Here is a 101,038-nt window from a genome sequence, read left to right on the forward strand (position 1 = left end):
AATAATTACCTAGCTGTGTGGCCTTGGGCAAGCCACTTAACCCCATTTGCCTTGCAAAAACCTAAAAAACAAACAAAAAAAAAGAAACCAGGAGGGACAGGAATTCAGGGAAGCCTGGAAGGATTTGCATGAACTGATGCTGAGTGAGATGAGCAGAACCAGAAAAACATGACAACATGGGGGGTAATGATCATCAATCTTAATGGACTTGCTCATTTCATCAAGGCAACAATCAGGGACAATTTTAGGGTATCTGCAAAGAAGAATATCATCTGTATCTAAAGAAAGAATTGTAAGAGTTTAAACAAAGACCAAAAACTATTACTTTTAATTTTAAAAAGTTCTCTTATTATGTAATTATTATGTATAGCATGGAAACAATGTAAAAACTAACAGACTGTCTTCTGGGGGGGGGAGTGAGATTGGGGGGAAAATTGTTAATCCCCCCCCCCAAAAAAATAAAAAACTCCAAACATTTTCCTCATATAACATACTGGAAAAAAATTGAAGCTATTATCCATTCCTCCTCTCATATCAGTCAGGTGACTTTTGCCATGGTCTCTCCTTTTAGGTGTCAAAAGATTATGGGAACCTTCTTGCCAAGTCAAATACATAAACACAACTGATCCTATTCAGTCCTATCTTCTCCAGCAGACTGGCCCTTTCCAGCAGTGTCATTTTCCCACTAATCTTCCTGTCTTACTGGCTGCTTCTTTCCTGACTACAAATATATCTAGGTCTCTCCCATACTCCAAAACCCCTCACTTAAAACTATCCAAAGACCATTCCAGCTGTTGGTCTCTGTCTCTCCTCCCTACCAGTCATGGTCCCATATTCTTTTAACTCTGGCTCCCAATCTCTCCATCCTTCCTAAATCATTAAGTCCTAAGATTCCAACTATCTCTTATTTGCCAAATCCAATGGGCTTTTTCCCCTCAATCCTAACTCTCTTCAGTCTTTGAAACTGACTGGTCACATTTTTCTTGGTAATCTTTCTAGGAGTTCTGTGATCCTGTTCTCTCCTATTTCTTCTCCCATCTACCTACCCCTTCTCAGTTTCCTTTGAAGTAATCTTCATCTAGGACAAACCTATGAACCTTGAATATTCCTTAGGGTTCTGTCCTGGACCCTCTTCTTTTCTACCATACTGTTTTACCTCCTGATTGTCCCAGAAGCCATGGATCTAATTATCATCTTTCAGCTAATGATTCTCAAATCACTGATTTGAGCTTTCAATTGACCTCCAGACTCCTACTGCCTACTGGACACCTCCAAAGTAGCTTAAATTCATCATGATCCAAATTGACCCCATTATTTTTCCTCTAAAGTCTTTTCTTTTTTTTGACTTTCCTATTATTAAGGGCATCACCATCCTCCCAGTTACCCAGGCTCCCCTACCTTATTGATTCCACCTTTGCAAGATCTCTCAAAAACATCCCCTTCTCTGATACTATCACCACCTTGATGCAGACCCTCATTACTATACACCTGGACTATTCTAATAACCTTGCTAGTTGGTCTCTGCCTCTAGTCTCTTCCATTCCAACAGTTCATCCTCCACTTAGTCATCAGTTATTTTCCTAAAGCCCAGGTTGAACACTCCTCCCTCTTTCTCCCTCTCACTTAAATCAATTTCCAGGGGTTCCCTATCACTTCTAAGACTGAATATAAAATTTTGTTTGTCATTCAAAGTCTTTCCTAAGCTGTCCTTCCCTAACTTTCTTTTTTTTTTTTTAAGGTTTTTGCAAGGCAAATGGGGTTAAGTGGCTTGCCCAAGGCCACACAGCTAGGTAATTATTATGTCTGAGACCGGATTTGAACCCAGGTATTCCTGAGTCCAGGGCCGGTACTTTATCCACTGCGTCGCCCCTTCCCTAACTTTCCAATCTTCTTATACATGACCCGCCCGCCCCCCCAATTCTTCTATTCTGTCTCCTGGTTTCCTTCAAGTCCAAGCTGAACTCTCCTCTTTCCCACCCTGCCCATAAAGGTTTGGGCTTTCTCTCTATAGATTATCTTTCATTTAACCTGGATGCATCTTATTTATCTATTTTTGTTTGTAGGTTGCCTCCCCTTGTAGACTGTGAATGCCTTGAAAATCAGGTTGGTTTTGCCTTTTGTTCTATCTCCAGCTTAGCACATAGCTGGCCAATTTATAAAGCCTTACGACTTAACTAATATGAGAAAACAATTACTTAAAGCCAGAGTACTCACAGGAAGACTTCTATCTACACAATGCAGGACAGCAGAACAAGGGGATGCCTTGATTAGAAACATATCTCTTCAGGAAACATGGTAATAGCTGCTAAAATGCCTCGGACTTAACCACAGTTTCCCACCTCCATACTTTTGTATACCTCATTTCCCTACATGCATGAGATCCATCTAACATTCTTTCCCATCAAATCTAAGTGCCCAGAACTACAAAATGCTTAGCTCTTTACTACTTGTATGACCTACAACAATTCATGCTTCCTCCCTGGGCCTCAGCTTCCTCATCTGTAAAATGAAGAGGTTGGCCTTAGATGGTATCTAAGATCCCTTCCTTAGGAATTTGAGGAGGCAGTGTAGCCCAGTGGAAAGAAACTTGGATGTGAATTTTAATGCCAATTTTGCTACTTCCAACACAGGTTGGTTAATCCTGCAGGGAGCCCAGGGTCTGCAAGGGAAAGATAGGGTCTGTCACTTACTACTTTGAACAAGTCCCTTCACCTCTAAATCTCAGTTTCCTTTTCTGTAAAACAAGGGGGTTAGAACAGATGACCTGCATGGGTCTTTCCAGTTCTCGATCTATGATGCCAAGGAAATTCTAAAATTACAAAAATCAAAAGAGATAAAAAGTAAAATGACCGCCACTGCTACCTCCACTGGGTGTCCAAAGGCCCTCTGGGTTCCCTGCAAACCTCTACCCTTTAATGCTTTGCACTGTGAATAAAGTTTGCACTGCTGAATAAAGTTCTCACAGTTGGTCATTTAGGCTCTGGCCAGAAAAGGGTTGGTTATGCTCCCCTCAATGTTTCACTAAGTGCTTGTGGTGATGGAGAGATTTGTAAAATGGACCAACTTTCCAAACAAAAGGAGAGCCAGGTGCAGTGGAGGTCCTGAGGCAACACCACGGCTTATTTCTGAGCCCCCCCAAGAAAGGAGCCAAAGCCTGACACCTCACCTTCTCTGCCATACCCTCCTCACCACCAATGAAGAAGTCTGTTTTGCGTCGAAGAAAGCTGAAGAAGGTGTTGACAAGCTGGAAAACAGAGAGAGAGCACTTAGGAAACAGGTCAAATAGCTGGGATTCTCTTTTTGATAGTTGTATAATAATGGATCTGTTCAATTTTTCAACTTTCCCTGAGTATTTAAAGGCCCATCTAGAACCTGATCTTCCTCTTAATTCCTATTCAAGCCCCCCAAGGAAGTCTTTTTCCAGGTCTGAATCCAGATCCAGTCACTGCTCAGACTCCACCTCTCTCCTCCAAGCTTTGTAGAGCTGGACAGCCTGCTTTTAAATGGGGTCTGTGTAGTGTACCCAGTGCCTATGAAAGCAAGTTCCTCTTTAGGGAAGGAACAATACTTTCCCCTTCCCCAAAATGAATACAAAACTCTAAACGCTGCTTTATTCTATTTGACTATACAAGGATGGAAGAGATGAGTATGGGACTTGCTGGATGATGACTGAGCGGGCCACAAGGGCCAGAGTCACTAGCTTAAGAGAAGATAACTGCAGACAGACCTTGGGAGAGGGAACCTAGGGAAAGCATTTGGAAAAAGGGGGGGGGGGGCAGGTAGGAGTAAAAGACCTGGAGAAATGGAATATGGAAAGAAAACATGGGAAATAACGAAGAGACTGGGGAAATAGAACGGAGGAAAATAAGGAGAGAGGATTTGAGGTGGTGGAGGGTATCACTGATAGGGAGGAGACCAGGAAGGAAGTCAGAAATGGAGGGGGAGAAAGACCTGGAGAAGACTAGAATGGGGAAGGGGGAAGCCATCTGGAAGGCAATAAAATGGGGAGGGCAGGAGAGATAGGGGAATCAGCGATGAAATGGGGGCAGGAGGGATGGAGATTAAAATGAGGAAGGGGGCAGGATAAAGAACATGAAAAGGAGAGACCTCAAAGAGCTGCCTAGAAAGTGTTAAGATGGGGAGTAGAGGGAGAGAAGTGAAAACCAGGATGAAGAGGAGGGGCACGGAGCAGGACGGGATGGGGGGGCAAAAAAGGGGCGATCTAGAGGCGGGGGGGGGCATATCAGGGGACCAGGATCAGGAGGAAGGAGATCTAGAAATGGGGGATGGGGGAACTGGAGATGGGGGATGGAACCCAAAGGTGAAGGTAGGATGGAAAGAATCTGGAACACAGGATGTGGGGGCTGGCGGGAGAAGACGGGATGGGGGCAGGGGGGCCCCTGGCACGTGGGGGCTGCGGCGCCACCCTTCCCGCCGCGGCCCCGGTACCTCGGGCACGCCGCCCTCGTGCTGCTGGGCCATGGCCAGCAACATGCCGTCGAAGCGCTCCTCTTCCTGCTCGCCACCCATCTCGCCGGCCTCTCCGCTGCTCGCTCGCACGGAACCCGATCCCGGCCCCACTCTGCCTCCCGGGGCCGCGCCAACGGTTCCCCACCGCCGCCGCCGCCGCCTCCGCCTCCCTTCCGCAGTCGAGCCGGAAACGCGGCCGCCGCGGCGCAGCCTCACACTCGCCGCGCTCGGAGCTCCCCAACCCGCCTTCCCGCCTTCAGCCAATGGCTGCGCGAGAATCCGGCCTCTCCGCCCGGGGATTGGCTGTCCCCGCGACCAATAGACAAGAACATCCGGGGGCGAGGGGAGGAGCTGAATCAGGCCGGTTGTTTGGCTTGTGTTGCTATGGTTACCAGGCGCCTTCGAGCTTTCCAGAAAACTCTAGGCCTAACTCTAGGCATGGAGGTCACAGGTTAAGAGATAAAGGGTTAGACTTTCCTCCTGTCCTTTTCTCAGGACAGCCCTCACCAGTGAAGTCCCAAGCTCCTAAATTCAGGGCTTTTGGCTTAGAGAAACTCAAATCTGCTTCTTGTTCACCTACCACCATTTATTCACTCATGGGCAGTGTGAGGGAGCAGACAGAACATGAACCTGGTGCAAAGAGAAACCTGGGTTTGAATCTTGCCTTAGACTTTTTTTTTGGGGGGGGGGGAGTCATTCAGATAGCATTTATTACAATCTGCCTTTCAGGAACCCTTTGCAACCACTGGAAATGATTGTGGAAACCACTAAAAATAAAATAGTCCTTGACCTCTAGGAGTTTATGCTCTCCTGGGAAGAAAAAATAAAAATTTACAAGAGAAGCAAATTATTAACAAATGTTTCAAACATTCCTTCATTCCCCTATCACCAAAGACCCACATTTGACTGACACTGTGGAGGAGAGAGGAAGTGCAGCTAAAATCAAGGATCCTTTGAGGATACCTATTCCTTTAGAGGTGTGTCTTCTATTTTGCCCTTCATCACCAAGTGCTGCCAGATTTTATTATCAGAAGACCTTGCCTCCTACTTTCCTGAGAAAACAAAGGCCATCTGTCATTAGTTCCCTCATTATCTCAAAAATCTTTTACATCATACCCCATTCCATCCTCCTTTGTTCTAGTCTATAATGAAGTGGCCCAACCCCTCAATCTGTCCCTTATCCCACCTCTTGAAGATTCTTGTCTTTTTAAGTCATATCCTCTCCCTCTATCTCATCTTGATGCATCTTACAGTCTCCTTTCCAGCTGCCTACAAGCATACCTTAAGGATGGTCCCTCCCATCCTTAAAAAGAATGAAAAACTAGAAGAAAATGTGAAATATATCATTGGAAAAACAATTGATTTGGAAAACAGATTCAGCAGAGATAATTTAAAAATTATTGGGTTATTTGAAAGTCACAACCAGGAAAAAGTCTAGACTTCATTTTCCAAGAAATAATCCAGCTATATTGCCCCAAGATCCTAGAAGCAGAAGGTAAAATAGAAATTGAGCAAATCCACCAATCACCTGCTAAGAGAGAGGGGGGAAAAAAAACTTCCCAAGAATATTATAGCCAAATTCCAGAATTCCCAAGTCCAAGAGAAAATACTACAAACAGCCAGAAAGAAACAATTCAATTATTGTAGTGCTACAGTCAATTCATACAGAATTTGTCAGCATCTACATTAAATTCTTGTAGAGCTTGGAATATGATATTCCAAAAGGCAAAAGAGCTTGGATTACAACCAAGAATCAACTGCCCATCAAAACTGAACATCCTTTTTCATGGGAAAAGAGGGACTTTTCAATGAAACAAGGGACTTTCAAATTTTCTTGTTGAAATGACCAGAGCTGGGGGCAGAGCCAAGATGGGCACAAGAGCAGATCTTATCTTGGATGCTCTCATAAAACTTCTAAACTAAGGACTCTAATTAAATTTTCAAGAGACAGAACCCACAGAGGAACCCAGTGAGGCAGTTCTCCTACTCAGGGTAACCTGGAAAAGAGCAGAAAGGCTCTGCTCCCTGGGGTTGGAGGGGCAGCCCACCAGAGGGGTGGCTCCCCAAAGGGGTGGCCTGCCAGAGCAAAAGAACTTCAGCCTCCCAGAGGCAGCCCCAGGGAGCTGGGAGGCACAGCTCACAGCAGTGGGGGAAGTTTCCTGATCTACACCCCAGGGAACACCAGGTACAAATTGGGGGAACAGCAGGGAACCTCTGCCAGAGCGAGCATGTGAAGTCCAGCCCTCAGGGCACACAGCCAGCAGCAAGCAGCAGCCTGGATCCAGGAAAAAGAAGCAGGCAGAGCTGGTAAGCAGGAGCCCCCAGGGCATGAACCCATTGAACCTAGGGAGGGGAGTGAAGAGAGAGAGACTGCCAAGCCCTGCCCCTGGGACAGGAATCTGGGGTTCTGACCACATTCAGAACCTGATCATAGTCTAGGCCCCCCATAGAACAGCAGGGCCCCCCCCCCCATCTCAGCCCCATAGCAGAGTTGTGTGCATATGGTCATTCATAGACCAGGAGAGAGGACAGAGCCTCTCACACTGAGACCCTTGTGGGAGTGTCCCAAAAGCTCAGGAAGCACCCCCAAAACAGGCTAAGGCTGGGAAAATGAGCAAGCAGAGAAACAAGAGAAACATCATTGAGAAATATTTTGCCTGTGAGCCCAAGAAGGATCAAAACACTCAGTCTGAAGATGAGGAAGCACAAGCTCCTGCATCTAGACTCCAAGAAAAACAAAAATTGGGCTCAGGCTATGACAGAGCTCAAAAAAGACTTTGAAAATCAAATGAGGGAGTTAGAAGAAAAACTGGGAAAAGAAATGAGAGAGATGCAGGAAAAACATGAAAATGGAGTCAGCAGCTTAGTCAAGGAAATACAAAAAAATGCTGAAGAAAATAGCATGCTAAAAACCAGCTTAGGTCAAATGGATAAAACAGTTCAAAAAGTTATTGAGGAGAAGAATGCTTTAAAAAGCAAAATTGGCCAGATGGAAAAAGAGATAAGAAAACTCTCTGAGGAAAACAAATCCTTCAGACAAAGAAAAGAACTCAGGGAGATTGATGAATTTATCAGAAATCAGGAATCAATACTTCAAAACCAAAAGAATGAAAAATTAGAAGAAAATGTGAAACATCTCATTGAAAAAACAACTGATATGGAAAACAGATTTAGGAAAGATAATTTAAAAATTATTGGAATACCTGAAAGTCATGATCAGGAAAAGAGCCTTGACATCATTTTCAAAGAATTACTACAGGAAAATTGCCCTGATATCCTAGAAGCAGAGGGCAAAATAGAAATGGAGAGAATCCACAGATCCCCCGAGAAAGAGATCCCAAAAAACTAACCCCCAGGAATATTATAGCCAAGTTCCAGAACTCCCAAGTCAAAGAGAAAATATTACAAGCAGCCAGAAGGACACAGTTCAAATATCATGGAGCTGCAGTCAGGATCACACAGGACTTAGCAGCAACTACATTGGAAGCTCATAGGGCTTGGAATACAATATACAGGAAGGCAAAAGTGCTTGGAATGCAACCAAGAATCAACTACCCAGCAAGGCTGAATGTCCTCTTCCAGGGAAAAAGATGGACTTTCAATGAACCAGGGAAATTTCAAATGTTCCTGTTGGAATGGCCAGAGCTGAACAGAAGGTTTGATCTTCAGATACAGGACTCAGGTGAAGCATGGAGATTGGAGGAGAGGGGGGAAAATATGAGGGACTTAATAATGATGAACTGCATGTATTACTGCATAGAAAAAGTGACACTGATAATACTCATATGAACCTTCTCAATTATCAGAGCAGGTAGAAGGAGCTTTTATAGATGAAACACAGGAGAAATCTGAATTTGAAGATAAAATATGGTGTAAAAATGGAGTCAATAGAAAAAAGGGAAATGTAATGGGAGAAAGAAAAAGGAGAGGGGGAATAGGCCAAGATATTTCATATAATAAGATTTTTCTTTATTACAATGAGCTATTTCAATGATATGGAAGGGGGGAAGGCAAGGGGGAATGAGGGAATCTTTGCTCTCATCAGAGGTGGCTAGGAGAGGAAACAGCATATATACTCAATGGGGTATAGACATCTGGAGTAAGAAGGAAGGGGGGATGGGGGAAGGAATGGGGATGTGAATGATGGAGGAGAGGATGGACCATGGCGGGAGAGTGGTCAGATATAACACATTGTCTTTTTTACTTCTTGCAAGGGGCTGGGATTGGAAGGCCTGCCCAGGACCATAGGGCCAGGTGGATTCTGGGCCTAAGGGATGGTATGGGGGCTCAGGGCCTCTTGGCCCCAGGACCAGGGATCTGTCTGCTGCGCCACTCAACGACCCTACAGCAGAGTCAGAGTGAAAGGAAAGAGAAAACATAGTACATGAAAATGGAGAAATACAAAAGGAGGGAGTTGCGATCAGCAATGGCAATGGTGGAAAAATATGGAAGTAACTTTTGTGATGGATTTATCATAAAGAATGTGATCCATCTGCAACAGAGTTGGTGGTGCTGGAACACAGACTGAAGCACATTTTTTTATTATTATTTTGGGGAGGGGTGCAGGGCAAATGGGGCTGGGTGGCCTGCCTGGGGCCACATAGCAGGGTTATCTTTGGGTGTCTGAGGCTGGATTTGGACCTGGGTGCTCCTGGCTCAAGGGCCAGTGCTCTGTCCACCACCCAGCTGCCCCTACTATTATTACTATTTTATTTTATTTTAGGTCTTTTTTTTTCTTTTTTTGTTTTATGCAGGGCAGTGGGGTTGGGGTGACTGTTGGGTGTATGGGGCCGGATGTGGGCTCGGGTGCTCCTGGCTCCAGGGCTGGTGCTCCATCCACTGCACCACCTGGCCATACCTACAATTATTACTGTTATTTTTTTTTATTTTAATTTTTTTCTCTCCCCTTTATCGCTCAAGTGAGTCCATATTTTGGGGGGGGGAGGGGGTACTTTGTTTACTCTTAAACAAGAATATTTTATTAATGTATAAAACAACATTGTACAAAATGAGAATATAAAATTAAATTACAAAAAATTAAAAAATAAAAAAAAGTTCCCTTCTAAAAAAAAAGTTCCCTTCTGAAATGACCAGAGCTGAACAGAAAGTTTGATCACCAAGTACAGGATGCAGTTGAAGCATAAAGAGGGTGGACAGGAAGGACAAATTATGAGGAATTTAATAATGTCGAACTGTGTATATTCTTTTTCTTTTGTTTTGTTTTTTGTAGGTTTTTGCAAGGCAAATGGGGTTAAGTGGCTTGCTCAAGGCCACATGGCTAAGTAATTATTAAGTGTCTGAGACCAGATTTGAACCCAAGTACTCCTGACTCCAGGGCCGTTGTTTTATCCACTGCGCCACCTAGCCGCCCTTTGTATATTCTTGCATGGGAAGATGATACTGACAATTCATATGAATATTCTCATTTATTAGAGCAGTTAGAAACATATATAGACAAGGCACAGTAAGTATAACATATTAAAAAGATGGGGTCAATGGGTGAAAACGGAATGTACTGGGAGAAAGGGAAAGTAGAAGAATAGCCTAAGAGATTTCATATAAGAGTCAAGAAAAAGCTTTTGCAATGGAGTGGAAGTGAGGAAGGTGAGGGGAAATGAGTGAGACTTCATTCTCATAGGAAATAGCTCAGAGATGAAATAACATACAGACTCAATCAGGTATAGAAATCTATCTTACTCTAAAGAAAAAAGGAGAGGAAAGGGATGAGAGAAGGCGGACAGGGAGGGGAGGGGGTGTAGGTGATAGAAGAGAGGGAAGATTGTGAGAGAGCATAGTCAGATACAACACACTTCTGAAAAAGAACAGGGTGAAAGGAGAGAACAGAATCAATGGGAGTGAGCAAGAATAAAATGGAGTGAAATACAGTTAGCAATAGCAACTGTGGGAAAAAAATATTGAAGCAATTTCTCTGATGGACTTATGATAAAGAATGCAATCCATCCCAGAGACAGAGCCAATGGTATCTGAACACAGACTGAAGTACAATTTTCCCCCCTCTCACTTCAAAAAAAAAAGAAAAGAAAAAAAGCTTTCATTTTCCCTTCAGCCATTGTCATATATTTTTCCTTCCATTTATGGTCAAGCTTAAAGAAAAGATTGTCTTATACCCATTGTGCTTCCATTTCATCAGATTCTGCTCACTTTTTTTTTTGCAAGGCAATGGGCTTAAGTGATTTGCCCAAAGTCATGCTAGCTAAGTATTTTTTAAGTATCTGAGGTCAAATCTGAACTCAGGTCCTCCTGATTCCAGGCCCAAGCTCTATCCACTGTACCACCTAGCTGTCTGCTTGCTTTTTAACCCAATGCATTCTGGCTTCTAATTAGGCTCAAACTGTTCTTTCCAAAGTTAGTTATTAGATGATTGTGCATATATAACCTATATCAGATTACCTGCTATCTTAGGGTAGAGGGAAAGGAAAGGCAGAAGGGAAAAAACTTTACAATATTGAAAACTATCTTTACATAAAATAGGAAAAATTAATTAGTTATTTTTCTATCTGAAAAACAAAGCTATTTATGTAGATCTCTTTATAATTAATTTAATAGGTCATTTGCATGAGATTATCTTCATTAGTGGTGTTTCATTGCTAATCAGCTAATTAAGTTTGCTGGTTCCTCTACATATCAGCTTCTTCCCAGAATCTTCCTTCAGAAATCTGAATGGAATTTGGAACCATGTGTATTCTCTCTTGAATATGGAAGCAAGAAGACCAGAATCTCTCTTCTCCCAGACTCCCACCAACTCTACTATCTGTGGTGCTCAAGCTTAATAAAGCCCCAAGAAATCAGTCTCCTACAAATAGGGTAGGGTGATAATATCTTACCATAACTTCATCTCAGGTTCTATCCTTAATCTCGCAGCAGTATTTGAGCCTATACAGCATCCCCTACTCTTGTATACTTTCTCCTCTTTTGACATGTATAAGACTGTTGTTTCTTGGTTATAAACCTGCCCTTAACGGAAACATCAAAGAGTAGCTCCAGACTAGTCAATTTATCTTGGGATAGTCCCAATCACTGAGACCCAAACAGCAATTTTCTTTTGTCTTCTTAATATGAGTAGGGTCATTTTATATGCCCAGATTTTTATTGTTTATTGTTCACCCTTCATTTCAGAGGAAAACCAATGACACCATATAGGGTAATGTCTCAACAAAGAATGTGAATGGGATATAAGTGAGGCAGAGTTATACAGTCATCAGCCTCAATCTTTCTTCCAGAGTCATCAAAGTCCAGCAGTAAGACAGAAGTCAAAACAACTGCCTCTGTCCCTGAATGCAATGGGTGACCTTGGCATGTTCAATGTCTGACCAAGCTTTAAGGACTTCACATTACCTGCTGTAGCCACCTTCATGGCTGTTGGAACAAATTGTTTTCATCTGCCCATTCCACAGGAGGGAAAGTCTTCATCTGCTTGGACAGACACCTTCCCAAACTCATAGATGGGTTTGAAACCTGTTGGTAACCCTTAACCTGATTTAGCCCATCTGCCAGTTTATTGGGTGTGGCTGCTATTCATGATGTTGGAGCCACAGGTGAGTGCTGAGTGAAAGCTCCACACAAAAGGTAGATGAGCAGCCAATAAAAGGTTTCAGTAAGCCCTCATACCACAAGTGCTAGTCCTTCTAGAACACCCCATACAGCCCATAAATGTGTCTGTAGGAGGAGATCAATGAGTGAATGAATAATGGAAGGACTTACTGGGTACAAAGCATTAGTAAAATAAATTTTAAAAGTAAGATGGTCCCCGCTCTTAAAGAAACTCACATTTTAGGGGTGGCTAGGTGGTGCAGTGGATAGAGCACCATCCCTGGAGTCAGGAGTACCTGAGTTCAAATCCAGCCTCAGACACTTAATAATTACACTAGTTGTGTGGCCTTGGGCAAGGAACTTTACCCAGTTGCCTTGCAAAAACTTGAAAAGAAAAAAGAAAAAAAAAAGAAACTCCCATTCTTATGGATAAACAAAAGTTCTAAGGAAAATCCCACTGGTAAATTCCACACATTGATCAGAAACTAAAGACCTAGAGAGGCTAAGTAATTATATAGCATCATAAATCTAGAATTGGAAGAAACTTCAATGTTCATCTACTCAAACTCACTTATATTTTTTTAGGTTTTTTTTTTGCAAGGCAAATGGGGTTAAGTGGCTTGCCCAAGGCCACACAGTTAGGTAATTATTAAGTGTCTGAGACCGGATTTGAACCCAGGTACTCCTGACTCCAAGGCCTGTGCTTTATCCACTATGCCACCTAGCCGCCCCTTATTTTTTTTTGATGAAGAAACTGAGACTTAGAGAGATCAGATCAGACCTAGGGGGCCTGCTTCTGGGAGATAGAACTGGTACCTTTGTGAACATTTTGCATTAACCCAACACAGAGATAAAGCTGACTTATCTTCAGAGTGGGGCCAGAGTAGTAAACTCATATTATACAAGGTTTCTAATAGGATGACATTCTTCTAGAACTATCCCCCCCCCCCCGGGCTGTCCTATAAGAGAGAAGAATCAGCTCTCAGGATTTTTGTTTTTAACTTTTTTCCTTTCAATTTATTTCCTGAGAACAGGGAAAAGGGAAAGAGGGAGCTCTCCCTTCCCCTCAGGGAACCTTTAATGGCGACCTTGAAGCAGAAGCACATAAGAATTGCATCGGCTTGTCCACAGTTTTGTGAGTGAACTTTTTCAGCAGCTGAGACAAAAATGGTATGTCACAAGTTCCTGTTAAAACACACAGCATTGGGGCGGCTAGGTGGTGTAGTGGATAAAGAATCGGCCTTGGAGTTAGGAGTACCTGGGCTCAAATCTGTCTCAGACACTTAATAATTACCTAGCTGTGTGGCCTTGAGCAAGCCACTTAACTCCATTTGCCTTGCAAAAACCAAATAAATAAATAAATAAATAAATAAATAAAACACAGCAGCAGGCAGCTAGGTAGCTCAGTGGATAGAACATCTGAGTTCTAATTCAGCCTCAGACATTTAATAATCACCTAGCTGTGTGACTTTGGGCAAGTCACTTAACCCCATTGCCTTGCAAAAACAAAAAACAAAAAGCAAAAACACGTGGCAGAGGCAAATATGTACTTGTCTATGTGATTCAAGACTAGAGTTCATGGAAAATGTTTCTGGATTTCCAACTTGCTCTATAGAGTAGAAGAGGAGGGAGCTTGACTGCTCAGACAGAGGGATAGTCTTGTCCTTCCCTTGCTCCAAAATTGTCTACAGGATAAAATCCACAATAGCATAAATTGGATCTTAATGTCTTTTAAAAGATCAATAGGGTTTTGGCAGGTTCAGGGGAGGAAGAAAGCATGGGAATTTTCTCCAAAAGCCAGTTATTGGATCTAATATTTGGGCTAATTTTAAGTGAGAAGGACCAGAAATAGATAAATCTCAGAGTTATTGCAAAGAAAACAAGACCTGGTGACAGATTGGACATATTCAGAGAAAAAGAAGGAAAGGTCAATTTGAGTGATTGGGAAAATAAAGCTGCCACTAGCAACAATGTAGAATGGACCAAATGGCTTGGCAAGGTCTTGGTTTCCAGAATCTCCAGATCAGGGACGTGTCTAAAGGATAAGCTTTGATAGCAAGCCCTCAGAATGGGTCATCTTTCTTCAAGGGAAAAAGAGATTCCCTAGATCATAGACCTAGACTGGAAGGGACTTGGAGCTCATCAGATCCAACCCCTTCATTTTACAGATGAGGAAACTGAGGCCTAGAGAGGCTAAATGACTTCATTGAATCATATATCAAGAGCAGGAAGCAACCTCAGAATCCATCTACTCAAACCTACTTATTTGTCAAAGAAACTGAAGTTTAAAGGACTGAAATTTACCAGATAGAAAGTGATGGAACCAAGGGTTCAAACTCAGAGTTCCTGACTCTCCATGTAGCACTCTTTAAGAAGTATCTATGGTACTATGTATAAACTGACCTCAGAAACTTAGGACCTCTATGATCAAGGGGAAAATCACTTATTTCTAGCCTGTTTCTTCAATCAACAATCAGTCAATCAACAAACACTGATCAAGGGCTCATTATGTGCTAATTATGTGCTAAGCCTCTGGGGGGGGACAAAACTGGAGGCAAAAACAAACTCCTTGTTCTCAAGGAAATACATTTGAATGAAGGAGAAAACAATTATGTCCAAAAAAGTTACATATGATGTAAATGGAAAAGGCTTATAAAAGCAGAAATAGCCAGGTTTCTGGGGCCATCTGCTGACTTGTGTGGTTCCCCCCAAGTGTGTCTATATTTGAATTCTCTTCTCTGGTTTTCCCTCACTCTTTTCTCCCAAAATCATTAAAAGTCCACAATCTAGAGAGACAAGTCTAACCCTGGGTTATCTTACCTGTTCTTTTATAAACCTACAGGTGACTTCAGAGGGAGAGGTCTCTTTAAGGCTTTGAACAAAAAGTACTGCCTTTCTGATCCTTCAATTCATATGCCCTACCTTGCTGATTATGGTAACAGGCTGAGAGATGAAAGACCTAAAAGAGGTCATCTCCCTGAAAGGGTTCATTCATTCACCATATGCTTTCTTAAACACCTGCTATATTTTAGGCACCAGAGCTAGGGGTGGGGGTCAGGAGAAGTACAAAGAAGACTAAGACGTGCCTGTGGCCCCAAGGAAATCAAAACCTAGTAGGTAAGATTAGAAAGGTACACAGATAAATATAATAAAAATTAAAATTTGATAAGTATAGAGCAGGAGTACAAAGTACTAAGAGATTAGATGAGGAATCAGATGGGGACTCTTTTGATATAAAATCAGGAACCTTTTGATGTAAGAGTTGGCACACTGTTCTCTTTGAAGGAGCATTAGAAAAACATAGATTGAAAAAGCAATGGAAGAGGAAGTCCCCCGCCTGGCTAGGGGAGGAGGAAACCCAAGTAGCCTGCAGGAGAACCACACCATTTCCAGATAGTCTCTGGATAACCTCTTTTTTAAGGTGGTTCCACAATTTGGCCTCCCTATTAGAAGATATTTCTTTACTCTAAATGATTAAATAGCCTCTCTGATTCTCTTTCCAAGAGTTGGGGGGGGGCACTGTATTCCAAAGCCTGATTCTCCCTCTCTCACTTTACCAGCTAAGATCACAAAAATTATGATCTTCCATATTGGGGGATGAAGTCCTGGAGGAAGTAGGGTCACCATTCAGTTACCTAAAGTCATTCCAAATTATTAGTCAGTTCTTCCCACAATTATGTCTGGGAATTAAAAAAAATCCCATCATTTCAGCGTTTATTTAACAAATATTTATTAACTGCCAATTAGGGGCCAGGCACTATGCTAGTTGCTGGGAAAACAAGCACAATGAAAGAAAACAATCCTTGCCCCCAGGGAGGTTGTCTCTCTTGAGAAGAGACATGTAAACACGTAAATACCAAATTTATACCAAGGAAAAAACAGATAAGAGGGGAGCACCCACAACTTGGGGATCCAAAGAGGATTTGTGTAAGAAAAGATGGCACAAACCCAGCTATGCAGAAGGATGTAACTTCTAAATTGAGATGAGGAAGGAGTGGATTTCAAGCTTGAAGGATATGGGAGATGTGATAGGAAACATCAAAAAGGCTAATGCAACTGAAACAGAGTGAATGAACAGGGTAACATGTCCTAACGTTGGAAATGGTTTACTGGAGCCGTATTGGGAAAGGTTTCAAATTCCAAAGAAAGGAGGGCTTGTTGTTGTTGTTGTTGTTGTTGTTGCTACTGCTTTTTGTTTACTTTTCATCCTAGAGGCCACGGGGAGCCTTGGGAGAATTTTGAGCATGGAAGTGATATGAAAACACTTCTGCTTTAGGAACTCCAATTTGTTAGCTATTGATAGATGGAGAAGGGTTTAGAAAGTTCATCTCTGTGTTGCCCAGTTATTGCAATTGATTAATCTGGGGATCCCATGCATATGAATGATTCACTACTTTATTGGAAGACAATATCCTTGATAATAATAGCTAACATTTATATATAGTTTATTGCATATAAGATTCTACACTAAGCACTTTACAATTACTATTTCATTTGATCCTCACAACAATCCTGGGAAGCAGGTCATTGTTATTATCCTCATTTTACAGATGAGAACACTAGAGCAAACAAAAGTTAAACAGTTTGCCCAACATCACACAGCTAGTGTCTGAGGTTGGATTTGAACTCAGATCTTCCTGATTCTGGGCCCACCATTCTATCCTGCCAAGAAGAAAATGACAGCAGCTGATTTTATATAAAATAAATGAATGGAAATGGGAAAACACAGAGATGTCAATGTGTTACAATAGGTCAAATTAGTGAAGTCAAAGACTCCAGGCTCAAAATTTTAGATTACAAGGAAGAAGACCTGAAACATCTGAACAGGAATGGTCAACAAAGTATCAACATTAAAGAAGAAAGAAAAACCTAGACTTAGGGATATCAAAATTTTGTGGGGAACAGTATTTGTGAGTTTTCATTTTTAAAAATATTTTTGTAAAAAAATAAAATATTTTTGAAGATAACTGCTATATGACTTTGGACAAGTCACTTTATCTTTGTCTGTCTCGGTTTCCTTATGTATAAGATGGGGAGTAATAATAACACCTTCCTCCCAGGATTGTTATGAGGATCAAATGAGAATATTTGTAAAGCATTTAGCACAGTGCCTTGTCATACATACTATATAACTGCTAGCTATTATTACTATTACTACAAAAATATAGATGATACATTAACAGCAACAATGTGTGATGATCAATTATGATGGACTTAGCTCTTTTTTGTAATACAATGATTAAAGATGAATCTAGCAGGGCTAGGTGGTGCAGTGGATAAAGTACCAGCCATGGAGTCAGGAGTACCTGAGTTCAAATCTGGCCTTAGACACTTAATAATTACCTAGCTGTGTGGCCTTGGGCAAGCCACTTAACCCCATTGCCTTGCAAAAACCTAAAAAAATAAAAATAAATAAATAAAGATAATTCTAAAGGACTTGTAATGGAAAATGTCATCCGCATCCAGAGAAGGAATTATGAAGTCTGAATATAGACCAAAGCTTTACTATTTTCAATTTTTAAAATTTGTTTTATGCTTTATTTTTCTCTCTCATGATTTTTTCCCTCCCTTTTGTTCTGATTCTTCTTTCACAATATGATTAATATGGAAATATGTTTAACATAGTTGTATATGCATAACCTGTATCAGATTACTTGTCATTAGAGGAGAGGGAAAAGAAAAGGAAGGGAGGGAGAAAAATGTGGAACTCAATCTTACAAAAAATGAATGTTGAAAACTATCTTTGCATGTAGTTGGAAGAAGAAATAAAAAATTATTAGTTAAAATATATTGGTGAGAGCTGATGAGGATCTGAATCAGAATCCATATTTCTGAGAGTAAAAGGAAGGAAGCTAATTATAGACAGATTGTGGAGGTATGATCAACAAGACTTGGGTTGCAAAGTTAGGGAGAGCAATGAGTCAAAGACTTTAGGGCAGCAAACTTAGATGAGTGAAAGAATAGGGAACAGAAGTGGGGAAGTTTGGGAGAGAAGAAGATGGATTCTGTTTGGGACATCTTGATCTTGAGATGCCCAAGACATCCAGCTGAAAATATCTAACAGGTAATAAGGATGTGGGATTGAATCTCAGGAGAGAGTCTAAGGATATATATGTAATATTGTAAGTATTATAGAGGTGATAATTGAACTTCTAAGACTTTATAAGATTGGGGGGCAGAGCCAAGATGGCAACAAGAATGGATCTTGTCCTAGGTGCTTTCTCATAAAACTTCTAAACTAAGGACTCTAACTAAATTTTCGAGAGACAGAACCCACAGAGGAATCCAGTGAGGCAGTTCTCCTACTCAAGGTAACCTGGAAAAGAGCAGAAAGGCTCTGCTCCCCAGGGTTGGAGGGGCGGCCCACCAGAGGGGTGGCCTGCCAGAGGGGTGGATGGCAGAGTGAAAGAACTTCAGCCTCCCGGAGGCAGCCCCAGGGTGTTGGGAGCCACAGCTCACAGCAGCAGGGGAGTTTCCTGAGCTATGGCCCCGGGCACAAATTGGGGGAACAGCGGGGGACCTCTGCCAGAGAGAGCATGTGAAGCCCAGCCCTCAGGGCACACAGCCAGCAGAGTGGCCAGCACAGGAAACAGAAGCAGGCAGAGGGCATGAGCAGGAGCCCCCAGGGCATGAACCCATTGAGCTGAGGGAGGGGAGTAAAGAGAGAGAGAGAGACTGCAGAGCTCTGTCTTCTGTCCCTGGAACAGGACTCTGGGGTTCTGACCACATTCAGATCCTGATCACAGTCTTGGCCCCCCCCATAGAACAGCAGGGGCCCCCTCCACCTCAGCCCCATGGCAGAGGGGGGCGCTTATGGTCATTCACAGACCAGGAGGGAGGAAAGAGCCTCTCACACTGAGACCCTTGTGGGAGTGTCCCAAAAGCTCAGGAAGCACCCCCAAAACAAGCTCAGGCTGGGAAAATGAGCAAGCAGAGAAACAAAAGAGGAACACCATTGAGAAATATTTTGCCTGTGAGCCCAAGAAGGATCAAACACTCAGTCTGAAGATGAAGAAGCACAAACTCCTGCATCTAAAGACTCCAAGAAAAACAGAAATTGGGCTCAGGCTATGACAGAGCTCAAAAAAGACTTTGAAAATCAAATGAGGGAGTTAGAAGAAAAACTGGGAAAAGAAAGGAGAGATGCAGGAAAAACATGAAAATGAAGTCAGCAGCCTACTCAAGGAAATCCAAAAAAATGCTGAAGAAAATAGCATGCTAAAAACCAGCTTAGGTCAAATGGATAAAACAGTTCAAAAAGTTATTGAGGAGAAGAATGCTTTAAAAAGCAAAATTGCCCAGATGGAAAAAGAGATAAGAAAACTCTCTGAGGAGAACAAATCCTTCAGACAAAGAACAGAACTCAGGGAGATTGATGAATTTACGAGAAACCAGGACTCAATACTTCAAAACCAAAAGAATGAAAAATTAGAAAAAATGTGAAACATCTCATTGAAAAAACAACTGATATGGAAAACAGATTTAGGAAAGATAATTTAAAAATTATTGGAATACCTGAAAGTCATGATCAGGAAAAGAGCCTTGACATCATTTTCAAAGCATTACTACAGGAAAATTGCCCTGATATTCTAGAAGCAGTGGGCAAAATAGAAATGGAGAGAATCCACCGATCCCCCCGAGAAAGAGATCCCAAAAAAACAATCCCTAGGAATATTATAGCCAAGTTCCAGAACTCCCAAGTCAAAGAGAAAATATTACAAGCAGCCAGAAGGACACAGTTCAAATATTGTGGAGCTGCAGTCAGGATCACACAGGACTTAGCAGCAACTACATTAAAAGCACGTAGGGCTTGGAATATAATATACCAGAAGGCAAAAGAGCTTAGAATGCAGCTGAGAATCAACTACCCAGCAAAACTGAATGTCCTCTTCCAGGGAAAAAGATGGACTTTCAATGAACCAGGGGAATTTCAAATGTTCCTGTTGGAATGGCCAGAGCTGAACAGAAGGTTTGATCTTCAGATACAGGACTCAGGTGAAGCATGGAGATTGGAGGAGAGGGGGGAAAATATGAGGGACTTAATAATGATGAACTGTATGTATTACTGCATAGAAAAAGTGACACTGATAATACTCATCTGAACCTCAGTTAATAGAGCAAGTAGAAGGAGCTTTTATAGTTGAAGCACAGGAGAAAGCTGAATTTGAAGATAAAATATGGTGTAAAAATGGAGTCAATAGAAAAAAAGGGAAATGTAATGGGAGAAAGAAAAAGGAGACGGGGACTAGGCCAAGATATCTCATATAATAAGATTTTTCTTTATTACAATGAGCTTTGCAATGATATGGAAGGTGGGGAATGCAAGGGGGAATGAGGAAATCTTTGCTCTCATCAGAGGTGGTTAGGAGAGGAAACAGCATATATATTCAGTGGGGTATAGGCATCTGGAGTAAGAAGAAGTGGGGGGAGATAGGGGGAAGGGGGGTGATGTGAATGATGGAGGAGAGGATGGACCATGGGGGGAGAGTGGTCAGACATAACACATTTTCTTTTTTACTTCTTGCAAGGGGCTGGGATTGGAAGGCCTGTCCAGGACCATAGGGCCAGGTAGATGCTGGGCCTAAGGGGTGGTATGGGGGCTCAGGTCCTCTTGGCCCCAGAGCCAGGGGTCTGTCTGCTGGGCCACTCAGCTACCCTACAGCAGAATCAGAGTGAAAGGAGAGAGAAAATATAGTACATGGTAGTGGAGAAATACGAAAGGAGGGAGTTGATCAGCAATGGCAATGGTGGAAAAATATGGAAGTAACTTTTGTTATGGACTTATAAAGAATGTGATCCACCTGAGACAGAGTTGTTGGTGTTGGAACAAAGATTCAAGCACATTTTTTTATTATTATTATTTTTTGGGGGGGTGCAGGGCAAATGGGGCTGGGTGGCCTGCCTGGGGCCGCATAGCAGGGTGATTATTGGGTGTCTGAGGCCAGATTTGGACCTGGGTGCTCCTGGCTCAAGGGCCAATGCTCTGTCTGCCACCCAGCCACCCCTACTATTATTACTATTTTATTTTATTTTGGGTCTTTTTTTTTCTTTTTTTTTTTTTTTTGGTTTTTGCAGAGCAGTGGGGTTCGGGTGGCTTGCATGTCACACAGCTGGGTGATTGTTGGGTGTATGGGGCCGGATGCGGGCTCCGGTGCTCATGGCTACAGGGCTGGTGCTCTGTCCATTGTGCCACCTGGCCATACTTACAATTATTACTATTTTTTTTTAATTTTATCGCCCTTTATCGCTCAAGCGAGTCTATATTTAGGGGGAGAGGGTATTTCGTTTACTCTTAAACAGGAATATTTTATCAATGTATAAAAAAACATTATTTGTACAAAATGAGAATAAATATTTAAAAAAAAAAGACTTTATAAGATCATCAAGAAGGAGTGCATGAGGATCAAAGAGAAGCAAGCCTAGACAAAACCTAAGGGTGTATCCACCCATAGGAAGTAGGACATGGATGATGATCCAGTCAAGAAAATTGGGAAGAACTGATCTGCCAAGAAGGAAGAAAATCAAAAGACAGCAGTATCTCAAAAAAAGCAGAGGAGTGACTATCCAGGAGGAAAGGGTAGTTAAAAGTGTCAGATGGTGCAGAGAACTCAAGAAGGACTGAGAAAAGATGTTCTTGAATTTGCTCATTAGAAGAACACTGCTAACTTTGGAGAGAGCAGATGCAATTCACTTCAAAAACTAGAAAGGGTTGATAAATGAGGGACAGGAAGAAAAGTAAAGGCATCAAGTGCAAATAGCTTTTTCCTAAGAATTTGACTGTGAAAAGAAGGAAATAAGATGACAGAAAATTTGAGGAGTGAAGGGTTTTTAAGGATAAAAAAGAATTGAGCAGGCGGCTAGGTGGTACAGTGGATAAAGCACCGGCCCTGGAGTCAGGAGTACCTGGGTTCAAATCCAATCTCAGACACTTAATAATTACCTAGCTGTGTGGCCTTGGGCAAGCCACTTAACTCCATTTGCCTTGCAAAAATCTAAAAAGAAAAAAAAAACTGAGAATCTTTGTAAAAAGTCGGGTAGGAGGGGCAGCTAGGTGGTATCAGCCCTGGAATCTGGAGAACCTGAGTTCAAATCTGTACTTAGACACTAAGATTCACCTAGCTATGTGACCTTAGGCAAGTCACTTTAACCCCATGGCCTTAAATAAATTTAAAAAAAAAACTTAAAAAAAGAAAAGAAAAAGTAGTGTAGAAACCAATGAAAAAAGAAAAGATTGGAGATTATCAAAAAGGGGGATGAATATGGGAGAAACCTGCTTCCATGGAAGAGTTGGGAGGGGATGGGATCCAAATTACTAGTAGAGGGGATGGTCAAAGACAGGAGACCTTCATTAGAAAACGAGAGTCAAAGAGAAGAGTATAGAAAAGAAGAGAGACCTCAAAAGTAGGGAAATTGTAAAGAGTGTGTTTGGGTAGGAAAAATGAATTCTGTTTTGGTCATGTTTAGGTCAAAGTGGCTCTAGTTGTAAAATATCCAATAGGCAATTAGGGATATATGACTGGAACTCAAGAGAAAGAGCATGATTGGCTTTTTAGATCTTTTTTGTACAATTGTGTTGGATTCTTTGTGGCCCTGTTTTGGGGATTTCATCTCTGTTCATTTTATTCTTTCTGGTGCCATCATCTTCCTCCTCATAGGTTGCTAAAGGCTGTCCAAATTTTCTTCCATAGAATTGTACCTCCTATTTGTATGGCATCTAGTGGATCTACTATAAAAATGTAGCCAGCACCAATGTCCAGATGCAGAAACTAGTCACAGTCAACAAGTCTGAGAATCTAAGAATCTGAGCTCAAGCTTCAGTTTTTGTCCTTTACTTTCTTTGAGATTCTGAGAAAGGCCCTTAACACTCCCTGGGCCTCAGTTTCCTCAATGGTAAAATGAAAGCACTAGACTAGATCAGGTGTCCAGCCTACCCCTTGACTCCATCAGACTACCAAAGGGGGAACTATGCTCTCCAAGTTTCTGCTTTGGTACGTTATGTCCTAAGGTCTTTCACCTCTGACATGCTACATTAGAGAGTCTGTGATCTTTTGTGTCTCTTCCAGTTCTGATATACCTTGTTTAAATATCATGCCCTCCGGAAGTTTAATCTAAGAGAGACACCTTAACAAAGTCATAATAATGCTAGTATTTATTTGCAAAGCAATAGTATTCCATTTAATCTTCTATTTAATAATTGTAAAATGAGGCTGAGAAGTTGAATTACTTGCCCAGGATCACATAGTTAGAAAGGGTTTAAGGCAGAATATGAACCCAGGTCTATTCTGACTCCACATTCAATACTCTATACACAGTGCTACCTAGCTGTCCTGTGAACAGAGTAGAATTGTAACAGAACACTGGATAAGATAACTGGCTCCAAGACAGGCTGGTGCTTGGTTGAATTACCAAGGAAAGAGAAAATGGAACACTTAACAATTTTGAGAAAAGGTCTTGTCTCTGGTTGGGTGATTCTTTTCAAAGAGGCTGAGACCTGGGATGGAATGAATGCTGCTCTATAAGCTTTAGCTTATAGCTTAAGAGATGCACAGACAACCTCTGCCTAGATGAGCTATATCATTTTGAAAGGAAGCATGCCCAATGGACAGAGAGTCGTCTGGAGTCACATGGCTAATAACAACAAAGCCTTACTCTTTTTTCTTTTTTTAAATTGGTATTTGAATTTATAATCTCACTTCCCTACACCCATCTTCCCCATAGAAGGCAGTCTGATAGTCTTTTACATTGTTTCCATGCTATTCATTGATCAAAATTGAATGTGTTGAGAGAGAAATCATATCCTTAAAGAAAAAAATATATAAGAGATAGCAAAATTACATGACACCTTTTTTTAAAAAAAATTTAAATTAACGGTATTTGTCTTTGGTCTTTGTTTAAACTCCACAATTCTTCCTTTGGATACAGACAGTATTCTCCATCATGGATACCCTAAAATTGTCCCTGTTGTTGCACTGATGAAATGAGCAAGTCCATTAAGATTGATCATCACCCCCATGTTGCTGTTAGGGTGTACAATGTTCTTCTGGTTCTGCTCACATCTCTCAGCATCAGTTCGTGCAAATCCCTCCATGCTTCCCTGAATTCCCATCCCTCCTGGTTTCTAATAGAACAATAATGTTCCATAACATACATATACCACAATTTATTCAGCCATTGGCTGTCCATCACCCAATGGATGGACATTCACTCAATTTCCAATTCTTTTCAACCACAAACAGGGCTGCTATGAATATTTTTGTACAAGTGATGTTTTTACCCTTTTTCATGTCTCTTCCAGGTATAGACCCAATAGTGATATTGCTGGATCAAAGGGTATGACCATTTTTCTTGCCTTTTGGGTGTAATTCCAAATTGCTCTCCAGAAAGCCTGGATGAGTTCACAACTTCACCAACAATGCATTAGAGTTCCAGATTTCCTATATCCCTTCCAACATTGATCACTGTCCTTTCTGGTCATATTAGCCAGTCTGAGAGGTGTGAGGCATTACCTCAGAGATTCAAAGCCTTACTCTTAACTTCAGGCACCTGGAGAACCTTTTATCAACTCAAATACCTGGGAGTCTTCTCTAGAATTTCCTGATGCCCCAGCTCCAGGCTATAGTAAGAGAAGAGATGATTCAGGGAACAGTTGGGAAGAACCTTAGAATATAAAATGTTTGACCTGGGAGAGTCCTTAGAACATAAAATGTTAGGGCTGGAAAGACTTTACAATATATAATGTGAGTGCTGAGAAGGGGTATTAGAATAAAAAAGTCAGAATGGGGAGGGAATCTTAGAATAGAGAATGTCAGAGCTGTGAAGGATCTTGAAGTATCAAATTTTAGAACTGGAAAGGGTTTTAGAACATAGAATTTCAGAGTTGGAAAGGATCCTAGAAAAGACAGTGTCAAAGCTAGGAAAGGCCCTCGAAACAGAATATCTGACCTGGGAAGGGACTTAGAGCAAAGAATGTCAGTTGCGGGGGGGGGGGGGGGGGGGGGGGCTGAGAACACAGGTCAGAATTGGGAGGGTCCTTAGAACAGAGAATGTCTGACCTGGGATGACCCTTAGAGCAAAGAATTCGCAGAACTGGGGGGGCCTTGAGAGCACAGGTTAGAACTGGGAGGACCTTAAGAACAAAGAATGTCTGATCTGGGAGGGTTCTTAGATCATGGAATGTTAGAGTTAAAAAGGCCTTTTTAGCTCTGACATTCTAAGAATATCCAATATATAGCTCTCAAACTATGAAGGACTCTTAGAATACAAAATATCAGAGTTGGCAGGGATATTAGAACAGAGAATGTCAGAGCTGGGAGGAAGTTTAGAACAAAAAATTTTAGAGTTGAAAGAGGTCTTAGAACACAGAATTTCAGAGATGGGTGGGCCTTTGGAACACAGTATGTCAGAACTGGCACCAGCTTTAGAACATAAACTGTTAAACCTGGAAAGACTTCAAAAATCATATAATCTTAACCTCCTCATTTTACATAGGTAGAAACTGAGACCCCAGAGCCTGGTGGCCTATTATTATCCCCACTTTTTGATAAGGAAACTGAGGTGCAGGAGCCCAGATAAGCACCTCTAGTTTTGCAGATCCTGTGTACCCAGAAGTCAGCCCTCAGGAACCTCCAGTGCAGGGCCCCAAGGTTAAACAAACAGCAGCTGATAAGGTGACTTCCAGGTTGTGCTGTTCAAGGTTGGTCTGGCTTCGGGGCTGTTTTCCCCTTTGGGCGGCCCCTGGTGCAGACAAGGGCTGTGTGTGTGTGTGTGTATGTGTGTGTGTGTATGCTGACACCTGCCCTGTCCCCAATGCTGACTGTACACCTGGGGCCTTGGAGTCCTGGTACTGGCTGGGTTAATGGCCCTGTTTATCATGCCTGAGTCATCCCGATAAAGCCGGCTGCCCAGTGACCCTAGCTGGCCCTTTCATTGACTAAAAGCCCTATCAGGGCCACGTGGAGCCCTTGCCTGCCCTCCCCCTCCCCGCCTGCCACTTCCCCAGCCAACCGTGCCAGGGTCATCTTGTTTTTCAATGAATAGGACTTCCCTGATGGAGTCAAGGTTGTGGGGGCTGGTTCCCCTCCCGCCCAAGGGATTATAAATAGCATCAGAAGCATAGGGCTAGGCTGGTGTGTCAAGTGGGCAGAGCAGCTGAGCAGGGCCTCAGAGGGAGTGAACAACGTTAGACTGGCAAGGGCAAAATCATCTTTCCCTGCCTGACCTTCCAGCCCTAACTCGCTGCCCAACCATGAGCTTGGGTGGACCAGCTACAGGCTCCAGAGCATGCGAGTGCCATGGTGGAGAAAACCAACATGCCATTCTTTATTCCTTGCTGAGTCGCTCCCGGGGTCCATCACCTTATGGCCATTGCCTCTGCGCCCGCCATCGTACAGTCTGCCTCCGAGCTCCCCAGCACACCTGCCTGGCAGCAGCAGGGGTACTGGCTAAAACAGTTGCCTTCCTGCAGAACCTACCTTCATTTGGCTCACTGCCCCGAGGGGATCAGAGGCTGCTGCTGGCCAACTGCTGGGCCCCCCTCTTCCTTCTGGGGTTGGCCCAGGATGCCGTGAACATTGAAGTGATGGAAATGCCAGCCCCCAGTATGCTCAAGAAGATTCTGTTGGAGGAGAGGAGCCCAGAACCACAAAGACCCCAGCCCACACTGGCTGGGGTGCACCGGCTCCAGTGCTGCCTGCATACTTTCTGGAGCCTAGACTTGAGTCCCAAGGAGTATGCCTACCTAAAAGGAGCTATCCTCTTTAATCCTGGTGAGTGAAAGTTCCCCTATTCCTCTACCTCTTTTTTTAGCTAATACCCTCAGTACCTTACCCAGGGCCCATCCGTCCCCTTTTTGTCTTCTCTTCACATAGCCAAAGCTTCAGTGGGAAGCCCCAGGGCCAGAAACCCCCCAGTTTAGGGAGAATAAGAATTCTAAAACTGTCAGGACAACCCCCCCCCCCCATACACAACCCTCCCTCCCCAAGGAAGCAATTTTCGAAAGAAGGAAGAAGTGACATCATCACACATATGGTGATGAAGAGGTCTGGAATTACTGGCAAAGTGTGAGTTGATCTACTCAACAGCCTGAGAGCCCTCTTAGCAAAACCCTGACCTGACTGTAAGAGTGAAAAAGCTAGTATATAGTGTAGCAAAGGGAAAACTGAATTTGGACTCAGATGACTTGGGTTTAAATGCTACCTCTGTGACTAATGTTTGGCATCCAGGGAAATCATTTAAACTCTCTGGCCTCAATTTTCTCATCTATTGAATGCAAAGGTTTGACTCATTTAATTGTTTTCCGTCTGAATCTTCAAGAAGTTTTCTTGGCAAAGATACTGCAGTGGTTTGCCATTTCCTTCTCCAGGTCATTTCATAGATGAGGAAACTGTGGCAGATAGGGTAAAGTGACTTGTCCACAGTCACACTGCCAGGAAGTATCTGAGGTCAGATTTGAACTCAGGTCTTCCTGACCCCACGTGCAACCTAACTGCCCTCAAGTTTGATTAGATATCTCTAAAACTAAATCCTATGATGAGAGAGGAGAGACAATGCAAACATTTATGGATCCTTGGTCTTAATAATAGAAAAAACAGATGTGTGGAAGGCATAAAACAACAGGCAGGTTCCAGTTATGATAATAGGACTTTTACATAAAGTACTGAAGAAAGCAGAGTGTTAGGTCAACCGGAAGTCTTTCTTTCAATTTTGAGACAGTAAAGAAAACCCTTAGAATACAGAATATCAGGGCCAGGAGGACCCTTATTTAGAACAGCGTCAGAGCTGAGAAGGCCCCTTAGAATATAGAAAGTCAAAGCTGGGAGAAGCCTTAGAACACAGAATTTTAGAACTGAGAGGGACCTTAGAATACAAAGTGTCAGAGCTTGAAGGGACCTAAGAGATCATTATGAATAGAAAAGCAGAATCCTAGACATTAGAGAGATTGACTTTGCCAATGTGACCCAGAAAGCTTGTGATGAAGGCAGGTACAGAAACCCAGATCTCCAATCTCCTAATTCAGTGATTTCTCCATCACCCTTGCTGCCTCTCAGAAGGAAGCAGTGGTTTAACTGGCTCCACTCTTTCCTCTTTCACTACAGACACCCCTGGCCTCCAGAATGCTTCCCACGTCGACAGCTTGCATCGGGAGGCAGCGCAGGTGCTTCAAGAGGCTTTGGCACTCCATTACCCTGTGGACCGGGGCTGCTTTGCCCGCATCCTCCTTGTGGCCTCCACTCTTAAGTCCATCCCTCCTGCCCTACTCAGCTCCCTCTTTTTCCATCCAATGTTTGGAGATGCTGACATCACCAGACTCATTCTGGACATGCTGTTCTTGACTTAACCTCGGGGATGGTGCCCCTTCTTACTTCCAAAGTCATTCAAGACCCAAAGGCACCTCATCCAGGCTTGAGACAAAGCAAAGACTCCATTAGACTTGTCAGAGGACTTGCTCTGAGGGTTGTTCTTCTCTGGGTGGAATCTGAGCTGCTTCAGGCCAGGGACTCCCCCATTATGGTCAGCCCTGAGTATTCTTCAGCCTTAGACTCTGTAGTCCTCCTTGAGAGGTGCGGGAGAAGTTGAGCAGGGATTGGGGGGTGGGGGTGGGGAATGCCTCCTCACTTTGGAAGCTGGGCTGTCATAGACTCATAGCTGAATGAGGACATCCAGACTGGCCCCCTGCATCAAACTTGCCTCATGATCTTAAAAACCTCTGGGGATGGAGGAATTCATCTCTTCTAATCTACACTTTTGATGCCTTGGGAATCAAGCCATAGGAAAACTGTGGAGGGAGTGGTCTAGATTTTATTAAATTCATCAAACATTCATTAAATACCCACTAGGTGTCAAACACTGCTAAAGGTACAAAACAAAAAGGAAACAGATCCTTTGTTCCCCATGTAGAATTCCCAGTGATATACCTTAGAAATTCCATTCTCCTTTTCTCTCTACATCTTCTTCCTCTGTAATCTATAATCTAAGGGGTTTTAACCTTTTTCATGTTGTGGAATATTTTGGCAATGTAGCGTAGCTAATGAACCCTTTCTCAGAAAAGGGGATTTTTTTTTTAAATTCACAATTGAAGGAAATGCTAAATTTCAATTAGAGAGTCAGGAACTAAAGATTTTCTTTTTTTTTTCATGCAAGATAATGGCCTGCTGAAATCTATTCCCCCACAAGAATCCATGGAGATCAAGTTAAAGATCATCCTTGCTTTAAATCTCTCCTGGGATTGGACAGTATGGCCAAATCTGGACAAAAAAATGGACAAAAATTCAGAACAATTCACTTTTACCAAAGTCCTCCCAACCAAATGATGTCCTTGGAAATGTTAGCAGTCCAACATTGATGCTTAGGTTATTTAGGGTCTCTGGCTCCCCATTATCTAGGGGGAGGTCATTTCAGTTTCTTTGAACTTTGAACCCTAGCTTCTTCCTACAGACACCAAAGGGAAAGGAAGTCTCTTTTCATTTTGAGTCTGGAGGGTGATTAGAATCTCCCTTCCCAACATGACTGTGAACTTGGGCTATTCATAAGCCAAGGCACCCTGAAACTTGTACAGAACTAACTTAAATTATTGGTTTTTATAATAAAAGATTTCATAACCTTGAAATTCAAACCTCGGTGTCTCTTTGGGGGGAGAGGGGAGATAGTATATTGTCTTTAGACCCTGCCCCGCCACCATTAGAGAGAATCTGTGAAAGGAGACCTCCAAAGTTCCCATATATTAGCCAATGAAAAGCTCATGTTATTTGGTTTAGGGACTTGGAATCATATTAAGACAAACATGATATTTTTTCCCCTTCATTTTCAAAAACTATGACATCAGTGAGGTGAGGAGATGATATACCTGTGAACTGGATTTGAGTGGAGGCTGCTGTGTTAAGTCACCAGCCTCACTTTCTCCTCCAGAGTTATTTGAGTTCAGTGACCTGATAATCAGGATGACAGGAGATGGCCCTGGATTCAAGGCAGTCAGGGCTAAGTGAGTTACTCAAAGTCACATAGCTAGTAAGTGGCAAGTGTCTGAGGCCAAATTTAAACTCAGATGCTCCTGACTCCAGGGCTGGTGCTCTATCCACTGAGCCTCTAGTTGCCCTTGGCATATGTTCTAGGGGATATATGACTAGCCTCAGAGTCAGGAAGCCCTGGATTCAAATCCTTCCTCTGATATAAATTTGCTGTAGTGGTCCTGGGCAAATCTCTTTGCCTCAGGTAATTCCTTAAACCTATAAATTAGGGGTGGCTAGGTGGCACAGTGGATAGAGCGCCGGCCCTGGAGTCAGGAGTCTGAGTTCAAATCTGACCTCAGATACTTAATAATTACCTAGCTGTGTGGCCTTGGGTAAGCCACTTAACTCCATTTGCCTTGCAAAAAAAAAAAAAAAAAAAAAAAAAAAAAAACAAAAAACTATAAATTAATGAGGGCTTGCAGTTCTCATCAGTGGCATGAATTTTAAACACAGAGAATTGCTATATAGAATTTCATATTGATGAAATTAATTATGAAATAATAATAACACAATAAAGAAAATTAATGAAATACCAAAAAAAAAGTCAGTCAGGACTTTAGTTCAAAAGCTGTTAGAACACTGAATGTCTGCTCTAGAAGGGATCATAACCAAAACACAGAATGTCAAAGCTGGGAAGGACCTTTGAATGCAGATTAGGGGAGCTAGGAGTGTCCTTAGAGATGCTATAATCTAGCTCTCTTATTTACAGATGAGGAAAATGAGGCTTCTAGAGGTCACATCATTAGGCAGTGGTAGGTGCAGGACTCTTTCCTGCATCTCCTGATCCTCAAACTGGTTCTCTCAATGCTCCTGAAGCATTGGTAAGACCATACTTGGCATTTGGGGGAGTGGGAAGCAAGGACAGCATCTGACCAAAGCTGAAAGTGCATACTATGGAGTCTTGTCATTTAAGATGAGAGGTGTCTGTGCCTGTTTCTTTGTCTGTGCATTGTATTTGTGTTTTGTGCTTGTATATCTGTATCTGAGTTATGTGCTTGCATCAGCATGGTCTTGCATGTATCTGGGTTATATGTTTGCATCAGCATAGTCATGCATATGTGTTTGTATATGCCTGGGAAACCAAAGATTCTTTGGGGAGTACTCTCTGCCAAAGTAGCTGATAGGGCCAGTTCATGGCCCAGGTCTGGATAAGTAGCCTATGGTGGTGCCTAGAGGTGGGGAAAGATCAGTTTCCCAAGGGAAACAGCTCAGGGACTATGTGAATGACCTCACAGTGACTGACCTTTCCCAAGAGAATGATTAACAAAGCCCTGATTGAGAAGATCCTAAATCTTCCTGGCAGTGTATGAGCCAGAGCATTGCCCTGCCCTGAGTGTGAGCATGAAAGGTGAAAAGAGATGTGCAAGGTGGAAGAAGCAAACGTATCTGGGGAGGAGCATGTGGTAGGGTCATGTAGCAGGTAAGCAAAGATAGCACTGACAGGCAAAATCAAAAGGCAGGTTGTGCAGAAGTCTAGGACTGGACAGCCCTCTGCCCCCCACTCCCCACCCCATTTCCATACCATCTCCTTTCTTGGGAAAATAATAACAGGGCAGGTTATTCCCCAGGTCAACCTCCTGGTTTTTGATCCATTGTCCTGGTATGTGTCCCCCACAAGTAGGATAAAGTCCATTCTTCATGACCAGTGATGGAGGAAGGTGAAACAGAGCATTGAAAAGTGCAGATAATAACCAGGAATGGATATTTTTATATGTTATTTTATTTTATTATATTCCAATTATATGCAAAGATAGTTTTCATTATTCATCTTTTTTGTAAACTTCTGAGTTCTACATTTTGCCATCCTCCCTCTCCTCCCTCCCTCCTTACCACAGCAGCAAGTAATCTGATATAGGTTGTACATGTACTATTGTGTTTTAACATATTTCCATATTAGTCAAGGCATGAATAATTTCTAAAATGTAGATAATCCCAAACTACCTTCCAAATCTGTTTAGTTTAGAAATCATCTTGTGTGTGTGTCTGAGTGTATGTGGGGAAGGAAGGATAGTTGATTCATCTTTCTGACTCTGCTGAAAGACCATGAATATAAATACATTCCCCAAATACCTGTTGGACAGAGAAGAGGGATGGTAATGAGCAGAGGCAGAGGTCAGAGGCTGGAGAGGTCAGTCATATTGACTAGAGGTCCATATTGGTCACTAGAAGAATTCCTTCCCCCTGCCCTCCCTCACTTCCCAAGAAAATTTTCCTGGGCTGTGAGAACATGGTCAACTGGAACTCTTCTCTAGACCTAGGTCAAGCAGAGTTGTGGATGGACAGCCCACTCTGGGTGACTTCTCCTCCTCCTGGATCCTCCTGGATGTTCCCATCCCACTCTATAGCCCCTGTCAAAGTCATGGGCTTATCATTGCCAACTTGGGAACAGGTTATTAGAAGTGAATTTTTAAACTCAGTGGAAAGCCTCGAGCTGTATAAGAGGAGCTGGGTTTCTTTTACAAAGAAATAATAGTTAAATCCATGGAATTGTGAGGTTACCAGTCTTAAGCTATATTGAGACATAGAGAAGGAAGAGGAAGAACAAGCATTTATGTGAAAGATACTATGCTAAGCACTTTGCAAATATTATCTCATCTGATCTTCACCATAACTCTTAGAGATAGGTGTTTACAGTCTAGGAAACTCTATCAGATAGAGGTTAAGTGACTTGCCCAAGGTCCTATCTAAGGTCCAACCTGGACTCAAATCTTCCTGACTCCAGGTCTAATGTTCTAATGATCCACCTATCTTAATCCATAGCATTCAAGATTAAGAACCCACTACATTTTGCATTGGTCAGATGTCATTTAGAATATTGAATTTGATTCCAGCGGCCACATATTATTGTGATCCATGGTTTACTGTCTTCCAAAGATTCTGAGCTCACATGGACCACATCTGATCCTGGAGGCCTAATCTGCGAGGGGTCAGATATTATCAAGTGAGATCATATTTAGAAAAGTGCTTAGTGTACAACCCCACACATAGTAGGACTTAGTAAATATTTCTTCCCTTCCCCATTTTAGCTCCTTTTCCCTACCTGAAGTCATTCTACTCAAATCCTCAAGTGGATTGGCCATCATTGATTTGGCAGTTCTGCAGATCACAACTCATCCATATTTGCTCATCCTGTGTAACTTTTATTTACGTTCTCCCATAAATTCATCACAGGGACCTTATATTCTCTCTCTCCTTCAATCAACACAAAGATTTGAGGCCCTGCTGAATACTGTTGCTTTTACCTTATACAATAGCTTCATTGAGAATGCCCTAAATTCAGGAATAATTCACATTAAAGTATCATCTAGGTGGGAAAGTGGTTGCTGGTCATTAATGTTTTCCCATTCACCATTTTGGGACATTAGTAAAGTTCAAGATTTTTTCCACAATTTTGGTGGCCTCCCCTCCTCCAGGAGCCCTGCCAACTCATCCCTTGGTACCATCACCATGGTATCTCCTCCAATCCAATCTAATTGCTTTTCCCACCTGTTCACTTTTGGTCCATTTCCACTTCCCTTATAAGAATATTTGGAGGGGCGGCTAGGTGGTGAAGTAAATAAAGCACTGGGCTTGGAGTCAGGAGTATCTGGGTTCAAATCCAGTCTCAGACACTTAATAATTACCTAGCTGTGTGGCCTTGGGCAAGTCACTTAACCCCATTTGTCTTGCAAAAACCAAAAAAACCAATATTTGGGACTAAGATATCAGGATCTACAAGTGTGGTGATCTCACTATCCTTGATGGTGAAAACAGTTTATTATTATAATATTTATAGGTTTTTTCCCATTTTTCTTCTTTTTTTTGTCCTTTTTCTATTTTCATCCTTAAATATCCTTGGATGACTCAAGACAAATCTCCAAAACTGAGGTATACCTCATGACTAGATTTGTCCAAATGTGAGGAATAGGGTCACAGACATGCAAGGTAGCAATGCATTTGAGTAGGAAATAGACTTTGTTTTACTCTCCACAGAAAAGGCAGAAGATGCAAAAGATCTGATGGTGTCAATAAAAGAGAAAAAATATACAAAGGACTCAAAAGAAGTTACAGGAACCAAACAGCTAGGGAAACACAGAAAACATTTAAACAGTAAATTCCTCCAAGAAAGCAATTAAGTCTTGCAACTTCTAAATAAATAATACTTTTCATTGGACTCTAAATACTGCCACTGCAAGGGTTCATCTAAAGAACTCAGTGCTCAGAGACTCATCAACAATTTAGATTTTAATAAGAAATGTACATAAAACTGAAGCAATGCCAGGTACAGAAGATGAATACATGAGAACAGACTAGTTTTTTCAAAATAAGATCAGGAAGGCTAAAGTTCAGAGTAATATTTTTGTTGAGGAAAACTAAGGATAACAATAGGATTTTGTCTTTACCTATATTGGGGAGAAAAGGACCAAAAGAAAGAAGATCCTTTGTTTGGGATAGATGGCAGAAGGCAGAGGGGATTAACTCTTGTTTCATTTTCTCTTCAAAGGAAAATGACCTTTACACTGAAAATGAATAACAGGGATAATCACAAATTAAGATAAGTAAGGAGACAAGATCTAACTATACTTCAGTTACTGATAGTATTCTAGAAGGGATCATGACAGATACTACTGCTTGAGAAAAAGGAACTATGGCTTCAAAGTGCCAGCATTGCTTCATTTAACAACAGGTCATACCAGATTAACATCACTTCCTTTTTGACAGCATTATTAATGAGTGGATGAGGCTGTTGTTGTAGATATGGTTTATTTATATTTTGGCAAAGTTTTTAATTAAATATCTTATACTATGTTGTGGAGAAGATGGAAAAAATTCGAGAGATTTTTAATTGGAAGAATGGACTCAAAGAGTAGCTGCTAATGATTCAATGTCAACATGACAAAAGTGACATATCTCAAGAGTCTGCTTAGTCCTATTTAATATTTTTTAATCAATGACTTAGATAAAGGCCTATATGATATGCTTATTAAATTTTCAGATAACATAAAATTATAGGTAACATGCAAAGGATGGATCTTGACAGGCCAGAATATCGGGTTGCATCCAATAAGATGAAATTCAATAGAGAAAAATGTAGTCTTTCACTTGAATGTGTAACAAGGCTTTGAAAAAAAAACAGAGATGTGTTGTTTTGCTATGATTATGGAGGGAATTCTTAATTACTGGAGAGAATGTTGAGGCAAAACTATATACCTGTATAAGGGAAAGAATGTGACAGGCCTTCTTATGGAGTGGGACACACGTGGTTTCAGAAGCTCTTTGAGAGAGAATCATAAAAAGGCAATCTGTGAAAGATGAAAATATATAGAGAAATTGGCTCCTCCCTGATTTCTAGTTTGATTCTCTAGAGAATTTGCAAAGTTTCTGTACTTTCACTCTTAGTTTGAGCTAAGATCTCACCTCTCTCCCACCTAAAGAGCTCATTCATGATTGTGTATTTTTTGATATAATCTCATTTATAAAACATCTCTGATTTGTTCACTGTTTGTTGAATAAATGGGTTTATATGCTATTTGTTATTTGTAATGGTTCTTCATGTAATCATCCTTTGTTGAGAAGTCAAGATAGTAAAGGACTACTCCTCTCCTTTAGGGTGATGAGGGAAACCATTTTTGTTCTATATTCCTAGACCAAAAATATTTGGTAGGAGAAGAAAGATATCATTCAAATATGAAACCACTCTGAGACTAGAAAAAAGAATGCCCAGCTTCAGGATGCTCCTGAGGTCTGCTAGTCCCTCTCCACCTAGCTAGATTGCTGACAATACAGGTATAAACTGTCCTGGGTCAAATTTCAGAGATATCCATCCATGCTGTCTGACCTTTATCTGTATATTTAGATGACTCTTATATCCCACATATTTTTCATGAGATTATATATATATATAGTTAGCCTGTCAAGATCCATCCCTTGCATTAGTTACCTCTAATTTTATGTTATCTGTAAATTTAATAAGCATATCATACAGAACTTTATCTATCTATCTGTGTATATATCACAGCTACAAAAAAAATCTGTTTTTCAAGTATAAGATATATATGGGGTGATGATGAGATAAAAGCTGATCTGAAAAAAATCTTGGGAGAGATTAGTAGCCTTCAAATTCTGGTATGGTAGGGAAAAAAAAGTAAAATGGGCTAAATTAAGAGGGCATAGCTTCCAGGAATAGGGAATTATTACAGTAGTACCACTATATTTGACTTTTCTCAAAACTCAACCAGAGCACTGTGTTCAGTTCTAAGAACCATAGTTTAAGAAGGATATTGACAGTGTCATTTCTCCAAAGTGTCCAGAAGAACCAACCAAGATAATGAAGGACCAGGGTACTTTTAACCTGGATAAGAGAGGACTTAGTGGGAACATAATAGTTGTCTCCAAGTATTAGGTCAAAGACTTATTCATGGAAGCAGGATTAAATTTGTTCTGATTAGGCCCAAAGGACATAAGTAGGAACAATGGGTAGAAGTGGAAAGTGGTAAATTTAGCTTTGATGCTATTTCACTGAAATCGTTGTCTCAATTGACCTTTTTTGTTGATTCTGCAGTATGGTTTTCCATCCTCTTGGCCTTTTTCTTATACCTTCAATTCCTTCTTGTTTATTGCTTAGGCTAAAATTTCAAGCACTATGTCAAATAATAATGAATATATTAGGTAACCTTATTTTATCCCTGATTTTGAGAAAGTTTACAATGTTTCTCTATTATAAATAATACAGCTCACAGTTTTATATATATATATATATATATATACACATATATATATACATACACACATATATATTTCTTTGATAACACTGAAATCTTTTTTATTCCTATGCTTTTTAGCATTTTTAAATAAAGTATGCTGTATTTTGCTAAATATTTCTGTGTATATTAGTAAAAGCATGTGATTTTTGTTATCAATGCTATTATTCCATCCCTTGGGGCCCTGATTTCCAGCCCTCAATAGGAGGAAGAGAAATGTCATTCTGTTCAGTGCCAGACTCCTGTTTCTGAGGTAAGAAGAAAAAATACCATTTTCTCATTTGAGTACTCTTGTTAAGCTTCCAGCCTCTTGGGGGAAGAAGAGAAATTTCATTCCATCCTACACTAGTTTCTTGCTTTTAAGGTAAGAGGAGAAATGTCATTCTATCATACCAAGTCTCCTGCCTGTCACCTGCTGCTCAAGGGGAAGAAGAAAAATACTATTTCATCCAGTGCCATATTCTTCCCTTCCAAGGCAGAGAACAAAGTCCATTCCCTCAAGTATCTATAAGAGACTGGTCTCTTACCTTTGAGGAAGAAGAGTCACACCATTTGTTTGGTCCCAACACTTATTTCTTCTCCTGAACAGTTTAAGGCACTGAGAGAATTCCATCCCAAGGCCAAACTCCTATGGATAATGAAAAACCTACCTGAATTCATTCTTTAATGATTAACTCTCCTCTGGTTATAGCCACCCTCAATCCCAGTGGTTTTGAACCCCTACTTGTTACCAAACTCTGTTCTCTGTCCCAATACCCCCCAATTCCTTATTCCTATTTCCTATCTCCTATGTCCCATTCAAAGTACTCACTTCTTCCTCTGAGCTCCATAAGTAACATTTTCATCTTAATTTCTTTTCTTTCCTTTCCATCTTTCTTCCTATTCACTCTTTTCATCTTCTGGCTCTCACTGAGACTTGGTTTTCTCCAAACAATATAGCCCCTCTCTCTCTAGAACTGCCTGCACTTTTACTCAATCCTATAACTCACTGATCAAGATGAGTGAGTTGGGATACGATACTGCTTGCTCCCCACTGCTACTTTCAGGTTCTTCCTCTACCACCTCATTACTCAACAGCCTCCTTCTCCTTTGCAGTTCATTCAATTCATAGCTTCTACCCAATCAAAATTCTAGTAGCTGCTATCTACAGCCCTCCACAGCACTCTCCTTTTTCCCTCAGTGAGTTTGGTGCCAGGCTAATCATCTTTCTCTCCTCCTCAATTTCTGTCCTATGAGGAGCCTTCAACAATACATACTGATACTAACTCAGACACCCTTTATCTCATAGTTTTCCAGAATAATCATTTCATGACTTATTCTTCCTTAATCACTCACAAAGATATACCACTGAGTTGCCATCAAGTACAAATATACCATTTTCAAGTTCACAGACTCTGAAATTCCTTATCACAGTCTATTATCATTCCATCTTTCCAACAACTCCAAACCCTATTCTCCCATACTATGTTGTTTAATCCCTCAGCTCTTTAGTTTTTTCCTAGGCCAATAGCCCTGCACTAACTTATACTCTCCTCCTCTTTTTTCCCATCTTGACTGACGCTTTGGTGAATTAGTTCAACTTTCCAATGTTCTGAAGTCCTTTGACCTTTTACAATATCACCAGTTTTGTCCTGCCAAGTCTCAGTCTTGGATCTCTTCCACTTCTATTGACCATGTTCCTACATTGGTTGATTATTGTTCTTTGTGCTCAAAGAGTTTCAAAATGACATCACTATGACTGGGTCAAGGTACTACAATATGTCTGACTGTGGCTGATCAGACCAATACACGCTCAGAAGGCTCTTCCACAGGTTAGGCACAAATAAAACATAAGAATATTTGGAGTAGAGATGTTCTATATTCTGTTGCATCTCAGTCTCAGAGGCTACACTGTGTGTCTAAAAATCTACAAACAAAACGTCATACACAACTTCTCCCTCACCCTGTAAAGCATTTCTTTCTCACCTGCCTAATTAATTCACTCTCCCATTCACCACAGCAGGTCTTCCAAACCCTTTCATACCTTTTCAACTCTCCCATGACTCCCTTTGTTCCAACCCTTTGAGCTGTGAACCCTTCTCATATTTTACTGAAAAAATTGATGTCATTGACCAAGAATTTCCTCTTCCTCCCCCCAACTTCTTAATCTCATATCATCCAGATGCCTTCTGTCATTATTTCTGCCTTTCCCTTTAATGAGAGAGCCTTTCTCCTTTTCAAAGCAAACCCTATTACTTGCACAACTGATCTTATAACATCTCATCTTCTCCAGCAGATTATCTCTTCTAATTACTTCACAATCAATTTTTCCTTCTCTAATAGTTGCTTCCCTACTGTCCTCAAACATGCCTATTTCTCCCCCAAAAAAATCCTCCACTCAGAACACTGTACACATTAACAACAACATTGTGATATAATCAACTGTAATGGATGCAACGCCTCTCAACAGTTCAGTAATCAAGAACAATTCTAAAAGACTTGTGATGAAAAATGCCATCCACATCCAGAGAAAATAGAGTAAAACATACTATGTTCACTTTTTTAAACTACCTTTGTTATTTTCTTTCTCGTTTTATCCCCTTAGTTATAATTCTTTCGCAACATATCGAAATGTGTGTTTCTGTGTGTGTGTGTGTGTTTACAACCTATATCAGATCATTGCCACAAGGAAAAGGGAAGGAAGGGAAGAATTATAGAAAAATGTGGAACTCAAAAGCTTGAAAAAGGATGAAAGTTTAAAACTATCTTTGTATGTATGTATTTTCCAATTGGAAAAATTCGAAAAATATTAAAACCGGGTGGCTAGGTGGTGCAGTGGATAAAGCACCAGCCTTGGAGTCAGGAGTACCTGGGTTCAAATCCGGTCTCAGACACTTAATAATTACCTAGCTGTGTGGCCTTGGGCAAGCCACTTAAACCCCATTTGCCTTGCAGAAACCTAAAAAAAAAAAAAAAATTAAAACCAAGAAAGAAACAAGAAAGAAAAATCTCCACTCAAAAAACCTCTTTTGATCTATCCCTTTCCATTAACTATCATTCCATAAGTCCCCTCCCTTTTGTGACCAAACTCCTTGAAAAGACTATCTCAAATAGTTGTCTCTATTTTCTCTCAATTCTTAACTCTCTTGCAATCTGGTTTCTGGCTTCATCATTCAACTAAAACTGCTCTCTCCAAAATTACCAGTGATCTCTTAATTTCCAAATCTAATGGTTTTTTCCCTCAGTCTTCATCTTTCTTCATTTTTCTGCAATCTACGACAATGTCAATAACTCTAATCTCCTTGATAGTCTCTTCTCTATAGGTTTCCATGACATTCTTCCTATCTGATAGTTTGTCTCTTTTCCTATATCTCCATCCATGTTAAGTCTGGTAACCTTGAATGTCGCCCAAGACATTGTCTGGCCCTCTTATTTCTCCCTCCATAGTATTTTTCATGATACTTTCATCAACTTCTATGGGTTCAATTGTCACATCTATGCTGATGATTCTCAAATTTCTTATAAAATTCTCTTTTTTGCTGTTCATTGGTCTCTCATCTCCAATTGCCTATTGAACAAAACTGAATGTCATAGAGGCATCTTAAATTCTACATGTGTCCAAAACTAAACTCATTTTTTTCCTCCAAATCTTCTCCTCTTCCTAAATTCTTTATTATTGTTGACTAATTGTTAACTGTTGTCCCAGTTACCTACCTAGCTATCACCTCAGTTCCTAACTGCCTCTTACCCTCCTCACCCCCATATCCAATCTGTTGCCAAGGCCTACTGACTTTTACCTTCATAACATCTCTCATATATGCCCCTTTTTGTCCATCAACATTGCCACCCTCAGGAACTATTCAGCCCCTTCCTGAAATGTTGCAATAATCTGATGGTTTTTCTCTTTGCTAAAAATCTCTCTTCACTTCAGTCTAGCTTCTAGTTAATTGTCAAAGTGATCTTCCTAAATTCTTGGTCTATGACATCCACCCCCAACTCAGTAAACACTGGTGACTCCTCATTACATCTAAAATCAAATGCAAATCTTCTGTTTGGGTTTTAAAGTCCTTTATAACCTGGCCCCACCTTCCTGCCTCTACCTTACTAAAGCTGCTACTTATCATTCTATGGCACACAGTGTGTGCTTACTCACCATTTTGTTCCTACTCACTCTATGCTCCAGTGACACTGGTCTCCTTGTTGGTTCTTGATCAAGATACTCTGGCTCTTGATTCCAAAATTTTTTGATGACCGTCTTCTATGATTCCCCCTATATACACCTCCTGACCTCCTGGCTTCCCTACCATCCTTCAGATCCCAGATAAAATCTTACCACTGCCCCTTATTTATTTTAAAGATTTTATTTTGTAGATTATTTCCAATTTATCATTTATATAATTTTTTTGTATGCAACTATTTGCCTATCAGATTGTTAGTCCCTTGAGAGCAGAGGCTATCTTTTGCCTTTCTTTGACTATCTAGAACTTAACAAAATGCCTGTGGTTGTTCAATCATCTCTGAATTTTTGTGAGCCCTGTGGATTTATGATGCCAATTCTGTTTCTGAGGTTTTCTTGGTAATGCTGTTAGAATGGTTTGTCACTTTCTTTTGTAGTGGATTAAGGCAAACAAAGAGTAAGTAACTTGCTGGGGGCCATATCTAATTTAGGTCTTCCAGATTCTAGGCCCAGTAATTTTTCCACTGAGCCTCCAAGTCCCACATAGGTGGGACTTAGTATTTATTGACTGATGAACTACTCTTGAAATCTTGGCCTAAATCCAGTAACAGTGAATAATTTTTTAAAACATTACTGAGATATTAAAAAATATAACCGGAGCAGCTAGGTAGCACAATGGATAGAGCACTAGCCCTGGAATTAAAATTCAGCCTCAGACATTTAATTGATGTGACCCTGAGCAAGTCACTAAACCCTGATTACTTCCCAAAAGAAAAACAGTACATTACAGTCATTTCTTTGCTAATATTTTAGTATCAATGTTTACTAGAGATATTGGTCCATCATTTTCATTCTCTGCTTTATCGCTTTCTGGTTTGGTATCAAGTAAGTTGTTTGGTAGAATGCATTCTCTACTATCTTATGGGGGGCGGTCCCTGCTGCGTTCTTCTAATTTACTTTCTCTACTATACTGCCATCTTGTGGTCTCTGTTGGTTACATATTGAAATTCAGCTTCTCTGAAGGACTTTCCTCTTTTAGACCACCCTTCTTGGTTCTTTTATTATTAAAACACATCATAATGGCTATCTGGTCAACCATAAACCTTCAGGCATCAAGTTTGTCTTTCTAATCTGCCTTTTTTTCTCCCTAAACTGTTACCTTTTAAATTCACTCTCTTTTAATTGGTGAAAGAAAATTCCTTTCAGTTCCTCTCAGGACTTTAGCCAATTCAAGAAAAATCACCCTTGGGAATTTACTCAACAAAAATGAGAGGACAGCTGTCCATCTGTGAGCCCCAAACTTGCTGCTCTTCCTAAAACTGAATGAGTCCTTCCCACCTACAGCCCATTCCCCAACACTGCCATCCTTCCTTTCAAAACTCTATCAACATTCCTTCTGTCCTCTTTTCTCTAATCCCACAAAGTTTTCTTTACTCTATTCTTCCCCTCTCCTCATACATTCTCCATTATCCTTAACACTGATGGGTTTAACTCTATTTAGCCTAAGTGTCCATAAATGTATCTACTTCCTGAGCATGTCATGGGCTTTCTCCTCTTGCACTGAATCCCAAAGAATCCCAAGGCTTTTCCTATTAAAAATGTTGTGAGGAAAAAAGATGACAAACTGCCTGGCACTCAGTTAGCTGGATGACTTCTAGGAACAAGTCAGAGACTATGTCATTTTATATCAGTCTCTTCCAGGCTTGAGTCATAGGCTGGATCGAGTGCTCTAGAGCCAGCTCATATAGTGTTTAATAGCTTGACTCTTCTTCCTCAGTGGTTTCATTGCCCTCAGCTCCAAGTCAGGGAACTGACTCATCAGTAACTCCAGGTAGGGGAGGAGAAAGACTAAAGTTATTGCAACTGAGTCAGGTTTGTCTAGGATTCCTTGGGAAATAAAATTCCTCATCTTTCTACTCATCATCATCTTCATCATCACCATCAAAAGTATTTTGGAAAGTTAATTTGGAGTTAATCAAATTTTGTAGATAATGACACTGAGGTCCAAGCAGGGGCAGTGGCTCTTTCATGTTCATATAAATTTCAGTCATGCCTGGCTTGGGTTAGTTAGTAAGGACCCAGATTACCTTTAGATCTAGACTGTCTTTAGCCCTTCAGGGTCGACTCTATTAGAGAAAGAGGTCAAGAGGAAATGAGCTGCTGGAGAAATTGAACTGGCATCTTCTAAACAGAACTGTTGGAGGGAGAATGCATGTATTTTTCAATTCTACAGGGAACTTTTACAAAAATTTACAATTTATCAGGGTATAGAGTTGGTGCAGATAAATGTAAAAAGCAAAAACAGCAGGATGTTTTAAAATGTAAAATAAAATATGTATGATTACAAAAAGAACCAATTATATTGAAATATATATATTATAATATATAATATATATAATATATATATTGCAAGGCAAATGGGGTTAAGTGGCTTGCCCAAGGCCACACAGGTAATTATTAGGTGTCTGAGGCTGGATTTGAACTCAGGTCCTCCTGACTCTAGGGCTGGTACTCTATCCACAGCCCCACCTAGCCGCCCCCAAAATATATATTCTTTTTATTTTTTATTTTATTTTTAGGTTTTTGCAAGGCAAATGGGGTTAAGTGGCTTGCCCAAGGCCACACAGCTAGGTAATTATTAAGTGTCTGAGATCACATTTGAACCCAGGTCCTCCTGACTCCAAGGCCGGTGCTTTATCCACTACGCCACCTAGCCGCCCCCCCAAAATATATATTCTTAACCAAGTTCTTGAAAGCCTCCCTTCCCGTGGATCAATGGATGGGGGGGCAGGATGAATACTTGTTCTTAAAAAAATAATAATAATCTAGTTAAAAGACCAGCAGATGGCAGCAGAAACAATTCAGGGCTGATACCCAACAAAGAACAGCACTTTTCCCAAACATGGGATTATAGATCTACAGCGAGAAGACATAAAAAGTGACCCTTTAGTTAGAGATGTGAAAACGGAAGTCTAGAGAGGATAAGTGACTTAACCTCGGGTTACAGAGGTGGTGGGACCCCAGGACCTCCTTCCAGAGTCAGTGCGTGTTCTCCCGCACCCCACTTACTCCAGACTACTTGAGGGGGTCCTATTTGTTCTACTTTGGGGTGGCTATGCATGTGCCACTCCCGGATCATCAGCATCACTGACATTTATAAGCTGCTTTTAGAGTCTCACAAGCATTCTATGCAGGCACCTACTCTAATCTGATCCGCGCAACACTGCAATGAAGGTGCTCAGTAGCGCTGCCCTCGCCTCCTCCACGCGAAAACTGGAGGGTGAATCAGCTCAGGGAGGCCCAGGGTCGCTGCTCTGCCCCGGGGGCAGGATCCTGAATGCCCGTCCCTTCGCACCAGTGACGGATCGGAGCCGAGAGCCGGGCAGAGCCAGGGTTTGGCGCCCCAGCCTGAGAGCGCCCCCTAGAGGTCCGCGGCGCGCAGCCACGGCGCTAGGGGCTTTGGACCCGCTCCTCCTCCGCGCTGGTGGGGGTGTACGGGGGGCACTCCCGCCCCTCCCCCTCCCCTTCTCTCACTTTTGGCCTCTGAGGTCAGCCAACACACGGCCACGGGGGGGGGACAGTGAGGTATGGGGGTGTCGGCTGGAGGGGCCGCAACTCTTCCTGCACCCGGGGAACGCACGGGTCAGACGCTCCCCGGAGCAGGAGTAGAAACAAAACCAAGGCTCGCGGTCTCTACCCGGCGACCCCACGCGCCCGTGGGAGTGGGGGGCACGTTGGCCGAAGATCGCCCCAGAAGGACGCAGGAGGAGACTTTTCCCGGAGTCTGAAAACTCTTCCCGACCCCCGGGCAGACCCAGACTGCTTCCGCCGGTTCCGGCTTCCGGGAAGTGACGTCACGGCGTCTCTGAATCGTCATCCCCTCGGCTCCACTATTCGCTCTCGCGAGAACCTGAGCCGGCGCGTCATGTGACCACCCAAGATGGCGGCGCCCGCTGTGGCCGAGGAGGCGGTCGAGGCCGCGGCTCCCGTCTACCTGGTGGTGAGCGGGATCCCCGTGGGGCTGCGCTCGGCCCAGCTGAGGAACTACTTCAGTCAGTTCCGGGAGCAGCGCGGCGGCCGCGACGCCGGCTTCCTCTGCTTCCACTATCGGCACCGACCCGAACGGGCCCGGCGCCCGGAAGCGGCCGGGGCCGCCTCCCCCGAGCCGGCCGCAGCTGCCTCCCCCGAGCCGGCCGCAGCTGCCTCCCCCGAGCCGGCCGCAGCTGCCTCCCCCGAGCCGGCCGCAGCTGCCTCTCCCGAGCCGGCCGCAGCCGCCGCTCGGCCTTCGGCCCGCACCTGCTGCTGCGTGGTCTCAGTGCGGGGCCCGGCCGGGGCCCGGCGGCTCCTCCGCATGTACTCGGGCCGGCCTTGGCTCGATTCACAGGGCAACCGGCTGTCCGGACGCTGCCGCATCCGCAGGCTCCGGCTCCCGGCTCGGGAGGCAGGTAAGGACTGTCGCCGACGACGTGCCGAGCCGCGGGGCCCAGAGACGGTTCCCGCCCTCCGGGGCTCCCCGAGCCACTGGGGGAGGCAGCGCGCAGACGAACCCGGACTCCGCCGGCCGGTGGTCTACGCAGAGACACCGGGCGGGTGGACGGCTCTTTGAATAGAGCGCTGGGCCTGGAGGCGGGAAGATCTGGGTTCAAGTTCGGCCTCGGGGGAAGGAAATGGCCGGGCACTCCAGTATCTGCCGAGAAACCCCCCTCAACCCAGCCCCAACTCAACCGCCACAAGGCTGTACACCAGATAAACAGGAAGGGATTGGCGGAGGAAAGTCGTCAGCACTGAGGGACAGGGAGGCTGCCAGCGAAAGATGAAGTTTTAGTTGGGACTTAGAAAGCCGCGGAAAGCGCTAGTGGGAGTGGTGGGAGGAGAGCCTTCTGGTCGTGGGGGACAGCCAGAAGGGAAAGGGCGAGAAAGATGGTGTCAACGTGCAAGGAACTCGGAGGAGGGACTCCCCACCATCCGATCGACTGCTCACATTTAACAAATGAGGGAACTGAGGTTCAGGGAGAGGAAGAGACTTGTTGAAATAAGAGCATTGTGACTAAAAATAGGGGCTTAATAATCTGTGTTCCCGCTAAGACATGTTCCCAAGAAGGGCTTTGCGGAAATGTTGGGGGGGGGGGGTTTCTAAAGAGCTGTCCAAATGCTGACCTTACTGCAGAACTGAGATGCTCCATTTTCTTAAATAATTCAACCCTTTGCTCCTGTGACTTGATATCTTGGGACATTAGCAGGCAGGAGTCTTGGCACAGCACAATAGCATTCTAGATCTAGATAGAACGACTAGAGATAAGAAGACCAGTTGAAACTAACCAACACTACAATATTTTTCCACCAAATAGTTTTTGGTTTTGGATTAAGGTGAACCTCCATTTTTCCAGGGGTCTTCTTCTGGGCTCTTCTCTCCTATCTTCCACTAAGAAAGCATTCATCTAGAACATCACTTCTGTAATAGTCTCCTTAACTAGGAGAAGTGGCAGGAAGAAATTGGGGCTTTATTCTCACCCCATTCTTCCATGGGAAAACAGAATTCCATAGATTATTGAAAAGTGGGCCTGGAATTCCTGAAATGACCTTTCACAAGCCCCTTACTCTCTAGACTAGTCCATCGTCCATAAAAGGAAGAGTTTAGACCAAATGATCTCATAAAGTAAAAAAACCTTTTCCTGATTTTCTCTTCTATAACACTTTGTTCACATAACTTTATTCAACCAAATTACTACTGGGCTTGTAGGACTAATGAGTTTTCAATGGGAGGGGCTGAGAAAAACAGCAGTAGGATTTGATTTCTGATGCATGTCAGAGTAGGTAAATGTAAAGGAGAGGCCCAGGGAAAAATGGAATGAGAAATCTTCATGGAAGAGGTGGTATCTCATTTGGGCTTAAAAGAACTTATAGTCAGCCACATGGTTAGAATTGGCAGGGACCTTACAGTTTGTCTTATTTAACCTCTTCATTTTTCAGATGGAGAAACTGAGACAGGCTGAGGTTAAGTAACTTGCCCAAAGTCACCCAGGTCATATGATTAGTGGAGACAAGATGTAAACCCAGGCTCTCTGCCTCCATTCTTCCCACTGCACAATGCTGAGTGGTAGCAATGCAGAGAGGCAATTCCAGAACTGAAGAAAAGCTCCATCCAGGTTTATTCCTGGACAACTTGGACCTGCTTTATTTTATCCCTCTCTAATGCATTTATCTATTTCATATCCTAGTTACCTGTATATGTATATCATATCCCTTTAGAATGTGACACCTATAAATTTCTTAGCACAGTGTCTAGTAAATTTTTTTTTTAGTCATGCCTGACTCTTCATGACCCCATTTGGGGATTTCTTGGCAAAAATGCTGGAGTGGTTTGTCATTTCCTTCTTCAGTTCATTTTACAGATGAGGAAACTGAGACAAAGAGGGTTAAGTGACTTGCTGAGGATCTTATAGTTAGAAAGTGTCTGAAGCCAGATTTGATCTCATGAAGATGAATCTTGACTATTAAACCCAATAGTCTAATCAATGTATCATCTAGTACAGAGTAAGCATTTAATAATTGCTTACTTCTTTGTTTTACCACTCCCTTATTTCAGCCAGAACTCCTCACGAGAACAGGGATCCCCTTATCAAGTGTCTTCCCCACATTTTCCTACCCCCTGGCTAATAGAGTGTTCTGTTAATAAATATCTGTTGACTTATACCCTGCATCTCTGACAATTTGTGATTCTAGCCCAATTCTCCCTCATTTAATAGGGAGGTAAAACTGAGTCTCATAGGAGGGAAATGAAGTGCCAAAGATCACTCAGTGAAGTAGTGTCAGAATAGGGACTAGAACCCATGTCTCCAAACTCCTTGTTCACATTTGTGATACTTATAGAGCACATTTTTTTGTTTAAGATTGATTGGTTGGTTGTTGTCCTTTGTGCTCAGGGGACCAAAATTACTATGTACAGTATGTCTGACTGTGACTGATTAGACCACTTCAAGCTCCATATGCCTAACTGCAGGTTGGGCACATTTGGGGTGGATGCTCTAAACTTGTGCATCTCAGTTTCCTTTGAACTACTGCAATTCTGCCTTGCTCATGTAGCACAGCACCTTGTGGGCATATTGCACTGACTGGGCCAGGGCCAGAGTCTCCCATGTTCTTAATTTTATTTTTTTTTTAATTTTTTAAATTTATATTTTTGCAAGGCAAATGGGGTTAAGTGGCTTGCCCAAGGCTAGGTAATTATTAAGTGTCTGAGGCCGGATTTGAACTCAGGTACTCCTGACTCCAGGGTCGGTGCTTTATACATTGTGCCACCTAGCCGTCCCCCCCACCATGTTCTTCAGAGGAACCTTGAGGGTGACCTAGTATCATTTTTTCCTGACTTCTGTGTGAGCACTTGCCTTCAGTGAGTTCTCCATAAAATAGAATTTTTTGGCACTCCAACAACATAGCCAGCCCAATGGAGTTATGCTTTTGCGGTAGCATTTGAATGTTTAGTAGTTCAGCTTGAGAAAGGACTTCAGTGTCTTGTACCTTATCTTGTCAGATGACTTTAAGAATCTTTCAAAGATCATTCAAGTAGAAGCAGTTCAGTTTCCTGGCATGGCACTGGTAGACTGTCTAGGTTTCACAGGTATACAACTAACAACCAACCAACTTGACTAAGAATCCAGTGGAGGGTTGAAAAACAACCTTTGAACTCAAAGCTATAGAGGTGGGAGCTAATTCCATCCTCATGCCTACACATAAACCAACGCACCTTCTGTTTAATATTTTTTCTAAGGTGCTGATCCCTTTCCCTTCAAGACCCGGAAGGAGCTGCTCAGTAGGAGGGCGGTGAGTGAAGCTTTCACCCTTGCTGACCTTAGGCAGCTGCCAGAACTGAACCCACCAGCCTTGATGCCCAATGGGAATGTGGGGACCCCAATGCGTATCTTCTTGGAGCTGATCCGAGCCTGTCGTCTGCCCCCTCGCATCATTACCCAGCTCCAGCTACAGTTTCCCAAGACAGGTTCTTCCCGGCGATATGGCAATGTGCCCTTTGAATATGAAGACTCAGATATTGTTGAGCAAGATGAGCTGGTGTACACAGCCCAGGGCGAAGAGATCCCAGAAACCCGTCAAAGAGCTTGTCCCACACCCATCACAGCTGCTACCCAAGGAGAACCAAAGGAAGAAGAAGAGGAAGAGGAAGAGTCTCATTCAGATGATGTGAGTTTGGTGACATTGTCTTGTTCTGGCTGACCATACCACAAGGTCACTCATTTATTAGTATTGTAAATATGAGTATTTTGGTGTATATAGTATTTGACACTCTTCAGAGTTCTTTGATCTGATTCTCACAACTGTCCTGGAGTTTAGCAGTACAAGCATAAATATTCCCATTTTATTTTGGTAGAGTCAGATCTCTTAATTCTCAGGATCCCCTTCTATTATAACAAGTTGCCCAATCTGCAATAGTTATGGATTCCTAGTATTAGAAATAATAATAATCATAAATAATGAGCCTTCCAATAATCCTCTGAAGCAGATACTGTGATGTTGTTGTTCAGTTTTTTGGTCTTGTCTGACTCTGTGACCCCATTTGGAGTTTTTTTTTTAAAGCTACCAGAAAAAAAAAAGATACCAGAGAGGGGCAGGGGCGCTAGGTGGTACAGTGGATAGAGCACCAGCCCTGGAATCAGGAGTACCTGAGTTCAAATCCAGCCTCAGACACTTAATAATTACCTAGCTGTGTGGCCTTGGTCAAGTCATCTGACCCCATTTGCCTTGCAAAAACCTTAAAAAAAAAAGAAAGAAGGATACCAGAGGGGGGCAGCTAGATGGTCCAGTGGATAGAGCACCGGCCCTGAAGTCAGGAGGATCTGAGTTCAAATTTGGCCTGAGACAATAATTGCCTAGCAAATAATGTGCTTATAAGTATTGCAAGTCACTCTTAACCCCATTACCTAAAATAAATAAATAAACAAATTAAAAGAAAAGATATCAGAGTGGTTTGCTGTTTCCTTCTCCATTTCATTTTAGAGACAGGAACACTGAGGAACACAAAGTTTGGTGACTTGCCCAGGGTCACACAGTTAATAAATATCTGAGGCTTGATTTGAACTTAAAAAAAAATGAACTTTCCTGACTCCAGGCCCAGCACTTTATCCAATTCTTCTCCTAGTCCCATATTACTAAAGAAGAAGCTTAGGCCCTAAGTGGGGGCAGCTTGGTGGCACAATGGATAGAGCACCGACCCTGGAGTCAGGAGTACCTGAGTCCAAATCCACCCTTGGACCCTTAATAATTACCTAGCTGTGTAACCTTGGATAAGGCACTTAACCCCATTAACTTGCCAAAGGAAAAAAAATAAGAAACTTAGGTCCTAAGAGGTTGTGACTTCCTCTTGTCACCCAGCTGATAAGTGTTTTGATTAGAGATTTGAAACCAGCTCTCCCGACACCTAAATCCAGCCCTCTTTCTTCTATATCACACTATCAAGATTCCTGTCATCACCACTATACTTTACTTTTCCATGAGGATAAAAGGAAACTGCTTTTAATAAAGGTGACTCAGGAAAAAAAAAGAACCATAAACTTATGGTTCTGCCTGATGAGACAGAACTAGCCCATGGGAAGCAGAAACCAGTCACTGTATTTTTCTAAATCTATCTTCAGAAATGGCTTTAAAAGGAAACTAAATCTAGATAAATACTAAAAAAAAAATGCCATTGTAGGCTGCCAGTGGCAAATGGAGTATTCGTTTTCACATCATAGAGTTGGAAGGGAGGGAGCTCAGAAGTCACCAATAATGTATACTTAAGTCATGACTTATCAGTCATGGTGGAGCCATCCCCAGTAAGGGGTCATCACCTTCTGCCTGAAGACTCCAATGATTGGGAACTTTCTGCTTTCAAAGGCAGTTCATCCCCCTTTAAGACAAGCTCTGATTGTTGGGAAGCTTTCACTAACATCAGTCCTGCATCTGTTTCTTATGGCCTCCACCCTTGCTCCTATATCTGCCCCCAGCCACGCAGCCCAAAACTAATCTTTCTTCTGTGTGATAACAGCCTTCTAAGCCCTTGAAGTCAGTAGTCATATATCCCCCAAACCGGATCTGGTCAAAATACTAGCTATGCTCTGATCAATATTGGCACCGTAGTATTTGGGTACAAGGAAATTAGGGAGAGTTGAATGTAGGCTTCAGCACTGAGAAGGGGGGTTGGTGGTGTCTTGAAGAGGCTCTCAAAGGAAAAGAATGTGTAGGAAGCACAGTACAAACTTTAAGGCATTTGTCTGGTATGATTATGATCAAAAAGGATGAGGAAGAATTAGCTAAGGGGAGGGAGAAAGGCAATAATTAAAAAGCCTGAGCAAACACCTGGAGGTGAGAAAGAGGCTGGTCTGCCTAAGGAGTAGTACAGGACTAGCCTGGCTGACGTGGAGGATTCATATTTTAGAGCAATGGGAGAAATAAGGGTGAATCAATAACAGTAATAATTCACTAATAATAATAGTTAATATAAGATTTACAAAGTATTCTTCATAATCACCCTGTAAGGTGGCTAATATAAATGTCATCATCCCTGCTTGACAGAGAAGGAATTTAAGGGTGAATAAATGACTTATCTCAGGCAATATGAAGGCAACTGGATGATGCAGTGATTAGAGCACTGGATCTGGAGTCAAGAACCCATATGATTGTCTGGCCTCAGATACTTACTGGCTGTGTGACCCTGTTTGTCTCAGCTTCCTCATTTGCTAAATGAACTAGAAAAGGAAATGACAAACATCTCTCATGTCTTTTCCAAGAAAACTTCAAATGGGTCACAAAGCTTCAGAACCAACTGAACAGCAACAAGATAACATAGTTATGAATATCAGGACTAGGATCTGAACCCAGATTTTTTGATTCTTAGGCCATCCTCCTTCTGCTTTATGATGCTGCCTCCCTCAGGTAGCACAGGGTCCAAGAGGATGTGGAACAAACAGCCCTCCCTCTCAGCCCACCTCCTGGGGGGGGGGGGGTGCCTGTGGCCAGAACAGTAGCTCTATCCTCTCCTTGCCTCCCTTGCAGGACAATGACACGTGTGAGGAGTGGGAGCGTCATGAGGCCCTTCATGAGGACATCACGAGTCAGGAGCGCACAGCTGAGCCACTCTTTGAGGAGGAGATTGAGCTCAAATGGGAGAAGGGTGGCTCTGGGCTTGTGTTTTACACAGACGCTCAATACTGGCAGGAGGAGGAAGGAGGTAACAATCACAGCTCATATTTCTTCAAAGCTTTATATCCCTGTTTACATTCCCTCATCTGCTCTCACACTACTCCAGGGGGGGAAGCCAGGTAAGAACGATGGCCCCTGCTCCCCAGGTGAGGAAGTTGGCCCTGGAGAGGAGCAGTTGCTCTGCCCGGGGTCACAGCTTGAAGGGCAGAGCTGAGTCTGAAACAAGTTTTCTGGCCACAAGGACACTATTCTTTCTCTATGCTAAAGGATGTAATTACACCTGGGTCTGGGCAGCAGGGAAATGGGCCTGGCCCTGGAATACCCATGAAAATCAGCTTTACTACTCAGTGCTCATATTTCCATTACACTTTACTTACAACCACTATGAGATCAGTTATTTGCATTTTACTTTTTAAATACATTTTGTTTTGCCATGGTAGACCAGCCTAAAAAAGACACAATCGTGCAAGACTGACTAGTCTTGAATACCACTAAGCAAGAGTGTAAAATTTCTTTTGGATCCAGACTCTGTGATTTTTCATTTATGTGGGCAAACTTCCTCCATCAATGCAACTAGGCATCTCTTTGGCAATATAGTCCCTTGTCCTCTCTCTTATTTCTTCTTTAAAGATCATCAAAAGTTGACAAAACTATTCCCAGGGCTTTTTTTCTTATATAATTCCCTGATAATGCTAGAGTCTGAGAAGATATTTGTACTATCTTTACTACTGGACTACAAGCACTTGATCTGTGTTCAGGTTTCTCTTGACTCTCATGTTTCTGTTTCAAAATTTTGATACAGCCCTGTTGGTTTTGGGTTTGTTTGGTTTTTTTTTTCAGAATTTCTTGGAAGTCTTTTATTTCATTAAGTCTACTTTTTCCATGCAGGATTTATAGCACCTTTGCTAGCTATGTTGTTCTTGGTTATAAGATAGCTTTTGCCTTTTGGAATGTATTGCTTTTGTCTTATTCAAAGATCTCTACTTCCTTATGGAGACACCAACAAAATCTCATGTGGTCCTGATTATGGGTCCTTGTTACTTGAGGCTGCTAACAGTATTTTTTTCTTTGCTCTAGAAGCTCTGAATTTTGGCTCTCATGTTTCTGGGAGTTTTTTCATAGGGAGTTTATTTCAGGAGACAGTTCTATTTTCATGTTGCTCTTTGGTGCTTATATAGATCTGGGCAGTTTTCTTTCATGATTTCTTGACATCTTATATCCAGACTGATTTGGGGTGGGGTCCATGTCATAGTTTTGTGGTAATCCAATGATTCCTAAATTATCTCTCAATATGTTTTTCAAGTAAATTGTAATTGATGTGTTATGCCTTACATTTTCTTCTTTTTCAGTCTTTTGACTAAATATTTCTTGTCTCAGGGAGTTATTAACTTCTAATTAGCATTCTAATTTTCAAAAAGTCTGTTACTTGGGTAAGGTTTTTGAACCTCCTGGACTAAGCAGTTAGTCCTCTTTCCACGTGTTTAACTCTTTAAAAAAAAGTCTTATAGGAATTTTAATTTATCCTGTTCTGGACTTTTTTCTTTGAGCTTTGCCTGTAGATGTTTTAGAGTCATTCTCTTCTGGGTTTGTGTTTAATTCTATTATAGCTCTTTAGTATGGAAATCTTATTGATTGTTTTATTCATTGTTGCAGAATTATTTACTGAAATCTGTATCAGGGCCTCATTCTGCATACTTCTGGAGGGAATGTCTGCTGGACCAGGTTTGGTCCTGCCTTGTAGCTCAAATCCTGCTGCTGCTTTCTCTAAATACCAAATGCTCAAGGATCTTAGAGGCAGCTCAGTACAAGTATCCACTTGTATCCACTACAGGTTCCTGCTACTTTTTAACTTTATAATTTATTGTTTGTGCTGTAACATTAACAACTTAGTATCAACACTGTCATTTGCAGAGTTTTGTTACCATTTAATGATATTTTTTAATTTGCATAGTTGAGTAAGCATACATTCTTTTGGTGCTGCTATTCTCATTTTCTATACATCTCATTTTTTTAAATTCATATTTATCATTCCTTACAATTCAGTAATATTTCATAACATTCATATACTACAATTTATTCAGCTATTCTCGAATTGTTGGGCATGTGATTTATATTCAAATTTTTACAAAAAGAAAACAATACAAAATGCTTCAAATTAATAACGATACAAGAAATACAAATTAAAACCACTCTTGGTTTTAACTTACACCTATTAGATTTGCAACAATGATAGAAAACAAAACTGGAAAATGTTGGAGAGGGCTGTAAGAGGCCAGGTATATTGCTGATGGAATTGTGAATTGTTTCAATTGTTCCAACCATTTTAAAAAACAATTGGGTTGCCCCAAGAAAGGCAAAGCTATGAAAAGAATCCATAGCTACCAGAATATTTATAACAGCCCTTTTATGGTAGCAAAGAAGAAAGAAAGAAAGTAGGTGCCCATCAGTTGGGAAATTTCTGAACAAATCATGGTGTATGAAATATATACATTATTATTGTACGTAGTGTTTGAATATATGCTGTATTATTGTAAGAAACCAAAAATATGAGGAATTCAGAGTTGGGACACCATGTATGAATGGATACAAAATGAAACAAGCAGAAACAGGAATGCAGTCTGCATAGTGACCCCAAGAGTATGTGATTCACATCAGTGCAACCACCAATCTTGATTTTAGAGTACCAATGGTAAAATATTCCTTGCTCCTCTTGGTAGTGAGGTGATAGGCTGTAGGTATGGATGAGTATATGTTCCCAGGTGTGGTCAATGCATCTGTTTGTTTTGCTTAGCTTTTTTCTAAGGGAAGTTTCTTTTTGAGGTTGGAGTAGATGAGGGAAGTCAGGGCAGTTTTTGTTTTTTGTTCTTAGGTTTTTGCAAGGCAAATGGTGTTAAGTGGCTTGCCCAAGGCCACACAGCTAGGTAATTATTAAGTGTCTGAGTCCAGATTTGAACTCAGGTACTCCTGACTCCAAGGCTGGTGCTCTATCTACTGTGCCACCTAGCTACCCGATGGTAGTTTTGTTTTAAAGCATCAGTAAACTTTTTCTTAAATAGCACAGATCTCTCTCTCTCTCTCTCTCTCTCTCTCTCTCTTGCGTGTGCGCACGCTCACACACACACACACACACACAAAGACAAAATATCAAACATTCTGAGAGTCAGGTATAAGGAACAACCTCATAGTCATAGAAAGTCATAGAAGTCAAAAATGTATTAATCTGTCTTTTTCCTACAGATTTTGATGAGCAAACAGCTGATGACTGGGATGTAGATATGAGCATATACTACGATAGAGGTAATTGGCCAGGCTGGGCTCTGGGCTGCAAGTGGCTTATTCTTGGGTGATTTGCTATCCTCTTTGCTGTCCTCTTCCCTCAAACCAATTCCCTGCCTTATGTAATATGGTATGTGATCAGGAGGGAGCAAGAGAATGAGGCTAGAGTGAGCACCCCTGTGCTTTTAGTGAATAACCCAGCTAGGGCTATTTATTTTCTTGATTTTTAATCTTTCCATTTCTAAAATAAATCCCCTTTGGAGATCGAGGAAGCAGAGGCAAATATTAGAAGCAGAGCAGGAGAAAAGAAATACAGTCCCAAACCTTAGTCTTATAGGATGGCAATGGTGCCATCTTCAGGAATTAACCCCTATTCTGAAAACACACTGAGGCCTGGAAAGCCCTTTGAAGTGTTCTCTTGTCCTTAGGAAGTTTCTGGTCTGGTTACAGTCACAATCACTCCCATGAGAGAGCCCAAGTCTGATGGAAAACTACACCATTGACTCTCAGGAAGCTCATGTAAGGGGGTGATATATATAGTCCCTGTTATTTAGTGTATAGCCTTCTGAAGGGGAAAGAAGTGAAATACTTCCTGCACTCGGGATCCTGCTTATCGATCAGGAAGAGGTCACAGACACATGCTATGAAACTAAAACTAGGGAAATCTAGCCCCAACTGAGTGCCAAGGGTGCCCTGTCTCTCCTGTACTGAATGTGTCTGGCTAGGTTTGAACCTCTTCCTAAACTAAGCTCTGGCTTTTCAGATAGTGGAGACAAGGATGCTCGTGACTCAGTCCAGATGCGCTTGGAACAGAGACTACGCAATGGCCTAGAGGATGGCTCTGTGGTCAACCACCAAGTTGGCACCTTTGAGCGTCACACAAAGGTGAGCCTCATGTTTAACCCACAATCTTGTCCACTTTCTACTTCCTCCCCATTTGTGACTGGGAAGCCCTTACATGAGCCCTTACCTTTACTCTGCAGGGTATTGGAAGGAAAGTGATGGAGCGCCAAGGCTGGGCTGAAGGCCAGGGCCTGGGGAGTAGCTGCTCAGGAGTAGCTGAGGCCCTGGACAATGATGGGCAAAACCCCAGGTGTAAGCGTGGATTAGGGTAAGTGTGGTTAAGGGTCATTCTCTGCAGCAGTCCCAGCCTTCCTAAATCTCAAGAATTCCCCACTTTCCCCCATCAGCTTGACTTGGAGTTTGTGGCCCTGGTTTGAGGTTGCTGATTTGGAAGCTAGGAAGCTAGATAGATAATGGACTTCCTTGTTTTGGAGGGTTCCTGTAGGTGGAGTTTCTGGGTAATTTTGAAGAAATAATCAATGATAGAGTGAATGGACTGATGCTGTGTTGGCCATAGTTGTGGCAAGGATTCATCCACATGATTTTGATTTATTCTTTTAAACCTTTGGCTTGAGACAAATGTGGGGCTTCTTCTCATGCCCCTCTCCTTAATATAGGGAAGTGGGAGATTCCCTAGTTTCATTATAACATAACCAAAGGTTTCCCTCTCTCTCAGGTATCATGGAGAGAAACTGCAGTCTTTTGGACAGCCAAAGAGGCCACGTGGGACCAGCCTGGGGCTCATCTCTACCATCTATGATGAACCCCTTGCTCAGGACCAGGGTGATCTCCTACTTCGACGTCAGCCACCTACCAGCCTTAAGTTCCGGACAGATATGGCCTTTGTGAGAGGTTCAGACACAGACAGCTTTTCCCATAACTCAGCAGAGCCCAAGTGATTGTGACAGAAGCTTCACATATGATCAGTGCGATTACAGCATCTTTCTAACCTTTCTTGTATTTGAAGCCACTATGAGTGACCAGCTCCAGGAAATAGACTTTCCTAGAGAAGAGAATGACAGAAACCTTGGGCCACTCAGCTTTTGCACTTCTCTTCCTTCCTCAATGCTACCTCAAGGCCAGCAATGTATTTTTACAAAGTACCGTTTCTGTTATGATGGATTCAACTTCTTGTTTATCTCAAGACCAGTTTTGACCTCAGCCCTTTGAAGCAGGGCCTCATTGGCCAAGACCAAGCCATCTTTCCCTTGAGATTTCCTGCACAACACTAGCTATGCTGGCCAGCTAGAAGGGGTGGGGCCTGACAGCCTGAACCCATTCCACTCGCTCCCTTCTGTGAAGGGCAGACAGACTCACAGTAGAATAAAGTTTTGATTTTGTATTCCATCCTTGAGGAGGGACCCTACCTGCCTCTCCCTAAATAACCGTTTTCAACTCTGTATTATTATTTAATAGGTCAGCTGGAGTCTTTGAGGGTGTGGATATTCTGACAAACACAAATGAATTTCTTGAAGATATTATTCCAAGTCAGTAATACCCCAAAATAAAGTGTTAAATTTTTATCTCACATTAAGCCACATGAAGTTTAATTCTGTGCTTACATTCTATTTCAGTAACAGTAGTCAGTCACAAAATAGATGTTAGGCCCTACTGGCAAACCACTTAACCCCCTTGCAAAAAAACAAAACCTAAAAAAAAAATCTAGGGGGTTGAATAAGCTCAAGTGTTAAAAATGAGCTCTATTCAAAGAAGAATCATGCCAGGATAAGCAAGGTTGATAGTCCCCTTGCAGTTTTCTTGGGGAACTGGATACCATCCATGAGAACTGGCTGAAAGAACAGAGAAAGCTTGGAAAGAACAGAGTAGGTGGGACATGGGAACTGTTTTCAAGCATCTGTCACATTTGTCCTTCAGCCCAAGTGAGCCACTAGGAGCACTGGGTAGAAGTGACAAAGAGGAATTCAGGCTTCATGTAGGAAAAGCTTCCAGACAATTACTGTTGATTATTAATAGCATGGAGTGCCTCTCCCTGAAGGTCTTCAAACAGAAGTTGTATGACCACTGGTCAGATATATTTGGGGAAAAAGTGGCAGTTATGGTAGGAGTCGACTGATTTTCTAAGCAGCAAAATGATTTAAGCAAGCTGTAGCTGACCTATGGTATTAATACTGAATGCTTAGCATATGTTCCCTTTATTTTTTTATTGATAATTCATTTTGACAGTCTAAGAAATGACTTCCACAATAGTTCCTGATGTGAAAAAATGTTTTAAGCAAAACCATCTGCCATTGATTAGGACTAATCATTCCTATTATTTTTTAAATATGCCAAACCCTCTCCCTTTGGTCTCACTTAGGAAAACATCCTAAAATATAAAACCCCAAATGCATCCTCCAAAGCAGGACTGTCCAACTTTACTTTTAAAAGTTTTTATTGAAACAGGGGCGGCTGGGTGGTGTAGTGGATGGAGCCCCGGCCTTGCAGTCAGGAGTACCTGGCTTCGGGTCCGGTCTCAGACACTTGGTAATTGCCTGGCTGTGTTGACCCCATTTGCCTTGCAAAAAAAAAAAAACTAAAAAAAAAGACAATATATTTTGATTTGCCATTTTAGTGAAAGCTCTGCTAGCTAGGTTTCGTTTACTAAAACAGTTAGTAAATCCACGAGGCAGAGGGCGGTACATAAAATCACCCTGTGGGCCACATTTTGGACAGCCCTACTCAAAAGTATTTGGTTCTGCCTTAATAAAGTATCCTTATCTGTGTAACTCTTTACTTAAAATGCTTTCTATATATTTCGTTAAAAGTTTGGCAGAAATATATACCAAATCGGACAGCTAGGTGGCACACTAGATAAAGCACTGGCCCTGGAGTCAAAGCAGCCTCAGACATTTTTTTTTAGGTTTTTGCAAGGCAAATGGGGTTAAGTGGCTTGCCCAAGGCCACACAGCTGGTAATTATTAAGTGTCTGAGACTGGATTTGAACCCAGGTACTCCTGACTCCAGGGCTGGTGCTTTATCCACTACAACACCTAGCCCCTAGCCTCAGACATTTAATAATTACCTAGCTGTGTGGCCTTGGGCAAGTCACTTAATCCCCATTGCCTTGCAAAAACAACAAAAAAACCAGATCATGCCCTCTGATCATGGGTATCCCACAAGGTCCTGGGCCCTCTGCTAAATTTCACTTGGAGATCTCATCAACTCCCATGGATTTAATTATCATCTCTATGCTGATGATTGTTAAATCTCCCTATCCTGCCCCAATCTCTGCTAATTTCCAAACTCCCATCCCCAACTGCTTCTAAAACACATCAGATTAGGTTTCCAGTAGACATCTTAAACTGAATGTCCAAAATTAACTCATCTTTCATCCCTAAACTCTTACCCCCCCTTCTCTATTACTATAGAGGGCAACATCATCTTCTTATCCCTCAGGCTAATAACATGGGAGTCATCCTGGATTCCTCACTGTCACTACCCCCCCCCCCATCCATGCTTTAGCCAATGCCTGTCAATCTCACCTTTGCTGGGTTTCTCAAAAATGTTCCCTCTTCTCTGACACTGCCATCCCTCTGGTGCAGGCCCTCATCACCTCGTACCTGGACTACTGCACAAACCCGCTGGTGAGTCTGCCTATCTCAGGTCTCTCCCCATTCTAATACATACTCCATTTAGCCATTAGCGATTTTCCTAGAGTGCAGGTGAAACCATGTCTCCCCTCTCCTACTCAGGAAATTCCAGTAGCTTTCTATAATCTCCAGGATCAAACATAAAATCCACTGTTGGGTACTCAAAGCTCTTTATTATCAACCTTTCACCTTTCCAGTCTTGCACATTCCCCACCTCATATTCTTCAAACCAATGACACTGGTCTCCTGGCTGTTTCACAAACTAACACTCCATCTCTGGCCTCTTCAAATTATCTCTAGCTTCCCCCATACCTGGAAGGCTCTCCTTAATTTCGAACTATTGGCTTCCTTTAAATCCAAACTAAAATCACTAAGGAAACTCTTCTCAACCCCTCTGAATTCTAATGTCTTCCCTCTTTTTTTATTTATCCCGTATTTAATTTATTTTTGACATATTTGTTTGCTCTTTGTTTCTCCCATTAAATTGTGCTCTCTGTGAGGGTAGCAATGTCTTTTGCCTGTTTTGTATCGCCAGTGTTTAGCACATGCTGTGTCTGGTATGTAGCAACAGTTTAAAAAAAAAATGTTTAATACCAGGACGTATTATTTTTTAAAAGAGGGCTAGGGCAACTAGGTAGCAGAGTGGATAGAGTACAGGCCCTGGAGTCAGGGGGACCTGAGTTCAAATTTAGCCTCAGAGACTTAATTACCTAGCTGTATGGCCTGGGGCAAATCACTTAATCCCACTGCCTGGCAAAAATTAAAAAGGAAAATTTGCAGCTCTTAAAAAAATGCTATCACTAAGACTCAAGATTTTAATGTAAAGTTATAGGAGAGTGACGAAGAGGTTAGCCATATCTTAAGGTGAAATGTCTACTAACATTCCATTCCTTGGAAAACATCCAGGATTCTTAAAGATAGCTAATAACTCTCAACTCACCCTGGAAAGAAAAAAAATATGAGTCTATTACTGAACTTTGTGTTTTCCCCAAGACTTAAATACTCTAGCTATAGTAAATGTTAGTTATTTGGAGAGTCCTATCTATCAAGGGGATAAAGGGGGCTGTGGCTTATATGAATGGAAAATTCTCAAATAAGTGTCCTCCTATTTCTTTTAATTTAAAAAAACCTGATATCTTATTGTCTGATCTTGCTATCTCTTATTCTTTATGTTTCTTCCTTAAGGATATGATTTCTCTCTCATCACACTCAATTTGGATCAACGTATGCCATGGAAACAATGTAAAGATTGCCTTCTGTGGGGGGGGGGGTGGAGGGAGGGAAATAAGATTAGGGGAAAAATTATAAAATTCAAAATAGATAAAATCTTTAATAAAATATAAAAATAAAATAAATGTCCTCCATATGGAAGAGGCAGCTCAAAAGCGCATGGAGTAAGGGCAGCTAGGTGGCATAGTGGACAGAGCACCGGCCTTGGAGTCGGGAGGATCTATGTTCAAGTCTGGCCTCACATACTTAAAAATTGGCTGTGTGACCTTGGGCAAGTCATTTAACCCCACTGCTTCGCAAAGAAAAGAAGTGGATGGAGTGACTGCTGAGCCTGCAGTTAGGAAGACTCGTCGGACCTCAGACGCTTGCTCGCTGTGTGACTCTGGGCTAATCATTTCACTGGCTGCCTCAGTTTCCTTATTTGTAAAATAAGCTGAGGAAGGAAATGACAAATCACTCCCGTTTCTTTGACAAGAAAACCCCACACGCGGCCACGAGGAGCCCTGGACACAACCAAGCACGACTCAGCGCCCTCGGAGGACACATCCAAAGCTTGAATCCCACCCCGCCCCCACCCCGGCTTTCCCAGCTGGTCACGCGGCTCCCTCCCCGCATTTCCAAGCTCGGGGCTGAAGGGAAGACGACGCTACAAAGGGCTCCTCACCGCCCCCCAAAAGCCCCCAATTCTCCCCGCAAACCCGCCCCCCGAGCCTCCAGGTGAGGAGTTTCCCGAGGGTGGGGACAAGCTCCGCCCCGGCCCCGCCTCCCCGGCCCGGCCCCGCCTCCTCCAGGCTGACGCCGCGCCGCTTTCAAAAGACGTCGTGCGTCCGTGCGTCCAAAACGTCACCGGCGGAGAAGGCGGGACTTCCGGGGAGCGCGCTCAACCCGTTTGGGTCGGACGGCGCTGCCTCGGGGGGGAGTGCTCGAGCCGCGATGGCGGCCCCGGCCCCGGCCGAACCCACGACCTTCGGACAGGCGGTGATCGGGCCCCCGGGCTCGGGGAAAACCACGTACTGTCTAGGCATGAGCAATTTCCTGGCCGGGCTGGGCCGGCGGGTGGCGGTGGTCAACCTAGACCCGGCCAACGAGGGCACGCCGTACGCATGCGCCGTAGACATCGGCGACCTGGTGACGCTCCCCGACGTGATGGAGGCGCTCAAGCTGGGGCCCAACGGCGGCCTCGTGTACTGCATGGAGTACCTGGAGGCCAACCTGGACTGGCTGCGCGACCGCCTGGCGCCCTTCCGAGGCCACTACCTGCTCTTCGACTGCCCGGGCCAGGTGGAGCTGTGCACGCACCACGGCGCCCTGCGCAGCGTCTTCGCGCAGCTGGCCCGGTGGGGCTTCCGGGTGAGCCCCGCCCCGGAAGTGTGGCTCGGGCCGGAGGAGCACGTGCTTGGGGGCCGCTCCCCCACCCCCGGCCCGGGGCCCAGTTACCTCTGCTCCTACATGCATTGAATGGATGCGCTCTTAATTGCCCTTCAGCTCTGTAGAGCCCTAGGGGGCTCCACAGCCTTATTTGTTTTATTGTATGATTGTCATTATTTTAGCCAAGGATCCCCCAGGCTCCTGAGGTTTAGAACTAAAGCTACTTTTTTCACACTAATAATTAATGAGTTCATGAAATCAGCTTCAGGAGTCTGTTCTCTGGGTGCCTTTATGGAAACCATCAGTGAGCCAAGAATGAATGAATGAATGCCCTCATCTCGGCTTCTAAAAGCCTCTTTCAGAGTTCCAATATTCTACCATAGGGGTGGCTAGGTGGTGAAGTGGATAGAGCACATGCCCTGGAGTCAGGAGGACTCAGGAGTTCAAATTTGACCTCAGACACTTAATAATTACCTAGCTGTGTGGCCTTGGGCAAGCCACTTAACCCCATTGCCTTACCTAAAAATAATAATTAAAAAAAAAAGAAATATTCCACCATAGACCCTGTGTTCTCTTCAAAACTTGTATTTACCTTGTGCTTTTCTTTTTTAACTTATTAGTTCCCTACATCAGGGATGGGGAACCTTTTTCCTGCCAAGGGCCTTTTGAATATTTATAACATTCTTTGAGGGCCTTACAAAACTATCAGTTTAAAAATCAGTCTGCTATATTTGGCAAAAACAGTTCACTCCTAAAAATCTCCTTATCTTTATTGACTTTACAATCCCCCTGTGGTTACCTTGGCAACCTCAAACCAAATGATTTCCCAGGCTTTATACAGTAGATAATCTAAAGTCCAGCTCTTGCCCTAGCTAGAAAGTAAACTTCTTGTGATTGCGAGGACTTTTTTACCTAGTACGTTGTACCTAGTACAATGCAGGGAGGTGATACCTTGACAAGCATTAATTGAATGTGAGTGAGGGGATGCACTTCTTTCTCCTCCAGAACCACCAGAGCCTAGTGACCAGTTATGAATAAGGACTACTGGAAAAAGCCCAGATGTGAGGCAATCAGGGTTGAGTGACTTGCCCAAGGTTACACAGCTAGTAAGGGTAAAGTATCTGAGGCCAGACTCGAACACCTGCCCTGAATCCAAGGCCAGTGCTCTATACACTTGACTACCTAGCTCCCTAATATGTAGGGTACATATTTAATAAATCCTTGCTTATTTAATGAATAAGTTTGCTCTGGAGAGAAGGCCTAAATTGGACTAAGATTGGGAGGAAAGAGATTCATTAGATTTAATTCATATTACAACATGTCAGCGTTCTTATAGCTTCAGTAGCTTGTTTTGCTAGGGTAGTTACAAAGACTAACAGGGAAAGTTACTTCTCATGGTTATATGGCCAGTTATTAAGTGGAGATTTGAATCTTTTTCTAGGTGACTCAAATAGAGTGCTGGAATCAGCAAAATCTATATTCAAATCTATCCTCATACACTTATTGACTGTGACCCTTGAGGGAAGCTAGATAGTGCAGTGGATGGAACATTGGTCTTAGGTCCAGGAGGGAGTTCAAATCCAGCCTTAGATCCTTGACTAACTCTGTGACCGTGGGCAAGTCATTTAACCCTGATTGCCTCACATTCAAGGCCATGTCCAGTTGCCCTGATTCATAGTTGGCCACTGGACCCAGATGGCTCTGGAGGAGAAAGTAAGGCTGCAAACTTAGCATGCTCCCTCACTCAAATCCAGTTCATGTGCTTGTCATGGCATCACCTCCTTGATGTCATCTTCAAAAATGAGGGACAAACTATGTGACCCTTGGTAAGCCATTAAATCTCTGTCTGCCTGTTTCCTTATCTGTAAAATGGGCAAAATAGCACCTGCCTCCCAAAGTTGCTGTGAGGATCAAATGAGCTATTTGTAAAGTACTTTGCAAACCTCACAATGCTGTGTAAGTGCTATCATTACCATCAAATCCAGAGTTCTTTTTAATTTGTCCTGCACTCTACTTTAGGCAGCCTCAATCTGCTGAATGAGATACAGTTCTAGCCTTTAGGATTCCCTGGTTTAATGATTGAGAGAAGCCTCAGGGCTTTTCTGCTTAATCTGAGAAGAATAAAGTTTTAAGTGTTTTAAAATCTTAGTAATCCTTTTGGGAAAGGGATAGGAGATCCACACTGATAATAAATGTCCTTGGCAGAGAGAGGCCCTGAGTCATGACCTTTCTGCCTTGTCTTGTTTTCTCAGCTGACTGCTGCCCACTTAGTGGATTCTCACTACTGTACAGATCCAGCCAAATTCATCTCAGTGCTTTGCACCTCCCTGTCCACCATGCTGCATGTAGAGCTGCCCCACGTCAACATCCTCTCCAAGATGGACCTCATTGAGCAGTTTGGGAAGCTTGGTAAGGGTTCATAGAAGTTTTGGGAAAACACAGGAGTAGAGCCTAGTGGTAAGAAAATGATAACCAGCTCCAGCTAGTTTTTCAAATCGACCTGGGGAATAGGGAGCCAAGTGAATGCTGAATCAAGGGGGTATAATGAGAAGTTGACCAGAGAGCCTAAGGATCAATTAGATTAAGCTGGAAGGGATCTCAGAGGCCATTTAGTCCAAACCCCTCATGTAGAGGGAAGGATACTAAGGCCCAGAGAGGCTGACTACCCTGGCCAAAGTCTCACCAACAGAATGGAGCAGAATCAAGATTCACTCTTTCTGTTCCATCCTGAAGAGCTTGTTAGACATTATTTCTCAACATGTTAGCAAATTTCTGAATTGCCAAGATCCTGGATATAGTCTTCATTGTTTAAAGAAAGATAGCATAGGAATAAAAAGCATAGAACCAAAAATAAGAAATCCAGGTTCTACTTGACCCTATCATCAACATAATGTGACCTTGGAGAAGTCAGTTCTTTCTCTGGCCTTAAGTTTCCTCACATTAAAATGAATATATAGATCCTCCCTTAAGGGGCGGCTAGGTGGCACAGTGGATAGAGCACCAGCCTTGGAGTCAGTAGTACCTGGGTTCAAATCTGGCCTCAGACACTTAATAATAATTACCTAGCTGTGTGGCCTTGGGCAAGCCACTTAACTCCATTTGCCTTGCAAAAACCTAAAAAAAAAAAAAATAGATCCTTCCTTAAGTCTCTTCCATTTTGCAATTTTAGGTCTCCTTGAGCTTGGAAATGTTTAGGGAGTAGTGCTCTCCTGGCCAGAAGCTATAGAATAAGGCTGTCTAAATGGCTTCATGTTGGGCCCCAGCTAAAGGATCTGATGCTGATGTGGCTCCCTCTTGTAAGCAACTTGTTCCAAACATGGAGCTGTCAATACTCTGAATCTATCCCTCAAGATATAAACATAAAAGATGGAGAAGGGGGGCAGCTAGGTGGCAGTAGTGGATAAAGCACCAGCCCTGGAGTCAGGAGTACCTGGGTTCAAATCCGGTGTCAGACACTTAATTACCTAGCTGTGTGGCCTTGGGCAAGCTACTTAACCTCATTTGCCTTGCAAAAATCCTTAAAAAAAAAAAAAAAAAAGATGGAGAAGGTTCAGAAAAAGGCAATTTAAGTGATCAAAAGGAAGGAGAGGAGGCCCTGGAAAATTGGCAACTATGTGAGGAAAGGTAACTTGAATTCAGAACAAAGGCCAATATAAAATGTGAATGAAATGTCTAAAAGTAGTAGAGAGGGTGACTCAGGGCTTAGTCTGCAGTTCCCCATATGCTTGAATGAGACCTTTTGAAGCTTGAAGGATGCACTTAGAACAAGAGAATGGAATTAGTAACTGTGTTACCTCCTGCTTAGAGGAAAGTCTCTAATCATAGAATAGAATCTGGAGAGAACACATGGAACAGGAAGTATCAGAGCAATCCCTTATTTTGAAGCAGAGAAACTGAGGCACAGGAGAATTTTCTCAAAATCACACAGTGATACTGATAAAATTAGTACTTCAATACCAGTAAAATTATCATGGATAATCATAAGCATTACCCTGAAAGATCAAAATTCTGAAGGATCTTCTGCCAAGTCAAGGAAGTAAGAGTTTTAGTAATGTGTATTTTCAGTCATTCATGGTGTGCCTGCCTCTTCCATTCAATTGTAAACTCCTTGATGGTTTTTGACTGGTTTACTTTGCTTTTTCTTTGTCTCTTCAATGCTTAGCTCCAGGACTGTTGGAATTGAAGATTCTTGTTTTTTTTTTTTTACTGTTGGGCTTCCTATGTTCCGCACTAACCTGTGTAGATAAAGGACTTTGCTTTGCAGGATGAACTTTTATCTAAGGTTCTCCTTCATTCTGCTTCTAAGCCTTGTCCTTTCTTCACAGCCTTCAACCTCGACTACTACACTGAAGTCCTAGATCTCTCCTATCTTCTTGACCACCTGGCCTCAGACCCCTTCTTCCGTAATTACCGACAGCTCAATGAGAAACTGGTGCAGCTAATTGAAGACTACAGTCTGGTATCTTTCATCCCTCTCAATATCCAGGTACAAGGGTCCTTCCTACCATTGGCTAGCTCATTCTGGAGCACTCCAGTGCCTCAGAGGAATCCCTATCAGAGTGTAAAGTAGAAAAGTAGCATGAGCAGTGAAAGGCACAGCAGAAGTTTCTTTCTAAGCCTGGCCAATCTCTACATCTCTCCTCTGGCAAGAGAGCTCTCTATTGGTGATCAGAAGCTAAGCATGGGATGAATGAATTTTAGAACTAAAGTCAGCCCAGGGCCTCCTCTGTTAGAACTGGAAGAAACTCTCCAGAAATGACCAAATCCAGCCCTCTCATTTTGCAGGAGAGAAAATCAGGCTCAGAGAGAGGAAATGCGTTTGCCCAAGGTCACACAGTCAAGAAATGGTGGGGCTTGGGTCTGCCTAGGTCTCCTAACTTCTAGGCCAGGGAGAAAACAAGGATGAGACATAGGAAGAGGAACAGTAGAAAAGTGGTTCAGTGGTTGATTTTTGTATAGACTATCTCAGCAGAGGGGAATAGGAGGAAAAATGAGATGTTTGGGAATGGCATGGGATGGGATGAGATGAGATGTGGTGGGATAAAGAGGCCACTTATGCAAAATTTCTTCTATCAAAGGGGGGGTCATATCGTGACTTCCAGTCTTTGCTCCCAGTTCTCTTCTCTCTCTTTCCTTCACTCCAGGATAAGGAAAGTGTCCAACGGGTGCTCCAGGCAGTGGACAAAGCCAATGGTTACTGCTTTGGGGTAGCTGAGCAGCGAAGTCTGGAGGCCTTGATGTCTGCCGCAGTGGGAGCTGACTTTCATTTTACCTCGTATCCTTGTTTCTCTCTGCCAGGGTTCTGAACTGAATGACTCTGAGAGTCTAATGGTTACTAGTGACTAGTCTACTTATCCCAGAGGTAGAAAACTCATGAGGCATGTAGAATGGGACTCCTAGGTGAGGATGAGAGCAGATGGGGCTGGAGGTCGTGGTCATGGAGGCTAAGCACTTGTCCTCCATGTGGAAAGGACAGAGGTCATTAAGGCCTCTAGGGGATGGGCACAGGGGTCAACATTCTTTCTGTGCTGTTCACCAGAACACAGGAATGCCCATTTATTATGTTATGGCCAATGTCTTACTGGAAAAAGTTCTCCTAAGGAATGTACCTCAGACCTGAGGAGGAGACCCATGCCTCACATAGGTTAGAGAGAGGAGCTGAGCCTGTGACTTCATTAATATCCTTGGCAACTATCACCACAGCATTTCAGAAACTGGGCTTGAATCCATGCCTTCCTGGCATTGAGGCCAGTTCTCTAGGACCCCATACTGTCTCTTGCCAGCATAGAAATCATGTTAATAAATAAGCTGGGTATAACAGAGATGTACCAGGCAAAGAGCCATGGGAGTTTTGAGGGGATGATTGTTCCAGGGCCAAGTATGACACAGGCACCTTATACGGGAAGATATGGGATGAAGACTTAAGAGTGTGATCAGCATAAAACCCAAGGAGGAAAGGCCACTAGAGGAGGGGTTCCCTGGGCAGAAGGCTTCTTGAAAGGATGACCTTTGAACTAAGGAAATGGGGTAGGGGGAGCCACTCCCAGGGAAGTAGGGAAAGGCCTAACAGGAGAGAACCCAAGGGGGAGAGCTTATCGGGTATGCAGTAGGCTTTGGAGCTAGAGGAGTTGAGGAAAGGGATAATAGTGTTACCAAGGCCGATGTGTGGTTGTGAACAATAAGGGGACCTTGGGGGGATCCATTAAGAGCTAAGTAGAATCAGCTACCCTACAGCACATCTAAGAAGAGGGACAGAGTGAAAGGAGAGAAAATATAGTATATGGTAGTGGGGAAGTACGATTGGAGGGAGTTGCGATCAGCAATGGAAATGGTGGAAAAATAAGGAAGTAGCTTTTGTGATGGACTTATCATAAAGAATGTGATCCACCCGTGACAGAGCTGGAGGTGTTGGAACACAGACTGAAGCACATTTTTTAATTATTATTTTTGGGGGGGAGGGTTTGCAGGGCAAATGGGGCTGGGTTGCTTGTCTAGGGCTGGATTTGGACCTGGGTGCTCCTGACTCCTCTGTCCACTGCACCACCTGGCTACCCCTACTACTACTACTCTTATTATTATTATTATTTTATTTTGGGATTGTTGGGGTGGTTTTTTTGGGTTTTGTAGGACAATGGGGTTGGGGTGACTTTCCCAGGGTTACACAGCTGGGTGATTGTTGGATGTCTGGGGCCGGATTTGGGCTCCAGTGCTCCTGACTCCAGGGCCGGTGCTCTGTCCACTGTTCCATCTGGCTGCCCCTACTATTATTATTATTATTATTATTATTGTTATTGTTATTATTTTAATTTTTTTCTCTTTACTTTATTGCCCATGAGGGTCTATATTTTGGGGGGGGGCCCACTATGTTTACTCTTAAACAAGAATATTTTAGTAATATATAAAACACCATCTGTATAAAAATAAATAAAGTTAATATAAGAGCTAGGTAGGAGCTCTCTAGGACTAATCCCCTTCATATCCTGTAGAAGCTGAAACCTGGTGTTGGACACCATTGGGAATTATAGAAGAACAGAGGCAGCAGCCATCAAACCAGTCACCAGCCACCAGCTAGTGCCATTACTTGAAAGACTTATCACATTGAAGCAAAGTTCATTTGACACATTGTTTATCCATGACATCCTACTGCTCCCATCAATCTCAAAGCCCCCATCTCTCCAGGCCAACCAGGCCCTCCTCATCTAAGAAAAGGCAGATTGCCTTTTCTGGATAGCTGGATAGCATTTTGTGAAGGATTCTTAGTCTTCAGCCCCAAAAAGATTTCAGCTCAGAAGGTGGTAGGGGGCTTGGCTTCTCTGTGTTCCTGTGGGGGTTTGGGCATAGATGGACAGGAGCCAGATCTTACTTGTCCCTTTTGGGCTCTGGAGGGATAGAGAGAAAGAATCCCTCTCATATCTGCTTCCCACTCCTTTGCCAATTTTCCTTGACCTCAGCCGTTTAGCACGCTGGGAATCCAAGAGAAGTACCTTCAGTCCCCAAAAGAAGAGTCAGTGGAACAAGAGGATATGCACTTGTAGGATGAGAGCGAGAGTGCTGTCCCTGGATCCAGGAAATCATGGCCTGAAGCAGGCTGGCCCTGGAGTAGGGCCAGAAACAAGACATCTGAGAGCTTGAGCCCGGAACTACTGAAGCTTGGCAAAGGACTTGGAAGCCCCAAAAAGGGGTGCCCTGAGGTGGGCTGCAGGACATGTCCAAGGGGGCAGAGGTGGCCATATGAACCTCTGCTATGGGCTGGCCTCTGCCATGGACTGCCTCCCTTGGGGATTTGGTCCCCTCTGTGGGAAACAGAGAGTCCCTGCCCTGCTGGTGGGGTGGGGGTCACTTAACTTGAAAATTCCTTTAAATACATGTGATTTGGCAACCTTCTGTCTCAAGCTTTTTTTTTTCCAAATTCAAGTCATAATATTTCCCATTTCTCTCACACTCTAGTCACAAAATGATTCCGCAAAATATTCCAATGAGGACATCTTTTTTTTATTTTCAAAATTTGCCTGCTCTGTCAGGTATGGTCTGGGATGTCTAGAGTTCCTCTGTGCAATAAATGGGACCAGAACTCAGTTTTTCCTTGCCCATGGTAACATTCCCCTTCTACAATTGGAGAAGCTTATCACAGTCAGGACCAAGGGATAATGTGTATGATCTTAGTCAAGTCACTTCCCCTCTGGACTTTCCTCTTCTCACTCTGCCTCCTCTGGAGTCTCTATTCTGTGGGTCACTGAATCTGTCTTTGTTCAGGATCTCTGCAGTGTGTTGGAATGCAAACTTTGCTTGACTCCATGTGGGCAAGTCACTTCCCCATCTGCCTCAGTTTCATTATCTGTAAAAAGGAACCTTGAAGGGCCTTCTAGCTTGAAACCGTTAACTAGGTCAGTTCCAGCCCTGAATGCTTTGATCAAACCTGAGAAAGCCCCTTTGGGCTTCTCCCTTTCTTTAGTTCCAGGGTCTTGTATCTCTTGTATCTGGAACATAAGAACAAGGAAAGGAAAGAAACACTTTTCAAAGTAGTGACCAGCAGGGGTCAGGCCATAACTACCTATTGACTGGTGCTCCTTGAATGCTGGGGAAGGGGGGGAGTAGGTGTTAGATTCAAGGTACAATTCAGGCATTGCCTTGCCATGGACAGGACCCTCCCCTTCTGTGTCCACTTCTTTTGTAAAATGTATGAGCTTCTGGAGGGCAGGGATTGTCCTTTGCTTTCCTGTGCATTCTCAGAGCATGGCACTGTTCCTGGCTTCCTAAATGCTCATTGACTGACCTACAAAGTAGAACTATGAATCAGTGATATGAGCCATTATTTAACTTGCTGAAGTCTCTGAATCCTTTCCTAGCATGTTAAAGTACAGACCTGGTCCCTGCCTTGAAGTTTCTCTGGTCCTTCTAATAGGGATGCCATACCAAAGGAACTCATGAGGTAATTGTTGAAGTATTGGGGTTGGGGGATCCTTTTGGTGCTCTCTGGGAAGACACCCTTGAGGAAGTGGTACTTGAGATATTTCGAGAAGATTTATAGTAGATGGAAGTGGAGGTGGAAGGTTCTGAAAGGGATCTGAGATGGCTAGGGCTGAAGAAGGTGCTTTGGGCTCAGCATGGCCATCAAGTTTAGGGTGACATGAGTTTCCCAAGAGGATCTCCACACCCCTACTCTGCGGGGGATAATAACCAGGTTCCTCCTTCCTGGCTTCTTTCATCTGTGGAGTTCAAAGTATCTCACCCCTATTAGCTGTTAGCATAGTAGGTGGTGAGTATCATCTCAATAGCCCTAGAACCCAAGGCCTAGGGGCCATGGCCTGACCTCCAGGCTGTGAGTCACTCTTGGGCCTGAATATTCAGGCTCTCTGACGCCTAGGCTATCAACCAGTCTCTTTCCTCAGCCCTAGTCCTGGCCATGGGAAGGTGGAGATATGAGGAAGGATGATGTTGCCTCAAGGACCAGCCCTAGACATAGGCTGGCAGCAGTTATTCCACCACCCTCCCCATCCCAATGTGATACCTCTTCTAAGATGGTGGAAGGCAGCTTCTTCATTTCAGTGTTTGTGGAGGGGAAAGTAGGCATCAATAGTTCAAATCATTTATCTCAGGCCTTTGAGGTTCATAGGTTTGTAGATTTAGAATGGAGGGGACCTTGGAGGTCAAAACATCCAAAACCCTTCATTTTACAAATAAGGAAACTGAGGTTCAGGTTAACCAAGGTTAAATGATTTGTCCAGGATCACTCAACTAATACAAGATGTGGCATTTGAACTTAGTCCTTACTGACTCTTAAATTCAACGACCTAGCCAGTATACCATAATTATACAATCAGTGTACACTAGAAGTTGGAAGGAACCTTTGATAGGGAGGCAAGGAGAACAATTAAAAGGGGCATCTAACAGATCAGGTGAGAGGTAATGAAGGCCTGAGCTAGGGTGGTGTATATGAGAGTGGAGAAAAGGGGATATGGCAGAGATTTTGTGGAGATAGAAATGATTGGATTTGGCAACTGATTGAATATATTGGATGAGTGAATCAAGGAAGACAATGAGATGGTGCACCAGGGTGACAGGAAGGATGGTGGTAGCCTCAACAGAAACAGGGAGCTTGTCATATTATGATCATGATATATTTCTTGCCTTCTTGAGAGGTGGGAAGCCATTTGTAACTCAAATTTCTAAAAAGTGAATGTTAAATTTTTTTGCATATATAATTAAGAAATAAAAGAAAAATACATTAAAAAAAGAAACAAGTTACAAATACGAGTGGGTTAAGGGAAAGGAGAGAAAATGAATTTTGTTTTGGGCCATGTTGAATGGGTGAGGCCTAGCATATGTCCGGTTCAGAATGTCCAATAGCCATTTGGTGACACAGAGAGACTTCCAAATAGAGGAAATGAAAAAGAAGGTCTTAGACTAAAGCCTTCCAGGATATCCCTGGATGAAAATTCAACAGAGGAGACTGGAGAGTGCTTAGACCAATAGGGAGTACAATGTCATGAAAAAGAGAAAGTAGAAGAGGGTATTCAACAGTGTCCAAGACTGCATAGAAACCAAGAAGGCTAAGGATTGAGAAAAGGCCCCATTAAATGTATTTGGCAGTTTGGAGATCATTGATAACTTTGTAGAAAATAGTTTCAGATAAATTAAGGCCCATTGCTGAGACTTGAGAAGAGAAAACAGAGGCACCAAATACAGGCTTTTCCAAAGAGGTTACCTAAAGGGAGAATAGAAATGTGATAACTAGTAAAGATGATAGAGTCTAGTGAAGGTTTTTTTAAAAGGTGGGGGAGATTTGGTCATGTTTATAGGCTAACAGGAAGGAACCAGTAGAAAAGGAGATATTGCAAATTGGGGGTGGGAGGCTGGCAGTGAGGGAAATCTGGAGAAGGGAAGAGATAGAATCAAAAGTTGACCTTGGCAAGAGGATGGGCCACCTCTTAATGTGAGACTAGAATAAAAGAGGACAGTGAAGAATGATGTCAGGGAGAGATGAGAAGGGAAGAGGAGAAAGCTCAGAGGAAATGGCCTCAATTTTGTGGTGAAGAATGAAGCAAAATCTTGAGCTGAGGGGATGGGGGATGGGGTGCCAGAAAAGGCAAAAAAGAATAGAAAATCTAGATTAGCCACTACAGAGCCTGGGAAAAAAACTTTGGGGAAGAAGTAAAAGGATATTCTGATGCAATGAGGGCCCAGTTGAAATTAGATATAATATAAATCTGTAGTGGACCCATCCAGCAAGGTTTGGTGATTTCCTTCAGCTCCTCTCAGCATCACATGAGGAATGAAGGAAGTGGATTGTGGGAATAATCCAGGGTTAGGGTTTGGCAAGATGTAAGGGGCAACAAGACAAGGGGACAACGAATTCAAGAGCAGAGGATGGAGTAGTTAAAGAGGGGTCAGGATTGGGAAGGGAAGTGAGGTTAGTCAGAGCTGGGGTGGTCATCTGAGAAGGGACTGAGGGTGGAGGGATTGGAAATCAAATGAAGTCAAGGAGGTTTAAGAGGAGAAAGGAAAGATGGAAAATAGAGCAGCCGCATGGATAGCATCCTTAAACATGAATGTGTAACACTTAGGGTTGATAGCAAGATCAAGGAAATAGCTAACCACCAGTGTGGCTCAGGTGACGGAAGGAAAAGCAGCAGATCATGGGAGCTGAGTAAATTGAGCAGCTAGGCTACTTGAGGGAACACCCAGGATAGATTTTTGAAGTTCCCTGGTATGAGGGCAGGAATTAAGGTGGTAAGAAAGTCCCTAAGCCAGGTGCTGAGCTCATTGAGAAAGAAGAATGAGCTGAGGGCTGGTAGCTACTCCACAGGATATGGGTAGGGAGATAATTTGGGGAAAAATGAATAGTAAGGATGAGGTTGTTGAGAGGGGCAGAGAGAACAAGGAGAGTTGGGAGGGCAGGGTACAAGAGAAGGTGCGACCAGTACAGGACAGCAGTATTGGGTCAACAAGAGTCTGTGTTCATGGTAAGGCACAAGGGAAGGGGTGGGCAGGTGTGGAAGGGAATGGTCAGAGGTAGACTTGAGGGAATGGGCAGCTGAGTGGGGGTGGGGGTAGGGGTGACAGAATGGATGAATCCAAGCTGAGTGTCAGTGGATATGAGGAGAGGCCCCAGATTAGCATTTGGCTTTGAGTCAAGAAGACCTGAGTCTGTAACCTCCCTCCTATACTGCCTAGCCATGTGACCCTGGGTAAGTCATTTCACTTCAGTCTGCCTCAGTTTCCTCATCTGTGCAAGGGGGACAAGAGCATGAGATATTTGTCAGTGTTTGTTCCACTGCCTAGCACAGCCTTGGCTTCCTCATCCATAAAATGGGGATCATCACAGCACCTCCCTCCCTAAGGCTGTTGTGAGGATCAATTGAAAGAATATTTGTGAGTTGGGGTACCATGCATAGCTCGAAGTAATAGATATGTTTTTCCTTCCTTCAGTCTCACTTTCTTCATCTGTAAAATGGGAATCCTTCAGTCCTACTTCCCAAAGGTGTGAGGATCAAAGAGAAGGGTATGTATCCAGTGCTAGACAGCCTCTAGGTAGCTGCTGGCTGTCCCTATCAGAAGCAGGATGGCTCCACAGGGCAGGAATGACACAGGTGAGTCACTGCCACAGACAAAACAAGCAGCAAACATCAGTCAGTGCCTGCACTGTACTACAGTCAGCAATGGCAGATATGGAAATGAACAGCCCCTATCCTCAAGGACCTTCCTTGCTACCAGTGGGACAAAATGTACTATGAGATCAGCAGCAAAACCCAGAGAAGTACAGTTGGGTCATGCACAGTGACTGGGGAGGTGGCCCTTGAACTGAACCTTGAAGGGAGCTAGGCAGGAACCTCAGAAGTAAGGAAGGAGAACATTCAGGGCAAAGATGAGAAGGAATGTGTGAGGAAGAACATCAACAAGGCTAATTGGGTTGAATTGTAATGTCCATAAGGGGAAGTTATGTACCATTAGCCTGTAAAGAAAAGCTGGAACCAGCTTGTGAGGGGCTTAAAGGTCAGAGGAATTTGTACTTTAACTTTGAGGCCATGGGAGCACACTAAGGCTTCTCAAGCAGGATCATGACTCAATTAAACTTGCAGCTTGAACCCAACTTCCTTTGCATCCATTTTTATCTTACTGTGCTCTTTCTTATCCTGTCCAACCCCCTTATTTTACAGAATAAAAAGTCTCAACCCAAGTTTTATGATCCTGCCCCTGCCCCTAACAAGTTCATCTTCTGTCTGGCTCTGGCTAATAAAAGAGGTTTATAGCATGTGGGTTTATAGCCCACCAACTGGTGGGGCGGGGAAAGGAAGGCAAGGCTGGGAGAGACCAAAAGAGGGAGGGGGATAGCAGGACCCTGGAGTTACTGAATCTTTGCAGCCCTAAAGCGCTATATAAATGGCAACTATGATTATTACTATTAATAACAATCTATTACTACAAATAATAATTCAAATCCCATTCTTGTCATTTATCATTTATGTGAATTTAGGTGAATCATTTTATTCTCCAAAGTGAATTCCCTAAAATTACAGGTCAGAATGTGTCACCCTGTGTCCTGTAAACTCTAATGATTCCCTGCTGCATTTAAAGCCAAATAAAAGGTTCTCTATTTGACATTTAAATGGTTCCACCACCTGACTTCTTCCTCTTTCTAGTCTTTTTTGCAAATTTTTGTTGATGTTGTTTTTCAGTAGTGTCCAACTCTTTATGACCCCATTTGGTGTTTTCTTGAAAGATACTGAAGAGCTTTGGCATCTCCTTCTCCAGTTCTTTTTACACATGAAGAAACTGAGGCAAACAAGGTTAAGTGACTTGTTCAAGATCATACAAGTAAATGTTTGAGGTTAGATTTGAATTCAGGGCTTCCTGACTCCAAACCAGGTACTCTATCCAATGTGCCTTCAAAGTGCCCCTTACACATTACTCCTCTCTAGAAAATCTTCTTGGGGGCAAGCCAAGATGGCAGGGGAAAGGAAAAACTCACCTGCATTCTCCCCAAAATCCCTTCAAGCACCTTTAAATATATCAATTAAAACAATTCCTGGAGCAGCAGAACCCACAAAAGGATAGAGAAAATAATTTTCCAGCCAAAGACAATTTAGAAAGTCAACCGGAAAGTTTGTTGCACCTGTGAGAGGTGATTGAGAATAGAGCACAGTTCAACCTAGCACAGAGCCAGGATCAGCACAGACCCAGCAAATCAGGAGCAGGTCCAAGGAGCTACTGAATCAGCAGCAGTGGCAACTTCGTCCAAAGCACTCAGACCATATGTGGTAAGGGGGTTGAACAAGAGGTCAGAAGAAAATTACAGGGTTCTCCTTGGTAGCGCTGAGGAAGGACTCTGTTGCTTGGCCCATACTTAGATCTAGGTCTCAGTCCTGGGTTGTGGTCCTAGGGTGAGGAGGAGCATATAACACACTAGAGCTTGTGGCTGCAGGGGAACAGAGACCATTGTCACAGTTCCAGTATAGAAGAGAGTGCTTGTGGTCACTCACAGACTAGAGCACAGGCCAGGAGAGTAGTAAAAACACCTCTCCTTAGAGCATAACACCTTGGAAAAACTAAAAACCTAGGGGCAGCTAAGTGGCACAGTGAATAGAGCACTGGCCTTGGAGTCAGGAGTACCTGGGTTCAAATCTGGTCTCAGACACCTAATAATTACCTAGTTGTGTGGCCTTGAGCAAGCCACTTAACCCCATTTGCCTTGCAAAAACCTAAAAAAAACAAAACTGAAAACCTATAGGTCTCTAGTATTAACCCTGAAAATAGCAGCACAAAACCCCTGAAATTTGGGACAGTGTACCCTCCACCCTAGAAGCAGAGCCCTGCTCTAACAAAGAATTAAAAGTCAAGAAATAGACTGGAAAATGAGCAAACAACAGAAAAAATTCTGACCATAGATAGTATGGTGTCAAAGATCAAAACACACATTAAGAAGATAACAAAATCAAAGTTCCTACATTCAAAGCTGCCAAGGAAAATAGTAAATGGTCTTAGGCCACAGAAGAACTCAAAAAGGATTTTGAAAATCAAGTAAGAAAGGTAGAAAAAAATTGGAAAGAAAAATGAGAGTGATACAAGAAAATCCTGAAAAATGAGCTAACAGCTTGGTTAAAGAGATGCAAAAAAAAAAAATACTGAAGAAAAAAATACCAAAAAAAAAAAAACCAGACTAGACCAAGTGGCAAAAGATACAAAATAAGGAAATGACAAGATGAAAAAGCAGAACTGGCCAAATGGAAAAAGAGACACAAAAGCTCACTGCATAAAATAATTCCTTAAAAATTAGAATTGAGGTGGAGCCAAGATGGCGACAGGAGAAGAGCCTCTCCCTAGGTGTTCTCTCCATAATATTTCAAAAATCTTAAATTATGACCCTAGGGGCGGCTAGGTGGCACAGTGAATAGAGCACTGGCCTTGGAGTCAGGAGTACCTGGGTTCAAATCCGACCTCAGACACTTATTACCTAACCGTGTGGCCTTGAGCAAGCCACTTAATCCCATTGCCTTGAAAAATCTAAAAAAAATAAAATAAAATTATGACTAAATTTTTGAGAGGCAGAACCCACAGAAAGGTCCAGTGAGGCAATTCTCCAGACCAATGTAACCTGGAAAATAGTGGAAAGGCTCCACTCCACAGGGTTAGAGGAGCAGCCCATCAGAGTGAAGAAACTTCAGCCTCTCTGAGGCAGCCCCAGGGCGCCTGGGGGGGAGCAGTTTCCTGACCTACATCCCAGGGAGCACTGGGCACAAATTGGAGGATCAACAGAGGGGACCTCTACCAGAGTGAGCACACTAAGTCCAGGCCCTCAGGGCAGTTGCAGTTAGCTCAGCCACTGCTGCCCAGATACAGGAAAGGGAAGCAGGTGTAGAGCCAGTAAGTAGGAGCCCCCCCCCAGGCAACTGAGCCTTGAGTGCCAGGCCCACTGAAGGTAGGGGAGTGGAGAGAGACTTCTGAGGTCTGTCCTCTGTCCCTGGAACAGGACTCTGGGGCTCTGACCACATTCAGATCCTGATCTCAGTTTAGGGCCCCCATAGAACAGCCCCCCTCACCTCAGCCCTATGGCAGAGGGGTGTATTTGTGGTCATTCACAGACCAGGAGGGAAGTCAGAGCTTCACACACTGAAATCCTTGTGGGAAGGTGTCCCAATAATACTCAAAAGCTCAGGAAGCACCCCCAAACCAGACACAGGCTGGAGAAATGAGTAAACAGAGCAAAAAAGAGGAACACCATTGAGAAATACATTGTCTATGATCCCAAGAAGGATCAAAATACTCAATCTGAAGATGAGGAAGTACAAGTTCCTGTATCTAAAGACTCCAAAAAAAAAAAACAAACTAGAAATTGGGCTCAGGCTATGACAGAGTTCAAAAAAGTTTTGAAAATCAAGTAAGGGAGATAGAAGGAAAATTGGGAAAAGAAATGAGAGAGATGCAGGAAAAAAGTGAAAAAGAAGTCAACAGTTTAGTCAAGGAGATCCAAAAAAATGCTGAAGAAAATAACATGTTAAAAACCAGCATAGAGGAGCTGCTAAATAGTGTAGTGGACAGAGCATGGGCCCTAGAGTCAGGAGTACCTGAGTTCAAAGCTGGCCTCAGACACTTCATAATTACCTAGCCATGTGGCCTTGGGCAAGTCATTTAACCCCATTGCTTTACAAAAAAAAACCCAGCATAGGTCAAATGGATAAAACAGTTCAAAAAGTTATTGAGAAGAATGCTTTAAAAAGCAGAATTGGGGCCACTAGGTGGCACAGTGGATAGAACACCAGCCCTGGAGTCAGGAGTACCTGGGTTCAAATCCAGCCTCAGACACTTAATAATTACCTATCTGTGTGTCCCTGGGCAAGCCACTTTAACCCCATTTGCCTTGCAAAAACATTAAAAAAAAAAGAAAGAAAAAAAAGCAGAATTGGCCAGATGGAAAAGGAGATAAGAAAGCTCTCTGAGGAAAACAAATCCTTCAGATGTAGAATGGAGCTAAAGGAAGCTGTAAGACTTTGTGAGAAATCAAGACACAATAGATGAACAACAAAAGAATGAAAAATTAGAAGAAAATGTGAAACATATCAATGAAACAACTGATCTGGAAAACAAATTCAGAAAAGATAATTTTATTTATTTATTTATTGGGATACCTGAAAATCACAATCAGGAAAAGAGCCTTGACTTCATTTTTAAAGAATTCCTACAGGAAAATTGCCCAGATATCCTAGAAGCAGAGGGCAAAATAGAAATTGAGAGAATCTACCAATCTCCCCCAGAAAGAGATCCAAAAAAAACAATCCCCAGGAATATTATAGCCAAGTTCCAGAACTTCCAAGTCAAAGAAAAAAATATTACAAGCAGCCAGAAGGACACAATTCAAATATCATGGAGCTGCAGTCAGGATCTCACAGGACTTAGCAGCAACTACATTAAGGGCTCATAGGGCTTGGAATATAATATACCGGAAGGCAAAAGAACTTAGAATGCAACTAAGCATCAACTAACCAGCAAAACTGAACATCTTATTCCAGGGGAAAAGATGGACTTTCAACAAACCAGGGGAATTTCTTTTTTTCTTTTTTGAAGATTTTATTTATTTTGGGTTTTACAATTTTCCCCCTAATCTTACTTCCCTCCCCCCCCCACAGAAGGCAATTTGTCAGTCTTTACATTGATTCCATGGTATACATTGATCCAAATTGAATGTGATGAGAGAGAAATCACATCCTTAAGGAAGAAACATAAAATAAAAGAGAAAGTAAGATCAGACAATAAGATATCCGTTTTTTTCCCCTAAATTAAAGATAATAGTTCTTGATTTTTGTTCAAACTCCACAGTTCTTTCTCTGGATACAGATAGTATTCTCCATTGCAGACAGCCCCAAATTGTCCCTGATTGTTGCACTGATAGAATGAGAAAGTCCATCAAGGTTGATGATCACCCCCATGTTGCTATTAGGGTGTACAGTGTTTTTCTGGTTCTGCTCATCTTGCTCAGCATCAGTTCATGCAAATCCTTCCAGGCTTCCCTGAATTCCCACCCCTCCTGAACCAAGGGAATTTCAATTGTTTCTATTGAAACAACCAGAGCTGAACAGAAATTTTGATCTTCATATACAGGACTCAGGTGAAGCATAGAGAATGGAGGAGAAGGGTAAAATATGAGGGACTTAATGATGATGAACTGCATGTATTCCTGCATAGAAAAATGATACTGATAATACTCATATAAAACTTTTCATTTAATAGAGCAGGTAGAGGGAGCTTTCATAGATGAAGCACAGGAGAGAGCTGAATTTGAAGATATATTATAAAAATGGAGTCAATGGCTAAAAGGGAAATGTACTGGGAATAAGAAAAAGGAGAGGTGGAATAGGCTAAGATAATTCTTATAATAACTTTTTTTATTGCAATGAGCTATTGTAATGATATGGAAGGGGGGAAGATGAAGGGGAATGAGGGAATCTCCACTCTCATCAGAGGTGGCTAGGAGAGGAAACAGCATATATACTCAATGGGGTATAGACATGTAGAGTAAAAAGGAGAGAAGGGGGATGGGGAAGGGGGGGATGTGAGTGATGGAGGAGAGGGTGGATCATGGGGGAGAGTAGTCAGATATAACACATTTTATTTTTTACTTCTTGCAAGGAGCTGGGATTGGATAGCCTGTCCAGGACCACAGGGCCAGGTGGTTGCTGGGCCTTAGGGGGCTTAGGCCTCTTGGCCCCAGGGCCAGTGATCAGTCTGATGCACCACTCAGCTACCCTACAGCACATTTTAGAAGTGGGACAGAGTGAAAGGAGAGAGAAAATATAGTCTATGGTAGTAGGGAGGTATGAATAGAGGGAGTTGCAATCAGTAATGGCAATATTGGAAAAATACGTTTCAACCATTTCCAAATTATGTTACCATGCTTGGATCTCCATTCCTCCTCAAATTTTAGTCCTCTTTCCTGTGTTCTCTTTAACTTAGAATATAAACTCTTTGAAAGCAAGAACTGTTTTTCTTGTTTGTATTTTTCTCTTCAGGACTTATAACAATACCAGCTACACATCAAACAATTCATGTATTTATTTTGAAATTTAGTAATAATTTGCATCCCTAAGGTTTTCTTTCAGAAGTCTGTCACTCACAGATACATGCATTACAGATGCATTAATTTGGAAAGGAACCAACATTTACGGAGCAATCTCCTGTGTCAACATATGTCTCCTATATCTCTTTATGTCAATGTTAATTTGAGAGGGACCCTACTTCTATCAAGAAGTACAATTTAGTTACTGTGTGGGGAGCGGTAGGGAAGAGCTCCAGAAAACCATCTGGCTTCACTATTGAATGTGCAAAGTCACAGGCGAGTTGGGAAACAGAGTTAAGATTTGAACCCAGATCCTTGACTCCAGAGCCAGCATGCCTGAATGGTATCTTCCTCATGGAGAGCAAGCCCAGAAAGGCAGTGGGTAAAGGGAAAGGAGAGGGACTGTAGAAAACCTAAATCCTTCCCCATTGCCCCTAGGGGATAGGGAAGGAATGGGAAAGGCCTTGGGAGCACAACCCCAAAATTGCTCTGGGCCCACCCAGTTGGTGAAAGTTCTGGGGAGGTCCAGTTTCCCCTAGGCCTGAGGGAAAAATCTGGTGAGCTGCAAAACCTAGCTGACAGACTTGTCTTTCCACCCCCACCCACCCCTCAACCCCCTTTTCCTTCCTGAAACAGCTGCTACGTTTGCCCCTGGCTGCTAGGCTCTGTCCAGGCACGAGCAACCTCAGGCAGCACATTCTCAGGCCCCCACTGCCTAAGAATGGGATCAAAACGAGGGCGGGCACCCAAGCGACATTCTCTAGGACTCAGCTTTGAGCAGAGGGGAGCACAGGGCCCCTTCTGCCCAGGAACCCAGACAGACTGAGCCAGGTTGCTGTTGTCCAAACGGCAGAGACCTCCTGAAGAGAGGTGTTAGATAGCCAGGACATAGCTGTGGTTGTTCAGTCATGCCCGACTCTTCCGTGACCTCATTTGGGGTTTTCTTGGCAAAGATGCTAGATTGGTTTGCCATTTCCTTCTCCAGCTCATTTTACAGAGGCGTCAACTGAGGCAAAAGGTTAAGTGAATTGACCAGGATCACATAGCTAATGAGGCTGGATTTGAAGCTGGATTTGAATTCAGGTCCTCCAGAATCCAGGCCCCATTGTGCAACCCAGTGAATCCTACCAAGGGTCAATCTGAGCCAAAAACTTCCAAGGAAACAAAAGGCAATTTCAGTTCTTTGCTGGGGGGGAGGGGGTGGTAAGAGAGGAATGAATGCCTTTTAGTCTGATAAGTATGGTGCGGAGGGCAGACTGAGCTGCCCCTATTCCAGGCCTCTCCAGGCCCCGAGGCTTTGTCCTTTGATGTCCCAGGACAGTAAATTGTTAAATTTCCCAGGGAGAAGGGGAGGGGGGCTGTGTGAAAGCAGAGGGGTGGGGAAGGCAGATGAATCAGTCTCTGAAGTCCCTGTGACATACCTGTCTGCTACCCCCACACACATTCCTGCCTCCTTACTCAAAGTAGGTGGGGCTGGAGGGGTCTGTGGAACCTCCACCTGGGCGCAGCCTCCCCTCCACAAGGAGAGCAAGAGGTAATGGGACAAAAAGCCTCGTGGAGAGAACATTTTGAAGGAAAATAGCAAAAAAGAAAAATAAATCCCAGGCAGTCTGAGTCAGGTGAGAGTGAGTGAAGAGATCGGGAGATTAGCCAGACTGGTCCGTCCGCCGCTCAGGGGAATTCCTCCTCTTCCGGGCCCAAGGGTGGGGTTAAAAAGTGAGACTTCTCATGAAGGAAATTGTCTGGGTTTCTTAGAGGTGGGAGGGGCTTGGTGGGAGAGGAGGAGGGCGCTCCAAGGCCGTCTCATCCTCCCTCCCCCAGACCCTTATGTTACAGAGGAGAAAACTGATCCTACCTTCTCACCATAATTCCATCCGGCGCTCATCCCATTACAAATGAGGGATCCTGTTTATGCTTTAAAGCTCCAGGTGGAAGTCACAATTCCAATCAGCCTTTCAGCCCTGTGCTGGGGCCTTGGGAATCTCTCTCCCACCTCATGGCAACTGGCAACTCTTATTTACTTAATACATATGATTCATTGTAATATGTATTCATCTAATAATAATACCTCCCTGGGCCTAACATCACACATTAAGTATGACCCCATACATCAAGCTCTGGGTTTATATAAGCCTAGTTCAATCTTTGGAGGTAGTTCCAAAAATTATTCCTTTTAGCTCATTTTGCCTCAGAAACTTAGAACATAGCTCAGCCTAGGTCTCCATCTATATGGGCTAAAGGTTCTTTTCCCATGCAAGAAATCAAGGGAAGAAAGCCCCCCCTACCAGAAAACCTTTATTTCACTCCTCCCAATGGAAAGAATACAAAAGACCCAAAGGGTCCAAAGAAATCCATAACAATTAAAGATACTTTTCTCCCAACTCTCGGAGGCAGAGATCTATATGTCTGTAATATAGTACCCCCTTGAGGAGGCTGGATACCTTCCATCACCACTCTCAAAAACAAAACCTCCTCATTCTAGTAAGGACCTTCATACTCCTTCAATTCCAGGAGTTATCCTTGGTCCATGAACCCCTGATGCTCTTACAGAATGTTAGATTTGAGAGTTCCCAACACTCTAGCATGATAGCCATGTTTCAAACCAAGAGGTCTGGCCACTGCCTCTCCATGGCTCCCATCTCTGGGACTGAGGACAGAGAGGAGACTGGGGAGTTGGAGGAGGGAGTTTTTGGAAGGACAGGCTTCACAACCACCACTCCCAGGGACTTAGGTCTACTCTCAGGACTTGCGTGTGTGCTCAATTTTCTTTAGATCTTGGCTGGGTTTATTTTTATAGGCTCAGTAGGTCAAAGGGTTCAACTTCGTTCATAGAAGCAAAGATCATAGATTTGGAGTTAGATGGGAACTTTGAGACCAACCTCATCTTATAAATGAGGAGACTGAGGCACAGAGAGATCATGAAAGTAGTAAGTTTCAGATGAGATTACCCTGCTTCCAAGGTGATAACTCTTCCTACTCCTCCATACTGCCATCTCCTCTCTGCCGTGACTGCACAATGGGGATATTCTAATCCTTAATCAGAATCCCCAAACATGGCCTTATCCCTTTCACTTCCTCTGCTTGGCCTTGCCTCTCTGTCCATACAGTCATCCTGCTATGGGCAGAACATGCAGGTACCATCTTGCTTTATAAATGAGGACTCTGAGGCTTGTGTAATAAACAGAATTAATGCCCTTCTCTTACAGTTCTCCTTGTTAGAGCCTTTGCTCTGAGGCTGCCTCCAAATGACCCTGTCTCTCTCTTAATATAGAATCATTTGCATGTAATCTTCCTCATTAAACTGTGAGCTCCTTTAGGAGTAGGGACCATCCTTTACCTTTTTTTGGTATCCCTAACCTATAGTAAAGTGCCTGTTTCAGAATAGATGATTAATAAATAAATAAATAACTTGACTCCATTCTTTCTAATTGGGAACATTAGAGATTGTACCCCTCCTTCCTCCCAAACACTTTGGGTGGATATTATTTGGAAGAAAGAGGATATGAGAAAGAGTGCACAAAATGAGGTGTGGTGGACAGGCTATGATCTGAATCACTGAATGAATGAATGAATGAATGAGAGAACGAATGAATGAATATGAGAAAACATTTATAAAACATAGACTATGAGCCAAGTTCAAAGCAGTGGGGATCCAAATACAAAATTAAGACAATGCCTGCTCTCAAGGAGCTAATGGAGAAGACAACTCAAGTAAGAGAGTGCTATCCAGGGAAGGGAATTTAGTGCTATCCAGGGAAGGGAATTTAGTTTGGAAAGACATGGATTCATTGAAGTATTGACTTCTATCCCCTTACCAGATTATAAACTCTTTGTGACCCTGATTTCTCTTTATTGAACCAAATTGAACTAAGCAATTCCCTCCAGGAGCAGACTTCGGAAACCAGAAACGATCTCTTAGAGTTAAGAAGACGGGAGTCCAAATTCTGCTTCAGACACTGGATTGTTGTGAGTGTAACTTGGGCAGGCCACTTTCTGATTCTCAGTTTCCCTTTCTACAAAATATGCGTGTTAGACTTAATGAACTCAAAAGTCCTTTCCAATTTAGGAACCCTTAACAATGATACTTACTGGGCAGGGACTGTTTCATTCTTCATTGTATCTCCAGTGACTAGCACACATACATTGGTTGGTTCTTGTCCTTCCTTGCGAAGAAAACCAAAATGACATCACTATATTAAGAGACAAGAATTTAATGTTCACAGCAAGCACTTAATAAGTGATTTTTGATGGATTTAAATAAAATAAAGAGCTTGTTACTCCTATGTGCTGAATAACTAATGAATTGTTGAGAAGTTCACATAAGATTTGCATAGTACCTTTCTCTAAAATGCCCTATAGTGGTGCAGAAGATAGAGCACCAGCCCTGGAATCCAGAGGACCAGAGTTCAAATGTGACCTCAGATACTTGATAATTCCCTAGCTGTGTGACCTTGAGCATGTCACTTAATCCCCATTGCCTTGGGAAAAAAATACTCTGAGACAGGTAGTTGCAAAGAGACACTCTCAGCTCACCAGTCCACATCTGAAGGTTTAGGAAAAACATGGATGAATGGTAATGTATCCAGATGGAAGTAAATCTTTAGGGAAGGCACGGGAATCAGGAAAAGCCTTTCCTTCAAAAGATGTCCTTTGAGTTGTCTTCTTTATTTAACATTGTATTTGTTTTCCAAATACATGCAATGGTAGTTTTTAACCAATCATTTATTTACAAGGTTTTGAGTTTTACAATTTTTCTTCCTCCTTTCCTTCCCTCCCCCTTCACTCTGACAGAAAGCAATCTGATTTATGCTGAGGTAAATCTAGAAAGAAACCAATAACTGGGAATGGGAGGCCAACCCAGTACAAAGGCACAGGAGACGGAGTGTGAGGACCAACTTGAAAACAGGAGATGCAAATCCCTACATCATAAAGTTGGTGGAGAGAAGTCAAGTCTAAGAAGACATGGAATGGTTAGGAAGAGATGGTGCTGTGAAGCAATTTTCATTCAAGTCTGAGATAGAGAGGGTATAGCTGCCCAAAAGCTCCATTCCCAAGCATTGAGAACCTGCTTGTATTAAAAGGATAACCAGGGATGGATGGGGGATGGAAGAGGGGATGGAAGATACAGGGAACAAGGATGAACAAAAGTTGTTGGATTCATCAGATTCCATTTCCTGAAAAGGGATTTTATGTTTGAAGGAAGGAATGATTATGTTTGGGTAGAGAAGAATGACATCTTTTCTCTGGGGGCAGAGAAGACTGTGACCATGCAGTTTCTCAGGGGTGTGAGCATTTCTTACCTGTTTTGCCCTCTGGGGTTGGCATCCATTGAATGCCAACCTTATGCCAGAAGAAACAAGGTGACATCAGACAACAGAAGGATAACCCTGAATCTTCTTCCAGTCCCAGATATCTCAGAATCACACAAGGTTAGAGCTGGAAGCCACCATAGAGTCACCCAGTCCAAACTCCTCATATTCCAGGAGAAACAAACAAATCCAGAGAGCTGGTGACTTGTCCAAGGTCATACAGCTGCCTAGTAGCAGAACCAAAACTTTTTTCTGGTTCAAAATCTAGGATTTTTTCATTCCACCCTAACTTTCATGTAGCTTTACTGCACTCCTTTCTTCTAGTCTTTGGAATGTAAACTCTAAGATTCAGGACTGAAAAAGACCTGAGTGATCCTCTAACCTAGGCGTTGTGCAAGTAATCAACTAATTCTCAGCTCCTGTCTTTGAGTCTTTTCAAGGGAGATTATCCCCAGGGAATCTCCTATGACCCTGGTTTCTCTGTTCTGCACTTGTCCTCACTTTCCTCCAACTGTAGAGGGAATAGGTAGCATATAGACCTAGAGGAGAGAAATAAGTTAATTCAAGGACTGTTTGTTACAGCCATCAAGATATTTCCATAGTATTTTTAAAGCAAGAATAAATTTCACTTGAATATTAACCCTTGTTATACCTGTGTGTTCTATCTTTAATTTTTTGAAAAAAGATCAAGTAATATTTTAGTTGTCTAATTGCAAATACAATAAAAAATAAATAATGCTTTACCAACAATAATTCAGCATTTACTGGTACTAATGCACGTGATCACAGAGATGATGTGGCAAAGTGGGGGGAGGGAAACAACCACCATGAAATGGGGAGTCAGCAGAGTCCTGAACTCACTGTGGGACTTTGGGCAAGTTATTTACCTTCTCTGAGTCTCAGTTGCCACATCTGTAAAATGAAGAGGGTTGTTTCAGGTGTTCTCTGAAGTCCCTTCCAGTTTGTTCAAAGTTAGTATGATGGGAAGGGAGGAGGCAGCAAGCAGCCTCCTTGTTCCCAGGATCTGCCCCACTAACAGAAAGCTGCTGGACAGGTTGGATGAGAGGAACCAGGTCACTCCAGAGAAAGAAGAGCTAAACCAGAATCATTTGCTCTAAACCTACTCCAGAGGCTCTGCCTGGTTAAAAGGGTTTTAAAATGTCAGAGATTGTGTGGCAGAGTAGGAAGGATGCTCATTTTGGAGTCAGAGAAGCTGAGACTGAATCCTACCTCTGTTACTTCTTAGCCAGGCAAATCACTCAGCCTCCCAGAGGATTCAATTTCCTTTGCATTCCTTTCTAGATCTAAATCTATAATTCTATGATCCTGTGACCTGAGAGTCCACTTATTCTCTTCCTGTCTCAGCTTCTACTTCTGTAAAATGAAAGGGTTATACTAGAATTGGGGTTCTTAACCTAGAGTCCATGAACTTTTTTAAAAAGTTTTTGATTAAAAAAGTAATTTGACATTATTGATTTTCTTTATAATCTAGTGCAAAGGTCTGGGTCTTTTCTTTAGTCAGTCAACAAACATAAATAAGTGCCAAGAGGAAGAAAGAAAGAGAAGGAAGGAAAAGAACGAAGGTCCGAAGAAGAAAGGGAAATAAGGAGGGAAGAAAGAGATGGAGGGAGAAAGGAAGAAAGGAAAAGAGACATGGAGAGAGAAGGAGGGAAGGAAGGAGGGAAGGAAGGAAGGAAGGAAGGAAGGAAGGAAGGAAGGAAGGAAGGAAGGAAGGAAGGAAGGAAGGAAGGAAGGAAGGAAGGAAGGAAGGAAAAGAAAGAAAGATTCCTGAGCACAAGGAGCTTACAAGTCTAATAGGAGAGACAAGCAAATAACCATGCCACTGAGATATAGACAGGATAAAGTGGAGATAATCAGAAGACGGAAGTCATTAGCATTAAGGGAGACAGGAAAAGGCTTCTTGTAGAAAGTGGAACTGAAGGAACCCTAGGAGGCTAAGAGATAAGGAGGGAGAGCATTCCAGGCACTGCGCAGCCAGCGAAAATGCCTAGCGTTGAGGATATCTTGTGCAAAGATTAGCAAGGACGTCAGAGTCACTGGATGGAAGGGTAAATTGAGGGAAGTGAGGTGTAAGAATTCTGAAAGGTAGAAAGAGGCCAGGTTATGAAGAGTTTTAAAAGCCAAATGGAGAAGTTTTTATTTGATCTTGGAAATGATAAGGAGCTTCTGGCATTTAGTGAATGGGGGATGACGTGGTCAGATCTTTGATTTAGAAAGATGAATTTGATAGCTTCAGGAAGGATGGATTGGAGTAGGGAGAGACTTGGGGCAGTGAGACCAAGCAGCAGGCTCTTAGAGGAGTCCAGGCATGAGATGAGGGCAGCCTGAACCAGGATGTGGCAAAGTCAGAGGAGGGAAGAGGGCATATATCAGCCATTCGGATCCGAATCTAGGATTTTGGCAGCAGCTTGTGGAGGAGGAAGGAGAAGGACCAGCTGAGCCTAAATCCTAGGTTGCCAGACGATAGTCTCCTCCGTAAAAGGGACCTTAACTCTGCTCAGCGCAACGATCCACCATGATTCCAGTAACTCAGGATGAAAAACTCTATCTGCCTCAGTAGAGAGAACCACTGGACTCTGAGGGTAGACTGAAGCATTTTTGCCACTTTCTTTTTCACCAGAGGAAATATGGATATGTGTTTTGTACGACTTCGCATATATCCATGAGTATCGGATTGCTTGTCTTCTCAGTGAGTGGGAGGGAGAAAATTTCGAACCCCAATTTTCTTAAATGGATGTTTAAAATAAAACTGTGGAGAGTATGTCTGTGCGCGCGCCTATGCATGTCTGCATTTAAGAGAGGGGAGGAAGAGGGGAGAACTTGGGGGGAGAATGTGTAAAAGGCCTGTGGCTATCCGGGTGGAGCTGTCCACTAGACAAGTGGATAAGGGTGAGAGCCCTGGGCTTCGATGACTTGTGGTTTCCCTCCGGTGCCCCCCAGGGGTCCTTGCTGCCAATCCTCCGGGGCCTGCCGGTGGGTGTTAACCCGATCCCATTATTGAAGGCTGGGCTGGGGCTGCGTGCCCTTCCCCTGAGGGGGGGGAGTTGGAGAGACAAGCTGAGCTGAACTCCAGGGCGGGTGAAGACTTGTCTGAGTGAAACCGGGACAGCGCCCGCAGCATCTCCCCTGCTCCCTCCCCAGCTCCCCAGCCCCTCCCGGCTCCCAGGCCTGGGGCTCCTCCGTGCCAGCCGCTCCACGGCTTCCTTCTCTATTGGCTGCTGCCCTGGCCCCTAGCTTTCACTAGGGCCACTCCCCTGAGCTGCCCGGGCCAGCCGGGAGGAAGGGGGTGGTGGAAGGCCGGGCTGGAGAGGGGATGGGGGGGGGCAAGGTGGCACGATGACGTAAGAAGGAAGGGAGCGCCAGAACTAGGAGGGGCGGAGGAGAGAGGAGTGGCGAGGAGAGATCCCGGGCCAGAGCATCCTAGGGCTCCTGGGATGGGGGCGCTGGGGGAGGCCAGGGAGCAAAAGTCAGCACTGCGCTGGAGGGGCAGGGCTGGGGGTGCGGGCTAAAACGGGGGATGGGCTAGTTTGGAGGGGAGGGGATGGAGGAAAGGACTGACGCCTAGGCCAAGAAGAGGGGGTGGCCGTGCAGGCCCCGGCCTGTGCTGAAAGGGTGGAGTTTGGGAATGGAGATCTTGCCTTCTTGTGACCCACCCTTACAGAGTGAACACACTTGCTCACATCGGAGTTTGCTCACCTCTTACGGCCACTACGCCTCCCTCCTCGCCAACCCCCCTCTGCCTCTGATTTGGGGGTATTTCAGCCTAGCTCCTTCAGACCCGGCGGGCCTAATCCCCTCAGACGGGCTGATATTGCTACCATCTCCCCAGTCTCCTTCCCTCCATTCAAACTCGGGGTGTCCACTCCACTTCAGATTTGAATCGTCTCGCATCTCCCCTCCCCTCCCGAGCCTCCGGAACTATTACCGTCTCTTCTCCCGCCAGGCCTGGGGTGTCCAACCCCACGGCCAGATCGGAGTTGGTCCAGACTTAACTTCTGCCCAACTCCCATGATGCTTCCCTCCACGCAGTCCTATAGGACACCTCATTGCCATTTTGGCTCTTGGCTGTTCGTTCGAGGGTGGCGGATCACGCTCCCTGTCAGACCTCAGCTATGTCACAGCTCTCAGCCCTTTGCTGTCAGAACCCGGACCTCTCGTCTCCACTTCCTTCCCACCTCCTTAGAGCCAGAGGGTCCAGCTCAGCACGGGGTGTCTCTCACCTGAGCCCGCTGGCTCACTGCCTCTCCCTTTTCCTCCCTTCAGGTCCGTGTGACCACGGGCCCTCTCCCCTCCTCAGATCTGACTTGACTCCCATTTCTTCTGACCGCTACCCCAGCCTCCCCTCTCCCGCACTCCCAATGCGCTGCTCTGGGGATCGCCTTTCCTCCCCCTCCTACTCAGATATGGGTGCGGGCTTGGACATCCCAGGCCCGATGGGAGAAAAGAGGATGATAACTACGGGGGCGCGGCAGGGGACGGGAGGTAGGAGACAACTCAAAGCTGAAGTGTTGGAAGGGAGGGAGGACGCTGTCTCTTCTGCTCCCTCTGGAAGGGGGACTCTCCTGGGGATTCAGGGCTCTTCCTGACCTTGGAGTCTGTCCCCCGGACAAAAACCCTGCCCCACCCGCCCCTCAGCCCCACCTGATTCCGAGGTAGCCCAGATCCCTTCCGGCAGCCTCCAGAGATGGGCCAGCTGCACGGGGGGGGGGGGGGGGGGGTAAGGTCTCTAGAACCAGGAGGAAGCCGGGTCTCAGAATGCACACCTCCCCCCCCCCCACCCGAGCCGAGCCTGCCCCCCCGACACAGACCGCAAAAAGACAAAAAGGGGTGTCAGGGAAGCTTTCTTTATTGAGAGGGAACTTTGTCACACACTCAGACAGACGTGCCCTCTGACAGTCGCGGTCACACGCACGCTCATCCACACACAGCCACACGCACACTCACACTCACGCAGCCTCTGGGCTCCCCAGTTCCAGTCCCTCTCGGGCCCCTGAGGGCCCTGCGCTTCCCAATCCCTAAGAACCTCTGGGAGCAGGGGCGGGAGATGGAGAGGGAGAGCCGTCCAGCTCAGAGAGTCAGCCTGGGCCTAGAGGGAGAGACTCCCGGGGCTCCCGGGCCAGCTGCCGTCGGGTTTTGTGTCTGGGTCGCTCCCGAGCTGGGGGTGGGTGGAAGGGGGGGATGCCAGGGAGGGAGAGGGATCCGGGGGCCCGCCCCACACACAAGTCCTCTCCCCGGGGGGGGGGGGCCAGGTCGGGGCGGGGGTCGGGGATGGGAGGGGGCCGTCGGGGCCCGGGGCGGGGGGGGGGGCCGGGCTCAGCTCTGGGGCTGCTCCTCGGGGGGCGGCGCCTCGCCGCCCTCCTCCGCCGCGTTGTCGGCCGTCCAGAGGGTCAGGTTGTCCCGCAGCAGCTGCATGATGAGGGTGCTGTCCTTGTAGGAGTCCTCGCTGAGCGTGTGCAGGTCGGCCATGGCCTCGTCGAAGGTGGTCTTGGCCAGGGCCACGGCCTCCTCGGGGCTGTTGGCGATCTCGTAGTGGAAGACGGAGAAGTTGAGCGCCAGGCCCAGGCGGATGGGGTTGGTGGGCAGCATCTCCTTCTTGCCGATGTCCATGGCCTCCTGGTAGGCGGCGCGGGCCGAGTCGATGGCGCGCTTCTTGTCGTCGCCCTGCGCCACCTCGGCCAGGTAGCGGTAGTAGTCGCCCTTCATCTTCAGGTAGAAGACGCGGCTCTCGGCCTCGCCCGCGTCGCGGATGAGGTGCGTGTCCAGCAGCCCCAGCACGGCGCCGCACACGTCGCGCAGCTCGCCCTCCACCTTCTGCCGGTACTCCCGCACCTCGGGGCCGCGCTCCCTCTCCTCGGCCGCCGCCTCCTCCTCGGCGCCCTTCTGCTCGATGCTGGACAGCACCCGCCAGGCCGCGCGCTGCCCGCCCACCACGTTCTTGTAGGCCACCGACAGCAGGTTGCGCTCCTCGCACGACAGCTCGGCGCCCCTCTCCACCGCGCCCCGCATGAACTCCGCCATGTCCTCGTAGCGCTCGGCCTGCTCGGCCAGCTTGGCCTTCTGGATCAGGCTGCCTCTCTCCATGGCTGGTGCGGGCGCCGGGGCTCTGCCTCTGCTCGGCCGCTCCCTCGCAGGCGCCTTTTTGGCCGGGGTGGGGCGGGGCCGGGGCGGGGCCGGGGCGGGGCCGGGACCGGGGCTCCGGCCTCCCCGGGCCCCCGCTGCTCCCTTTTTCCCCCCTTTTCCTTTCCTGGCTCTTCCTTAAAGGTAAAGGGGCCGGGCCGGAGGCGCATTAGTCATCTCGGGGATGCTCAGCTGGGAGGAGGCGGGAGGGGGGCCGTCCAGGGCAGCTGTCCTTCTGCGGGGTCCCGGTGGACGTCGCCTCCCATGGGCTTCTCCATCGCGGCCCAGAGAGGTAGGAGGGCGGGCACCGACCTCTCTCCCGTAGGGTCAGCAGCGCTGCCCGGTCTCCTCTGAGGTCCCATGTTCATCTCCCCGTTAAAGTTGCCTCTAATGGGCATCTTCATCACAACCCAGAGAGGTAGGAGGCCAATTCCCACCCTCTCTTCCATAGGGTCAGCAGTGCTCCTGGGCCTATTCCAAGGCACCATTCTACCTCCCAGTTAAAGTTGCATCAGCAGTGCTGCCGGCGCTACTCTGAGGTCCCATGTTTATCTCCCCGTTAAAGTCGCCAATAATAGTCTTCTTCCTCAGAACTCAGAGAGGAAGGTAGGAGGGCAGTCATTGCCCTCTCTCCCAAAGCATCAACAGTGCTCCTGGGCCTACTCTGAGGTCCCATGTGTATCTCCCAATTCAAGTTGCCAATAATGGACTTCTTCATCAGGACTTAGGGAGGTAAGTGGGAGGGCAGTCAATCACTGGCCTCTCTCCCAGAGGATTGTCAATGCTGCCAGGCCTACTGTGAGGCCCCGGGTTTATGTCCCAATTAAAGTTGCCAATAATGGGCTTCTTCACCATGACCCAGGGAGGTAGGGAGTTTGAGGTTTAGCCGATTTAACTCTAAACCCTACTAGTTTTTTAGGAAATGGGAATCAGCTTGAAAGAGACTGGACTGTCCAATCTCCATGTGTATGGTGGGGGGTGGGACCAGGATAAGGTGTCCTCATGCTGGGGAGAAGAAGGATAACAGAGAATGTGTTTCTGTGAGATCAAATCCTTGCTTAATAGAAGCAGATCTTTTAGCTTGATATGAAGGTAGTGTATCAGGATCCCTTCCAGCAAACTGTCTTTATTCAGTCCCTACACAGTTTGCCAGGCGTTCTTGGTAACAGGGGAATGCACTCAGTACCCAATCTCGCTGATGCTTCCTGAAGGCCCTCCCAGGCATCTCTCTGTCTTGGGCATTCTCCTGTCATCTGAGAAGCCCCCTCAGAGCTTACTTAGATCCCTAGGCTCTGCTCCCTAAATCTCCTCACCCCCACTCCCAGATTGTTGAGGTGGCATCTCCATGTGCCACTTAAAGATGAGTTTAACAAGCGAGGACGCTCTAGGCCCATCCTTTGTAATTAGCCATCCCTTGTTGGGTCCAGGACCATGCCCATTACACTGCAATTTTCCCTTTCAACTCAGCAGCTAGTTCCCACCGACTGGAGGACTTTCCCCAAGGACATTACTCTGGCAGGGCTCCCTGCTTAGGTGTCTGGCAGCATCCTCCCAAACCATAGAGTATCAGGGAGGCTCATGTGGGCGCCCTGGAGAGGGTGGGGCCACCGACTTCGTCAGCTGCCCCACTTTCCTCTCTGACTCACCTTTGACCTAGTGCCAGGCTCCACTGATTTGTCTGAGGCTGGCAAACAGGGCACCCAGGCTCTGGGCCCAGTTTGGCTCCTTAGGGGGGTGGGGGGGGAGGGATTGACTCCCAGGGGAGGGATCTGAGCTCTAACAGGCAGTGGTGACACCATGGATGGGTGGATGGGCATGGCCTTGTCTGATGAGGACTCATGGGGATTGTATTCAGTCAATTCCAATTTCACAGACCTTTTTCTGCCCCAGTTCTCTGTGCATGGGCTCCCTGGTCCTCTTTGTCCTCATGCCCCATGGATCACACCTTTCTTCCAGCTGGGGCTCTGGCCCCGCCTCAATGAGAGCCACACCTAAGGGAATTGGTACAATGCCACTGGGGTGGGGGTGGCCATTAAACAGCAAGGGGCTCCCTGCTTACCTAGCCCCACCCCACAGCTCTGCAAAGAACAGGCCTAGTGTTTAGGGATGAGGCCTTTTGCTCTGGGAATCTGTCTGGCCTTCTCTCATCCAGCTCCTCTTGTGACCCTGAGGAACCACTGTGTGGGCACAAAGGGTCTGTTCTTGGGGCAGCCACTGCCTAGGGCTGTTGGACATCCCACCACAAACATCTTTACGAGCTCAGGACAGCAGCCTCTTTGCTACTGAGGGAAAGACAGAGATTCGTGCCTAGCCAGAGGGAGGGACTTCTGGTGAATCAGGAGGGATTTCACTTAGGAGTGAGAAAGACCTTGCTCACAGGAGGAATCCATGTGGGTGGAGGCAAAGGCCCTCAGTAATGGGACAATCCCTTGACTGGGGTTTCTCTCCTTCCCACTTTAGGGTTGAGATTCCAAGTCATACCCACCCTGCTGTAAAGGGAAATGGGCAGGGCTTGTCCCTAATTTTCCTTCTGAGATGGGGGGGGTTGGTGAGAGACCACTCACTGGGCTTGTAGTCAGAAGATCTGGGCTTGAATCTAAGGGGTTTTTGTCAGTCCAAGAATTTCACTATACAACATGAATGCCCCCAGCGGTCCTTCTTAATCATGGCCCCTGTTATGAAAACCAACACAATAGAACTGGGGTCCTTTTTCATTATTTTTGGCTGAGATAACCAGAAACTTGGGCTTGCTTGAAATTCTAATTTTTTTGATCAAATGATCTCTAAATAGACCTCCACCTCCCAACTCTGACATTCTGTGTCCTAAGGACCCTCCCAGCTCTGACATCCTGTGTTCTGAGGTCCCTCCTGACTCTGACATCCTGAGTTCTGAGGTCCCTCCTGACTCTGTCATTCTGAGTTCTAAAGATCCTTCCAGCTATAGAAATAATTCTGGGATTAGTTGGGTTCTAATCCCACTTTCCCCTCCACCACTCCATTCCCTGATCTAGACTGGTTTCAGACATCTCAGGTGCCTTCCTAGAGGTCATTCTTCCTCAGGATACAGCAGTGCTGGAGGAAAGCCAGGCTGGCCCTTGGGATTCAGGAACCTGGGCTCTCACTATCCAAGCCCAGGTCAATTATCCAATTCCAGCCCAGCCAGTGGAAGGGAATGCATGCTAGACAGTGAAGTCTCCCTTCCCCCCAAAACCAAAGGGTCTTGTTACTTGAGGGTTTGCTTCTGGTTTTTACTTTCTTTGAATCCAGCACCCAGCACATGGTAAACATTAAATAAATGTTTGTTGACTGTCAATAATGAGTTTCATCCTGGCTGTCATTGCCTACCTGGTGCCCAAGTCACTTCTCTCCTCTGGGGGTCATTTGCCTCCATTGCAATATAAAAGAATTGAATTTGACATCTCTAAGCTCCCTCTCATCATTAAAATTGTCTTATGCTCTTAGTATCTGCCCAGAATGAACTGTTTGTTGTCCCCGTTGAAGTATTTCTCTTTTTCTTCCAGGCCCAATTCATGGGGCATCTTTTCCATGAAGCCTTCCTTGACCTCTTCAAACTGCCACCCTCCAACCCCCAGCAACCATGTCTTCCTCTTATATGAAAGAGACAGCTTAGAACTGTGGATAGAGCCTTGTCTCTGGAGTCAGAAAGCCCTGGATACAAAACCTACCTCAGACAATTATCAGCTATGTGACCTTTGACAAGTCACTACCACTGAATCTGTTTCCTCCCAGCTTTAGCTTATCACTTCAACTGTCTGAGACTCGGTTTCTTCATTGTCTTTAAGAGAGGAGTTTCTTGCTCTTGTTCTGAAGTACTATGCTCAGGGATTGATATGGGGCCCAAAGGAGAAAGTTTGTGTAAGCATTAAAAGGCGCTATAAATGGTGGTTATTAATGGAACTTCAGGCTCAGGTAAGACCTACGGCATTCCCGGGAAGCTAGGGGCCTTGGGCTGCCCCTTCACTTTTCTCCTGCTCCTCAATTTGCCTGGGAGACAGAGTGCTTGGATTCTGTTCCTCCCTGCCTGACTCAGTTCCTGTCGCAGGCCCCTCCCTGCGCCTCCAGGCCTCCATTTACCATAGAGGAGGCAGCAGGCCCAGGCCTGGCTGTGTGGAGAGGTCTGGCCCAGCCTCTCCCAGCCAGTTCCATGAGAGCACCCTGCTCAGTGTTCTGCGTCAGCAGAAACAGCCAATTTCCCCAGCATGTCTCCCCTTCCCTGCTCTGAGCATCCTCTTTAGGAGGGCAGGACCCAAGCCTTCAGTGCCACATGGCTACCCAGTAATTATTAACTGATAATGCCAGACTTTGCCATGGCACCCAGGGCTTGCTCTGCACAAGGAAGGTGGCCACCAGATGTTCAGGCCTTCTCCAAGTCAGCCCTCAGAGGTCAGAAACTGGAAGAGAGCTCTGGCCTGGAAAGGATGAACTAGCTCCCGTTCTCTGATACCCCTCTTGTCACTGGGGGGACTCTGGGCCTGGGAAGGGGCTGCCTGTGGCAAGTTTCAGCAAGCCCCACCAATCTGGAAAGACTTCCCATAGGAGCCTGGGGAAAGACAATCTGAGAAATATGGAGAGGCTCAGCCTCTTTGCACGAGGGCATGATAGTCCATATTTTAGTCTACTAATAATATGTGGTCTGTGGAAGGGGGCAGTGTTTTTAGAACCTTGAAATAGAAATAGAAAGAGAAATATTTGTACACAGCCTTGAAAAAGTTACAAGGGGCTTTTCCCAAAGCTTGGTGTGCATAGAATATTGGTCTTGTAGTCAGAAGGACATGGATACAAATCCTGCCTCCAAAACCTAGCAAGAGTATGACTCGGGGCAAATCATTTAAATGAGGTTAATAATGGATAGAGGGATGGACGCGGAGTCCAGACCTAACTGAACCAGAGAAGTTCTTTAGGCTCTCCATGGTTCCTCTGCCCCTAGGGATCAGGGCTTTGGCAAGCTACTTGTTCTCCAGGCTGGTGATGCCCATGGGCATCCAGACCTCCATCTAGGGCAATCATTTTTAGGACACTAAGATGAGCATCAGAAGCACCTGGAAAAGGGAAGGGAGAGAAGGCAGGCTTGACTATCACCCAGATCTGACACCTTGCCACCTGTTACTCTGGGCTTCAGTCGACAAGATCTGGGATTCAAAACCAGGAGAGTCAGCCTGGTTTAGTGTCCAAAAGGTTGGCCTTGTAGTTAGGAGGGTCTGGGTTTAACTCCTGCCCATCTTAGACAAGTTCCCTCAAATCTCTATCAGCTTCCTCATCTGAAAAGGAAGAGGTTGGACTCCATGACCTTTAAAGTCTCTTCCATCTTTGGATCTAGAAAAAAGGCTCCATCAACTAATGGCTTCTGGCCAAGGCCCAGTATGATTTAGGTAAAGGCCATCTCCCTTTGCCTTTGTTTTCTTCCCTATAAAATAGGAGAAACAGCATTTGGATCAAGGAGTGCATGGGGAAACCAAGGGCAAATCCTTTGTAAATTCTCATCCAACTGAGCTGTCACTTCAGAGGTCACTGATGTCACCCCCCCGCCCCAGAACAGGTGGGCCCCTGGCCCTAGAGTAAAGGCATCAGAAAGCAGGTGGTATACAGCAAGGAGAAGAATCTTTATTTGGTTTGAAAAAAAGGTCAAAGGCAGAGACAAGCAGCCCCAAGCCCATCTTCCCTCCTCCCTTTTCCAGTCTTAGGCTGGCCAAGAGAAGGCATTTGATCTGAAACTGCAGGTTCCCCAGATCTGGTTCTCTGAAGTCCAACTTCTACTTCTTCCTATGGACCAGAGAGCTAGGGACAAAGGGCACTGGTATCACCTTGAATCTCAAAAGGGGGTGGGAGGTTGGTGGCATCGTGGGAACAGAGGTAGGCCACTGGTGCTTAGAACAGTCACCTAACCTGTTCAACAGCGTCATCAGCACGAAAGACTCCTAAGAAAACTTGTTCAGCTAGACAACGGCTATGCCTAGGCTTGGGGGTTGGGGGGGGGCAGTAAGGCAAGATTTCTGAAGGGACCTGGCTCCTTATACAAGTACGGGAAACAGGATAGAAGAGGGAATTGCTTACTGGTATAGCAGCTGTTTTATGGCTTCTAACAATTTGGGAGAAGAAGGATCCCAGCTCAGGGGAAGGGCGGGGCAGGGGGGTAGGCAGAGAAAGAGTCAAACAGGTTTCTTCTGGGGCTGGGTCTTTATCCCCTAGAGGTGGTGGTAGGGGGGAGCAGACGGGACCCCTGCTGAACAGACATACAGGAGGCAGAGAGAGCAGACCCTGGAGGCACAGACGGTGGCAGACGCGCCAAGGCTTCAGGCAGGGGGAGATCCTGCCTTCTTGGGGCTTCTCCCAGAGAGGCAGGAGGCTGCGGTCCTCAAAAACTCCTTAAGGCCCCTCACATACTGGAATTCCCCCATCATTGGAACAGCAAGGAAGGAGAAGACAGAGGTTAGAAGTAAACCAGCTCAGGGAGAAGTAGGAGGAGGAGGCCTGGGGAAAATGAGCACAGGCTACTGAGACAGGTGTGGGTCCCCTCCTTGAAGAGCAACCAAGGATTGTGGAGGGGACAAAAAGCAAAGAATGAATAAAATCAAGGCAAAAGTACTGCAAGGGGAGAAAGCAAAGATGGATGACAGAGACCAGGGGCCTCCACACTCTCTGGGGCAAGAAAGCCACCAGAACTTAACTGAGCACTAGCTCCATTGTGAGGGGGTTCTCGTCTACTCCAGAGCCCAAGAAAGCTCAGGGGAGGGGAGCCTGCCAGTTACTCACCTCTTCTCACCTCTATCCTGTGGCTACCAGCACAATTAGGAAAAGCAGGGTCCTCCACCCTGCTCCCCAAGGGCTGCTGACTCCTCCATCCTTTTTTTTTTTTAGGTTTTTGCAAGGCAAATGGGGTTAAGTGGCTTGCCCAAGGCCACACAGCTAGGTAATTCTTAAGTGTCTGAGATCGGATTTGAACTCAGGTACTCCTGACTCCAGGGCCGGTGCTTTATCCACTGCGCCACCTAGCCGCCCCCTTCCTCCATCCTCTTTACTAGGGGATAAGAGGAACTTGAGGGGAGCTACCCCCACCTAACCCTCCTACAAAGCGCCTACTCACACACACACACAACATACCACACTAGACAGATGAACAATTTCTGTGAGGCATGCAATGAAGGTGAGATGAAGGGTAGGCACCAATGGGAGGGAGTGAGGCATGGTCTTACCAGCTAACCCTCAGCAAAGAGGCCTGTTAGCTCCCCTCAGGCTGTGCAGGAGATGGCAAAGTCCTGACAGGTGTCTTCCTGGGAGGGGAGATACCGGAAAGTGCCAGGGTTACCAGGTGTCTGCCTGGCTCTTCTCCCCTGGGCACAGAGGTGGGGGACTCCAAAACTAGGAGTTGTGGTCTTTCCAACTCACTCAGAGGTTACTGAGAGTGAAGGGAGCAGATGGAGATGGTGGGGAAAGGAGAAGAGAGATCTCTAACCTCAGAGAGCACTTGTGGGGGATGAGGGAGATGGAGAAAATAGAGCAAGAGGATGCTTCCTGCCAAAGCTTAGAAGTCCTTTGGGGACTCTCTACCCTGACCTGGGTGAATGGCAACCTTAGCTCAATCAGGTGAGTTGACAGTCCTCAACCAGCCATGGCTCCCTAAGGAGACCTAGACCTTGGATGGAAAAGCAGAGTCACCACCAGTTCCCCCTTTTGCAAAGGAAAAATAAAACCAACCAAAGCAAATCAACTCTTAAAAATAAAAATTTTATTACAGGCAGGAACAAAGAACACTGGCTTCAATGAAAGGCTTCCCCCTCCCCAAGCCAGCTCCCCCCTGCCCTCCTCTGCAGAGCCAAGGCTACTGACGCTCAGGCCACTTTGAGCTTTCCATGAGGTCCCTGGGCAACTGCTACTTCTAGACAAACTGGCTCTCCAACCCTTTGCCCCTTGGCCTGGAGGGAACACTAATGGAGTGTTCCAACATCTAAGCTCCTCTCAGGAGTGTCTCAGAATACCTCCAGTTAAAGGGTGGGTGGGCAGAAGACCCAGGTCTGTCCTGGGTGTCTCACCTACTGCTAAGAGGTGCTAAAGTTCTCCACAGCTTGGAGAAGGAAGGGATTGGGCTGCACTCTAGCCCCAGGGCTC

The 101,038-nt window shown here is 44.3% G+C and overlaps 5 protein-coding genes across 6 annotated transcripts in view; 3 read left to right on the forward strand and 2 right to left on the reverse strand.

Moving 5' to 3' along the window:
* Window positions 1–4,660, reverse strand: part of NUDC (nuclear distribution C, dynein complex regulator) — a 13,710-nt gene extending 9,050 nt beyond the window's left edge. Inside the window, exons 1-2 of one of the 2 annotated variants that reach the window (XM_074218005.1) lie at window positions 4,450–4,660; window positions 3,167–3,244 (exon numbers count right to left, since the gene is read on the reverse strand). In XM_074218005.1, coding sequence (XP_074074106.1) covers window positions 3,167–3,244; window positions 4,450–4,530 — 159 coding nt within the window. In that variant the 5' untranslated portion in view covers window positions 4,531–4,660. The remainder of the gene's footprint in view (window positions 1–3,166; window positions 3,245–4,449) is intronic. The other variant, XM_074218004.1, reaches the window with a different exon arrangement.
* A 21,499-nt stretch (window positions 4,661–26,159) lies between these two features.
* Window positions 26,160–28,635, forward strand: NR0B2 (nuclear receptor subfamily 0 group B member 2). Its single transcript, XM_074191572.1, has 2 exons — window positions 26,160–26,786; window positions 28,116–28,635. Exons 1-2 carry the CDS (start codon window positions 26,267–26,269, stop codon window positions 28,355–28,357), a joined length of 762 nt encoding a protein of 253 aa, XP_074047673.1. The 5' UTR covers window positions 26,160–26,266; the 3' UTR covers window positions 28,358–28,635.
* Window positions 28,636–44,818: 16,183 nt separating this feature from the next.
* On the forward strand, window positions 44,819–59,015 carry GPATCH3 (G-patch domain containing 3). The gene is made up of 7 exons (XM_074218006.1): window positions 44,819–45,367; window positions 48,691–49,118; window positions 51,966–52,140; window positions 55,350–55,409; window positions 56,152–56,273; window positions 56,372–56,499; window positions 56,908–59,015. The coding sequence occupies exons 1-7, from the start codon at window positions 44,863–44,865 to the stop codon at window positions 57,128–57,130; spliced, it is 1,641 nt and encodes a 546-aa protein (XP_074074107.1). The 5' UTR covers window positions 44,819–44,862; the 3' UTR covers window positions 57,131–59,015.
* A 2,879-nt stretch (window positions 59,016–61,894) lies between these two features.
* GPN2 (GPN-loop GTPase 2) lies at window positions 61,895–70,317 on the forward strand. The gene is made up of 5 exons (XM_074218008.1): window positions 61,895–62,401; window positions 64,672–64,828; window positions 66,745–66,905; window positions 67,564–67,694; window positions 69,879–70,317. Exons 1-5 carry the CDS (start codon window positions 61,985–61,987, stop codon window positions 69,952–69,954), a joined length of 942 nt encoding a protein of 313 aa, XP_074074109.1. The 5' UTR covers window positions 61,895–61,984; the 3' UTR covers window positions 69,955–70,317.
* Window positions 70,318–92,062: 21,745 nt separating this feature from the next.
* Window positions 92,063–92,895, reverse strand: SFN (stratifin). Its single transcript, XM_074191586.1, has one exon. The coding sequence runs from the start codon at window positions 92,876–92,878 to the stop codon at window positions 92,111–92,113; it is 768 nt and encodes a 255-aa protein (XP_074047687.1). The 5' UTR covers window positions 92,879–92,895; the 3' UTR covers window positions 92,063–92,110.
* Window positions 92,896–101,038: the final 8,143 nt, after the last annotated feature.

Source organism: Macrotis lagotis, chromosome 1, assembly GCF_037893015.1.
Source record: "Macrotis lagotis isolate mMagLag1 chromosome 1, bilby.v1.9.chrom.fasta, whole genome shotgun sequence".
In the NCBI taxonomy this organism is placed as follows: Eukaryota; Metazoa; Chordata; class Mammalia; order Peramelemorphia; family Peramelidae; genus Macrotis; species Macrotis lagotis.

What these genes read in the sequence shown, in the direction of transcription:
- SFN (XM_074191586.1), bottom strand. Translation starts at nt 92,878, where the DNA reads ATGGAGAGAGGCAGCCTGATCCAGAAGGCCAAGCTGGCCGAGCAGGCC.
- GPATCH3 (XM_074218006.1), top strand. Translation starts at nt 44,863, where the DNA reads ATGGCGGCGCCCGCTGTGGCCGAGGAGGCGGTCGAGGCCGCGGCTCCC. An exon ending in CCTTTGAGCGTCACACAAAG is followed by an intron (nt 56,274 to 56,371) that starts GTGAGCCTCATG and finishes TTTACTCTGCAG; the next exon opens with GGTATTGGAAGGAAAGTGAT. An exon ending in AGGTGTAAGCGTGGATTAGG is followed by an intron (nt 56,500 to 56,907) that starts GTAAGTGTGGTT and finishes CCTCTCTCTCAG; the next exon opens with GTATCATGGAGAGAAACTGC.
- NR0B2 (XM_074191572.1), top strand. Translation starts at nt 26,267, where the DNA reads ATGAGCTTGGGTGGACCAGCTACAGGCTCCAGAGCATGCGAGTGCCAT. An exon ending in AGCTATCCTCTTTAATCCTG is followed by an intron (nt 26,787 to 28,115) that starts GTGAGTGAAAGT and finishes CTTTCACTACAG; the next exon opens with ACACCCCTGGCCTCCAGAAT.
- GPN2 (XM_074218008.1), top strand. Translation starts at nt 61,985, where the DNA reads ATGGCGGCCCCGGCCCCGGCCGAACCCACGACCTTCGGACAGGCGGTG. An exon ending in TCATCCCTCTCAATATCCAG is followed by an intron (nt 66,906 to 67,563) that starts GTACAAGGGTCC and finishes CCTTCACTCCAG; the next exon opens with GATAAGGAAAGTGTCCAACG. An exon ending in GCTGACTTTCATTTTACCTC is followed by an intron (nt 67,695 to 69,878) that starts GTATCCTTGTTT and finishes TCAGCCGTTTAG; the next exon opens with CACGCTGGGAATCCAAGAGA.